Genomic DNA, 144,179 nt, shown 5'->3' with positions numbered 1-144,179 from the left:
TCACTTGATAATTGTAAAGTTTCAAGTCTTTAAAAATAACACCCATTTGTAGAACTGATTATTTCGATCCTTCAAATATGCATGTGTAGAATAATAATAAAAAAATATATTATTAAGTCTCTTTCATATAGATACTGTAGATTTGTATTTGAACATCGATTGCAAACATAACGTTCAGTGAGAAATATTTTTAATGTATTCGTACAGAAAACAAATCAACTTCTTTCAGAATACAATTGATTGGTTATTGAAGTAAATGATTTGCGACAGAATCAGTGACACTTGGCCAGAAGCTTACCTCTAAAATAAAGAAATATAAAAAAAGGTAGAGTTATTTTTAATTCTGTATTTTACTCATAAAGGACTTAAGCACTTTTTACAGTCAATGCCGAAAATATGAAATACATCGATTTAAATTATGTACACAATAAATAATTTTTGTGTACATAGTTTTCCGTGTCTACATTTGAATACGAGTACAATATAGAAAACCATCATGTTATATATTTAACTTTTTTTTTTCAACAGATTCACAAGTTTTGCATTTTTAAACCGCGTGTGCATATATATTTTAATGTTTTTATTTTAATTCCTTACATATGAACATGATACGTGTATTATTCATTCGTTTCAACGTTTTAAATTGTGAAGCATGTGACTTTAATAAGACTATACGCATTTAAAGTTTGAAACGAAAAACGATAGATACATCGAGGTCGTTTTGCTTGGGTGATTTACCTGTAAAAAGCTCGGGTCTCATCCATGTTTAAAACGAATTAATGCATGTTTGAAATAGTTTAACGGGGGCGTGGCCTATTAGTTTAACGCAACTAACCAGCAACTTGATTTCAATTGATTCACCGCAGAGAAATCTATTTGACTGGCGTTAAAATGAATTGGTATGAATTGATATGAATTAAATATAATTTTTAATTTTTGTCAATCTTTATCAAATAACGATCAATCTCATTTAAATAGCGTTAACACGTTTTTGTCCGTTCAAGTTAAATTCGGGTTACTAGTGCGAGGACCCCATCAAAAATATACTTTGAAACAAAAATTCCTTAACGGTCAACCAACTCGTGATAGCATCCGTAGAGGTTCCAAATAATGGTTTCATTTTTAGGAAACTCATCATAGATACCACGACTAAATTTAGTGTATACGTCAGACGCGTGTTTCGTCTACAAAAGACTCATCAGTGACGTTCGAATCCAAAAAAGTTAAAAAGGCCAAATGAAGTTGAAGAGCATTGAGAACCAAAATTCCTAAAAGTTTTGCCAAATACAGCTAAGGTCATCTATGCCTGGGGTAGAGAAGCCTTAGTAATTAAAACAATTCAAAAATTTGTAAACAGTAAATTTATTAATATAACCATATCAATGACAATTCATGTCAGCACAAAAAGTGCTGACTTCTTGGCTTGTGATACCCTCGGGGAAATAAATCTCCACCAGCAGTGGCATCGACCCAGTGGTTGTAAATAAACTCATCATAGATACCAGGACTGAATTTAGTATATACGCCAGACGCGCGTTTCGTCTTCAAAAGACTCATCAATGACGCTCGAATCCAAAAAAGTTAAAAAGGTCAAAATAAAGTACGAAGTTGAAGAGCATTGAAAACTAAAATTCCTAAAAGTTTTGCCAAATACAGCTAAGGTGAATTATTCCTGAGGTAGAACAGCCTTAGTAATTCAAAAAATTCAAAAATTTGTAAACAGTAAATTTGAAAATATAACCATATCAATGACAATTCATGTCAGCACAAAAAGTGCTGACTACTGGGCTTGTGATATCCCCGGGGAAATAAATCTCCACCAGCAGTGGCATCGATCCAGTGGTTGAAAATAAACTCATCATAGATACCAGGACTAAATTTAGTATATACGCCAGATGCGCGTTTCGTCAACAAAAGACTAACCAGTGACGCTCGAATCCAAAAAAGTTAAAAAGGTCAAATAAAGAGTATAAAGTACAGCATTTCCTGATATTGAGTTCGTCTTTTTATTGTAACTAGAAAAATCCTGGTGTTTAACTTTATCTTAACAAATAATATTACTCCGCAGTTTACGTATCCTTTGTTCCAATATAGCCGTTGTCTGGGAACATATTATAGTAAACGTACTACAGGTATAACATCTGTTGGAAGACATATAGGTTCAAATGTATCATAATTCTAAGGAAAATCAAATTTAGACAACAAGTTCAAAAGCAACAAACGAAAACCAGAAGTCTTAAACTTCTCTTATTGGTGATTGATAGCAGTATTTTTAGTCAATTTTTTCATGAATACTGCTTGCTCAAAAGAATTACATTGATCTTTCTTAAATAGCGTATTTTGTTGATATGTCATCTACACCATATTTGTTTGGTTTCTAGCAGATGCTGTTTTTTGTATTGGGGCGACTACATTTTAATTGACAGTAATTTTTAGTTTCGCAATTAATTCTCTTCAGCAAAACTTAATCCTGCCTAATTGAAAAGGCTAATAATAGATTATTGCATTTTATTAACAACACGCAACTGTTGAAATGCACATTCCAGTCAACATCGATCTTAATAATTAATTGTTACAACAAACATCGAACTATCCATTTTCAATTTACGCTTCATTATTGCTGCTTTGTTCTTTCAAACTGTTCACACAGCGTGCACCTGATTTCTCTCTAGTTTTAACAATGCACAATTTTATTAACATTTGTTTGTTAGCTGCAAAAATCGTTTCGTGCATGCAAGCTTTGATTTATTGGAAATGACACTTTTTCAGCATCAAAGACTTCACATGAAGTGACCTTTGTTGAAACCTATAATATTTTGTCAATCAATGAATCATTGTGCATTATGCTTTTTTGTTTATTGTCATATCAATTTCAATCAGAAAACATAGTACGTTAAATCTTCTTCGGATTTAAAATGTCACAGGTGACAATTGATATCGGTTATTACTATAAGCTTAAAATGTGCATTGTCGTTTCATCTATATAGTCATGTCGATTCTTTGTAAATAGAGAACTCTTTAAGAATTATGAAAAATAAATCTTGATAAACGATATACCTCCGCCGGTAGCGTTGTGTTTACTCTGCGGTGTTTTTCCATTTTAACCAGAGAACTCTTTGATGTTTAAAAAAAAATAAATCGTCGCAAACAATACAATTATGACGGTAACGTTTCATCCGTCCTCATGTTGTAGATTCTGTGTTACCAGAGAGTTCAAAGAAGTATAAATAAAATTAAATGACATACGATATTGTTACATATCTCTCCGTCATTGAGTTTCGTCAATCTTAGTGACGTCATGTCTTTGTAACTAGAAGAATATTGTGTAAATGAAATCTGAAAAAAAAAGATATTACAGCCTCTGTAATGGTTCAACTATACTAGTTTTTATGGAGTTTTGGTAACTGAATAACTCATAAAGTAAAAGTTTTATAAAATGTCTTAACAAACAATTTTATTCTGCAAATTGATGTTCGTGATCTGTATAATAAGAACACCTCTAGACAAATGAAATTTGATATGTCCTAGGATATGCATACATAATACAAAAGTGCATTGCCCATTTGCACAGTACTGTTATCATTACATGATCAAATCTAAAAATGTCTGAAGCATTTGGAATTCAAACAGTAAACAGTCTAAATGTGTACTTAGTTAGTACATGTATGGGTTATCCCGCAATCTTTGATCGTGAGGAATGCTGTTTATTAGTGAAATTTTCACTTTGAAATGAAAACGAAAAGGATGTAATGTTACCGTAATTATAACGAAAACATAATTGTTGTTGATTAATTCAGAAAATTATAAACTAAGCTTCTTAGGGGAGATAAATCTTATAATTGAATTTATAAAGAACAGAACAACCCTTTTCCATTCTTATTACAATAAATGCACAGGATAAAGAACAGTAGTATCATTATTTTTCTTAATTCCTTTCAACAATTTTACTATTAATATCGGTTTATGATAGATTAGAAAACAGGGTACACAGCTGCTCGTTTCGCCGGGAAGCTCACTTAAAAAACTTGAATAATTGAATGAATATAGAATAAGATGTGGTATGATTGCCAATGAGACACAAATCCATCAACATTCAACTGAAGTGAATATAAACTTGATATTATTAGTTACATGGTGGATAAGGGACCTAACACAATATATATGGGGTCAGTAAATTCCATATAGGGTGAGTTTGTCCAGCCTCAGTGCAAGGATCTACATAACAGTATTTTTTACAAGGTGATTAAGGTAATGGGAAAATGTCAGCTAATTGTATGGTCTACGGTGATAAATAATAGCTCTAGAGCGGTCCGGATCCGTTAAAAACTAAAACACGAAATAAAGCTGATTAATTGTGCTTGATATTTAATGATAGGTAATAATGTATCTGTTTCCCCAAAGAACAGATATTGAAGGTATTATTGAAATGATTATTATAAAATGGTACGTCTTGTGTTTTTGTACATGTACATGTATATGAACATGTTGCTTGCACGGTATCTTGTAAGACAAACTATATGGTACGAACTAAATCTTTTGATAACGAAAGCACAAGAAATACACTTTTCAATCAAATTATCTTGCTAGTACTATGACATAACTTATCCAATTTCTAAATTTGTCAGTGTTATGTCTTGAGCCTGTAGTTCAGTGGTTGTAGGAAGTTGAGGTAAATTATTTTGTTTTTTTCCTTCATTGTTTTTTTTTACATATCCAGCTATTATGTTTTCCTTGTCGGTTGAAATGTTTTACTTCTGGACTTTTATAGCTGTCTTTGTGCAATGTATTTTTTTCATTGTTGAAGGCCGTACATTGACCTATTATTTGATAACTTCTATGTCATTTTGTGTCCGGCAGAATTTTGTCTCCTTGGCAATCCTATCCTCTTCTTTTTTAATTTCATAGTTATCGATCAGTCCAAATTCACGATACTTATGCAAGATCAAATTATGAATAGATCGTGCTTGCACGTACCAGAATGTATTGACTGACAAGGTAAAGCAAAAAAGGCATAAAAAGTAAAACGTTCTTTGATAAGATAAAAAGATTTTATCTCTCAGTGTTATATCGACGATAATCAAGTGCGAATTTATAATATAATGGTTTCATTTCATTTAATTATAAATAAAAAGGTTTCTATATCTGTAATGAAATCTGCATGATATTGTCAATTGGATTTTGCTTTCTTGTCTATATGAATGACGAATAACACCTTTTGATTAACAGTTGATAAGGGAGTCTTTATTCTCATGAAACTTTATTGTCTTAAGAGATAACGTTTCAAATTTGCTATAAAATTCTTTCATACGATTATTTGTATATGTACATATCTTATACCAGTAGCTTCAAAATAAAATTAAATACATTTAACGCACGGGAGTTGAACAGTTACTTTATGACATATAGACAATTCATTTAATTATGATTCATGTCATCATGCCACATTTTTATTGGCTAATATGAGGCAGATAATTGACGCTATCCCATGGTAAATGATATACTGCCCTTCACGGAGACGCGTTATCAAGTGGCGCTTTTTTACTACAAATTGTTGTGATGAACGAGACTTTATGGTTTATTACTTTGAATTTTGAAAAAAAATAGACAATAAAAACAGAATATTCACTATACAATCTTAAACAAAATATACCTGAGAGGGAGATAAGCAGATTATCATTCCTTGAAAAAACATTGTCAACCTCGGTTTCGCCACAGTTGACAATGGTTTCTCTGGGTTAAAGTCTGCTCTAACGTTATGTGAATGCTTACAGAAATTACTAAGTTTCAAACTCCCTAATTCACAGCTTCCATTGATAGATTTGGCCCTATTTTCATGCAACTTTTCAACTGTTTTGCATCTATTCATCCTTGACCTTCATACATTCAGTTTACAGCGTCCCTGAAGAAGTTAAATAGAGAAAATCGCTTCAGACACATGAGATTTATAACGTGTTGTTTTTATTTTCAAAATCTTTGATGTTCTAACTGGTTCCCTGCATCTTTTAAAGGACACACTTATTGTGCCTGATTGACATTTTTTAAATGTCTTTACTCTGATGAACATTTATTTTTATCCAAAACCGCGAATTGAATGTGTTAATCGTACATTTAATACATCTATCGAAGCAGTCATAAGCTTCTACCTAATTTGACGTACGAACTATGGCAAATATGATGAAGGATTTGAGTTATAAGTAATACTTATACACACTATCAAAATTATACCTTTAAGTCGGGATATTTCAACTATATGTTTTTCTTTTTAATTGTTTGTTGCAGTAGGTTGGTTGATGCAAGTGTTACATGTTGTATCATCCAATAGTGTGTCATTTGTGTGACAGGTCAAAATGTAACATACTTTGTGATGCTTAAAATAACGTATAGGAAAATAGTAGATATACAATGTATTTCTAAATTTTAAGGACACATACATTTGTAGACAAGTATTGTTCATCCGCATTTTCAATCCTTTAACTTAAGCTTAAATAAAACAGCTCTGAATTAGAGAGGTGTAAATCTGTTCTAGGGTATTGATGATTATAGACGATAATTCACAAACATAAACATTAATGTTGGACGAGCATTGGTTGTGTCGAATTAAGGTTTTAAAAACCTTAATTCGACACGACCAATACAACTGTTGTTCATTTACAGAGCGTGTCTTGCGCATCGAATTTAGTATAATGTATAATTACAACATCAATGATTACTGAACATAGTATTTATCAAAAAAGAAAATTGTACCATGTATATCACGATGACAATATAAATTGATATCAGACTTATTGTGATAGAACAAAGACAAACCTTAATCGGCACTATTTATCATATTGAAAGGTTAATAACACAAAAGGAACGAACGATCTCATTGACTTGAGGCAATTATATGCTTTATTTTTAGAGTATATTGATGCATTCAACTTCTTTGATGATAATTCTAGTGATTTTTACATCGTAATGAAACCTTACGCCTAATCATTCATTATTTTTAAAAATGATTGAGTAGATTAGTGATGTGAAAATAATTTTCTTTCTTTCTAATTATGTCTATCATTTGATGTCTGCTTGATGTCAGTTGCTGTTACTTATAGCAGCAAATCCTGAATGGTATTATTTTTTTTAGACGTCATTGTTAAGAATATAGCAATTTATCAGTGATATATTGAGAAAAAAATCAGATGTATCAGCATTTATAGTTTCTAAATTTACTTTTCGTATAATGGAGTGGAAAATATAAGTATTTTCTTTGTGGCTTTAATTTGAAATGCTTTATCATTATGTTGATGTATTACATTTCACTTTATGCGTGAGTATGGTGCATTGCAAGCGACCTCTGAAGTCAAATAGGAACAAATATATAATCACAGACAAAAATTACATGTTTAGCAAGTATTCATTTTTTGTTCTTAAATTTAAAAACCATGGTAATAAATGAAACTATTTAATTTCAGCTACAGAAACATAACAGTATTGTGAACTCTTTCAGTTTTACTAACTATATTTTTTTAAATGTGGCATATACCCAGTCCAAGCAAAACCGTATGGACAGAACGATAAAATTCACGACTCAGCCAATCTCAAGGGAACTGCGTTTAATTTTAATTTACAATTACCCTTTTATTGTCTTTTATGTCTTTTAGTCACATTTCTCTTTCAAAATGAACTTGATCGTCCTTATCATTTTTGTAAAATAACCAACAGCGTATTCCCACTTTTAAAAGTTCTTAATCTAAACAATTGAAAGTATTGAAAGTACTATTCGAGTTTGTTTTATCATAGTCTTAATGTCTTTTTATCAAAAGAACTCGAATCTCTAGCGCTGGAGAGGATAACTGCTCAAAAACAAGTTCCTCGAAATGACTTTAATTTAACACTGAGTTTCACGTACTCCGTTCTTCGTTTGAAAATTACCACCGTATAAATTGTAACAGTAGCATATTTTATTTTCAATTTTACGGATATGCTATATGTGGTGAAGACGAAGATAATGAAAAATAAAATTAGCTGGTATAACGTTTTAATTGAACATCAATGCTTAGAATTTTATACACATACATACATCTTAAGTACAGATCAAAAATAGATATGAAACTTTGCAAGCTTGATCTATAAATTATCACAACCATGCATTTGAATAAGGAAATCAATATTATTATATGAGAAAAAATACGTTACAATCTTAGAAAAAAATATACTTCTTTTTCTTTGACAGGAAAAACATTCAGAGTTTTTCCCCTTAGTTAACTATTTTACATAGGTAGATAGATCGGTAACATGAACCTTTCTGCCTTCAATATTTTCAAATGAAACTTTTTGGTTGCCTTGTTTAGACGTGGAAATGTTAATCAAGACTAACATGTAGTTCCAGTCATACTGGTTGACCTGATTTTTTTCAGAAATATATATATTTTGAACAATTACACCCCAGATTATCCCTTTTCCACATCATTAGAGCATTTTACACATGTAAAACAGCAACAAAATAAAAAGGTCAAACACAACGCAATACCAATTATTGTATGACATACAATCAAATGATAATATGTGAAATTATAAACAGTTTTATCGCACCAATTTTTAGGTTCATGAAGAGGGGAACGGAAGTTTGGTATCCAAATATCGAAAAACCAACAATTTCCGAAAACAAACCAAATCGACAAGAATATTGTTAAGCCGACATTTGCCATCCTGCTAATCGTAGCCAATTCATTGTCGTCATGGTAGTCATCATCGTCCTCGTCATTCAATAGACGTACTTGACTACACATCATAAGTGTTAGTTTGATGGTTCCAAAACATCCACCAACGAGCAAATAAATTGGTAGCTTTCTTTCCTTTGGACAGTCCTCCAGATACTTTACTCCTACAAGAAGACACGATTGCAATTTTGAGAATATAATGTATTATCTTACCTCCTATACATTTCTAGTAATATGATTGATTTGAAACAACCGTGTGGAGACCGTTTATTTTTCATGTGAGGTTAATAGACGGGCATATTTCGATACGCGGTTAAAGGTGGTGTTACGTCCCCTTATAAAGACAACGCGTTGTTGATGAAAAACCTAAAAGGTTTCAGCAAATCGATTTACACATAATTTGTTTTTAATTTTCGTATCAACTCATATTCTTCTTTTCTTGCAGTTTCTGATAAATCTGATAGTTATACATTGATGTGTATGTGTTAATATGTTAATAAACTTAATGATATAGTGTCAACGCTTATCGGAAACGAAAATTAAAATCAAACAAAAAACTATAAATATGTTGCGATTGGCGCGGTTTTTGTAACCTTGCCTCATCAAAGTGCGATGTTTGGCATGCCATAAAACCAGGTTCAACCCACCATTTTTTTCTTTAAAAATGTCCTGTACCAAGTCAGGAAAATGGCCATTGTTATATCATAGTTCGTTTCTGTGTGTGTAACATTTTTACGTTGTGTTTCCGTTGTGTCGTTTGTTTTCTCCTATATTTGAGTGTACTATAAGACGTGTCACGGTACTTTTCTATCCCAAATTCATGTATTTGGTTTTGATGTTATATTGGTTATTCTCATCGGATTTTGTCTAATGCTTAGTCCATTGCTGTGTGTGTTACATTTTAATGTTGTGTCGTTGTTCCCCTCTAATATTTAATGCGTTTCCCTCAGTTTTAGTTTGTTACCTCGATTTTGTTGTTTGTCCATAGATTTATGAATTTACTGTTGCCTTTACTCATACATAACCTTTTCAAAGGCTGACTTGTATTCATACGTAGAAACGTGTAAGTAACTATATGATAAAAAAAACCATAAAAAGCAGGTAACACAAAATATACTTAAACAGAAAGGACTTATAGGAGGACATCTTCTTTATAAAGGGAACAAGTAAAAAATCAACAGACTAAAATCAGAACAAGAAAAACATAAAAGAGAACATTGAGCCACTTTTTCAATTTTCAAATGAAAGCGATGGGCAATCAGAACTTTTGTAGAATCTATAGAACGACACGCCTATCAAACATACGCAGTACTTATACAATGTAAACCTCTGCTTGAAATGAGATGCCAAAAGATCTATAATTTCCTGTAAATTACCCGATCATACATGTACACTGACGAATCATGAAAAACACATATATTATTCTTCCCACTGGCACTCATGCCCTGAGCCAGATTTCCCAAAACTATTAGGAGTTGATAACTGGTTGGGCTTCCCAACGGGTTTAGCTTGAGTGCCACTTTGCTAACATCCACTTAATTTAACGTAAAGTTCACCTGGCGTTCAAATTGAAGTCAGACCTATTCATAATATTTTAATCACCAGGGAACATGCTAAGGGTCATTTGTCAAACCAAGAAAAAATCTATTTCGTGATTAGAATTCTACAGTTTTATAGTAATGATTCCCGAAAAGAGCGACTGATCAACTAATGAAAGAGTGATTGTTGACCTTTACAAAAAAGTATCATATTGAAAACGCTTAAGAAAAGTGTGACTGGTCAATCAAAGGAAGGTAGATTTTCGACCCCTACAAGAATGAATCACACTGGAAACGCGCTCATTAGGCATGTTAGAAGAACCTTTACCTATGAAAATACATCATATGTGGATAAACTGTGAACACCATACAGGTGGAATAATTCTAACGTAACTAGATCAAACTTGACTAATGAACGGAAATTCATCATAAAATAAGTAAAGGAAATACCTGTCAAGCGGTTAAATGTACGTCTAGTCATCATCCGAGATTTAACATTATCGTGTTGTCCTGATTATTTATCCCGATTTTTAAACAATTGTCTGCATTTTATATTTATGTTCTTTAATCATGCAGTACCATATGCTCTCAATGATTTCTTTTTTGTTTTCAAGATTATTTGTTGCTAAGATTGTGTTTGCGTAAGATGTATCGAAGATTATATATGAGATTATTGAAAAAGAGAATAGTGTCTGCGCTGATATCTTTTTTGTTAGCCAAATTCGTATTTATTCATCTTTGACAGTCCTAGATTTTTGTATTGTGAGGTTGTAGTGAATGCGAATGTGAACATGATTATAGCTATCAAATTAGACAAAAATATTATATTTGCTTAAATAATAAAAATTTTACCAATAATCATCATAGCGATTGGCATGGACATTAAAACTCCTGTTAACACCGTCACTGGCCCTGAAATATTATGTTCATGTATCATTTAATTTCACCTACATTCGTGTTCGTGTTAGTATGGCAGTTACATGTAATTGTTACTTTTGCTGTAATGTAACAGTATTTAAATTGCACCCAGTACAAATTTGCACAAAAAAGCATCGACAATTTTTAAGGTTTCTAAAAGACGTTTAAAACAATATTAATTGTATAAATGCCATTATACACATTCCTCAACATTGCTTAATTTGCATACAATTAAACGTGAAACAGATGGAATTACCAAGTGATCTTTCTTTTTACATAAACATCAATATTTCACCAAAAGTTAACTTAAAAAACAATAAGCAATTGCAATATGGTAAATACTTTAATTTTTACAACAAAAAAATAGAACGCATGTATGATATATTGTCAAATTCTTTTACAAATGTGGAAAAATAGTAGCTGAACACATATAGGAACACTATGGGTACTCTTACGTTAGATAAATGTGTTGTCAGTTTTTTTTTTTTTCTATTTGTAAGTCGGATTTTGTTCTGTGGTATAACTTTTTATGAAAACAAAATAAAGCATTTTGATTATTCGTCACATGCTTTAAGGACTTAGAACATCGGGAACTATATGTTACCGTTGATTCTATAACTTTTTTTTATAGGTTGTGGAGTGTTTTTTTCAAAGCACGTTACCTGTCATGTTTGCTTGATCGACTTTTGATGGTGTTTAGCTACACTTTCAGCAATATAACTGTTCACAGCAGCCAGTTTCTGTTATTGATAAATTAGTCGGAAAGAACCACCGACATACGGCAGGTAATTAGAAACCCTGGTCAATCAACATTGGATTCGAACGCACCTGTGTTTTTCTGCAACGTGCTGAATTGAAACTCACAACCCCAGTGTTGACAGGCTGATGGTAAATTGGATAACTTTTTGTACCAATTGGTCACCGAGGCCCTGATGTGAGTTTTAAATGTAGTGAGTGTGGTTATAATGTTCCACTTGCGTCATTTTTGCTATGTATTGATTGTGTGTTGTCAAAAAGTAAGGCAAATGTAAATCTGTCTTATAGATATAAAGAGAGTATGATGTCCCACTTAAAACCATATGACTACAGGTGAAAATAAAAACATGAAACTGTAAAGCAGTAAATGAAATATAATTACACCTTAGAGATCTTCAATTATTGATAAATGGTCCAATCATTTGAAAAGATCCAAATAACAACATGATGAAAAATAAGATATCATAATTTGACAGTCTTTATTTAGAATTAAATAATATTCATTATTTGCAAACTGTCATTAGATTTTGTATATAAAATTAGCCAGCAGTGTTATAACTTTTGTTGTGCATAAGAAAATGTGAACTTAAAATCTATTTAGTTTATCTGATTTGCAACTAGGATATAATTAATAATATCATTTTATCCTATAAATAAGATTCTCGTGAGTATACATGAAATATTCGACACTGGACGTTTCCTATCAATCAGATCCTCGTGAGTATACATGAAGTATTTGACAAATTAAGAAATTAAAAACGAGCACACAACAAGGCAGTTTAACACATAATTTAAAGATATAAAGAAAATGCATATTTCTTCGAAGAACTTAAAGTGTTTTTGATTTTCTTGTATGTTGAATTTCCTGGAATCAAGCAAATAAGCAGAACTCAATTGATAAATAAAATATACAATAATTGGCGTGTTTTGTAGGCGGTCACTGTAAGATAGTCAATAATAAACCATCTGATACGCAGCAAAATATGATATTTTAATATTATGATGAACTTCAAAATACTAAATTTTGATATAATACATCAACAAGCATTGCCATTTAGCAACTTTTAGCTATATTGCATATTGTGTAGCATCAGTCTGTAATGTATTGGTGAGGGAATCTGGAGAGTAAAATCAATTTTTGCTAGGAACATTGACATTTTAACTAAACTGGTGTTTAGGGGCCAGCTGAATTACACCTCTGAATGCGGGTTTTTTTCGCTTCATTGAAGACCCATTGGTGGTCCTCTGCTGTTTCATGCTCTTTGGTCGAGTGTTATCCCTTTAACACTTTGCCTATTTCCAATTTCAATTTCAATCACATTTATAACTAGTAGGATTCGAACTCACAACATCTGTGTTGACAGGCTAGTAATACATTGATTGGACTTTGTAATCAAGGCCCTGTCTCCCTTTTTAGAATCTGATCTGATACCTGTATTTTCTATAGATACGCTTTGAATTGTGGACAATGCAACAATGACTCCATGCAGAGCAGTGATAAGCATGTCTTTCTTTCATGTACAAATAATAATTTTAGTTTAATATGCTTAAGAAAATCTTGTGAAGTTTTTCGAAATCATATTTTGTTTTCCTGTTTTCCGTGAGTTTCACTTTGGACTAAAAAATAACATTTATGATTTTTTTTTTTTTTTTTTTTTTTGTACTTAATAGGTATTCTGAATTTCGAAAACATCGTAAGATTTATTTTCAAAATGTCGTTGTAATGAAATAGGTATGATATCAAATTAGACCTATACGTTGTCAATGATATCATAACAAACCTGTCATCGATAGTTATCACAATGAATGTGTTAATCGTAATGTATACGTGTATACTTACATGTACCACACATTATTAAAAAGGCACGTTGTATAAAATCACATGTTCCGTTTGCCTCTACCATAGCCTCACACAAATTACTCATCAGGTTAAAAGAAAAATCAGGTTCTGACGTGTCCCTCCATAACACAACACTACCATAGTTTGAAGGTTTTTCGCTCACTATACTATGCTGAAATTTGAAAAAAAAAACAATTTTGTCAGCAAAAGAAACTAAAAGATTGAAGACAGATAAACAATAATACAAATGAAAAGTCATTTCGTTATAGTAAAGATTAAAGTAGAAATGGACATAACGTAAACATAAAAGTAATATTTATTATGATTTATGCTATAATAATAACTATTATCAGTGCTTATGTTATGTAAAACCCTAATATTAAGTGTACATAGTTTAATTAAGAATAAAAGTTGATGTTATAAATACAGGCAAAACATAAGTAACACATGTTCAAAACTCGAAAATCAATTTTGAATTTACAAAACAAGGGAGATAACAAGTAAAAAGTGATCACATGTACTTTAAGTTCGATTTAACCTAATAATGAAATTGTCACTAGAAATAAAACAGCCATTCAATCAATGTGAGATATTTTTCAGTGTACGTTATCCAATCAATAAATCGGTGTAAGATATTTGTCACCAGCGGTTTGGACATAAGTCAATCAATCAATCTATGGTAGAATGACCGTATTATGAATAACAGATTCAAATGGAATGACCTTGTATGATTAAACGGATTCCATTGACAAAATATGTCTTTCGTCGGTTTCAAGAAAACCTTGCTCAAATTTCGGTATTCTACACACGCTTGTCATCTTTGTATTCATTTTATTTCGATGGATACCAGTTATCGTGGGCTTCTTGAGTTTCTTTGGTACCGGTGAACCGCGAATTCAAAGGTTCACGAATTACTATTTTGTTATATGCTTTGTAAGAAGAGATTGGTAAAACGACGAAAACATTTCCACGGAAATGGGAATTTTCCTCAATTAGCCAAAATTGATACCCATGAAAATAGATGAATTTAAAATATATTATTACAATAAATTGTTCAATTGTTCAGTGTCGTTAAGAAGATGGTCATTGGAGTATCTGGTTTCAGACCTGCATGCTTATTGAATTGATTACATTTTATCTGTATTTTTTTTATTATTTTGTTGTCATTTGAAATGTGTTTTATTCCTTTAGACTTGAATATTATCTTTATTCGACTAATGACTTTTAAGCATCTCATTGTTTTTTTTTCTTACTTCGATTAAGAGTAGTAATCAATTTCAAGGTGAATAGTCTCGAGTTGTTTCATTGAACTATTTATTGCGTTTTTGTTCTCGGATACAAATGTCCGATATAATGAAGTGAGGTAATGAACAAATTGTTACTGATTAGAAATCAATCACTATTATTGCTTCCATAAGATTCTTAGTAAAATCATTAATTTGAAAACGTGCGCTAAATTGATTCTAAAGCCCCCGAATTACCAAATCAGTTTAAAAACAAAAATATGTTATTAACATTTTAGCAAAAGAAATTGATTACAATTTCGTTTATTGATGAAGGTCGTTAGTTGACCTTCAGTTATCTTTAATATTATATTCTCTTTCTGTGGCATACCATCTCATTTTATTGTTGTCCCCATCGTAGTAAAACATGTTTAAAGACAATGTATGTGCATATATAAAGAGATTAATCAAATTTGTACGCAAAATGAAAACAAAGGCTGAGCTGCATTTTATATATATTCCGAGCTTGTTATTGAACTGAAAAATGAAGAGAATTAGTAATCAGCTAAATACCAAATGTTGTCCAGTTGATTGTACTCAATTGTCATTTATAGTTGCTTTTTCTACATAGATTGACTTTTCCTATTTTTTTAAAAATCAAATCTAATCCCTGTTCAAACGTATAATTCCTGCTTAAATCATCATTATGAAATATTAAAACACAAATATTTCGACAATAATGTCTAGAATGAAATGTTTTGCTGTCGATAGCTTTAATTTATTTATTGTTGGAACACGGATCAGACTTTGCTGATTAGTCTTTCTAAATACCGTCAGACAGGCAATAACACAATCTTAGCATCCATTTTAATTAACTCTATATATTGTCATTCAATACTAAGATTTGCAATGGTAGTCAGCGTAGGTTTAGAAAAATCCAAAATTGAAATTATGTATGGCAAACTCGTCGTGACAATAAAGAAGACAAGAGGTTGATTTTAAACCTAAAAAACATGTGTCCGCTGTAGACTTGCTCATTTTAGTATATTTTATACGTATGAATAGATTACCTTAGCCGTATTTGGCACGACGTTTTCGAATATTGGGTCCTCAATGCTCTTTAACTTTGTACTTGTTTGGCTTTTTATTTTTTTTTATCTGAGCGTCACTAATGAGTCTTAGGTAGACGAAACGCGCGTTTGGGTTGAATTATAATCCCGGTACCTTTGATAACTAATTATACATGTTATACAGTGTATCAAAATTGCAAGGGAGCAAAAAAAAAAAAAAGACAACAACGAACAATCAGAAAGCATTTGTCGAAGTAAAATTGACGATACCATCACGGTAAAAACGACATTAACTACGCTCATTCAACGAAGGTATTTCTGAAGTTAAATGTTTAGTCTTATTTTGTTCTTTTGTTTATTTTTACCCCATATCTGAATGCAAAGATTACCTTGACATTGATAAAAGCTTAAACATGTATAAATCTGTAATAACGTGTTAAGTATGTATTCTTTTGTAGCCATAGCGTTTATGTTTGATCTATGAGTTTTAATGTCCCTCTGACATCTTTAGCCACTGTTTTTAACAGGAGAAATTGTTTTTTAAATGTTCGTGATTTTGATTTCCTGGCATACGTGTTAGAGGATTTATTCAAATCATAAGTAATGTTTGACTTTTGACGAATATACTCGATGTTTTACCTTGGTTCTTACATATACGTCTCTCTATTCACTCGGTGAGGAAATACCGAACCAAATAAGATCTACTTGAATATTGTGAGATGATTTTACTATATATATAGTATAATATAAATGTGAGAAGAAAAACGTTTGATCAATGAATGAAGAGTAGAAACATAAATTCAGTGAAATCCGTTATAACTATAATATATTCGTGTAGGATCTATTTATTGATATGCTACATTACATGTAAATGAATTAATTTTTAATGTTTTTTCATCTTTACGTAATTTTTTAACATTAATACAAAATTTATGATGAAAAGGATAAAGTATAGTGATAATTAAGTCGACAATATTAATCAGTAAAGATAACTAATTAAATTCTTCCTTTTCTATTATAGCTGATGACGTCATTCTTGGTAATCTTTGTTGATTGATGGTCTGACGTGTTATTTTAATTTTTGTATTGTCATTATTACATCACTTTATGAGTTAAGTTTTTTTTTTTATTTTGAAAAGACATACATATATATTGTATTAACTATTCACGCCTAAATGTCGCTCTTTGAGTATGAAATAGCAATATCTTGTAGACACAAGGCTTACGGAGTATCATTAATGGAAAGTCAGTAGCAATTTAAGTTATGGCATTAGTTCTGTTGTTCTCAAGTAAACCGCCTGATAGAATGGTTCAAATCGGATAACATAGCCATATTTAACGGGAATATGTCTTAGAAATTGCAAACATGTTTACATGTAAGGTCTTCAGAATAGGAAAACACACCAAGTATGCATGAAATTTAATGGTTTTATTTTATAGTTACGAAATGTAATCATATCGTGTAATTAACGATATGATTGGTGGTGAGGTAGTACCTACATGCATAAGAATATGTCATTAATGTTTTTTTAGTTTTTTTTTTCTAAAGGCTCGGGGCAATATACACAATTATATTTGAAATGACATTAAAAGAACATGATTTCCCGGGAAAATGGAAATGCCATTAAAAGAAATAAAAAAACAAGTTTGAAAGTATGCTGAAAAACATGCTTTTTCTCAAATGAACCAACATTTTCGAATACAATATTCATATCTGAGATGAACGTATTATAGCAACACGAAAAGTTCAGTTTATTATTTGCATAGTAATAACCTTTACAGAGTAATTGCATGCATTGCAATTAAATCGCATTTAATTACAAATAATAATGAAAATGATTTCATACCTCACATTTAATTGTAAAATTGACAAAGCTGCGTGTACTTGATAATTGGAGGATAACGATACTAAATAAACATTATTAGCATGTGGGTGTCTCGCGCTAATCGCTTTGAAATACAGAACGCAATAGTGCCTGCGTCAACGTTAGATCTGTGCAGCCTATTATATTTAATAAGAATGATTGCGATTTACAAAAGTAATAAGCATAAGCATTCGTTGTATAACGCATTATAATGGTTTGGTCATCATTAAGACATTGCTAATCGAAATCCAGATTTACATATAATATTAAAAAGAAATTTTCTGACAATTATCGCCTTTTTCGAACTCTATGAAATTCTTAAAAATAATTACTTTTACAGAATTGTTTTTGATTGATGAGTCTAACTTAGTTTAAAGCATGCATCAAAGATGATATGATCACCGACGACTTGGACTTTGGTACTGTGGCTTTTGTCATTTGAAAGCATTGCTGTAATAGCTTCTTTTTTGTTTTAATCTTAAATATATTTAAACTCTTTCGTGTTAGTTATTCTTAATAAATTGTCAGTCTCTGCCAATTAGGACTTGCCATTTTTTTGTACGCAAGTACCGTCCCTTCTTGTACAGAAGTTGGATAATGGAGTTGATAAGCTAGGAACTTGGCTGATGAATCTATAAAAGTCAAATTAAAATCTGGTTTTGTTCAGCAACAGTCTAGACTTAATATGATTTAACGCTGAAAGAATATCGCAAATGAGTGAACCAATAGGAAATTGATATCCAACTTAAAAATATAACATAAGATTATAACCTCGATGATATTTTTTTTACAATATTTTGAACATGTGACATTGACACGTCAACCATTATTATAACGACTTGTCTCTTGTACTGATAATCGTAAAAAATAGAGACAGAGAGAGAGAGCCATGCATAATGAAAAGTCTAATCCCATCATGTTAGTGGGAATAATTATTACTTATTACTTGATACATTAGTGGACAATGCCGTATTCTGTTACCTTCTGTACTTTTATTTCGATTATTCATGACTATTTTCGTCAGAACAATTGTACGTACTATCTTACATTTTTTTTTTTTTTTATTTAAAGGATAAAGATTCTGCTGATTTGATATTCTATAAGTGTTTTTTTTGACGATAATACTGCATCCATAGAAACTATTTCTTATGAGTAGGATCGCAACAATTGTATTCTTATTATAAAGGGAATAAAGGTAAAAGATTTTTCAGATAAAAATAAGACCGATATACAGAAATGCTTATAAGACTTTCTATAAAAAGAAATAAACTTTTAAAGATTGCTCGATGTAAAGCGCAAATTAACGGCTTTTGATTGTTCAGTACAGAATAACATGTTTTTTTTATCTTAACCTGTATTTATTTTACTTCGGTGTTAACCCGTTCGTGGAAACTGACAATTGTGTTGTTGATTTTATGAAACAAAAAATGCAAACACAAACAATGGACGAACAAACACACACACACACACACACAAAGCGGATTCTACAGTATTTCAAAAATGTCTTAGATGATAAAAAAAAATAACGTTCATACTGTATAAAACATGGGTAATATCAGATTAATTAACTAATTCAATATGGAAAACAACCACTGTTAAATACAAAAAAATCTTAAGTACTATGTGGTTTTTGCTAATTAAAACATTGTATGTTTGTGCGCATGCATTATAATTCTTCACGGAAAGACAAATGTCTTTTGTGATCTCAAAGAAAACAAAATTTAAACTTTACAATTTTAAATTTGCATTTTAGAAAAATAAACGATATTTTCAACTTTATGGCATTTTCGTCTTTTCGTACATCCAGTCAAATTGGCTCCAGATATAAAGTTAAAAAAAATCAATGTTGCTTCCATAGATATAATTACTTTCTAATTACAAACACAATGACTTTAGTTATTTTAATGATCCTTAAATGACTTGTCTTACAAATAAATAGCAGGTACTCAATTCATTTCAATTTAACATTTTTAAATCAAGTTTTTATTACACCAATACATTCATATGCTATACAAATAGAAAGTAATGTGACAAAAATACAGCACTCAGAGGAGTCCCCATTAATACATATTTCATCCTATTAAGCAACATAGCATTTCTTCTTGTTCCGTGCCTTATCGTTGCAAGGAACACAAAAACAACATAATCTATCTAATTATTACAAATATAATTTCAACCGGTTTTCATCAATGTAACATAGTATATTTCTAAAACATCGGCAATGAACACAACTGTTTATCCTACCAAAAGAGAGCAAAAACTAACCAAGGGATAGTTGATAATATAATAAGCCGAAAACAAAATGATAATGACATGGCAAAAACCTGAAAACGACGAAAGACAAACAATAGTATACAAAACCCAACATAGAAAACTAAAGAATTCAGTAACATTGACCCCATATTTTTTTCTTAACTTAACACAGATATGCCATAACGGTCAATTTGCACCCAAATCATGATAGCGTCCGTAGAATGTTCAAAGGATGATTTAAAGTTAAGTGCCAAGTAGATTATTTTCAGTTTTGTTTATTCCTATATAGCCGGTGTCGTTGTTACTGAGGAACATTTATAGTAAAAAGTACTACATTATCTATTGAAAGACATATATGGTTCAAATGTATCGTAATTCCAGGCAAAATCGAAACTAGACAGCAACGAGCAAAACAGCAACAAACAAAAACCATATTGTTTGGGTTTCTATCAGACACTGTTTGTAGCATTTGGGTGACTATGTTTTAATTTAGATTAATTGTTAGTGTCATAAAGTACTTAGCAATTTCGCCTCCTCAGCAAAATTCAATCTTGCCTAATTGAAAAGGCTAATAATAGATTATTGAATTTTATCAACAACACGCAACCGTTGAAATGCACATTCCAGTCAACATCAATCTTAATAATTAATTGTTACAACAAACATCGAACTATTCATTTTCAATTTACGCTTGATAATTGCTGCTTTGTTAAAAGATCTATCAAACTGTTCAAACAGCGTGTACTTGATTTCTCACTAGTTTTAACAATGCACAATTTTATTAACATTTGTTTGTTAGCTGCAAAAATTGTTTTGTGCAAGCACCGGTTTGATTTATTGGAAATGACACTTTTTCAGCATCAAAGACCTCACGTGAAGTGACCTTTACTAAAACATACAATATCTTGTCAATCAATGAATCATTGCACATTGTGTTTTTTTTTTTATTGTCATATCAATTTCAATCAGAAAACATAGTACGTCAAATCTTCTTCGGATTTAAAATGTCACAGGTAAAAATTGATATCGGTTATTACTATAAGCTTAAAATGAGCAGTGACGTTTTATCTATATAATTATGTGGGTTCTTTGTAAATAGAGAACTCTTTAAGAATTACGAAAAATAAATTTTGATAAGCGATATTACTCCGCCGGTAACGTTGTGTTTACTCGTTGATGTTTTTCCATTTTAACCAGAGCAATCTTTGCGGTTTAACAAAAAACAAAAAAAACTAAATCGTCGCAAACAATACAATTTTGACGGTAACGTTTCATCTGTCCTAATGATGCCGATTCTATGTAACCAGAGAATTCTTAGAAGAATAAATAAAATTAAATGATAAACGATATTGTTACATATCACTCCGACTTCGAGTTTCGTCTATCCTAGTGACGTCATGTCTTTTTAACCAAAAGAATATTGTATCAATCAAACCTTGAAAACTATATTACATCCTCTGCAATGGTTTATTTATACTTCTATATATGGAGTCTTGGTAACTGAAAAACTCTTATAGTAAAAGTTTTAAAAAATGTCTTGACAAACAATTTTATTCTGCAAATTGAAGTTCGTGATCTGTATAATAAGAATACCTCTAGACAAATGTAATTGATGTGTCCGGGACTATGCATACATAAAACAAAAGTGCATTGCCCGTTTGTTCAGAACTGTTTCATTGTACGACAATATGTAAGCATTTGGAATCTAAACAGTAAAAAGTCTAAAAATGTACTTAGTTAGTACATGTATGGGTTCTCCCTAAATCTTTGATCGTAAGGAATGCTGTTTAGTTGTGAAATTTTCACTTTGAAATAAAAACGACAAGGATGTAATTTACCGTTATTATAACGAAAACATAATTGTTGCTGATTAATTCAGAATATTATAAAACTAAGCTACCTAGGGGAGATACATCAGATAATTGAATTTATAAAGAACAGAACAGTATTTTTCCATTCGTATTACAATGAATACACAGGAAAAAAGAACAGTTGTATCATCATTTATCTTAATGCCTTTTAAGAATAGACTATCAATATATGTTTATGATAGATTAGAAAACTGGGTACACATATGCTCGTTTCGTCGAGAATCCCACTTAAAAGAGGGACGAAAGATACTAAAGGGACAGTCAAATTCATAATCTAAAACAAACTAACTTAGATAATTAAATAACTTAGATAATTGAATGAATATAGAATAAGATGTGGTATGATTGTCAATGAAACCAATATTCACCAAAGTTCAACTGAAGTGAATATAAACTTGATATTATTAGTAACATGATGGATAAGTGACTTAACACGATATATATGGGGTCGACACAAAGCAGAAAACCATCTAACAAAAAAAAAAAGACTCGACATGACTCAGTCTTGATACCCATTCATAACAACAAATACTCACAGAGTACATATCTGAGAGTATCGTAGTTATTTACAACTAGTACATAGTCGAAAACTACTACTAAACAAATCATGCATCTAGGACTTAAATATCTCCTACATCAATCCCATCAAAGACACTCTTCTTATATATACTACTCAATAAGTCGTACAGCTGTACTTCATCAGTCTATGACCATTACACAACCCCCATATTCTATTAACTTACAAGATGAAACAATAAAATGTCCAGCCTCAGTGCAAGGATCTACATATTACAGTATTGCATTTTTTACAAGATGATTAAGGTAATGGGAAAATGTCAGCTAATTGTATGGTCTACGTTAATCAATAATAGCCCTAGAGGGGCCCGTTAAGAACTTAAACACGAAATAAAGCTGATTAATTGTGCTTGATATTGAATGATAGGTAATAATGAATCTATTTTCCAGAACAACAGATATGGAAGATATTATTGGAGTGATAAATGATGAGTTATTCTAAAATGGTACCTTTTATGTTTTTGTACAAGTACATGTATATTAACATGTTGCTTGCACAATATCTTGTAAAAAAATCTATTTGGTTTGAACTTAAATAACTTTGATAACTAACCCACCAAAGCTACACACTACTTTTCAATCGAAATATCTTAATACTAGTACTATGACACAACTGTCCTGGATTTTAAAAGGGAGTGGTCATGCTAAAAACATTTACGACTCATCCCATTTCTGTATTTGTCAGTGTTATGTCTTCAGCCTGTAGTTAAGTAGTTGTATGTAGTTGCTGTATATCATTTTGTTTTTTTCCTTCGTTGTTTTGAACATACCAGGCTGTTGTGTTTTCCTTGTTGATTGAATTGTTTTACTTCGGGACTTTTATATCTGTCTTTTTTTGTGTAATGTATTTTTTTTTTCATTGTTGAAGGCCGTACAATGACCTATTATTTGGTAACTTGTATGTTCTTTTGTGTCCGGCAGAGATTTGTCTCTTTGGCAGTCCAATCTTCTTTTTTAATTGCATAGCTAGCGATCAATTAAAATTAACGATACTTATGCAACATCACATTATGAAAAAAGCGTGCATGCTCGTAACAGAATGTATTGACTGAGAAGAATAATGGTTGCATGATAAAGAAAATAAAGTATAAAAAGTAAAAAATTCTTTGATAAGATAAAAAGATTTTAGCTGTCAGTGTTATATCGACGGTAATCAAGTGCGAATGTATAATATAATGGTTTCATTTCATTTAATTCTAAATCAAATAGTTTCTATCTTTGTAATGACATTGTCAATTAGATTTTGTCTATATGAATGACGAGAGACACCTTTTGCATGTTTTGATTAACAGTCGATAAGGGAGTCTTCATTCTCATGAATCTTTTTTGTATTAAGAGATAATATTTCAAATTTGCTGTTAAATTCTTTAATACTATGTACATATCTTATTCCAGCAGCTTCAAAATACAATTATAAACATTCAACACACTGCCGTTTGATAGTTACTTTGTGACATATAGACAATTTATTTAATCATGATTCTTATGTATGGTCTTCTGAAATTAGCAAAACAAAAACCCTATAGTAAACTATAAATTTCCTCGGCACGAAAATGTGAAACAAAAACAACTATAGAATCGACGTGTAGTTTGGCAGCCAATAACTATTGACATCAACTGAATTACAGGCTTGTGTCCTGGGACAACACAACATCAGAACAATCAATACGATAATAAGTCACATATAGACCTGGGTCTGCTTCCCATTCTAGAACGCATGAGTTCCCTACGATGTTTGATGGCATTCCTGTAGCCCATGCCTTAGTTTTCTATGTTGTGTTTTGTGTACTTTGTTGTCTTTTTAATCTGTAATTTTTCCATGGCGTTGTTCAGTTAATTTTTGGTATATTTTAACTCTCTTTTCAATCATTTAGTCTTTTCATATCTCACAGTGCATTGAGCACTCCTTCTTGGTAAATAAATTAGATAACGTTTAGTGCGTGCAATGACAAAACCATACATAATCTATAATTCTATAACTTCATTTTATAGTTTTGAAAATGCAGTAACTTTATCGAGTGATCAGTGGTGTGGTATTATCTATGTATATACGAACTTGTAATTAATGGTCATTATTTCTTTTTCAAGGTTTCTGCACTTCGTTGTATATATAACTCTGCTCTATGATCATTGTTACTTTTACGCATACTACGTTGTAAAGCACTGCACTATGATGGCTAATTAACACATGAAGGTCTAGCAAAAAAAAATCATCAAATAATTACTGGATTCATTATCTGGTTGCAAATGTTTTTTTGTCATCATCTTGATAATGTGCTAATCGTATCTTGGATTATAGACTCGTTTTTATCGTAACATATATTCAGAGGCCCCAGTGAGTTGGAGGATCAATCGTCCACGGGAATATTTATTCCTGTTAAAATAGTATTCCAGAATATGTCTTCATTTTGAAACTTGTATTATGAAGGTACTTCTATTCCACGACAAAACGAATGGATTATTCGTGTCATGTGAATAATATTAAAAGCACATTTCTTACCAATGATTGCATTTTTCGTTTATGAAAATATCTACAATGATTCCTTTGATAGTATTGGTTTTGATTGATGATTTGATATTAGTTTATAGCTTGTATCAATGATCATATGACCACCAACGACATAAGTATTAAATATAAATAAAATAAAAGAACTGATGTCATAGCTTCTTAAATTGTTGTTTTCATCTCAAATTTGTTGACGCTCTTTCGTTGTTAATTTATTCTAAATAAGTTGTCAGTCTCTGCCAATTTCGCCTCGAAAATTAAATCATGTTTTTTTTTTCAAGCAACAGCCTAGACACAATATGATTTTTCGCTATAAATATATCGGAAATGAGTTTATAAAACTCATATCCAACATTCATTTATCATATAAGTTCATAACATCGATGATATTAATTAAACCTGACAAAATTGCGTGTTTTGTTTATCTGTTTTGCGATTAAATTAATATTTTTCGAAGGCAATACATGATAACATGTTGACACGATTGTCAAAATAGATTATGAACTACAGTTTTATTGTTCGATCTTTAGGTTATTAGTTTTCATTGTCTATTTGATGTCACACGTATGCTTTCTATTAAATATTCTGCAGACCTGGCATTCCTTGTATTTGTTAGTTATAAATGTTAATGTATTAAATCATACGTTTTATACGACATTTTGAACATGTGACACGTAAACCAGTATTATACCGATTTGTATCGTGAACAATTACAAAATATATGCCCTTTACCCCATTAATCCCTGTATCTATTCCTTAGTCATTCGTTCTTTCTTCGTTTTAAATTTTGTTTATTATTCTATGATTTATTTTTTTAGCACCCCATTATTACAAATGAATTGTTATATCCATTTGTTTTGCCCTTTTCTCTTTCTAATGGTGCATTTTATCTATAATATAAAACATATATTCAGACCTCATAACCAGTTCCAAGTTATACTTTAATTTTCGTCTCTTTTTAGCCGTTAATGGAGTTTTAATTTAAGTTGTTTTTTATTAATGCAAGGCCTAATTAATAATGTTAATCAGGATGTAGGGCATGATTGTTTCACAGTACAATAGACCTGACGATTCACATTACTTATTTGTGTCATTAGCGTATGTTTCGTATACTTCTAGTACCGTGCTGTATGCGTATTTCAAACATCTTTCGCTAGCATTGTAGTGATTCATACAAACAAATGCATGTACTTAATTTATGAGAGAGAGACAGAGAGGGCCAGAGAGGAAGAGAGAGCGATTCACATGTATCGTAATTCTAAGCAAAGTCAAAATAAGATAACATCTAGCCAAACAGCAACAAAAGTCGTTGTTAAACTGATACTATTGCTGGTCAATAGCAGAATTGAGTTGTCGGCAACTATTATCATGATTACTGCTTCCTCGGAGTTTAGTGTTTTTGTGGTTTTACTTTTTTTCTTGAAAGTGTTACATTGATTGCGATATATATATACTATGCATTATCAATTTTGTTGATACTTTATGAAAACCATGTTTCTTGCAGACGCTGTATATAAACTTGAGGCGGCTACATTTTAATTGAGAGTAATTTATAGTTTCATTGGGTACTCTGTGATTAAGTCTCCTTAGCAAAATTCAATCTTGCCTAATTGAAAAGGCTGATACTCGATTATTATAGTTCATAAACAACACGCACACGTTCAAATGCACATCTCAGTCAACGTCAATCTTAATAATCAATTGTTACGCCAAACATCGAACTATTCATTTCCAATTTACGTTTCATAATTGTTTTATTTCTAAAGATCTGTCAAACGTTTCTAGCAGCAGGCGCATGATTCCTCTCTAGTTTTAACAATGTACAATTTCATTAACGTTAGTTTGTTTTCTCCAAAATTTAGTTTTTGCGTGCAAGCTTTGATTTATTGGAAATGACACTTTTTCAGCATCAAATACTTCACGTGAAGTGACTTTTACTGAAAGATATAATATCTTGTCAATCAATGAATCATTGCGCATTATGTTTTTATTGTCATATCAATTTCAATCGGAAAACATATAAGATCAAATCTTCTTCTGAATCAAAATGTCACAGGTGAAAATTGATATCGGCTCTATTTCATTGTAACTAGAGACCTTTTTAAAGATTAACGAAAAATATCTTTGAAAACGAAAGGACTCCGATGGTTAACGTTTTATCTGTCCTTGTGACGTCGTTTCTATGTAAACAGAGAATTCTTAGAAATATAAATAAAATTAAATGTCAAATGATATTATATTAATCCGCCTTTGTGTTTCTTCTAATATCCTTGTGACGCCATGTCTTTGTTACCACAGGAATCTTGTATACATTAAATATTGGTAACGGTATTACTTCCTCTGTAAAGTTTCATGTACATGTAACATTGTATAGCCGGAGTCTTGATAATTGGATACATCTTATAGTAAAAGTTCTATAAAAGTTTTCGACAAACAATATTATTCCGCATTTCATTGATATTCGTGACCTGTATATAAGAAAACATCTATACAAATGTATTGAAATAATCTCCTATAAGAGACAACGATTATGCATACCGTGTGCAATAAGGCATTGCCTGTTTTCACTCTATTGTTTTTCATGCAAGATTATATGAAAATTTTAAAGGTAAACAATCTTCAAGCTTACTTAAGTTCTAAAGGGTTCTCCCACCATCTTTGATAGAAAAATAGCATAATAGTATTTTAACGAAGTAAGCAAATTATGAGACAAGAAATTTTCTCCTTTATATGAAGAATAAAGTTTTAATCTACTTATAACCAAAACATAATTGTTGTCGATTATTTCAGAAAACTACCCACTTGACTTTTTAGTTGATATAACTCAGATAATAAAATTTATAAAGGAAAGGACAGCATTTTTCCCCATTTTGTATAATTCCAAGAAAAAACGTACAGGGTTGTCTTTTAATTCCATACAAACGTTTATTATTCTTTTTTAGCATTTGAAGCTTAAACGAGCGAGTGATCGATTTTCAAAAGCAATACGGTTACATGTTAATCTGTCTTCATCATTGTTTTTAAAAGCGTTTATATACCCAAATAATAAATTAGCAGATGTGGTATGATTGCCAATGAGACTAATCGCTGCAAGGGGCCATGATGTATAAGTTTACAACTATAATTCACTGTACACATTTTTAGTCATGGCGTTATCAGTGTGTCTTCTATCTACGAGTTTGACTCTCCGTCTGGCATCTTTCGTCCTTCTTTTTTTTTCTCTCTTTTCAACATTGAGCAAAACTCTTTCCTCATGGTCAGCTATAACAAATACTTGTAAAAAATGTAAAACAATTTAAACGAAAATTCTAACAACCTAATTTAGATATAACACAGTGAACAATAGAAAGCAAGTGTGATATGCAGCATCACACGAAATACCAGGATCCTGACTTTGAATATGCACAAATACAAGATGTAGACATGCTTTCTGCCGCCAAAACCCCCTAAACTTGGACAATTATGTAAAAGTGCAACATTAAAGCAAACTATAAGAATCAGTGTTGAAAGAGATTAATCCATCGGATCGATACAAATCAGAAAAAAATGTATCTAACAAAAACTGACATGATATGATTTTGAATTTTTACATCCCTTACAACAACAACAAAAACGCATGGTACATATTTGAAAGTACTTGTAGTTATTAACAGCTATATCCATTATGATCATATCCGAAAACAACTAATGAACAAACTCATGACCTAATATTAAAATATCTGCCAATTTAATCCAATCAAAGACCCAGCAATAAACGACAACCTCTAAATTACAGGGACAGAAGTTTAAATGATGTAAACATCTTTGTTGAAAAAGAATTTAACTCATTAGATGAATACAAAGCAGAATATCTTACAACAATAAACTCATACTGGACATGACAGGCAATGTTTACACCCTAACATCAAAAAGAGACAATGATAAAGTGTGAGAGTACCTGTAAGTGTTTAACAGCTGTAGTTCTTAGTCGAAATACAACCAATGAAAAATAATGCATCAAAAACTAAAATATTCCTCAAAAATATTCAATCAAAGACACTGTATGTGTTGTCCTCTTCTTTTATATATGACCCAATACGTCCTACAGCTGTGTTTCTTCGACTATGCCAGAACATAGTGGAAAACTACTACTAAACAAATCATGCCTGTAACACCAAAATATCTTCTATCTTCTTTTATATATTACTCAATAAGTCGTTGAGCTGTCCTTCATGAGTCTATGACCATTACACAACCCCCATTCTCTATCAACTTATAAGATGATACAATTAAATGTCTAACCTTAGTTCACGAATCGTCATAATACAATATTGCAATTTTTACTAGATGATTAAGGTAATGGGAAAATGTCAGCTAAATGTATGGTCTACGGTGATAGATAATAGCTCTAGAGCCTACAAGACAAAATAAAACTGATAAATTGTACTTGATATTGAATGATAGATAATAATGACTCTGTTTTCCAAAGGAGAAGATACTGAAGATATTATTGGAGTGAGAAATGATGAGTTATAAGAAAATGGTATTTTTTTATATTTTGGCTAATTTGAACGTATATTTTTTGCATATATGTCAAAATGTCGCTAGAACGAAATCTTGTAATTAACCTAAATGGTACGAACTAAAATCAACTGTTGACTAACAACACTAGAAAGGTACACTAGTCCTTTTCAATTGAATTCTTTATATTGTTATATTACACAACTGTCCTGGGTTAAAAAAGGGAAGATGTTGCTCCAACAAATTACTTAAAATCTGTCACATTTCTGTATGTGTCAGTCCTAAGTCTGGAGCCTGTAATTCAGTGGTTTTTAGGAGTTGCTGTATGTTGTATTTGTTTTTTATTCATTGTAATGTACGTGTCAGGCCGTTAGGTTTTCATTGTTGTTAGAATTGTTTTAATTTTTTTTTCAATTCAGGACTTTTTATAGCTGTCTCTGTGTAATGTGGTTTTTTCATGGTGGATGACCTATAGTTGGTAACATCTAAGTATGTTTTTCTGGCAGAGATTTGTCTCCTTGACAATCATATCACCTAGCAATTTCTTCTTTTTCATAGATTTTGTCCTATCAATATTGAAGAGACTTATACAACATGAACCTATGTAATAAACCGTGCTTCCAACTAACTGACTGTATTGCCTGGCAATAATTATGGCTGATGAAAGACAGATTTTAACTCTCAGTGTCATATCGACGGCAATCAAGTGCGAATATATAATATAATGGTCTCATTGCATTTAATTCTAAATCACATAGCTTTTTTTCTATTTTTAAAATGAAATTTACATGGCATTGTAAATTGGATTTTGCTTCCTTGTCTATTTGAATGACGTTAGTCAACTTTTAATTAACAGTCGACAAGGGAGTTTTTATTATGAATATCCATTGTCTCAGGAGATAAAAGTAATCCTATTGAATGGATCTCTTTCAAATTTTGACATTCAATGTAAAATTCATTTATATGATTATCTTGATGTACATATCTTAGAATAAAAGCTTCAAAATACAATTATGTTAATTCAACACGGGAGTTAGATAGTTACTTATTATATTTTTGTATTATACATGTCATAATGTCAGATTTTGAGTGGCTTATATAAGGTAGATAATTTACGCCAATCCCATGGTAAATATGCTATTACACTTCATGGAGACGCTTGATCAAGTGTGCTCTTTATCAAATACAACATTTCAATGGTTGTTATATACGAAATGTTAGGGATTATTGTTTTTAATTTTTAAATATAATAGACAGTAAAAACAAAACATTCAGTATAAAAAGTACAAAAAATATACCTGAGAGGGCAATAAAGCAAATTGTTATTCTTCGAAAAGACATTGTCAACCCCGGTTTCGCCTCGGTTGAAAATGGTTTCTAGGGGTAACAATCTGCTTTTACGTTATGGAAATTCTTTAAAAAATACTAATTTTTTAACTCCTTAATGCACAGTTTACATTGATAAGTTTGGCCCTGTTTTCATGAAGCTTTTCAACTGTTTTGCATTTGTACATCCCTGATCTTTAAATATTCGTTTGTTTTTATCGTTCCTGGTAAAGGTAGTTCTAGAACAGCATTTCGGACGCTATATAATGACTTTTTTTTTGTTGTTTTCATTTTCAAAATATGGTATTTTCTAACTTGGTCCCTTCATTGTTCAAAGGACAACGTTAGTGTGACTGCTTGAATTATTTCGAACATACGTCTTTATTTTTTTGAACATTATTCAATCCCGCTAAACAATATATGTATTGTATCATTTAGCACATCTATCGTAGCAGTCACAAGGAGATAAGCCAAATTAGCTTATTGTACTTTTGCTGAAGTAGGTTGTATACCCATCAAATGCACAAAAGACATCGAGTAACGTCACTTTAAACCAAACAGACTGACGAATAACTCTTGTTGTCCACATAAGGTAGTCAACAAGAAACGTGGAATTCAATATAATTATTGGTTTAATAATTTACAAAATAAGACGGCCCGACTCAACAAAATTAAATGACTATGTTTAACAGAATACAAACAAGTTCTGACATAAATACCAACTAGAATATTACAAACACATTAGATAAACCTATTAACTTAATAAAATCCCGGATGTAATCCGGTTACTGACCTGGAAAAGAAATGGAACAGACACATAAACATGCAGCGGATTTAAATTAGTGTTAAGTATTCGTTTAAAAACACGGACATTCACCTCATTATTTTGTTATAGTGCTTAGTCCGTAGATTGATTGCGATATTTCTATAACTACCTGTACTTGGCTTTAGACCCGATATTTGTGAAGCCAGATTTGATTTGCGAAGACAAAACATACAAGTCGCATGCTCATTCGCGATGACAAATGTTTTTTTAGAAACACTTCGTGTTACTCTATTTACATTTGTCTAGTTGCCATCATCTCAACTATAGAAAATGCAAGGTTACCATTTAATTTATTTTCCGTACTGTCAGAGGGCAATAGTCGACATTACTTTAACCTACGGCATTTAAATGAAGAATGTCATTTAAAGTTCTATAAAGTTTAACTAAAATTGATTTGCCATAAGCAACATTGACTGACATCAACAAATAGAAACGAACAAAACCAAAAACAAAAGCTCCATAGATTGTTGGCCTTCGTCTGTTTTCTGCTCTTTGGTGGGATTGTTGTCTGTAAGCTACATTTGTCTGTCCCCATTCATATTAATTTAGGTCAGTATTGTTCAAAAGTTTACTACATAAACCGAAGAGAAAGTATTTGAAAATAATACAGTTAAGACTAGGTGTCTTACAAGTTTACGCTTACTGTGTATTTTAAGAATGTTTAGTGATTGCTGATGGTTTATATTGAACTCTAGATGTCTATTGGATTAAGTAATGTGTCTGGCTGCTGTCTCCTATAATGGTTATCCTTATATATTTAATATGTTTATAATATAAAATAATGGTTAATATGCTCTGACTAGGTTATAGACGTGTTAAAGACAAATGAAACGAGTTTCTGGTAATTATAAAGTTATCGAAATTATTGAACCAATCCTTTTGCATATATAATAAAAATACTTCCTGGTTTGGCGTAATTGATTACTAATCTAAAACGTATCATCGACAAATAATATATCATTCAGTATTAATTGTTGATTGCAAGGTGATTGATTTTAGTAAGTAAGTTGCCGAAATTTACCATGAAATTGACGAACAACCAACAGAAAGCGCGTGGAGCACTTAAAAAATATGATTTGATGTATTTTATTCTTAATTTTTCATGCGTTCCCAATTGCTAATTAAATTTTCCCTTTTCACGTGTTACCCCTCTCGCATATAAAACATAATCAACTTCATGTAATTTGAAAACGTGGGTAAAGTGGCGTTTTAGAATCCATACTTAATTATCTTGATATGATACAAAAAAAACAAGACCACAACTGTTACAATTTAAAATATAAATATGTCACTCATTCATGCAAACGGTACGTATCTCAGTAAAAAAAACCTTGAACTACAAGGTATAGAGGAGACAGCTGCATATGTATAAAAATAATAAAATCACAAAAATACTGAACTTAGAGGAAAATCAATTCGAAAAGTCCATAATCAAATGGCAAAATCTAGAAGTGAACATTGTAATAGACGCAATACATGTACTCAATTTTTTTCAGAAAGGGGGGGGGGTCTTTTCTGCGTATTCATATTTTTACATTTTCATAAACATTAGTTGCATGACAACAGTTCATTAAAGACAAAAACACTTTAAAAGTTGAAACAAACAAAAACAAACATTTAAGTGAAATACAACCCCCTCGTTGATTGTTTAAGTAACCAACTTAGTATAAGAAATGACATCACAGTACCCCAAAGTGCGCCTTTGTCTCAGATGGAGAAAAACTAATCAATGTTTTTCCCTAGCCAATCAACTTTTCGAGGTTTTGCTATTTGGTGTTTTATCAAAAACCAAAATTGGTTCTCTTTCTAATCATACTTGAAATATTTCAGATGGACATTATATGGAGATCTTAGGATACACTGAACAAAAATAAAAGACTGTTTTTGCATAACAGTAATTTGATAAGTTGGTACTTTTCAAATCACTCCCACCAAAAAAAAAAAACATTGTGCTTTTTGGCTACTATTTCAAAAGATTTCCGATTTCAATTTTCTCTTCATGTACGATATTTCTTTATAATATCAATATGCAATAGAGATTTCTTAAATATCTTTGAGACAAGAAACAAGAATGCAATTTTCCTTCCATATTAACAAACGCTATCATAATGTTGCATATTGTCAAACATTCTCTGTAATATGCTTATAGCAGGTATTTCATTACTGATCTAATCCTATTATCTAAATAAACATCGATGAAATCCTCTTACGTAAGAGCAACACGTGACTTATCGTTTATCGATATTTGAACGATTTAACGAGAGATTCATGTAGTAATGTTATCAGCTACTATTATTTATTATAATTAATCTTGCTTGAAAAGGCATTTCTATTGTTGTCTGCTATTACTATTCTTTCCTGGATGGGTATTTTGATTGTCTATTATAATGAATTTTCAAATAGAGAATGGAAATGGAGAATATGTCAAAGAGACAAGACGACCACAGAGTGAAAGCAAAAACATCCGAAGGCCATCAATTAGGTCTTTAACACAATGAGAAAATCCCGCACCCAAATAGAGTTCAAGTAATTTATTACTCAAATAGTATAGTACGGTTATTAATCTTCGATTCTGTATAAAATATAAGCATCCGTTTTGCCTAGCTAGATGGATGAAAACAATGTTTAGTTTGGTCTAAATCATTTGTAAATGGAAAATTGAGAATGTTGACTGTTGAGTAGCATGCTTCGCACAAACAAAGTGCCACGCCCACATCACGTTAAAAATTCCTACGAAAGATCTTCGGTGAGTCCTTATGAGGTGTGAACAAATCAAATGATTAATCATTATATATATCCCCTTTTACCTGTATCTTTTTTAAATTTCAACCACCCATAAAGAAGACAAAAGCCTGTAAGGTATAGAACCACTAATTCAAGACCGGTCGCAAAGAACATACAAGAAAATAGTACATATTTTAAATAAAATATTTCCTACGCATAGCTGTATATTTGTCAGTAGTGGGAATATTTGGGTCATTTTTGTATCAAATGAAAGCTTGGGGACCTTGTTAAAAGTTTTACTTGAAAAGTAAAGAAGTATATGCAATTTCAATAGGAGCGCACATTTGGCCTGTTGTTCAGATCAGAAGTTCCTGATTCTGTACTATCAAACTTCGGGGAACCAGTACAGGATAAGGTACAGTTTTGACATGAAATAACTGCCACTTTATTTGAACTTAAGACAAAGTAGCAATAAATGCTTGAAATTGCAGAATTTAACATAGAAAGCAATGGGTTATGAATTAGTAGTCTTATACCTTAAGTGACAATCGATACTCATAAGGCGAAGAGAAACATATGAACCTTGGTAAGAACAACGGAAAGACAGACAGCAGTAAACAAGATACATCATACAAAACTCAAAAATGAGCAACACGAGATCTATCAAAAATCAAGGTGAAATTTCGGTTTTTACTCGTTTTAAAGCTGCAAACAAGCGAGATGATATAAAATCATCCAAATTACAAAAATCATTTAATTTATAATACAATGCAACCTTTATCTGTTAGTCAGTTAAGCAAGAAATTATATGCAATATCTTATACTGGTATTTAATTATGAAAATAGAATCGAGAAGGAATTGATGTTCGTTTAAATTGCTTCGTTATTGTTACTGTTTTATTATATTGCAAGATCACAGCATTTTTCAGTTTGTCGAGCAATTCCACACACTTCTGCATTTAAAATCAGTTTTCAGTATGTTACAAGCAAACTATAAAAACGCAACTGAATTTAAGCTCGACTTCCAGTATATCAGAAGCACCTTTGAATTTGAGTATGTTAGAAGCAAAGTCCTCATACAACTTATTTTAAAATCAGCTATTCCACACACCATAGTACCAATCAAAAACATTACGTTAACTTTATAGGTTTGTATAAGCCATAGGAATGTAAAATAAATAGTTTACTAATCAGATTATTTTGGGATAACAGAGTAATCTATATTTCATTTTCTTGTTCAATCAGATATGAAATGAAATTCTAGTTTGACAAAGGTTAACTATGTTGTATAATGACAAAAATACATAAACAATTTCATCAGTATAAACTTTGTTTTTTGTTAACTGATATGTATGTATGTTCTATCGAGCTGGGGGAACGAGACAACAAAATTAAAACTATGTGAATATGTTCGATACTAGCTTAACCGATAAAGTTTAATAGATGGACATTTTTTGTTACTTATATGTTTGTATTGGTAAAAAATAAAACAAAAACTATAAAATCGGTTGAATGGATTTTAAAGGGATACTTGAACTTTTTTCCAAAATATAAACAATATAAACTGGTCTGTATTCGCCATAAAAAAAATACTAAGCAAGAAAGGAAGAATTTTTGCAAGTTTATTTATTTTTACATTAAATGCCATGATGATATGCTTTTGTCAGATTGAGTAAACATACGTACATCTTATTTTTAAATTAATTCACATAATAACTAGAAAGCATGTTTGTATGAAAGAAAAGAAAGATATAAACATTTAACGTGAACATAACTTGAAATTAAATGTAAATTAAAGCCTCATTTGTTCTTATATAATTAAAAGCATATAACGACGCATAAAAGTTTGTTATGCCAACAAAATAGTATATTTTTTTCTATGTTATTCGTTCTATCGTATGTGGTACTGATTCATGTAAATTAATAATGTCCTCTTTTTAAAATTTACTTTTACTTTCAATGAAATGTCGAAATATCTATTAACAAAAGAAAGCAAAGAAGAAATGTTTATGAACACTACATTGAAGAGGGATAAAGGAAGAGTTAAAACACCATATTCTTACCTGTCGCGAGTTAGCACCGGATGCAACCATTCTCTCTGAATCAAAACTAAAGGTGACACTTTTAGACGGCGACGGTTGAGGTGTAAGGTATGTTCTAACATTTTGATTGATTCCGAGATGGGATGACGGTGATGGCGCTGTTGGCTGGAGAACAGTTGGTGCTGACCCTCTCCTTGTCGACCCCTTACTGCTTGACCTTCGTCGGTTTTTACGTACAACGGTGCCTGTCCTGACCAACATTGACATGTCATAAAAAAAACCAACACATAGTCCCTCAATTAAACGAGTCCTTCGTGTACTAGTCTAAATCAAAACGTGTATCATTAAACTGAGACAGAAATTCGTACGGTAAAATTAAGTACTAATTAGTTAAGAAAATGCAGCTGTTATTTGTCCATCAAATTTCACTTGCGGCCTAAAACAGCATCTTCTGTGACTAGTAATTATTTAAAATCTATTTTAGGTTTTATCAATTATTAATCAATATGAAAATGAATAGCTTACTTTCCGTTTGAATTCTTCTGCATTTCCTTTGGTAACAAATTAAGACCTGCTAAATCCTCTGCTGCTTTGCTGTCATCTTCCTAATTCGTCGTTAACTTATTTGCCATTAGGTGTTAATATCTCTGATCATCAAAACAAGAGAGTAACATATTATTACGTCTTTTATTAAATGAATTTCCGACAGTAATATACAAATCTTTGAAGTTATAGTGTGATAAAAGCAACATATAAAAAAGTTTGTCCGGTCCTACTAATGAAGATGCCGCCTACGACGTGTCAATGATGTTTCTGTTATTGAACGTGTTGATTATGGATATACATAGGTGCTTGCAATTACATCTTATCAAAATGTACCTTCAATGCAGAAGATCGAGATATGGAAGATGTAATCGATTTCATATTTTACCTGATTCCGACACACTCCATGCACTAACAGGTGGGTGCTACAAAATTTTTCAAGATAACAAATTCATTTAACGCCACATTGAATTTAATGTCATGCTCATTAAAGAAAATGACTTCTAAGAAATCATCAGTGTTGCAGAAAGAAGACATGCTTCTTTCGTAATTTTATTGGAAATTAATTAGTTTCTTAAGGTTGTATGAAATTGATTTTCTTGATGATGTAGATGCAGACTTAATTAAATGAGAAATAAACTACGAAAAATATTTTTTCTTAGATTGGATGATCAAATTTGCTTATTCATACGAGTTTTCAGAGAAACTAATGGTCTAATTCTATTTTTTAGTCTGCAGTTTTTCTACTCAAAATTAAAAAGACTACAACATACAACTTTTAAGGTTGTATAAAGGTGGTACAAGCTTTGACAAAGTAAGATCAATTATTCAGAGTTTATCTTTATTAAATATGTCTAACAAATAACTACAGATATTTTCTTTTTTGTAACAAACAATATCATGAATATGTCCTCTCGAAATTACAGTACGCGACTGGACTTACCCAGCTACATCCACTCTGTGTGTTTTTTCAGATGTTTTTCTATTTGTATCCATCTGATACTTTATCTTTTGTTATTTAGATATTGTTCTCTCTTTAAATACTTCAAAATTTGAGAATAAAATGGACTCATCTAATACATGTAGCATCCCATTGATCTTGATAAAGGACACAACGAATACAATTATATCTACCTCATAGTTTGATTAATACCTCAAACATTGACAATGAAGGGAGGTTGAAAACAAAACTTTACGACAAAAAAGATGATTTCAGCTTCCCAATTGTGAATTACTATTTATTTATTTATAGCAATATTACAACAGTACCTACACACGGAGTATATATCTTCTAGTTGATACGATATATCGCTACGTTATGGCTTGTATTGTCTACAATGAGTTCATTGCTGGAAGGTTGCAGCTAAAAAAGAAAATCTTAAACCAATAGTTCGAAGTGGTAAACTGCCATGTGGCAAGACTTTTATTTTACCGTTATGGAAAATCTGATCATAAATGACATCGGATATGTTCCTAATGTCGTTCCTACAATCCCGTCACCTTTTCCCCAAATGTAACATTCGAATTGGACTTATTTCCAGGTGTGTACTAACATTTAAAACACAACGGGTCCGACACAATGAACAGGGTTAACTTTGCTTACAATTTCGGTTCACCTGAGATCACCTGGGTTAACAAAATGTAAGATAATATAAACTTGTAAGGCCTTCTTTTAATTACAATTTGGTTTTATGTGTTAAGAAAATAGCATCATGAAAAACACATGTATGGCAGACGGCTATCAACAAAATAAAAACAAAGTGAAAACAATCATTTATAAAATCCGTGAATCCAACGCGGGTTTTTAGATAACCTGTATCCGAAACACACAAAGCCGAATATTTGTATGCGAATGATGTATAAGAACCAAAACAGTCGAAGAGCTATATAACAACTAAGTACCTGATACGAAGAATCAAGTGGAATAATTTTTATGTTGGTTCTTATGTTCTACTAGAACAGTGATGTTCTATGTTTGGGATGAGTTTTGCCTAAACAATCAAATTTAACCACACCACATTCTGTAAGTGCCTATCCAAGGTCAGGAACCTGTAATTCAATAACTTTCGTTTGTTGCTGTCAATCATATTTTTCATAATTCACAATTGATTATGCAGTATTGAATTTGTTCATTGCTGAAGGCCGTGAATTATAGTTGTAAACGTTTATGTCATTTGGTCTCTGGTGGAGTGCGCTCGCATTGGTAATCATACCACATCTTCCTTTTTTTAAATACAAACAGATTATAATGGCTAAGTACTTCCAAGGTCAACCTTGCCTGGGGAGCTGAGATCTGCGTTTCTTGTTTTAACTTAAAAACGGATTACTTAAAGTCATACGAAACCTCCAATTAAATAAAAAAAAAAATGCATATGTATTTATACCCAATGCATAGTTTTCATTATAAAACTTATGTACTTATACTTTTTTATGAAGAAAAGTCTTTAATTTACATATTTAGAAGAAGTTAACTTTATTATAATCATTTCCTTCCAGGAAGCACTTCCCAGACGTATAACGGACAAGTAACGGATACAAAACGGACGAGTACCGTATATAACGGACGACCACCGGTTGTTAAACTGACACTTAAATTTATCCGTTGGACGTCTGTTCAAAGTTTTAAACATGTTCAAATTTTTTACAACGGACAGAACCGACGTCGACGGAAGAATCGGAAGCTGAACGGACATGAAACGAATATGGACGGACGCCTAACGAATATATGAACGGACTTCTAACAGACATGAACGAATTAAACAAAGGTTATTCGTTCGGCGACTGTTCGCGCTATCCGGTAAGCCTCTTACGGGTTTAGTGCAGAAGCATTGTCATCATTAAGTATAATAAGTCTTAAACTATTGAAATATTAATAATGTAAATACTGATAAAGACAATAATCATGGTCTTTATACTACGGTGTTACATGGGTAGACTAATAAGTTCACATTAATCGCATCTAAAGTTACGAACTTAATAAACAACATCATCTTAAAATTTGGAATGTGATATCCAGATAGTAATCAAATTTCCTGAGGCACGGCACTTTAAAAAATATATATTTCAATAATGGCTTTGAGTGATGTGTGTTTATGAAGTGCGTTTAAAATAATTAAGTTCATTCAAATCCAAATAGGCACTACAGACATTAGCATGGCAACTAGTTTGAAAATTTTACACATCGCTAGGATGGGCAAGGTTGCATCACTGTTCTCAATATGAGACGAGATCTTCTTGTTTTGAGACAACCATATAACAATACAAGCTTGAACAATTTTGGAAATTGATTTTACGTTTGATTTCATAACGGATTAAACGTCATGCAGCTTCGACATGTCTTGATTTAAATCTTGATTAGGGGTATTGATCCGTCAATATAACTAATTGCTATTAAAGCAAGGGCTAAAGTCAATGCAACACCTATTTCGTGACGCAAGTTAACAACAAAAATCATTTTCAATGTTCTTGTAACGAGTTAGTATAAATTCATATACTACTTAAGTATAAAATCCCTAAAAAAGAAGTACATTATTCAGATTTGGAAACGAATAACACAAACCATATATAAATAGAAGCGAAAAAACAAACAAGGAGAAAAAAAAACATAAAAACTTACGTGTCAACAAACTTTTCTTGTGAAATTTGTATAGAAAACTCGATGTTCACCAATTGTAAACCTAGGTGTTGCAAAAAAGTAAACGACTGATGCATCTAGCATGTATATAACAGCGACAGTTTAGGATGGCATAATATTTTTGTGATTTTATTTTTTTGCGGATCAACAGAATTATAGACCAAGTGTTATAAGCTTGTTTTTAGTGACCTCAAAAATTGTAAGAACTGTTCGCTAAATATATTGTTTTATTCTTACCTCTCTTTAATCCCTTCAAAGCACATATTGTTTGCCTGTTTATAGAAAAGGAAATTTAAGTATTGAGAAAAACTTAAAACTTTATATATTAATTCAGTTGTCCCAAGGCAGACAATTAGTCAGTGTTTAACATTGTTTCGAATAGGCCTTCTAATTCCTCGAAGACATAGTTATGCACTCGTTCTACTACAGGGAAACGACCATCGAAATATGTTAAGGTGGTACCCAACACTTTGACTAAAATTTATTTGTCTCGTTTAATTTTCATAAAATTTTGACAAAGTATTTACTTTGACCCTTTAACAAAACTATAAAAATTTCAAAAATTTTGAACCAACCGTTTTGTCAGAAAAATTACACTGGTTATGTAGCAATTTGACAAACACCAATTTTGATCATTGAGAAGCTTAATATTCCCTTTACAACACAACGTAATTAAAACGTTTAGCTGACTTTACAGAGTTATCTCCCTGTAGTGTTCGGTACTACCTTAATTTAACAAAACGGCACAATTGACAAACCAAAGCAAAGCAACAGCAAAAACAAAAACAAAAGGAACAGAATAAAATAAACAAGCAATAGAGAAGACAGAAAAAAAAATGCAATAAAAAAAAATATGTTGAAATCTGAAAGCAAAACTAAGACCGAAACGAAATAACTTCACGTACTACTAAATTTATAAAATGTTATGGCATCGGCACATTACCTTGAATCGAACATCACGCAGAAGAAACCCGGAAATTATGTCGATACTACTTCCATGTTGTCAACTTATTCCAAACCGATTTCCTTCATTAAGTCAGATATATTGCCATCTTCCAAAGACAAACTCTAATAAGCTTTCTATGAGTAAAAGAGGTTGATTAGTGGAATAAGACGTATTAAGCTATTCAATCGTGGTATCCTTTATTCTGAATCCTTAACAAATTGGTGAATATACTTTTGTTATTGGATTGAATGACTTTCCATACTACAATGTATGAATTTAGATTATTGTGGCTTATTGGATGTCTATAAAAGATATTAACGTTAACGTTTACAATTTTTTATGTAATTTTTGATTTTGAAATGCAGATTGAAAGGTTCTTTGAAAATGATCGTAATTATAAAATTTACAACACGAATGATTCTGTGACTACTTATTACACTGTATTATGTCTCATGGAAATCGCACAATTGAAGTTGAAAGTAAGCAAAAAAAAAACATTCCGTTACATTATAAAATTAGATTATCAACGGAACAGTGTTCATTGTTTCACATTGTCATTTCGGGGCCTTTTATAGCTGACTATTCGGTATGGGCTTTGTTTATTGTTGAAGGACGTACGGTGACCTATAGTTGGCAATTTCTGTGTCATTTTGGTCTCTTGTGGAGAGTTGTCTCATTGGCAATGATATCACATCTTCTTTTTTATATTTCTTTATGTACATTTAGTAAAAAAAAGTTTTCTTTGACAGGAGTATCAGCTTGCCAAAAGTATTGCTTGTCAGTTCAAATCCAAGTCGTAGCAAGGTTGATCTGTTTTCGATAATATTTGATTACGATTGCCAGTTTTCCCACCAAAGGTCAATGGGCTCTCCATGTACTGTTGCTTCTATCGTGTCTTTTGTTGTCGCGCTTACAGAAAGTGAAAATGAAATTTGTGTACTTACTAAAAACTTGTCAATTTATATACTAGTATTGATGCAACTGTCGTCCAAAACTTTTCGGAATTATTTGCCTTCAATTCTTTCTGACCTTATTTGGTCTTTTAACTTTATCATTGGTGCGTCACAGATAGCTTTTTTTAGAAGAAAGGCGGGTTTGCCGTACCAAATTAGAAGCATCGTATCATTGATTAGTTTTTCATCCAATTTAAACTGATCATCCGGATATCGCCATCAGAGCAGAAATTCGTTAAACGCCAAAAACCATTCATATGTGTTTGTCGTGATTTATTTTATCGCTATCGTGAACATACGAATAATGATATATCCGCCGATGTTGAGGACGTTACGTATAGATTATCGGGTTTTCTACACATTGATATCGTAAAATATCAGCCGCGAACCACAATGTGAACCTATTGGCGAGTCAGCGCAGTGAACGAGCTAAAAAGTTTCACATTGTGTCGAGCGGCTGATATTTTACGATATCTATATAAAATTATGAAGAAAACCCGATTATCTGTTTATCGTACTATTACTGGTCTTTTCCCTCTCCCTAAGACAGTTTTACGCATGACGGAAGCAGCTCTCTCATTGTTACGTCGCTGATAACTTCTTATCTCACTTTTTGACGAGGCTGAAAATGACTGGTCTCGTTTTAAATCCTTGATACGAGAATTATGGAGCGACAGTGCAGGATGATATAGGCATAAGGAAGGACGATAAAAATCTTGCTTACAATGTACTTATATGCTCCAATGAAGGTACATGAACAATATGATACATCTGATTTTGACACGAAGTTGTTTTATAATTCAATTGTTTTTTGTCGATTTGTTTTGCAGGTTGGTTCATAATAAATTTCTATCATTTCTATTTAAAGGAAGCAGAGTAACAGCAGCGACTACACAAGGAGTATATATCTCCCAGTTGATACATTTTTCTTGATACATATGATGTGCCTCTGTATCTTTACATCCCGTCTATATGTTATTGTTCTATGATAAGTATTGAACTCTTGTCTTTCATTTTCATAAATGTGCTTTGCCTGTATGCTTTTTCGTCTTTCATTGATACATATGACGTGGCTCTGTACTTATGCATCCCGTTATTATGTTAGTGGTCTATTGTAAATTCTTGTATTCTTGTCTTTCGTTTTTGCTAATGTGCTTTTGTCTATTTGACATTTTATGCTTCTTTGTTACATATTTGATTGTTTTTACAGTTATTAAGATTAAAACACAATTTTGACAAATGTACACCTATTTTTGACATTTTTATTTATTATGACTGTTTGTTTTGTTCACACATCGTTGTCAAAGTAATTGAATGTAATGTGACTGTCAGATTAGTAAGAGGTTTGTTAAGCTTCAAAACCAGGTTTCATATTCTATTCACTTTCTACATAAGAAAATGTCTGTAATAAGTCAGGAATATGACAACTGTTATTCATTCGTTTGATGTGCTTGAGCTTTTGATTTTGCATTTGATTAGGGACTTTTTGAAATTTCATCGGAGTTCATTTTTTTTTTGTGTGATTTTACTTTTTTTTGATACGGTATTCCAAAGCTTGTATTTTCTACAATGATTTCATTGATGGAGGTTTGCAGCTCACAAGGAAGATATTAAACCAATAGTTCCAGGTGGTGAAATTGAGAATGTACCGCTTCGTAATGGGCCCTACATGTGGATCAGGATTTGCTTACAATTTCGGTGCACCTGATGTATGAGATGCAAAACACACATTTTTGGCAGACGACTATCAACAGATGAAATCAAAGTGAAAACAATACTTTATAGATTCTGTGAATCCAATGCGGTTTTCTCGATAACCTTTATCCGAAACACACAATGCCGAGTATTTTAATGCGAATGGTGTATAAGAACCGAAACAGTTGAAGAGCTATATAACTACAAAGTAACTTTCGATATGGGTTTGAAGGTTTGTTCATATGTTGTACTTGCACAGAGCTGTTCTATGTTTGGGGAGAGTTTTGCCAAAACAATTTAGTATAACCGTAAATACTGATAAAGATAATTGTCATGGTCTTTGTACTACGGAGTTACATTGGTAATATGTAAGAATAGGTTAATTCAAAGGAATTAGATTTGCATGAAACGCATCTAAAGTAAGGAACTAAATAAACATCATCTTAAAATTTGGAATGTGATATTCAGATACAAATCAAATTTCTTGAGGCACAGCACTTTAGAAATATATATTTCAATAAAGGCTTTTAGTTATGTGCGTTGAGGAAGTCTCATGGCTTTATAATTAATTAATTTCAAAAATTAAGTTCATTCAAATGCAAATAGGAACTACAGACACTAGCATGGCAACAGGTTTGGAAATTGTACACATCGCTAGGATTGGCAAGGTTGCATCATTGTTCTCAATATGAGACGAAAAGCTTCTTGTTTTGAGACATCCATATAAAAATACACGCTTGAAAACTTTTAGAAATTGATTTTACGTTTGATTTCATTACGGATTAAACTTCATGCAGCTTCGTCGTCTCTTGATTTAAATCTTGATTAGGGGTATTGATCCGTCAATATAACTAATTGCTATTAAAGTAATGGCTAAAGTCAATGCAACAACTGTGTCTTCACGTAAGTAAACAACAAAACAATTTTAATGTACTTGTAGCGAGTTCGTAGAATAAACAAAATACTGCACATATACATTTATATATACTTAATTGTAAAATCATTTAAAATGTACTTCGAAGTATCTTATTCAGATTTGGAAACGAATACCACAAATCCCTATCAAGCAAGGAGAAAACACCGATTTGAAAGTGTTCGTTTCTTTAGTTGTTCTATGTTGTGTTTTTTGTACTAAAGTTTGTCTGTGTTTTTTTTTAGCCATGTTCTTGTCAGTTTATTTTCGATCTATGAGTTTGACTGTTCGTCTGGTATTTTTCGCATGGAAAACTTGACTTTTATCAATTGTAAATATAGGTGTTGCAAAAAAGTAAGCAATTGTTGCATCTATAATAGCGACATTTTGATCAGTGTAGGATGGGTTAATTTCAGGATCACCAGAATTATAGACTTAAGCGTCATAAGCTTGCTGTCAGTACAAACCCCGAACATTGCAAGGACTGTTTGCTAAAATATTGTTTTATCTTTACCAGTCCCAAAGCAGTGTTTAACCTAACATTTTTTTTAATATACCTTCTAATTCCTGGAACTTGAAGATTTAGTGGGATACTTTACCTACTACTAAAGAGAAACGGCCATCGAAATACATGTATGTTATATTTTAAACAGTCACAAACGGAAAACAATAACAAATAGAAACCCAAAAGAAACAGAAAAAAAAAAACAGAAAAAAACAAGCAAACAGAGACGAAAAGGTAAAAACAATAAAAAAAAGTTTGTTGAAATCTGAACAAAGCAAATACTAATACCGAAACGATACATAACTTCACGTACTGCGAAATTGATAAATATTTTATTGCAATCGACACATTATGTTGAATCAAACATCAAGCAGGAGAAACCCGGAAATTATGCCGATACTACTTCCATGTTGTCAACTAATTCCAAACCGGTTGCCGTCATTAAGTCAGATATATTTCCATCTTCTATAGACAAACTCTAATAAGCTTTCTATGGAGTAATAGAGGTTGATTAGTGGAATAAGACGTATTAAGCTATTCAATCGTGGCATCCTTTATTCTGAATCCTTAACAAATTGGTCAATATACTTTTGTTATTGGATTGAATGACTTTCCATACTACAATGTATGAATTTAGATTAATGTGGTTTATTGGATGTCTATAAAAGATATTAACGTTCAAATGCATGTTTACAAGATTTGCTTTTATGTAATATTTTTGATTTTGAAATATAGATTGAAAGGTTCTTTGAAATTGATCGTAATTATAAAGGAGTAGGTCCGGTAAGGGCCGATTTTGGCCTCAAATTTCAGGTTCATCTAACGAAAAATTTTGGACACCTTTTAAACACTAAAGTGTCTATTTCAATTGATTCAATTAGTTTATGTACAAGATTTTAACTGATTTAGTCATTAAAAACGCTCAGATTGAAGCTTAAATATGAAAAATCTATCAAATATGACAAAAAAACGTCACTTTTTAGATGGTTTTTGTCAAAAATGAAAGTGGCCGCATCCGTGTTCATCCTCAAACTTTATAAATCTTATGTATTATCATTAAATACAACTTACATTTCAATATTATGAATGAACACGATTGCGGCCACTTTAATTTTAGAGGGAAACCGTCTAAAATTTAACTAAAATGCTTAAATTTTGAAGACTTCAATTATTTAGGATGACTTAATGATGCTAGTATCCGATATATGTGCATTGTATTGTCAAAAACAGCCCATATTTATGTAGCAGAAGCATTCTACTTTCCAGTAAATAGCTAAAAGATTACACTTTCACAAACTGCTATATTTTGGGGCCAAAAAGGGGTCTTACTGAACCTACTCATTAACAACACGAATGATTCTGTGACTACTTATTATGTCTCGTGGAAATCGCACAATAGAAGTTGAAAGTAAGGAAGAAAAAACATTCCGTTACATTATAACATTAGATTATCAACGGAACAGTGTTCATTGTTTCACATTGTCATTTCGGGGCCATTTATAGCTGACTAAACTTGTCAATTTATATAGTATCGATACAACTGTCGATCAAACTTTTTCGGAATTACTTGCCTTCAATTCTTTCTGACCTTTTTTGGTCTTTTAACTTTATCATTGGTGCGTCACAGATAACTTTTTTAGAAGAAAGGCGGGTTTGCCGTACCAAATTAGAAGCGTCGTATCATTGATTAGTTTGTTTTCATCCAATTTAAACTGATCTTCCAGATATCGCCATGGGAGCAGAAGTTTCGTTAAACGCCATTCATATGTGTTTGTCGTGATTTATTTCAGCACTGTCGGGAACATACAAATAATGATATATCCGCCGAGGTTGAGGAAGTTACGTATAGATTATCGGGTTTTCTACACATTGATTTCGTAAAATATCAGCCGCGAACCACAATGTGAATCTTTTGGCGAGTGAGCGCATTGAACTAGCTAAAAAGTTTCACATTGTGTCGAGCGGCTGATATTTTACGATATCTATATAAAATTATGAAGAAAACCCGATTATCTGTTTATCGTTTTATAACTGGTCTTTTCTCTCTCCCTCAGACAGTTCTACGCTTGACGAAAGCAGCTCTCTCATTGCTACGTCACTGATAACTTCTCATCTCACATTGTGACGTGGCTGAAAATGCCTGATCTCGTTTTGAATCCTTGATACGAGAATTATGGAGTGACAGTGCAGAATGATATAGGCGTAAGGAAGGACGATAAAACTTGCTTACAATGTACTGGTATGCTCCAACGAAGGTACATGAACAATATGATACATCTGATTTTGACACGCAGCTGTTTTTGTTTTATAATTCAATTGTGTTTTGTCGATTTGGTTTGCAGGTTGGTTCATAAATGTATCTTCTAAATGAATAAATAGCTGCGCCACGAGCGCATAATACGCGCGTCGTCTTGTGTGTTAATTAATGCAATAATCCTTAATAGTTTCTGAGATACGGCGCGACACGTGAAAACCCCCTTTTGTACAAAAAACTAAATAACTCTAAAATGAAATGTTGAATCATCACCAAAAAGTAAACAGAGCTTTAGATAAACATATCTAAGAAGTGTGTACAGTTTTAAGCAATAATCATTAATTGTTTTTGAGATATGGTGCGACATGTGTAAAATCCCTCTTTTTTTTTACAAAAAAAACTCAATAACTCTAAAATAAAATTTTGAATCATCAGCGAAAAGTATACAGATCTTTAGATTAGTATAACTAACAAGTGTGTAAAGTTTTAAGCAATATTCATAAATTGTTTTTAAGATACGACCAACATACGAACCCCCCTTATTTTTACAACAAATACCCAATACCTCTTAAATAAAATTTTGGATAATCACCAAAAGTATACAGATCTTTAGATTAATGTAACTCTACATGTAAGAAGTGTGTAAGTTTTTAAGCAATTATCATAAATCGTTTTTGTGATACAGCGCGACATGTGAAAAATCACCCCCCCCCCCCCCTTGCTTAATTCAGCTATAAAGCCCATTAACTCAAAAAGTTTAAAAATTATTCTCACCAAAAGTATACAGATCGTTTGTTCATCATAAAAACAACGATGTTAAGTTTCATGAAATTTGGATAAGAGGTTCTCAAGTGCGACATTATAGGACCACAGACAGACAGACAGACAGACAGACAGACATTTGTATACCATAATACGTCCCGTCAAAATTTTGACGAGCGTATAAAAAGGCTACTCCAAAGCCGTGTTAGTTCATAGACCAAAAAAAGCACATTTTGAAATCCATGCATCCAATGGTTAACCATTCTTAAAGGTCAACAACTGCATAAAGAGTGGAAATATAGTTCACAGATTATAGATACACAGACCCCTGTGACGGTTCGAACCGAAATACGTACAACAAATTCGGCATACGCTGGAAACATAGTAACTTTTACAATAACATCTGCTAAAACTGACGAGGTCTAAACTATTCCCACAGCTATCAGATTCTTATTTAAAAAAAAAGAAATTCTTGATACAGAAATTATAATAATTATCACCCATAAAGTACAACCAAACGAGATAGTATACGTATAGTATTGGATGTTGGTATTGGAATGCCTGTGTTAAGCCTGTCGGTATGTTCAGCACTCAATCCTCCTCAACTTTGAAGTTTATGCAGCCTTTTAATTTGTTTTTTTTTTCGAAAGTCACCGATGAGTCGATTGCTGACGGAACGCGCGTCATGCGTACAGAACTATATTATCATTGGTGAGTTTATTTGTTATAGATGTTTGTACATTTTCAAAAAGAATTGCTTATTGCTTATAAATAGGGGAATATACTACTAAAATTAGGTAGATAGCTCATATCATGTGTAAATTTTGAACCGCAATCACTGACAATAACAAAATAATATTTCATATTTTTGCTTTACAAATACGAAATCGAAAGCGAACAACCTAAATTATTATACTAGTATAAAGGTACAACCGCACACTTGTGTACTAGTCTATCACATGCACCCACAGGTACTACTCTCAGAAAAAAATGTATAATAGTAATTTAACATAAATGTTATTAGAAATTTCAAAGCAAAAAAAAAATAAAAGTATGTGTTCGTGTTTTTAAGATATAATTACCTAACAATCTCAAGGACGGGAAATGGTTCTCTGTTTATTTTCATATATTTGACCTAGTGACCTTTTAAACAAAAAAAAACAAAAAATCCAGAAACATTATGTTTCACTATTTGGAACAAGACATGATCAGGGGCGGATCCAGGATTTCAGATTAGGGGGCGCAATGTTAACATGTTTTAGGTATAAATATTGAAATTATTGGAATATTCTTCTAGAAAGGGTGCAATGTAGATATCTTGCATGGCAAGCAAAACATGGCGAATATTTTGTGTTAAAATAAGCGAGAAATTAAAGTTTCAAGCTAAAACCGCATAAATCGACACCTGTCACTCTACAATCGCCATGATTAACAAGAAATGTGTGAGCTTCTATTTATTGAATTAACAATAGCTCATCAATTTTAGATTTTAAAAACAAAAAAGTTCTACTTTTCCCAGTGCTTTTTCATTGTCTTTTCACAATTGTTTTTTTATTATTATTTTTTGTTGTTTTCGGAGGTCGTGCCAAACTTTTTATGTACATTTTTTACTGCAATCCACCGAAAATATGTTTATTTTCATGGGATCCTATGCAATATGGAATTACGAGTTGGAGCCTTGATCGTTTATGCATGCTTTTGAAAACTTTACAGGTTGCAAGTGAGAAACATATATTGATACAGAGATATTAAATAATGATACAAATTAATAAACTAACCTTTCGCTTGAACCAGTATTTCTATCTTTCATTATGAACGAATATAACAAGTTACCTGGATTGTTTTCTTTGTCGTGAAATGATGAAATAACCATCCCAACCGTGGATAGGACACTTTCACCTACTTCGTTGGAAAGTGAGTTAATGATGTTTTGTAATTTCGATTATCAAAGAAATTGTTTTTAAAATCCGCAACTACACGGTAACAATTGTTTTACTTTAACACCCAAAGACTATGATATTTGTGATCAAACGCAGTACCGTGTTTGACACCTTTCTTTGAAGTATAATATAGTTATCATAAAACTTTTAAATAAATCGTAGGTCAGTTTATTAGTAATCACGTTGGATTAAAGTGGACTCACCCTATATCATTTAAGTTTTAGTTGCAAGACAAAAAATGAATATACATATATATATATATATATATATGGTTTAGGATGGGGATCTTGACCATTTAAAAGATATTTGAACATATTCAAATGACAATGATGGTAATGATCCATCCGGTCTTCCCCTGCTTATCATTTAAATCTTCTTTGCATTGCAAACCAGTATATAAATGACTGAGGGGTGGGGATTCATTTCGCCGTAACATGCCAAACAGGAATAAAGATGATTAAGGGTTAGGAATCTCGGCCATTTACGAGACATGCGATCATTTGATATGGAGGGACCTAAGGAGACTGACTTTATATATCAATCAAATTTTTTGTGGCATGACAGTCAGCTGGTATTTATATAGTTTAGGGATGAGGATCCCAATTATTTACAAGATATAAACTCATTTTCGTGGGGAAAACCCTGCGGACTGACCCTAAATATCATTCAAATATTCGTAAATGATAAACAGACATATATAGATATATGTATATGGTTAAGACCTGGGGATTTAGTCACTTTTCAAGATATTAGAAATGTACGGGGTTGGTGATCCACAGAGACTGAAACAATACTGCATTAAAATCGTCATAACATGACACACAGAAATATATATATACATATATAGATATATATATATAGATAGTTAAGTAGTTGAAAGCATAGCGTTCTATACAATCTAGTGACTCTTTCAATCGATGAGAGTATTTATCACTCACGTTAAAAGGGGAATAACTCAATCTTTGTAAAAGACGACTTTACAAATAATACGATACACAAATTAAAAAATCACTATTAATATCAGTTACTAACAAATCTGCTCTAGACCTCAATCAACTTTGTACTGGTTTGGATTTATAACTTTTTTGATTTGAGCGTCACTGATGAGTCTAATGTAGACGAAACGCGCGTCTGTCGTATTAAATTATAATCCTGGTACCTTTGATAACTGGTTAAACTGATTGAAAGTTTATGTATTCATCTTATGAAAATTGAACACAATCCCTCCTGGTAGGGTTTAGTAGCATGCCATCATAAAATATACGAGTAATAGCGGAACCCGTATCATAATATTGCAAAAGTATAACAGATAAATTTGATATGGAATATTCAATGAATTATTTATACAAAAAGTATAACAACATAAACCATAATATTCATTGTTTGTTGAACATGCACCAGAAGCAGCATCAAATCTATTATGAAATAAACTTTTATTATGGACACGAAAAAATAATCCAGTGTAAAGTATTTCAAGATTCCAGGTGATCATGTATCTTGTTGATGCTTGAATTCTTAAAGAAACTTAGCAACCTTGGAACATCGGCTAAGACAATTGCGAATATAACAGACGTTAGAATGGCTACACCAAAAAGTCCAATAGATTGTGATGAAGTTCGAGGATCATCTGCTGATATCAGTTTTCTTTTTGATGATGATAATTGTTGTTTATCAATATATAAGTTCCTCTTTATATTCTCTATCATTTCGAGTATTTCTGTTGAGTTTTTAAAACTTCTGCATTCATTTAGTGTGCATGTACATTCTAGTGTTGTCGTCGTCACTATTCAAAATAAAATCTATATTGTTTTCAATAAATTATATTATACTGCACTTGTTCTATTTGAGCAGTCAAAATGCGTTGACTGTATATTTCTATGTCATATACAGTCACTGACCCGATATCACTTTTCCTCATGAATATTTAAATAGAATTTGCGAAATCATATTTAATTATTCATACGACCTCTTTTACCTTTTCTTGTTTCAAATGTATAAAACGATGCGTGGAACGACTCAAACTTGTTTCTTTGATAATTTTTGGAAAAAAAATATTTCACTTTTTAATATTTTTTGTTTGCAACCTATAACTCATTATGTTTTATGTTTAATGCTGATATTTTAGTCCATATTCAAACGAATTCGTTCACCGTCGATCGCGAGTTTCAACAGGAAATGTACATTTCATCGTGTTGTTTATTTCTCCACCTGCATGATATGAGGCCTTATTAACGGGGATTTTTTTCACAATATTTAAATCAAATAAATATCATTAGCACATTAAACAACAATTGAAAACGTTTTTTATTTTTTTTTTCAGATTGCAGTATAAAGACAATAAGTGCATTGACTTGACATATCAACGATATAAGGATTCGGTCCGAAACGGGGAAATAGCTCGGCATGGCCCCGTTTCTAAGCCTCATCGTTGATATGTCAAGTCAATGCACTATTATTGTCTATTTATACTTTTTCTATATTTTTTTTCAAAATTATCATGATTATAGTAGCATACCCTGTAAAGTACATTCGTTGATATTTATATAATTGTTAATTTTCATTTTAGGGTTATTTGCAATCACTTTAGTGTAAACATATTTTATTGGTATAAGTACAAATTGGATAAGACACAAGTCAAACAGGCTTATGAAGTCTTCTCCACTTGGCCCTGGAGAGAGAAAAAAAAACGCTTAATAAAAACAATGTACCCGTTGAAAATGAAAATGAGCTTGAATTTTCGCTAATTCTAAGGTCGTCTTTTTCACCTTATTTTCTTGTTATGTCGTTAATCTGCATTACATTATAGTATGCATTGGTGTACTACACGTCTATCTTCGATGTCACATTGCAATGAATTATAATTATAAAAAAGAAATATTTCCTTAAAATTAATACACTCATTTGTTATGATACTCACTCCAACACAAGATTTCATACATACTCTCGTTCTTGAGTTATAAATTGACAATTTTAAAATATTTATCTTTTGTGAAAACATTAACCAATCAAAATCCTCGTTATCTAATGAATACAAAACATCAATAGTTTTGTACTTTTGAGGCTACCTCAATTTTAACTAAGCTTGGGTCTTGAATTTTGAAAGAAGAAAATGCTATAACCGTCCAAAGTAGAAAACAATATATAAGTGTTGACATCGGAACGACGGACAGAAGAACGAAATACTTTAAATTTATAAGTCCCGTAAACAGGCGTATATATAGATGATTCCGATGTTTAGTACAATGCATATTAGTAGAAGTTATCTATCAACAATTGAAAAACGTTTTATATGATTATATGTATCATATACCATAAAAGATCACAATAGTTTGCAAAATGTCAATGAAAGATGTAGTGTGATTGCTATGTCTTTATTTACCGCAGAGCTACATTACTTATTCTTATGTATACTTACTTGGTACTAGTTCAGTTGTAGTCTCAGTAGAATTATCAAAACCTGTTTTGTAAATATAATTAACACAATTATAGTTTCATTTGATTAATATAGTTTGCATACATGATATAGTGAACACGTTCAAGATTATATTTAAAGATTCTAATGTTGGTATGTTTCAACCCCCTCTCTTTAAGAAGGGTATGTTTGTATATGGTTTATGTTGGCATCTATGGCTCTCAAGGAAATACAAAAAAGTTTTGATTTTACTGTGATGCCGTTACAAAAATTTTCTAATGCTTAAAATCAGTGGAAATATACATATTTTCCTAATAAGACACGTTTTGATGTCGTAAAAAGTAACCTTTTACGTAAACGACGTTATAAACTCCACTGTTACTGCATCATATGCCCTTAACATATCGTTTGCCTTTTTCATATTTGACCATTGGTCACTGTTTTTTATTAAGTTCTAAATCGTTCATTTTATTTGCATGCAGTTACAAAATTTCCAATGATTGTTCGCAAAAAATACAAAATATTAAAACAGCAGACGAATCAATTTAACAAAAACATACGTGTACAAAGCAATCGATTTTAACGAGTTTCAATTATAGCTTATATAAGTAACATACATTTAAAGTTGCTGTCGTTGAGTAATGGGCCAATGCTTCCAGATTCTATTATTTCAAAGAAAACTAAAAAAAAAAAATGATATATATACATACACATACACATTGAAATTATACATTACTTGATATCAAGAAAAAAAACTGCACTAAATACACTGAGCGTTATTTCGATTCTTACAGGACAAATACAGTATTTTTCGAAAAGACCTAAACAGGTTTTGCTGTTCTCGATTTTATTGCCTCCCCTTGGAGTCTGAAGATAAAAAAAAATTATACTTAATAAGAGAGAAACCTTAAAGCAGGGTAAATACATTTTGTTTGATAAAAGATATATGATAAAAGTTTATGTAAGCTGCTAAAATGTTTATATTTTATTAGAATAACAGTGAAAATAATAAGAAAATAACAGTACATTTGTGCGCATGTGTCAAACACATTATATGCTAATTAGGACACGAGGTGATAAGATCGTCGTACTAAATTGATAATGTAGCATGATTATTTATCACAATGTTTATATACATGATGATGAGAACACTGCAAGCAGTATTTTTTGTGTCTATCATTCAGTAGTAATAATAGCATGCCAAGTATTTTGGTCTTTTGTGGATAGTTGTCTCATTGGCAATCATACCACATCTTCTTTTTTATATTAGATATTTCAACCGTCCATTCTATAGTATTCTTTAAAACAGCAGTCATTCGAACCATCCAACCTGTAATGGTTATAGTCTTCCAAATAAAAGTTATTCTAATAGCTTGCTAGCATTATTATTCTATTCCTTAGCATAAAATTATAAAAAAAAATCGAAAATAATAAGAATTTCACACTGGGTAGCATGAATGATTTTTGAATGTTTTAAACTTTTATGCAAGGTTAATGTTCCAGTAAACATATAATAGTTTCCAACTTAAATACAAACCTCTTTTCCATGAAGTAAGATATAACTTTGTTGTTTGCGTCACATTCAATATCAACAACTCATGTTTGTTTTCGAATTCTCCCGAGACCAGATCGTAATACAAAGAGCAATTGATATCCGTCCAACTGAACAAAGCTGCAATACAATTCATAGCTCTTGTGCAGAGGGCTGTACAGCTTTCCCAGTCTTCTGTGTCATCCATTTGTATCATTTCAACATCATGATCGGAGTATGCTTGAACAGTAACGTTTTCAATAACTACTGGTTCAACGAATTCATCTAAAAAAAAGTACAACACAATATGTATAACTATCCCTTTAACGAAAATGTTTGAGGAGTCAGATAAATTTAGAAAAAGGTCAACATTTTAGCTTCGAGAGTAACATTTTTTTCGAGCAACACTTATAGTGTGCATGCTTATCCTGCCTCATAATACAGTTATATTTACATTATGACAGTCTACATTACCCATATATTCTATCGACATACTAGGTAAAAGAACCTACTTGTTTGTTTTAATTATTTATACTTTTACAGCCCTAATAGGAAATCACGTTTTAACAGTGGAGGTTATGTTTTACCGCGCTTTTGGGAATGTATCTTACTTTTTATTTGTAATTATAAGAAATATTCCTGAATTGTTTTACTCATTTTCACTTATTCAATGGTTTCTTGCTCTGATCTATATGATTTAATTTAACAGTAGTTAATGTTTGATGTCTCTCTATAGAATATTTTGGAGTTTGTCCGTCACCTAAGAAAACTCGTCAATTATGCGCGCCTGTGTGACGTCATTTACCTGAAAGAGGGGATCGTTTGTATCCCTGCACTATAAACGTTTATCAAGCGTCTTAGTGATCGTCATTTTGCAGGATAAACTAGAAATAATATTTGTTCTGTATGTACATAATTTCCTAATGACAGCAGTGCTGAAAGACACTTATGAGAATTCAATTTGCCGAATAATCCGTGCAATATAGCTTTATAGTTTTCCAACCACTCGCTCAACATTAGAACGGAAGTGACGACGTCCCTAAACGCACGAACGATGTTCACTAAAATCAAAGTTTTTGACGGAAATGCATCAAACTCGAAAGTTGTCTATTGGAAGGGCATCGTATATAAACTACTGGAATGCTATACGAGGTCCACTCACTGTTATTGTAAAGTTGTTTGGATAATAGCCAAAACCCATACAGTAAGTTAAAATAAGATTAAATGTTCAAATATTTATATAAAACCACAAGTTCAGTAAACAATATTGTATAGATAATGCTGGGATCCATTCCAACCGGAAGTGAATGCGTGTTTATACATTGCGCATGACCACATCTTCATGTAAGAACTTAACTTTTATTAGTAGAGGTCTATGATGACCATATTACTATACTGCAGACAATATTTGGGCTCTAATTCACATTTATTTAGTTTTAACATATTGTTGAGTATTTATATGATTTCAATGACCGATGCGAACGGGAATTAAAACAATACTTACTAATCGATATACATAAATACGGATGCAGGGCCATGCAATCGTCATATCCGAACAACACTGTGTTTACAGATATGTTCAGGAAAACACACTCTCTTTTTCTGGACACATTTGGCAGATCTATGTGCTTCAGATCAATTAAGTCACACGTGTCTGAATAGTATAGCTGTCCATCACCTTCTGATTTGATTGCACCAATCCAAATGATGGAATCATTTAAACTGTAAAATAAATATTATTAGTTATAGATTTTTGATTGACATTGACTAGACAAAAAATTCCATAACAAAACTGAAGAAAACAGATAATAAACTATGTATCATTTCCTATTATTTTGACGATTGTTTCTATTATCGATTGTTTATGCTGATTAAGGGGCCTCCCGAAAACAAGCTTGTCTTTTAACTACATCCCTGACCCTTATCAACGAACTTGTAATCAACTTTTAATAAAGTTTATGAAAATAATGGTATTAATTATTCTAAGAGTATTTCTTAGAAGTTTTAGATAAAACACATGCTTTTGATGGTCCTTTAATTATGGTGACTGTTATGATTTTTGTACCCACTACATTACATTTCAACCCAATCTAATCAAGAAAACGTTTTCATATTTGATAAAATGGTCTTTGCAATATCTTTTTTTTTTTAAATCTTATTATAAATTTAGTGGATAGAACTCGTTTAAGTCTTTTTTCTGTAACCAAAGAGGAAGTAGGCTCGATACACTTACTGGAAATTTTAAGATATGGTCAAAGCTTTAAATTTTCTCCACCATATATGTAAGCTTCGGCGATAAAGTGTATCGAAAGGTAGTATGTATTCCTATTTGCACCAACTATACCCCTTTAATATCAGATTAATTCCCTTATTGCTATAAACTTCGTCATTCTTACATTTGGTTGACACATTCAAAAATACTTACCGTTATTTTGATAGTATTTCTCCGTTGAATGATTCAGAGTTCTCCTATCATTAATGTTCTAATTTTTAACAGCAATGTTCGTTTTGTTTATCATGCGATGTGTATATAACCCAACGTGTTTGTTATGCCCGTGTGCGAATTGATGTCATAGATTTTAATGAACGTAATTAATGAATCACTGGTAACTTATCAAGTCAGAGGTTTCGTTATCATAATTCACTTAAAACGTTTACTAAAATTTTCATGAATACAAATAAATGATGTTGCTGTACCGGTAGAACACTTAATTTAACAGTAATATTGTACTTAGATCCCGGAATTCACCTTGTGATCCGTGTAAACTCATCCAATCTTTGAAACAAATGTACTTGTAACGGTTAACTTGCAAATGATGTAATTATATCTTTGAATATAGTTTACATTCAATTTGGTACAGATATCGATTTTGTCATTAGTAAATTAAATCGTAACTTAATTGTTTTCTGTTCAAAAGGGATGTATACATACACATCCACGTTCATTCTCTATAATGAGGTTAACTATCCTACAAACAGCCTGTCGATACTTTTGTTTTGTCATTGCACAAGTCATGTCTTCTTTGACTGTTCATGACGTTTACAAGACTAAATCACAGGAAAGTGTTTAATTGATTTTATTCTCTGATGCATGTTTTTTGTTATTATTTTAATGTTTTATGGCCTTTAACTACCTTTCAGTAATTGCGAGTACTCTCAAATCCTAATTTCGTGTTAATTTGACCTGTTCATATAATTTGCAATGATTTATTTTTGTTATTCCACGTTTACTTATTTAGGGTGGTTATACCTTGTCTCTCTATTTTTAATTACTATATATACAAGATTTGTTTAGAGTTAAGAATTACTATACATTTTCAATTCTGTTCTCGTACTATTTGGCGGCAAAGTCTTTTGTTCAAGTTATGGTTAACTTTTTGAAACTATTTAACAATTCGCAGTGGTATACTACGGTATTGTTATATCTGCATTTATCAACCCTTTATGTGTTTTATTTAGTTTTTACATTTGGTCATATAATAAATTTATTCGTTTAGTGTATGATCACCTGTGTTAATATGTCTGTTGATTTAGTTAAGCTATTTCAATTGATTCTTCATAATGTGTTATAATGTTTCTTTCTGTGTTGTAATGCTACACTATTTTTTAAGGTAATGGTGAATTTTGGTAGCTAAAACGCTTAAACACGCTGCATATGTTTTTTTCTGGCCTAAGTTAGGAAACTGATGTTCAGTAGTTGTCGATTGTAGTTTTTTGTTGTGGTTCATAAGTGTTTTTCGCTTTTTATATAGATTACACCACCGGTTTCCCCGTTTGAATGGTTTTAAACTAGTCATTTCTTGAGACCTTTGTAACTTGTAATTCGGTGTGAGCCGAAGGTCCGTGTTGATGACTGTACTTTGATCTATATTTTTTCTTTCTTTAACAAATTGTGATTTGGATAGAAAATTGTCTCACTGTGACTCATACCACATCTTCTTATATCCAATTAAACCTAGCATAATCGTATTGGCAATTTTATTAATTATAATCTGTTTTATGTAAGTGATTTTGTTTACGACAATTATTTAAATATGTTATAAATTAAATATTTAATAAATCATAAAACATACTTATTTGATGCTTGTGTATTTTCAGCAAACGTTTTCAAAAGAGAAGACCTCGTGATTAAAACAAGACCAATCTTGCAGTTAATCGCTTCTTTTGCTGAGTACCATGTGACTTTCTCTTTCACAGCGTAGATCGTACTATTATTTTTCCAGCCTTTACCAGCTGTCATAAATATGAAAATTAACACCAGCTTTTGTTAATGATACAAGATAATATATCCATCATGTCTATACAAGCATAATTTTCCATTAACCCTGTATTCTAACATTGCCCATTTGAAATTTTGAAATTGTTTGTATAAACATTGAAAGATACAAAATTGTGACGTATGAAATTTTCTACGTCAGACACGCGAAGCAACGAATGTGTTTGTAGATAGATGTTTGTGTGCCTGTTAAATTGTTCCTTTTAAAATTGTTACATGATAATGACTGCTGTACCCATTTTTTTAACTATTTTGTTTATTATGTCTGTTTAGCTCATAGTCCAGTCGATTTGTGCAGATTTTTGACAAAATTGCTCAGATTGTGGTAAAAGCATGAAATTTGGCATAGTAGTAGTATATGTCATGGACATAATCTGAAAGTCGAAATTGGCGGAAGAGGCGGCCATTTTAAAATGGTGGCCGTTTGATCTCAATAGATTAATAATAAAAAATCATGAAAATGATATTAGAGAAGATATTGACATGAAATCTGGTTAATAGAACAGTGCTGAATCCAATTGTCTTGTAGAACAAAAGTTTTGGAAATATTACCCATATTGAATGGCGGCCATCTTGAAAATCTTTTTTTTTTAAGACAAAATATGTAGTCATTACTCGATATAATAAAGAAAAATGCATTGTGGAAGATATACAAATGTATTTGTTGGAGCTATATAAACAGGACAAAATGCGAGCCTATCCCCCTCCCCGAGTTATTCTTCTGTTTTGTAGCGGGTACAAAAGCATTAACACTCGGACACGAAGAGGATCATAAAATGAACTATTACCCTGAAAGCAATATTCGTGCAACCGCTTGTTCAAAATAGAATAACAGGAGAAATTTATTGTATACGTACAGATAAAGCAAGAAAATATTTGTATACCTGTCGTTTATAATTGTTGGCTGATTACTGGATAATTCGTTTTGTTGATATTGTTCATTTGAAACAACTTTCAAAAACCTTGATTGCAGACATATTGAATTTTATATCATACAAGTAATGTTATAAAAACATAAACTGCTCAAATGTTCTCAATTGACGTTAAAAATATCTAACAATAAATAAAATGTACATGTTTTGTCAAACCACACTCTGTTTATCATATTCTATCGCATTGTCCTCCACATTAACATAGAGTAGTACAACTTAATACTGCCTTTACACATTTGCATTTCCTTAGTAACCGTGTTCACTTTAACTTATAAGTTAAGCGCTTGCAGCAGGAAATTATTATATAGTCATATGGTATATTCATCACAGATGACAAGGACTGTCATCTGAGGACTTCATATATATATATTTTGATTTTTTGGTAGCCATTTTGAATGATGGCCATTTTGAAAACATGAATTTCCAATATATCATTATTCGCTAATCTTATTAATTCACTGTTTGCATTCATACTTTTTTTACAAATTTATATTGGATATTCACAAAGAGGTCACATAAGTCATGCGCATGTTTACAAAATTAAGATATCAGAATCAAAATTTCTGTTACTTACATGTTTGCCTAAGTACTTTTTTAAAACAGAAATTACGTATACATTATATAATTTATGACCGAAAGTTTTTTTTTTGGAAAAGATCAAAATTGTATATTTCAAAAACACTGGAACTAGATATCAAAAAAACATAATGGGCAATTAGACTGGAATGAATGTGTGAAACGGCAAGAGAGGACATGTAAGGGTTTGCAATGCCAAGCAGATACAAACAGTACAGTCATAGACATTTGAGCTGGCAATCACTCTTTAGATGCAAGCATACGAAGATGTTGGGTCTTGAATTGGTTTTCCTTTCGCTCAATTCGAAACAGTTGAATGAGGGCTATGGAACTGCAGAAGCACTCCAGAATCACAAGGCAAAATGGCACAAATCATGTCAAACAAATTTTCAGACCTCAAAATATTTCATCAGCAAAAGGGAAAACATACTTCTGATGTTAAAGATAAGTTCCCAATTGAAAGGAAACAATAGTAAAAGTAACCAGACACTGTAAAGTGGAACTGGATCAAAAAGAACAATGACTGCAATGTATTTTTTTCTGTGGGGATGTATCTGAAGATCTCCATGATACATCGACATTTTTAAATCGACAAAAATAGGGCATGACTGTGCACTTGTACTACAAGACATATTCCCTTAGCCAAAGTAAGAGCTGGAGATGTCAAATCACTAGTATCATGCTTGATGATTGATGAAACTTGACAACATAGCAAATAGGCAGAATAAAAGACACAGAAAGAAAGCCAGGAATCTTTTATCCTTGGGGTTGTGCTTTCCTAAATTATAAAAATTCATTGATGGCACACGGTCTGGAAGAGGTATTGTACCAATCTCCAAGCTTGCAGATCACGCTAAATTGTACAGTAAACGCCTTGAACATCTTGGAGTTATCATGGAAGGAAGAACTGATGCAACGCATTTAACAAAATTGGAATGTTGCTGCCATAGGATATATATAGGCATACAAGCAAGATAAATTAGTGCTTTTGATTTTAAACAAATGTAATCGTGAAGCTCTGAAACAGACCTAATAATAAAAGAGTAAAAAGGAAGGCATCACCATAGCCATAACAGGCAAAATATATATGTTTGATACTAAGAATAACTTTACAGGGACACTCAATAACAGCTGTTGACACGAATCAGTTCAACAGACATAAGTTTCCTTAGTAAGAATAATACAGGATGGCCAAACATCGAGATACAGTCCAGAAATATCGTTGAGAAGGAGACAAGACTTACCATTTCTCAGCTATAATAGAATTGTGCAAATCGTCGTTGAAAGGATACAACTGCAACTTTTCGGTTCTCAAATAGAGAGTAAGATGTCTCAAAGATTGTGAAACCGATTCATTTGGAATGCCTACATTGAATGTCCCTGTAAACCTGTTTATAGTAACAAGCTTAACTCTTCAAACTCTTCTAGTTACTTTGACTATGAAGAGGCCTTCATTATCACGACTTAAAGACATGGCCTGTTTCAGAACTTCCCCAACATATTCGTTGAGAATCCGAAGAAAGACGCAACCTTTCATGTGTGCTTGCATATCATCTATGACAGCTAGTATTCAATTTTTCAGAAGTATTGTATTAATCATTCCTTCCATGACAACTCATATTTACTAAGAACGTTTACTGTACAATTTACCAATATCATCAATTTCAAATATTAAAACAATATCTGTTCCAGAGTGTGAGCCGTCACTGTTTTCCATCAATTTGGCGAGCCCCATTCCATGGATAACAGATTCTTGACTTTTTTTCTGTGTCTCGAATTCTGTCTATTTTCCTTGTCGTGCAGTTTTAACAAACATTTAGCATGATATCTGCTCCTTAAATATTAATCTCTAGCACTGAGTCTGGCTAAAAGACAATGGTTAGTAGTTAAAGTGACAGTCACATACTCTATTGTCGATCATAATTGTCGAGGCTTCATGATGATAGTCAGATACCTCATCACAATGAAAGAAAAAATTCCCTGCAATCATATTGTTCTTGTTAATTCATCACAACCGTGGCTGGTTATTTTACTTGTATTTTCAATCCGTGAGTTTTTTTGTTTTTCCTGACAAAATATATGTTGATCTTTAGATTTGCTTTGACAGGATAAGTACCCTTTGCCTTGTGGTTCTCCCATTACATGATGGCCTTCATCAACTTGGAATAGTTGTATGCTTACAAAAATGTCTGATTACTAGCTCAAATGTCTATGTCTGCTCTTTTTGTATTTGATTGGCATTGTAAAGCCTCATGTGTCTTCTCTTGGCGTTACGGAATTCTTTCAAGTCTATTTATTATTTTTTCAGCTCCAGTGACTTTAATACCTAGTATTATTTCTTTTCAACATACAGTGGTCATAACTTATATTGTATATACGCATTTTTGGGGAGTAAAAAGGTAACTAAGCCCTACATGCTAAACTGCAATTAAAAGAATTTACGCGCATTTTTTAAATACATGTATTTGTTAACATATGTATGCCTTATTTGAACACTTGGTGAATATATCCTATATGAAAAGCAACAGTCATAAATAAATGATTCGCAAAACTAGTTGTAAATGCATATAAAACTTAGTATCAATTCAAAAAACGATTCAGTATAGCGAATAATGATATTTTGGAAATTTACGTTTCCAAAATGCCCACCATTCAAGATGGCCACCTAATACTTCAATAGTCCTCAGTTGATATTCTTTGTCATAAGATAAACGAAAGTTTATTAAAATTGGTAAAGTAATATATTTTTCATATTTTTTCTAATAATTTTTATCAATTTTTGGACATGATTTCAAAATGGCCACCCATAGCCGCCATTTGATTTTCTGAATTGGGTCCATAGCTATAAATGTTAGTTATGACCTCAACTAACACTCTGTAAAATTTTATGCTTTTACCACAATCTGAGCAATTGTTTCACAAATCGACTGGACTATCAAGCATCATTGTAAATATAACGGAATTTGATGAAACTGTAAACAAAATGAGAGGTTTAGCGCTACCAAACCAAGTTTAATCCACCATTTTCTATAATTAAAAATGCATGTACCAAGTGAGGAATATGACAGTTCTTGTCCATTCATTTTTTAGCTCACCTGGCCCGAAGGCCAAGTGAGCTCTTCCCATCACTTTGCGTCCGTCGTCCGTCGTCGTTAACTTTTACAAAAATCTTCTCCTCTAAAACTGCTGGGCCAAATTAAACCAAACTTGGCCACAATCATCATTGGGGTATCTTGTTTTAAAAATGTGCCCGGTGACCCGGCCAACCAACCAAGATGGCCACCATGGCTAAAAATAGAACATAGGGGTAAAATGCAGTTTTTGGCTTATAACTCAAAAACCAAAGCATTTAGAGCAAATTTGACTAGGTAAAATTGTTTATCAGGTCAAGATCTATCTGCCCTGAAATTTTCAGATGAATCGGATAACCCATTGTTGGGTTGCTGCCCCTAAAATGGTAATTTTAAGGAAATTTTACTGTTTTTGGTTATTATCTTGAAAATTATTATAGATAGAGAAAAACTGTAACCTGCAATAATGTTCAACAAAGTAAGATTTACAAATAAGTCAAATGACCGAAATGGTCAATTGACCCCTTTAGGAGTTATTGCCCTTTATAGTCAATTTTTAACCATTTTTCGTAAATCTTAGTAATCTTTTACAAAAATCTTCTCCTCTGATACTACTGGGCCAAATTAATCCAAAACTAGCCACAATCATCATTGGGGTATCTAGTTTAAAAAATGTGTGGTGTGACCCTGCCAAACAACAAAGATGGTCGCCATGGCTAAAAATAGAACATAGGGGTAAAATGTAGATTTTGGCTAATAACTCTGAAACCAAAGCATTTAGAGCAAATCTGAAAGGAATTAAATTGTCTATTAGGTCAAGATCTATCTGCCCTGAAATTTTCAGACAAATCGAACAACCCGTTGTTGGGTTGCTGCCCCTGAATTAGTAATTTTAAGGAAATTTTGCAGTTTTTGCTTATTATCTTGAATATTATTATAGATACAGATAAACTGTAAACAGCAATAATGTTCAGCAAAGTAAGATCTACAAATAAGTCAACATCACCAAAATTGTCAGTTGACCCATCAAGGAGTAATTGCCCTTTATATTCAATTTTAAACCATTTTTCTAAAATTTTAGTATTCTTTTTAAAAAATCTTCTCCTCTGAAACTACTAGGCCGAATTTAACCAAACTTGGCCACAATCATCATTTGGGTATCTAGTTTTAAAAATGTGTGGCGTGACCCTGCCAATCAACCAAGATGGCCGCCATGGCTAAAAATAGTACATAGGGGCGAAATGTAGATTTTGGCTTATATATCTCTGAAACCAAAGCATTTAGAGCAAATCTGACACGTGATAAAATATTTATCAGGTCAAGACCTATCTGCCCTTAAATTTTCAGACAAAACAGACAACCTGTTGTTGGGTTGCTGTCCCAGAATTAGTAATTTTAAGGAAATTTTGTAGTTTTTGGTTATTATCTTGAATATTATAATAGATAAAGATAAACTGTAAACAGTAATAATGTTCAGCAAAGTAAGATCTGCAAATAAGTCAACATGACCAAAATTGTCAGTTTACCCCTTAAGGAGTAATTGCCCTTTATAGTCATTTTTTAACAATTTTCATAAATTTTTGTAAATTTTTGTAAATTTTTAGAATATATTTTCCACTGTAATTACTGGTCCAAGTTCATTATAGATAACATTTTCCACAGAAAGTACTGTTATAGATAGAGATAATTGTAGCAAGAAGAATGTCCAGTAAAGTAAGATCTACAAACACATCATGATCACCAAAACACAATTTTGTCATGAATTTATCTGTGTCCATTGTTTAATATGCACATAGACCAAGGTGAGCGACACAGGCTCTTGAGAGCCTCTAGTTATGTGTTTTGTCATTTGATTTTGCCATGTGATTAGGGACTTTCCGATGTGATTTTCCTCTGAGTTCAGCATTTTTTTATTTTACTTTTAACTTCAAGTACTTCATAAAATAATGATACAAGAATATATTAGTATGTACCACGGAGTTCAGGCAGAAGTAGGGTGTGACACTTTGTATAAAATTGCAGGTTAACCTGTTTCAATCGTTAAACGTTTATTTATTTTGGGGTAATTGTCGGTGTGAGCCAAGGCTCCGCGTTGAAGGCCATGCCTACGATTGTTAACTTTTAACACATTTTGACTATGTTTAAGAGTTGTATCATTGGTACTCATGCAACATCTTCTTTGTATAATCTTATCGATAGACTCACGAAACAACATTTCAGTTTTCAGTATAGCCTAGACATAAACTTTATTCGTTTTAATTTTGTTAAAGATGAACTAACTCTCAAAATGATTTAAACCGATTTAAACTCACATTCTCATATTCGATGTTATAGAATACCAAAACACAAATTAAAACTACAAAATCTGAATTGAACAGTTAACAATATATTTATTAAAAAACTTCGTGTGTATTTATGTCTAGAGGCCATCTGATAAACCATTGAGATATCATCCGAACACTGACGACGGTCACATTACACGGCATAAACATAAACATTATATAGAAAAATAGGGAACTCGTACAATTAGATTTGTCTAGGTCTGTTTGATTTCATTTTATAGGTTAAAGAAAGAAGTTAGTTATCATTTTTACATGTATAAGAATGAGTTCATGTGGATCGAATCAGCCAATCAAATGATTTATCTTTGTTTTACTTCTAATGTTTACATTCATTTTCTTTTAATATCGAATATACAAAATTCAAGCGTTATCCATCGCAAGCTAATGGGTTAACTTGAGTGTCACGTGAATACGGATTCAAAGATGTCAAATTAATCACTTGCAAGTGAACAATTCATGATTGATGTTTCGAAAGCTTATTCTGCCCAAATTGAACCATACTGGCTGCTAAACACGATTTATCATTTCACTATTTCACTTCATTTATGATTGAGCAAATCAATCATATTTTATATATCTCGCAGCTAGTACCTCTTCAATGATTTAAAATTCTAATTACCTTTTGTTCAAAGTTTAAATATGGTATGGAAAAGTACTAATTGTATTCGATTTCCGACATAAACGTTGCCTTAAATTTATTAAAAAGTAAAATCACAAAATACTGAACTCAGACGAAAATTTAATCGGAAAGTCCATAATCACATAACAAAACAAGAATGGACAAGAACTGTCATATTCCTGAGTTGGTACAGACATTTTCAAATGTAGAAAATGGTGGATTAAACCTGGTTTAATAGCGCTAATCCACTGACTTTGATGACAGCCTCATCAAGTTCCGTTATATTTACAATGATGCGTGAACTAAACAGACATAATAAATGAAATAGGCAAACGATGGGTACAGCAGTCATCATCGTGTAACAATTTTAAAAGGAACAATTCAACAGAACACAAAAACATCTATTTACAAACACATTCATTGATTTGCGTGTCTGCATCATGACGTCAGAAAATTTTATACGTCACATATATTTCTTGTTCAATGAACATACAAACAATTTAAAAATTTCACATAGGCAATGTTAGCATACATGGTTAAAAATCAAAGTATGTAAGAATTAATTTCAGAAATTGACCGAGATTTAAAATAGTACAAAAGTTATATAGAATTTATAAGAATCCGAAAGTAGTTCATTCCACTACGGGATTGAATAAATTTGACGTTTGTGGTTCAACGTATTTTGTAATTCATAATAGAAATATATCATAATGACATAAAATAGAACAATATCATATACTGAAGGCTCTTACATGTCCATGCTTGTCATGGAATCTTGGTCAACATTGTCACCCGACTATTTGTCAATAATCGACAGCAATTATACACATTACGCACTGTTGTGTTAGCTTTGAATTGATTAACGTTATTTTTTGTTAAATTTTATCATGTTTATCTTTACAATCGCTACATGAAAATTAAATTTGGAAAGATAAATATGTATCCATTCAAATCGGTATCATTTGTTCTCTTTACTACTGAATACATCTATCGTTCTTGTTATCAAGGCGAATTTCCGCATGTTTATAATGCCAAAAAATCTTTGAAATTTGAAATTTGAAAGGTTGACTACTAAAACTCACAAATAACATATAACAATAGATTTGTTTAGCTAGTGCATTTCTTAGATGCCGTCAAGGATTTATGACATTACCATGTTCAAGTCGGTTTATTTTGCAAAATCAGCATACAACGGGGAAAACAGAAATGGGAAAAGCCGTAAAAATCGGAACAATTTCTTATTTTTTTTATTTTACGGAAAGTTGGAAATAACTAATGACAATATTGTAATTCATTTGTTATATTAACATTTAGAACTACTAAATACAAAGATGTGTTGATGGTTTCTGTCTTACATGCATTTTTTGTTTTATTTTTGTGTTTTTGATCAGAGAGTTGGGTTTCTTGTTCCTTTTGTTTCCCATGTTTGCCTGTCGAAGCCATATATAGTTGACTATAGTGTATGGATTTTACCTATATATGAAGGCCGTTCAGATATATATAAGTGTGTACATCTAAATCTTTTGAACTCACGTGGTGCTTGTTTCATTGGTAATTACACTTACTCACTGGTCATATTCTAGTTTGACTAAAGTTGTAGTGTTTTATTCAACAGTTTGTTCTGCCCTGTAACAAGTCAGGAATATAACAGTTGTTATCGAATAGCTCGTTTTTATATATGTTGCATTGTCGTTTGTATTTGTTGTATTTTAGTTTTCTGCTGTTTGCTGTTTGTTTGTATCCCTTGGTTTTGGTTTGTTACCCCGTTTTATTTTTTTTTTCTATCGACTTAAAATTTTAGAACAGTGGAATACTACTGATCCCTTTATGTCCCGCTCTTTTACGACAACAAAAGAAATATAGTGCATTATATTGGTTTTCAGTTCAGTTTCATAGTTCATCCGTATTTGAAAAAAAAGTGAAAACCTAATTGTGAAAGTATTATAAGTGAAATATATTATACCATAAACTGTGGTTTCTCCTGAAATTCTTTCTGGGACCAAACATACTGAAAATTAATAGAAAACAACATATCAACTGTCATTTCATGACCAATGACTACTATTTGGAAGTTTTTTTTTAAAATTGAGGTTGGGCTGAATTTACCTTTGCTGTCTTCTGACTATTTATTAAGAGTTTACTATTGGTGTCAGTTTTTTCACGCATACCTACAAGTGTTTCCGTTTTTTTTTTTTTTTTCACGGTTTCACTCTGGTCGTGTTACGATCGCAAAACATTTATTTTACTTAACAAGGTCATGTTTTGGTCAATAATAAATGGTAGCAATCCATAAAAAGTATGTTTTATATCCAAACATGAACATGTAAGTTGCTCGTATTTAACAACCGGTAAACCATCGTGGAATTTTAGTTTAAAGACACTGCATTAACTGAAAACAATCATTATTAAACAGTAATTAGCTTGTGAGAACTATTAAATGGGTCGTAAAAGTTGCGCATCCGTAAATTTGTGTGATTCGTAAGGAATCGAAATAAACCCCGAGTATGGTTATTTGTTAAATTGAGAATGGAAAAGGGGAATGTGTCAAAGAGACAACAACCCTACCATAGAGCAGCCAACAGCTGAAGGCCACCAATAGGTCTTCAAGCAGCGAGAAACTCCTGCACCTGGAGGAATCCTTCAACTGGTCCCTAAACAAATATGCATACTAGTTCAGTGATAATGGACGTAATAGTAATTCCATATCATACACAAGAAACTAAAATTAAAAATTCTACAAGACTAACAAAGGCCAGAGGCCAATTATTGCTTGATTACGTAGTTACATAAATACATGTTACATATCAGAACATTAAAACTCAGATAATCTTATTGTTAATTATTTTCAAACTTACATATCAGAAGAAAATTTCCGACAGATTGAATGTTCATATCTTAATCATTGAGTGAAACCTTTAAGACTGGTGTTTACATCACAACATTTAAACAACTCTGCGTGCTCTAGACAACGTTACCGTATTACTAATAGATGTACATGCATACAAAATGTTACTTTTTGAAAAGTGAACAATAGGATTTAAAAATTGATTTGAATTTACATCTAACACCATTAAAATGACAATAGATATGTATCGTATTGATCAAGTCTATTTAGTTGAATTAAACTATCATGACAGTAGTCGCATTAGATTCGTTGAAAAAAATAAAGTTAGCAAATACTAAATGCATTCGATACATTAAATTATCTCTGCTGATGATTATCATATTTGTTTAAATTGTTTAAATATTAAAACTATAAAAATAAAACCAAATAGCAATTAAAAAAAGGAATACATGACAAAACCGTTAGAGGCACAATTTTTATCATTTGCTTTGAAATGTAGTTTTTATCAAAAATTGATATATCATTTCCTTCCCCTTGAAAAAGAAAACAAAAATGAAAAAATAATCATGAGATTACAATACTCAAAGATTTACATTTTGATTCAATACAAAGACAATTATCTATTGTTGAAGATTGTATGTTGACCTCTTGGTGTTTTTCTGTAATTTGAGAATGTGTTCTTGCTATTTACATAATATATTGTGTATCTATACTATTAAACGGAAAGACCTTATTTTGTGTGTCGCTTCTCTTCCTCCCACAATAAATTAATCATCATGCCTTTGTGTCCTATAGGTACCATGCATCGTCGCATTTGTCATCCATTCTTATGACTATTCAGTTTGGGTTATTTTTGGAGAAAAAAGAAAAGTAAGGTGTCTGAATATTGTTTCCGTTATCAAACCGACTGTTAAGTCAGACATTTTTAACATTGAGAATTTATCGTATGATAGATAACACAAATAATAAATAAATAAGCCAATCAGAGCGTTGTCCATATCGTGGTTTTTAGATCGTAAGAACCACTACTATTGTACCTCGGTTTTAACTTGCACATAATTTTCATATTTTCATTAGTACTCGGACGGGTACAGGACAATTATTTTCACGTTTATCTGCATGCATACTATGATAAATATACTACTATGAAATATAGCAGTGATGGCCATGAAGAAGAAACTTTGAATTGATAGTTAATAAAAAATTAAATACACTTTGATATTTATAATATAGATACGTATGTTCAAAGTATACACACACGCGAAAATAATAGAATATAACGGGAAACAAAATAATAACGGAGTTTGAATAAAAAAGAGAGGGCTTAAAAATATTGTCCTACATCACTGTACCTATATAACATTTGATATCATTTCTTAAATTCTCAAGACATAAAATCTTTTACAAAAATTCATCCTAAAATAGGTAACATACTTTGAACCAAGCTTAAAATGCCCGCGATTTCGCTTTAGGTCAAACAGGACTTCCGTTTTTAAACTTGCACGCAAATTTCATAAGAGCACTCGGGGACAGGACAATAATTATTGCGTTGATAGAGACTTTCCTACTAATATAGCAGTGATCGTCTAGGAAAAGAAATTGGTAGTTAATAGCAAATACACTTTACTTATAGTAAACGTATGTTCATAGTATACAGAAACGCGAAAATAATGGAATTTTACAGAAAAAAAATAACGGACTTTGGAAACAAGGTCGAGGGCTTAAACTGTTTCCAAGTACCTATGAATTTTGATACCTTTTCTGAAATTCTCCAGGTATGAAATCTGTTGGTGAAATTCTACAGTCGCAAAATCTCACAAGCTCTAAATGCCTGCGATTTCGCGTGTGTGTTCTAGTCAAGCATAAAAGTACAGACGATACTCTACACTCAAAATGCGCACCCTCACATTGCATTTTAACTGCTGACAACAGTATCGAATACACACGACTCATATAATGAGAACTGTTTATACATTGTGTTTTATCATCAGAAACATACAATTTCAAGTAGTCTTCTTAGAATATAAGCATTGCCTTCAAATGCATGTTTATAATACAAATCATCTACGGCATCAGAAGGAATGGATGTTACGAAACACAGTTATAATTTCTTTGATTTTTTTATAATTGATCAAATTAAAAATAAAGTTTTAAACCAGTTGTCATAAAGTAGAAACACTAATTTAGTTTAACAGATTAGAATGTCATTCATTTAAACTGCTACCGGTTTATTGTCGCTTCTAATGATTTATTTGTAATGCACTTTACATTAAAATGAAATATATATATTACATGATCGTGAGTATGCTCTTTGTCTATAAAGCTCAAATTTTAATTGATATTTTTTGTTAAAGAATCAATAATGATAAACAGTTGTCTGTTTGCTTAGATAATTTAAAAACGAAGATGTTGTATAATTGCCAATGAGACCACTCTGCACAAGATACCAAATGATATAGAAATAAACAGCTATAGGTCACCGTTCAGCCTTCAAAACGTAGGAATCCCATATCAAATAGTCCCCTAAATTTCAAATGTAAAACAATTTAAACGGTAAAAAAAACGGCCCAATTAATGTACAAAAACAAGTACGAAAAACAAATATGTAACACAGCAACAAGCAATAACCACTAAAATACAGTCTCCTGACTTGGGACAGGTACATACATACCGAATGTGGCGGTGTTAAACATATTTCATGTTGCAGAATCTCGAACCTCCCCTTAAACTGCTACAATACAACATAAGGACGAACAATACAAATCAGCTGGAAAAGCATTACAAAATCAACTCAAGTAGTATTCCCGACTGATGCCCTCTCTCTGCTATAAGCTTTGAAGAACGATAAACTAGCTCAATTTCATCAAGCATACAACATCAACTGTTACAACAGTACTACAGTGGATCCCTTCATACTGTGGAGTTTGGGTAATAGACAAGTCGATAAATTAGCAAAGCATTGTGCTGAACAGCAACAGGAAAACATCCAGTCTGTTTCACAGAGATGTAGACTATGATCAAATATCGGCTCAACACTTTTCAAAAGCAAGACAGTTTCCATCACATAAAAAAATCTTAAAAAAGCCCATCCTTTGACTGAGCACAAGCAACAGACTCAACCATCATCTATAAAAAGTCAGAAAAATTGTTCCATCGCCAAGGTATTCTTGTGCAGAGCAGGATACTGCACACCTCTTACATCATGCACGATCAATCAGGCACTGAGAGATAAGATATGGCACTCAACAGTATTACTGTAAGAGAAGCAATATAAACCAGTGGATACTCTACAGAAGACCCCCATATTGCTGAGGTGACTGGTATTCAAATATAACGGCGAACAATAAGAATAAGAACCTAATCAATAGTAATACCAAAAAAAACAAGTATGTTTACACCGTTCTCAGTAAACTGTTCTGAATGTTGATATTACAGTTTTTTTTTAAAGATATTGTTTCGTATATAGCTTGCGATTACAAACGTTTTGCAAATATCTGATAGTTAATAAAGTTCTGTTCATGTATTCAAAATCTCGGAGGGGTTGAACAGAGCTTCTATCTGGTTTGTTTGTGTCCATGTAACATTTTCAATCCTTAAATAATTATGTCTGATTGAAGACTAAAGAATTGTAAGGTACCAAAGTCTAGCATCGATTAAAAAAAGAACAGTTACGTCCTAAACATAACAGATACATGTATAAACAATACATACATGAAATTAATGAAATTTTGTTTTGTGTAATTTACATTTCACTTTGATTATGGTACTGCATTTTGAAGGGTAAAAGTCTTGTTTGATTCAAATTGAAAAATGGAAAAGGAAAGTGTGTATGGAGATTAAACCATTCAATAATTGTACACTGGTTAATTAACCATTGTGTCAAATAGTTTAATTAGTAGACAAACAGAAATATCATTATTAACTACATTGTAGTACAACATATTGTTAGCAAATGTTAAACTTGGACCTGTTATTAGGTCTTTCCACTTTTCCGTGGATAGACCTATTGGTTTTCTTCTGATTATTAATTTTTTTCTTCCACCTAATTTTCTTTCCTTCGCTGTTTTTTTGTTTTTTTTTTGTTTCACAAGATGTCGCTTAGATATATTATATATGATATCGAACAGTCAATACGCTTTTGAAACTGACACCGCGTAACAAAAATCTTTTCCATATAAAAGTTATCTCCCCGAACACTGTTTTTCTTGTTATTACTTATATGTCGCAACGGTATAAGAAACCCACAACTTTCTTTTACCAAATTGCTCGTTATATCCTCAGGATGATTTGATTAATTTTGACCGAAGCTATCCGGAGACTCCATATGAGAGTTATTTCCCCTTTTTGTTTGATATAAGTGAAATGTATTTCTAACTGGAAAACCATAAGTGATAGAGGTCTAGAGTCTTTTGATTTGAGGTCCTTGGTTAAAAAAAAAATGAAAATGAGGTCAAGGTCAAAGGTCAAGTTCATGTTCAAAATTTAGATTTTGGCTAGTTATCGCTCATTTTCAAAAATCTTATAAGATATGGACAAAATATTTTCACACAATTGTTAGCGCGACATGTCATTACACATAAATTTTAGTCGAAAGGGTACGTAAACATTTGATGCGAGTTTTCCCCCCTTTTATATCTAATATCAGTCGTATGGTTATATAACTCATTAACAATATAAAGTAGAGACCTAGAGTCTTTTGATTTGAGGTCCTTGGTTTATGACCTTGAAATTGAGCTCAAGGTCATATGTTAATTTAACGTTCTAGATTTTGACCTTTGCTTTTACCTCATATTTATTCCTGTTAAAGCTATTATACTTTTTGCATTAAGTTGTAAGCAATATGACGTTGAAAAAGCTAACCGGAAGTCACCTTTTGTAAACCGGAAGTAGCTAATTTTTGTAATAAATTATTGTAAATGTATGTAAAACCATATATTTTTGGAATCAGCGTCAAGTAAACTATAAGACAGTACCGGAAGTAACATATTTTGAACTGGAAGTAGAAAACTATCTCCCTTATTTGTATCTTTTTGTATAGAAACCTTATATTTTTAGAATCAGCGTACAATAAGTTGTCATTTGACGCTGAAATTAATATTTTAAAACCAAATTTTAATATTTTCATATCAAAATAGATCCTTACTGGTGGAAAGACCTTCAATTGTTCTCTGAACAATTGGTTTTTAATTAAACTTGTTTTTGCACATTCAGTTTAATTCAAAATAATACGGTTAGTGTTAAGGACTGTGTGTTATCATTCAGCGATGTTATCGTATTTTTGGTATTTGTCATTCAATTATAATTAATGAGATCTTGGTACAAATATTTAAAAACATAAAAATAAATAAATCACATTAGGATTTTTGATTCCTACTATACAAATTATTGACAATACAATGAATATGCTTTTTTTTTAATATTAAGTTTTCTTTTTTAATAAATTTGATACTCTTATAATAATATGATGCATGGATTATCTTTATACAAATCGAATGTAAAGAAAGTGACTCCCAGTTATCGTTTTATCAAAATATTGTATATTTAATCTATTTAACTTGATATTTATTCATGTTATAATAGAGCAGTGAATTTGATTATGACATGCCTTTGTTCTATATCTGAACATTCACGCACCTTTAAGAGAAATTAGACAATTCGTGCAAGATTAATAGAAATATGCATTATAAAATGTTTGCAAAAGTTAATGATATTTCAATAAACAGTACGTGGTGGTCATATATTTTGTGTGAACAGCTGCATATACTAAGTAGACCATGAATATTGCTAGAAATTAAAGTATGCTATGCATTGTTCGAAAATAGCAGCAATTACTGGTAGTGGATGAAATTTTAAAAATTAGTACTAGTATCTTAATGTATGAAAACTTAACATTGAATTAATTTACTGAGACATGAATAAACAGCGCCCTTACAATTAGTCTCTTCATTAATTGTAAAAGCTGATTTTTTTTCAAAAAACTAAGGATTGTCTTATCCCAGGCATAGATTACCTTAACCGTACTTGGCACAACTTTTTGGAATTTTGGATCCTCAATGCTCTTCAACTTTGTATTTGTTTGGTTTTATAAATATTTTGATATGAGCGTCACTGATGAGTCTTACGTAGACGAAACGCGCGTCTTGCGTACTAAATTACAATCCTGGTACCTTTGATAACTATTTACACCACTCTGGGTCGATGCCACTGCTGGTGGACGTTTCGTCCCCGAGGGTATCACAAGCCCAGTAGTCAACACTTCGATTTTGACTTGAATATCAATAATGTGGTCATTTAATTAATTTCCTGTTTACAAAACTTTGAATTTTTCGAAAAACTAAGGATTTTCTTATCCCAGGCATAGATTACCTTAACCGTATTCGGCACAACTTTTTGGAATTTTGGATCCTCAATGCTCTTCAATTTTGTACTTGTTTGGTTTTATAAATATTTTGATATAAGCGTCACTGATGAGTGTTATGTAGACGAAACGCGCGTCTAGCGTACTAAACTACCTTTGATAACTATATACTCTAAAACATGGCAAAAAGTATTTTGAAGCATGGTAAATACATTGTAATTAAAGTTTATACTTAAAGATGGATACAAACTCCTAATGTTTGTGTGTCTCTATTACAATTTAGTACAAGACAATTGTTAGGGTCAAATGTTATGCTTGGCGAAAAAGAGTCCAAAGATAATCAAAAGATTTTTTTCAACTGAATCCAGTTAGCTATTTCCACCATAAATGGTTATAAAGAAACTGGTCGTGTAAAGGCATATTCTTAGATTTTTTATCAGTTGTATATAAACTCATCATAGATACCAGGACTAAATTTTATATATACGCCAGACGCGCGTTTCGTCTACAAAAGACTCATCAGTGACGCTCGAATCAAAAAAGTTATAAAAAGCCAAATAAAGTACGAAGTTGAAGAGCCTTGGGATCCAAAATTCCTAAAAGGGTTGCCAAATACAGATAAGGTAATCTATGCCTGAGGTAGAAAAGCCTTAGTATTTCAAAAATTCAACATTTTGTAAACAGTTAATTTATAAATATAACAATATCAATGATAATTCATGTCAGCACAAAGAGTGCTGACTACTGGGCTTGTGATACCCTCGGGGAAATAAATCTCCACCAGCAGTGGCATCGACCCAGTGGTTGTAAATAAACTCATCATAGATACCAGGACTAAATTTTATATTTACGCCAGACGCGCGTTTCGTCTACAAAAGACTCATCAGTAACGTTTGAATAAAAAAAGTTATAAAAAATTGTCTGTTTACACTTGCAATAAAAAAGAGGCTAAACATATCAAAGGAATATAGATCAAATCTAATAAGTTGAAAAAAAAGACAAAGCCATGACAAAAAAAAAACTCCAAAAAAAAACCCACAAACTCACAAAGAATAGTTCACAACATAACAAATTTGAGCAAAACAGTGAACAATACACACTCTAAAAACAAGGAGAAATGTAATAAAATCCTGCTTCACAAGAGACACATATATTGTTTCTCATAAAAGATACGTCTATAAGTTATATCACGTGATTTTGTATCAAACAATAGCAGATTATTCATTTACTCGTATCTAAGCCTAAATTTGAAATGAGAAGATGGACGTTTTACCTGAAAAGTAAGATTGTATATTCAATTTTAACTTATCTTAAAATTAAGCAAAATAATTTTTTTTGTCTTGCGTTGATAATGCACTCAGTCACACAAGGCTTATTTTGTGAAAGAGAACTCTATAAATAAACATCCTCACTTGAATACTGATATCATCAAAGATTCTGATAATATGGGAAAACGGCTAAGGATTTAGATAACTGGTTAGTAGTGGTTGATCGTTCATATAAGTAAAAAGATAAGTTAAAAGTAAAATAACAAAAATACCGAAATCCGAGGAAAATTTAAAACGAAAAGTCCCTAAACAATTGGCATAATCAAATGCTCAAACACATCACACAAATGGATAACAGCTGTCATATTCATTACTTGGTACAGTCAGTTTCTTTTGTCAATAAAATCTGGTTTCATAGCTAACTATACCTCTCACCTGCACGAACGCCGCACACAATTATATTACATTGAAAACGATATGTAAACAACACAAACATACGGAAGCCGTAAGGGGACACACAAAACATTAGAAAATATTTTTTTTTAATTCGAGATCACGATAAAACATTACCGTTTTACCGAGATCTCGATAAAAAAATATATCGTTATCTCGATAAAACGAAATTGTTATATCGAGATCTCGGATTATGAAATCGTTATCTCGATTTATTATGTCATTATCTTGATTTATTATATCGTTATCTCGATTTATTATATCATTATCTCGATTCATTATATCGTTATCTCGATTTATTATATCGAGATCTCGGATTATTATATCGAGATCCCGGATTATCAAATCGTTATCTCAATTTATCAAACCGAGATCTCGGATTATTTATATTGTTATCTCGGTTTAATATATCGTTATCTCGAGAAAACGAAACTGTTATATCGAGATCTCGTATTATTAAATCGTTATCTCGGTTTAACATATCGAGATCTCGATAAAAAAATATATCGTTATCTCGAGAAAACGAAACTGTTATAACGAGATCTCGGATTATTATATCGTTATCTCGATTTATTATATCGTTATCTCGATAAAACGAAACTGTTATATCGAGATCTCGGATTATTATATCGTTATCTCGATTTATTAAAACGAGATCTCGGATTATTAAATCGTTATCTCGGTTAAATATATCGAGACCTCGATTAAAATATATCGTTATCTCGATAAAACGAATCTGTATTTCTGAATTCGTCATTTTGATGTTATCTTACAAATATTCAAATTAATATCAGAAAAAAAAATTCAAAGCATTCTTTAAAAATTTTAACTTAATTCATTCATTTATTTAAGTTTGGAGAATAAACTAGTGGACTTCCCTAACTATTATTTACCGAAATTCCTTGGTTCAGTGTATGGAAAACCTGAATACCAAAACATATATATAAATATTAAGATACTCAACGTTATCTTTTTTTTATTTTCACGTTACCTTTGCTGTTCTTCATCTCAAATATATAGATATAAATTGTACATTGTGCCGCAATGACCATTAGAGGGGTTACGGAGGACCTAAATGCCAAAATACGCGTGAAAATTCTGAAAATAGCCAATTTTAAATAATGGAATGGACTGGTGCGACCTTTTAGCCCCTAATTACATACATACCTTATACCTCATTCGAAAGCTTATTTATAGAGAACAAAAGACATATAGTCAATATGTTTCGCAACGATATTAGAGGAGTAACAAAAACCCTTCGGCCCCTTTATACACTACTTGAAAGCTTATAGAAAGAGAAATAAAATGGTATATTAATAAGCTTTCGAATGAGGTATAATGTATATTTGAAATTAGGGGCTGAAGGGTCGCAACAGTCTATTCCATTTTTCAATATATCCATTCCATTATTCAAAAAAGCTATTTCTCAGTTTTCACGCGTATTTTGGCATTTAGGTCCTCCGTAACCCCTCTAATGGTCATTGCGGCACAATGAACATGTTATATCTATAAATATGGTATGAAGAACAGCAAAGGTAACGTGAAAATAAAAATAGATAGAGTTGAGTATTTTAATATTTATATATATGTTTTGGTATTCAGGTCGTCCATACATTAAACCAAGGAATTTCTGTTAAAAATAGTTAGGGAAATCCACTAGTTTATTCTCCGAAACTAAAAAAATAAATGAATCAAGTTAAAAATTTTAAAGAGTGCTTTGAATTTTTGTTTCTGATATTAATTTGAATATTTGTAAGATAACATTAAAATGACGAATTCAGAAATACAGATTCGTTTTATCGAGTTAACGATATATTTTTATCGAGATGTCGATATATTTAACCGAGATAACGATTTAATTATCCGAGATCTCGTTTTAATAAATCGAGATCACAATATTATAATCCGAGATCTCGATTTAATAAATCGAGATAACGATATAATAATCCGAGATCTCGATATAAGAGTTTCGTTTATCGAGATAACTTTATAATAATCCGAGATCTCGATATAATAAATCGAGATAACGATATAATAATCCGAGATCTCGATATAACAATTTCGTTTTATCGAGATAACGATATATTTTTTATCGAGATCTCGGTAAAACGGTTATGTTTAATCGTGATCTCGAATTAAAAAAAAAATCTAATTTTTTGTGTGTCCCCCTTACGGCTTCCGTAGTACAAAAGCCGTAAGGGGACACGCAAAAATAAGAAAATATTTTTTTTAATTCGAGATCACGATAAAACATAACCGTTTTACCGAGATCTCGATAAAAAAATATTTCGTTATCTCGATAAAACGTTATTGTTATATCGAGATCTCGAATTATTATATCGTTATCTCGATTTATTATATCGAGATCTTGATTTATTATATCAAGATCTCGGATTATTATATCGTTATCTCGATTTATTATCTCGAGATCTCGGATTATTATATCGTTATCTCGATTTATTATATCGAGATCTCGGATATTATATCGTTATCTCGATTTATTATATCGTTATCTCGATTTATTATATCGTTATCTCGATAAAACGAAACTGTTATATCGAGATTGCGGATTATTATATCGTTAACTCATTCATTTCTTTAGTTTCGGAGAATAAACTAGTGGATTTCCCTAACTTATTTTCAACAGAAATTCCTTGGTTCAATGTATGGACGACCTGAATACCAAATCAGATATATAAATATTAAAATACTCAACGTTATTAATTTTTTTTACGTTACTTTTGCTTTATCCCATATTTATAGAAATAACATATCCATTTGGCCGCAATGACCATTAGAGGGGTAACGGAGGACATAAAAGTCAAAATACGCCTGAAAATTAAGAAATAGCCAATTTTGAATGATAGAATGGATATTTTGAATATTGGAATATTGGAACAGCTACTAATTCAAAATATACATTATACCTCATTCGAAAGCTTATCAAAATTCCATTTTATCACTCTTTCTATAAACTTTCCAGTAGTGTATAAAGGGGCCGAAGGGTCTGTGTTACTCCTCTACTAGGCGTTGCGGAACATATTGACTATATGTCTTTTGTTTTCTATATATAATCTTTCGAATGAGATATAAGGTATTTATGTTATTAGGGGCTAAAGGGTCGCAACAGTCTATTCCATTTTTCAAAATATCTATTCCATTATTCAAAATAAGCTATTTATTAATGTTAACGCGTATTTCGACATGTAGATTCTTTGTTAATCCCCTAATAGGCGGTGCAGAACATATCAACTATATTTCTTTAGTTCTACATAAATTAGCGTCCGAATGAGGTATAAGGTATGTATGAAATAAGGGACTAAAGGGTCGCAGCAGTCCATTCCATTATTTAAAATTGGCTATATCTCAATTTTCACACGTATTTTGGCATTTAGGGCCTCCATTACCCCTCTTATGGTTATTGCGGCACAATGGACAAAAGAGTGGTTGGTATATTTAACCGAGATAACGATTTAATAAACCGAGATCTCGGTTTAATAAATTGAGATAACGATATAATAATCCGTGTTTAAATCGAGATAACGATATAATAATCCGAGATCTCGATTTAATAAATTGAGATAACGATATATTAATCCGAGATCCCGATATAACAGTTTCGTTTTATCGAGATAACGATATAATAAAGCGAGATAACGATATAATAATCCGAGATCTCGATATAATAAATCGAGATAACGATATAACAATCCTAGATCTTGATATAACAATTTCGTTTTATCGAGATAACGATATATTTTTTATCGAAATCTCGGTAAAACGGAAATGTTTTATCGTGATCTCGAATTAAAAAAAATATTTTCTTATTTTTGCGTGTCCCCTTACGGCTTTTGTACAAACAGACCTAATCATGATAATAAGTAAAGATGTAAAAAATAGAAATACATCAGTCATCGTTGTACAATAATCTTAATAATCTTGAATACAATTAAATAAAATAAACTGTGCTATAGGTACATGTATATGTACTGCTAGTAAATAAAATAAAAAGATAAAATACTGTTATAAAAGTTCCAAAAAACCTAATCTAAACATACATATAAAATACACACTCCCTTTTACCAAGTAATGGGGATAAAAAATATGACAAAAATCTCGGAGCTTATATTTATTTCTGTTTGAAATTGCATCCTTTGTAAATATTATTATGTAATAATTGTTGATTTTAAATAACTAGTACACAATGTCCTGGTAAGTTCAGATTTGAGAAAGCAAGAAGAGTTTATTTGTTCACAAGAATATTTCCAGAGTTTCAAATGTTTGAGATCAAATGCAAATTCTTCACTGTTCCTCACACGTAGAGCAGTATTGTAACTGGTACTGAACTAGTATCAATATGAACATGTATTTAATATCGTACATATTTTCTTCTTCTTTACAACATATATTTCGTGCTTCATCCGTATTTATTATTGTCAAAATAGTACACTTAGCTACATCAACACCTGTTTTCTTAAACAACATAGCCAGCAATAAACACACGTTAAAACAAGCTTTCGTAGCCTATCTAAATATAATATTTTGTTGATTGTAATCAAAATAAAAAGCATACTAATAAAGATGTTTTGTAACCTTCTCGTACGTAGCAAAGAACCGAATAGAATTCGACATAAATATATGTATGCCTTTTGTGAACAAACAATGCTTCTGTTGTTTGATTGATACAAAACGCCCATCGCTTATATAATATGACACTGTGACTCGACAGATTGGTATTACGTAATAATGGTACAAAATTAAGGAAGTTTTATTCTTAAAATAGGATGATTCTTTTAATCACTTTCAAATGAAATCTAGTCTTGCAGAACATATTGTGATCAGATGTATCTGTTCAAACGTCTGCACGCACATTAACATTTCAATGCAGTAAAATTATTTTAACTGAAGGATAATGAAAACACAAATTATGAGCATGTTCGCTCTGCTCATTTTTATAATATCACAAATCATTAATATCCATGGATCCCATTTTCAAGGAGGAATGATAACATGGAAGTACAAAGACAATCAGGTAATACATTGTACATAAATTTTGTCAAATTAAAATAATTTTTTCAACCCTTACCAAAATATTTGCACAGAATTTGTTATTCACAGCATCGTAATAATATTTTTAAAAATGTTTAATGTTGATTTTTTTTAGGGTTTAAACACTGCATTCAAAACTAAAGTATATAATACATTTATATTTTATAACAACACTACTAATTAAAGGACCACATCTATTTAAAAATTTCACTCCTTATAACAACGAACTATGCAAGTGTAAGATACATGAATAAGGGAAGTACTAGTAATGACATTCCTAACGTAAAATCGTATATTTCACGAAGTCAAACATCGAACTGTAAGGAAAAATGCATTTTCAGCTGATTTGAATAAAAAAATTGAATGCTAGTTTATGGACTTTTCTGGTTTAAAATGATACTTGGCTTGATTTTTTATATGACAAATATTTGTACCAAATCTTATGAACAAATCACTGATCTTTTGCTTTAATTGAATATTTTTGCAGCAAAATTACCGTCCCTTTTTCTAAAATCAGGAAGTTTTAATACAAAAAATATATTTTCAAAGAATTGTTACATAAATAAAGTGTACTTATATATATATAGAAGATGTTTCAAACATTAGTACAAAAATTCGTTTCTATTTATCTTTTCAAACGAAAAAGTTAGGTTTGTCTTACAAATGTACCAAAGAATAAAAGTGTAAAAAAAAAAAACACGAAACTTTGAGTAAATTTCTAAAACGTTATTTTAATTCATCTCTAGAAGTAGCACATGAAGATATATTTTTGAAATCATTTTTTTTAATAGAAACTAACGTTTGAAGAATTATGATCGTACATATAGCTAACAATGGTTTCTATTATTTACAAAAAAAATGAGACAGATTCATACGACGAATTCTAGAAGATCAATTTACAAATTTCAGATGAAAACAGTCTCTCTAAAACTTTTCAATAAAAAATTGACAGGAAGAAAATTTTCATGACTCACTAAATATATGTCATTATAACAAATGTACTAAATATAGATTCTGAAGTAATTGATATGTTAAATGTAATATATATATTATACTTTTTCGCCGAAAACAACCTTGCGTTGTTTCCTGGTAGTGGCCACCTACTTGACGTTAGATGAGAAATTACACAAATTATTTTGAATTTGTAAATAAAACAAATGGTTGAACACATTAATTTTGATTTCATTATTTCATCATGTCCAATGGTGTCTATGTATCGGTAACTAATTATTTAAGAGTTTAACGATGTTGGAAAGACTTTAAGTTTTGAAAACATTGTATATTAAGGTCGCACTGACTTTCTGAAATTGAGAATAAACGTGGATGAAATTAAAAATTCATATAAGGTTTTACAAATGTTTTTGTATGGATGCTTTCACATATTTTTGGGTTTTTTTTTAGTTTAGTTCTGAACTGATTGAATATGTCCCTATTCATTTGAATGTTCTTGTTTTCTTATGTATGCACTGACAGACACTGTTTGGGTTTACAGAAGAGTTGGCTGCGCATACAATGTTAACCCGGTTGTTATTGATTTGGTTGATATCTGCCAAAATATCTTTCCTTTTCAAATTTTGATCAAGTGAGGAATGAAATTTCCAATTTTATAAAGGACTTTCAGATTTAAATTTCCCTAAGAGTCCTTTTTTGTTTGTTTTATTGTTCCCCTTTTTTGTTGATGAGTTAAACACGTTTTAGAATTTAAACGTCTACTATTTAATTCGGCGCTGTTAAATATCTTTTGTCGTATAAACAACATTGTTTTTGTAGTGATAAGTACTTTGCATGTACTGAATTATTTAGCATTATAATACTAGTACGTATGAATACAAAAAGCTGATTTCAGTCGTATTGAATTTCATATAATTTTTTTAACAGGTATACATAACGTACAAAGTGTCATTCAATAATCATGAATGTGACAATATTTACATATTGAATAGAAGTTTGGTAAACGGTGAAGGATCGTTAATGTGTTATAGCGGATGCCATAACACATTGGTAACTCCTTTGTCTTACTATTGCACACAGTTTAGTGACGTTGACAACTGGAAATATGGCCAAAGGACATTGAATGTTACGTTTCCATCTACGTCAGATAATATATACATATTTGGGTAAATATATATTAATAGTGTGTTCGAACTATTTTACATTTGTTGTATTTTGTATTACGTTTGATGTATATTTCTGACACTGGCTTACTCGTCTGGGGAAAAAGGGAATATAACCTAACATTTTTTTCAAAACGGAAAGTCCCTTATAAAATAAGATCTCCATTACACCTACTTATGGTGAATCGTGTCGTTGTTATGATTTTAATGCTGTAATACAAATCGAAAACTGTGTGAATATACCCTTAGTTTTTGATGGGGTTCGTGTTTCATAGTCTTTAGTTTTCTATGTTGTGTCTTCTGTACTATTATTTGCCTATTTGTCTTTTTATTTTTAACCATGACGTTCATGACGTTGTCAGTTTGTTTTCGATCTTTGAGTTTGACTATCCCTATGGTATCGTTCATCCCTCTTTTATCCACACGGTATTATGCGTTTGTTTAATGTCAATTGCATTGACACTGTTTTTTCGAATAAGATAGCTATTAAAGAGCGAAACAAGGCATTTGGTTATGACAGAACACGCATATTATCATTTTAGAATCGTTATTCCTTTATGAGGACCAATTAATAGTTTGTTAAGGCAATTCTTATGTTTTGCTATTCGAGTTTGATATACATAATGCCTTACAAAGGTCGAATCTGATACAAGCAGTAGGATGAACCAATAGTCGGTTGTAAATTTTAACAAACTTTAACATGTTGAAATAACCAAATGATGAGAAATAGAAAATCTATAATTCATATGTGTAGCTTTTGTTAAGATAGTTTGGTATTTTTTATTTTGAAGGTTTATTTAAATCATTAAAGGAGTAGGTCCGGTAAGGACCGATTTTGGCCTCAAATTTCAGGTTCATCTAACGAAAGATTTTGACCACTTTTAAACACTTAAGTGTCTATTTCATTTGAATCAATTAGTTTATGTGAAAGATTTTAACCGATTTAGTCATTAAAAACGATCCGATTCAAGCTCAAATATAAAAAAATCTACCAAATATGCCGACAAATGTCACTTTTCAGATGTTTTTTTGTCAAAAATGAAAGTGGCCGTATCCTTGTTCATCCTCAACCTTTATATATGTTATGTATTATCATCAAATACAACTTACATTTCAATATTAAGGATGAACACGAATGTGTCCACTTTCGTTTTACACGAAAACCGTCTAAAATTGAACTAAAATGCTAGAATTGTGAAGATTTATGTAATTTAGCATGACTTAATGGTACTAGTACTCGATATGTGTGCATTGTATTGTCAAAAACAGCCCATATTTATGTAGCAGAAGCATTCTTCGGGACGATTTCAACTTCTTAATCATCAATTTCCCATTTCTCAGCAGTAACATACCCTCTACCCCATCGTATGGTATTTACACATTCTAGTTGATACGTTATGCTCAAGCATGTTCACAATATTAATATAGGGACTTCTTATGCAGTAGTGTACTCCTGACGCAGAAACTCCACTAACATGAGTTATGAGGAGGAAAGATTAAAAATGACACTCCGTAAATGTTATGGACACAATCATTAATTGCTCGATCCATACGATATATCTTTGTCTAGAACTTTTTAAATTTACCTCTGACATCACTTTTGATGCGTCGATCAAGTCGTGTGATATACAATGCGTGCTTCTGTTGTGCTGTTTTGTGTGCTTCCCTAGGTTGTTTTACGAGTTCGTTTTTATTCTGTGGTTGTCAGCACTTCGGTGTTGACATGAGTATCATATAGATGGATTTTTTATTTTATAAATTTTCGTTTTGCAAAAGTATGAATTATTCTAAATACTACGGATCTTCGTCTCCTAGGCATAGATAACCTGAACCTTTTCTGGCGCAACTTTTTTGAATTGTTGATCATCAATGCTCCTTAACTTCAGACTTCTATGTCTTTCTGAATGTATTGATGTGAGCGTCACTGATGGGTCTTGTTTGGATAAGGCGCACGTCTGGCGTATTGAATTGTAAGCCTGGCACCTTTGATAACTATTAGCATGTCGAAATGTATTATTGTATTGTTTATTTGTGTATTTCCAGGTCCTGAATGTTTTTGCATTAAATTGTACCGTAGGCTTTCCATGTAACGTTGTCCTTTTAGGGTTATATTAAACATTGCCATAAACGCGAGGTTTGAATGGCCACAACACCAGGTTAAACCCACTTTTTTTCTTTAAGTATCCTGTACCAAGTCAGGAAAAAGGCAGTTGTTATCTTATTGTTAGTTTTTATGTTTGTTACATTGCCGTTTGATTTTTTGTTGCACTTTAGTGTTTTTGTTGTTTCGTTGTTTTCCTCTTTGTTGGTGTGTTTCCATCGGTTTTAGTTTGTAACCCAGATTGTTTTTCTCTTAATCGATTTATGACTTTCGAACAGCGGAATTCTACTGTTGCCTTTACTTATTAGATATGTTTTGAATATAATAAATGACTATAATTCCAAAGGTACAGAGGCGGTTCTTGGGTTTCTCTTGCTGAAGGTGGAGGTAGTTGGTCTTTGATAGCTACAGCAAATTTAACCATTCGACAAGATAATGGACGAATCAACTCTTCACCAATAGCTGCAATGCAACCATTTGTTACAGTAAATAAAAATTGTGCAATGCCATATGCCTTGATAATTCCAGGTAAGCTAGTACTATGTCTTAAGATCGTTTGGTAGACTGTTGTTGATGATTAATGTTAAAAGAAATCAGGTGATAGTACACTTTTGACTGATATGAAGTTTCCAGTTCACTTTTGAACTCAGTTTACTAAATGCCCGCTTCAAATATTTACGATTGTATTTGATCACAACTTCATATTTGATGAAGTATACTACATACAGAAGTCTGCATGCTAAGTCTGCACATGTGGAGCAGAATCTGCTTACCATTCCGGAGCACCTGATACCACCCCTAGTTTTTGGTGGGGTTCCTGTTGTTTATTCTTTAGTTTTCTATGTTGTGTCATGAGTACTATTGTTTGTCTGTTTGTCTTTTTCATTTTTAGCCATGGCGTTGTCAGTTTATTTCGATTTATGAGTTTGACTGTCCCTTTGGTATCTTTGGTACCTATTTTACAAAAATGGCTACTTCTTATAATTAATATAGCCTTCAGTTCATGCATAATACCACTCGCATATGATTGCTGATATATAGGTATAAGAAGATGTGGTATGAGAGCCATATATTTACTGATATATACTCTGTAAGCGCTGCAATGACAACTATTGTCAATGCATGTGCATACTAATAAGCAGCTGGTTCTTTGACAAAACCATCATTCATTTATATCAATATCTAATATATATTATATTGATATATTGTTATCTTATTGATTACATTGTTTTTTTTTTGTTTGGAGTGGTTCTGTTAACCCATGACATATAACGTCGAACAGTCACCATTTCGTGTTCAAATATCATGACAATACAATGATTCAAACTAATGCATCATGATTCTTTATGGATTTACTTTCTTTCTTTTATATGTTATATGATTCGCTACTGACCCCCAACGGATCAATAGAGGTTGAGAAAAATCCATATATAGAAAGCTCGGTGGAAGACCTTATCTCAAATGGATTTTATATACTCTCTATGATACGTAGGGGGTCAGTAGTGAACCATATAACAATTTTATCGCTTGCTGGACTTGCATGCTGCATTTTGTTGACGATAAACGATGAAAGACAACAACAGTAATAGATTACGTCACCATTACTAATCCTCAACGGATGCAAAGGGTTACCACGTGACGGCGTTAAACCAATCACAGCGTGATAATTTACCATAATTTATATAATTTATAATGGAGTTTTTTTTTCAAAAAACGACAAAACAATTTCTGTATCCTTTGGGAGACTTGCTCTCAATATAAAATTACATCTGCTACCCGCATTGACAAGCAGAGAGAGAGAGAGAGAGAGTTAATAGCATGCTGGATACGGAATAACCCTTTCTGATTCTGGAATGATACAGATACCAGACTGTGAACCCTTATTTATAACGAAAATATGTATATAACAAACCTATCAGCAGTTACGAAGTGTTCGTCTCTGAAATGCAATGGTTTGTTAACTTTTCTTGCAGATCTTCTAACAGGAGGCTCAACACTATAAACACTATCGAACAGTGGTTTTTTTAATATCGTCATCCTTACTAAAAATGAGGGTTTTTCGCTTTCCTCTGACGCGGTACTCTCAACATTTGAAGGCGCTAAACAATGCACAGGGTCAGGTGCTCGGATATGCGCTATTTACAGTCGGTTTATATATATAGGGTCGGACAGCTTTCTTTTCTCTATTGGATCGTGGAGTTTGATAAGATGTGAAATCGGAATGTTATTAACTATTTACGGACCATCAAAAAATGGCTGAAATGTTCTTCCTACACCGGTAGGTTCACATGGTAAATAAATATAGTCACCAATGGATAATTTCAAATTGTTAGTTTTCAAATTCTCTTTTTTCTCCAGTTGTAATCCGGATACAAAAGCATTGGTTGATACTATTTCATGTATTGTGTCTAATTAAGAAGTGAGATCCTGAAAATAAGTACGCATATCTACTGGTATGCCTTAAACGATTTTCTGTTAAATTATATAAGCGGAAAATTTGGACGTTTCCCATAACGAATTCCGAATGGAAAACAATCAATGTTGTCGTTTACAGACGAGTTCATTGAGAATAACACTGAATATAGTTCGTTTTCCCATGGCTTTCCTTTTACAACATGAGTTGTTAGACGTTCTGCTAACGATGTCTGCTACGAACGTCGCTTTCATCGGTATCGGCATCATACGGGTCACTTATAATTGTGTCTGCGCCATGCGCATTGTCAGATAAATTGACTGCTTGTACATCGGCAATCAGTTCTGAAAATTTTTGACCATTTGGTTGTTTTACTTTCCAGCAAACGTCTTCAGCGAACGGAACAAACGGTTCATCTTCATTTGGGCTCTTCACGACTTCCGATTTGCTATTTTCGCTATTTTAGTACTGCTGTAGTATTGACATCTAACGTTCGTAAATTGCCCCTTTAAACTGTTTTTAATACGAAGTTTTCAGTGCTTGGGGGTCACATTCAGCTATCAAAGAATTTCCACTCAAATAATTATACGTGTTGTATGTGTTTCGTCATCTGAGTCAAGCAAATTTGCGGGTAAGGTAAACAGGGACTTCACTTTTGAATAGATGGGTTTCGAACGAGTAAATTCTGAATGAGATGAGTCAATAGTTTCGGAAACGTCTACATGCTCTACTTCAGGTATAATATCTGAAAATGATGCACACTCATATACCTTATTCAGTACATTAAATTCATGCATTGTACGGCCTTTCGGAATAACGACATGCTCGCTTGTTGGATTTAAAAGCTTTATCGGAACTTTCCTATTGTACTTTACATTACCAATAGACTTACCTACAAGCAAACCTTAACTACATGAAAACTTGTTTTTAGAGCACACACCTTGTAATCCAAATGTAATGTAATTCGGAACTCTAGCCTAAACAATAGTTTTTTTTTTATATTTGGTTCAAGACTTAGTCGCTTATGACATTTGAGTTTGAACATTTGCGGTATTCAATGGACATGAAATTTTGCTAAAATCTATCACAACATTATTTTTCATCAATAAATCTCCCTAGAATAAACGAATGTGAAGTCACATGGAGAATATATACATAAATATCGGTTTTCCTGTGTGTCTGTATGTACAATTTAATTTTTGCCGTGTCCGTTACTATAATTGTGTCATTATTCATGTTATCTCGTAACCTCATTTCGGAACAATTCAACTGTTCAAATGATAATTTTTGCTTGCACAACTGACATTTCGCAGTCGACAAATTTTGGCCTATACCGTTCCAATAACATTCACGCTGTCGGTGACCTCTATCATTACATTTAAAACACGGTCCGGAAAAGTTATTGCGATCATTTGTAACTTGTGCATATTCTGCACATTCATGCCTAATAACAGAGACGTTAATGTCTGTTTTTGATCCTTAATTTCGGATATTTCAGATGAAGCCGCTGTAGGAGCCTCCGGAGAACTTTTGTCGTATTTCGTTTCCTTTTGAGTTTTTACTAGCTCGCTTAACTCCCAAATTTGATGTCACAAATCGCGCACTTCTGTATTTTTGATCAGCGGCGGTTCTTCTTTTATCACGAGATTTGTTTTTGAAGAACACTGCGGCAACAAAAAACTCGTCATGTTTTCAATAACCGTAGGCTTCTGCCATTTTTGCGGAAACCAGGCGTTTTGCATATCTTGAGGCATCCCTGCGCGGACAAAAAAATGATATTTGCTCCGGTAAGCCACTGATGAATTTTGAGCGCATTTCGTGTTCCGGCTTGGCGAGTAATTTACCGTTTTCATAAATTTGACAATAAAAATCTTCCAATCTTTGACCGGATAGCAAAGTCAGGTTCTGAAATATTTCACTATGCATAAGTGAGTTAGCCCCATGCCCACATATATTTACGTATTTCTCCTTAAAAAGAATACGGACACATTTCCAGGCGGATTTGATTTCATCGCTTAATGAGTTGTATCTTGTAAACGCTGGATCTTTTAGGTGTAAATGAAAAGCAGCTAACATGCGCTTGTCAGGTTGGTTAAATTAAGATAAAGCATGCAATGTGGTGAACGATTTAAATTCAGTCAAAAACGTATTACCATTCGAGATTTTCAACAGCCATATTAGGTCTCGCAAAAAATATATTCCATCTGACCCATTAATCTGCTAAGAGTTATAGCAACAGGCAAATATATTATTTGGTAACGATGTAAAAATGGCGACTTTGAAATGATTGTCTCAGTTTCATTTTTCAGAATCACCTGTGGAAATTATTGTACCAATCACAGCCTTGCAAATGTCTCAAATTTACACCAATTTTACACCCTTCTGTATCCTTGGGGGACTTTTATATTCAAAGGACACAGAAAAACACAAATAAAAATAGCTTTTGTTCAATATTAAATTACATATGCTACCCGTATTGACAAGAAGAGAGAGAGAGATTTAATATCATGCCGAATACGGAATAACCCTTTCCGATTCCTGAATGATACAGATACCAGACTGTGAACTAACAACCTTTATTTATAGCGAAACTATGTATATAACACAATAACGGATACAGCCAAATTATATGACCATTAGAAACTTACACAATTATAACCTCAAATATTAGAGTACAATTGATTCATTACGGTCTTGGTTTGAATGATAATGGCTAACTGCCTAAATTTTGGTTATACAAAATGTCGGCCGGCTATGAGTAAATATGCAACTTGCAAATTTGCAAACTCAATCTGCAACATACCTACTGCATTTTAAATTATATCTAACACTTTTTCAAATTTCTAAACATAGATTAAATGTAGACCGTAAATTCCATAATATATTGCTAAAACATTCAATCGCTTTACCAGTAAAGAGTTAATGTTGCGAGTTACGTTCCTGAAAATGTAATTGCGACTAACTTAGACAGAAGATTATCGCTATTAATTAACCTCTTATTGATTCTCTTAGTCATGTTATATTTTATTTATTTTCGTGTACATTTCGATTATAGTATGTGTACTAGCTGGTCTCATACTCGTGTTGAAAGGACGAAAGTCACACGTCCTGAATGTCACAAGTGAGGAAATGTAAAAGGAAATTATAACATAACACAATTAATAATTAAAGTAGTTATATTTTGACAAAGAGATTCCACTTGAAACTCTTAAATTCATAAAATGTTTTGTGATCTTGCATTTTTAAAACTAACAAATATATCGTTTGCAATCAACTTTCTCCCACAACAAAATTGCACATTTTAAATGACACATTCCGTGCTACTCATTTCCTGTAAAAATATAGCTTATGTTCATTATTTGTAAAGTATTTAATTGCACAATACAAAACCACATATTGAATGATTTGTTTAATTACTATAAATGAATTTTTAACAAGCGCAGATGAGTAAACAAGCATTTATCCTGCAATTGGGTGTCTTACTATACAGATACAGCCCTACAGATATAGCTATGCTGTATCTGTATACTATACAGTTATCGCGTTGAAGCTCCACCAACAGCCGAACTTTTTTTGTGTATTGCTTTTGACGAGTGTTGTATGAACCTACATGACCTCATAATGTGTATTGCAGTCGCATTTCAATGAAGTATTGTTTGACCTGATGCAAATTTATGATTACTTTTATACGTTCTGTTTGTTTTCAAACATTTCTTTAGAGCAATAAGAATTAAAACAATTTTCTGATTACAGACAATTATGAACAGTAGTATTTTTTTACGACGACTATCATCGATTTCAAAACTTGAATGTGTGCATGTGTTATAAAATAAACGATGTCAATTTCAGCATGCATGTTAAATAAATGTCCAGTTCAGTTCAAAATTCTGATGCGTAGGACAATTCATACACTTCTGTATCAGATTGGATAATGTTTTGTTATTTGTTTTTACTGTTGAAATCAGTTGTTATGTTAAAATAGATAATTATTCACCTTGAGCGATGTAATATTGTTGACCATTCGAGATTCTTTTTTTTTTGCGAACCCGTCTTCATCTGAATGTGTGATTTTAATATTACGACACGGGGATTTTAAATCGAAAGTAAATGCAAAAATGTGAGTTTTTGTGACTTTTAAAGTACAAACAATATACAGAATTTATTGCAGGATAAAGACAATAACTGTTAAGCGTCTTCAAATATCAGCTGTATTGTACTTGGCTCTAAACAGGAGTAAAAAGTCGGCAAAGCTCGCATTACACCTGTTTCTTAGCCTCGTACAAATACAGCTGATATTAAAAGAAACTAAACAGTTATTGTCTATATCTCCAGTTGATATACAATATGTGGAAAATGAGGTTATTGCCGATTGAGTAGAAACATATACTCTTTCATTGTAATAATTTAGGTTTAGAGTAAAGATAATTAAGATAAAGCGAAACCCAACGTCCACGGCTTCCCTCTTCATCTTCACACAATTACTATCATTGTTTTCATAGAACATTGCAAGGTTCATGTTCGGAACCATATCGAAATATATTGGTTTTACTAATGTCCTACAATAATTATATCACATAATCTATAATTATGTTTATAAAGAGATATATTCCTTCTGATAAGAAATTATCAAGTTTGTATTATATATGCTATTTATAAATTTTATATGTTTGCAATCAATCCTACACTAATATAGCGTTTCGGAGGTATTTTTTATGATAAATAAAATATTGTTATATAGGTCCGCCATCATCAGGGATTGTCCTATATATTTCAAAAATTATGGTTTCTTTACCTTGGTCGATGTCAGAATATCTGATAAATTTCTGTGCCTTTTATAAGCAATTATCGGTGTTTTTGTGAATACTTCATTGCAAACCACATTATCTCTTATGAGATGCCAATGTTTTAAAAGGTGTTTTCGTAATTTGCTTATGCAAGGATTATATTTAGTAGCCATTACAAGAGGAATTTCCTCTTTACGTTTCCCTTCCTTAGTTGAAAACAAATGCTTTCTCTCTTTGGTTAAGGCTTCATTGAAGCTAGACATGATTTCAGTGTCAGTGTAACCCCTATTTATCAAATTCTGTTTGAACTTTAAGAGAATTTCTCTAAGGTCATTATCATTGTTTGTTGATCTCCTGTAACGAATTACTTCTCCCCGGATAAATGCTTTAAACACGTGCTCCTTATGAGAGCTATTTCTGTGCAAATATAGAAAAGAATTCGTAGGTTTGAAATGGGTTTTCATGTCTAATATATTATCTTCTAGAAATCTTCTGCCCTTGAATAAATGAACGTCTAGAAATGTTGTGTCAGATTCTGAAATTTCATATGTGAATTTGAGAAATTTGTGATGGCTATTAGCCAATTTAAAAAATTCTTCAAGTTCATGTCTTTTACCGTGGTATATTATTATTCCATCATCCATGTATCTGGCATAATAAAATATGTTTGTCTTGTAAGGAAATGACGAAATAATTTCTTTCATTATTTGATATAATAAAATATTACAACACTCTGGTGCACAGCAGGCCCCAATTGCAGAACCTAGACATTGTTGATATAATTGATCATTAAATTCAAAGATATTATATTGCAGAACATATCCCAAGAGGGAAACTAAATCATCTGTAGAGGGATATTTTATAGTGTAATGCGATTTATCAAATGCATCATATGCTGCTCTTACTGCTAAAAGAATTTCTTCAATTGGACAGTTGGTAAACATCTGACTTATGTCAAAACTACATAATAGGCAATTGTCTAATGATTTGATTGTTTCTATTTTTTGTATAAAATCAGATGAATCTCTGATGAAAGTATGGTGTTTCTTAACTATTGGCACAAGAAAATAATCAACATAACGACCTATGTATTCAGTGATCGTACCAATCTGGGAAATGATAGGTCTCCCTGGAGGAACTATTAAATCAATATTAAATCCTATACTCATGACATTGTCATAATCTACAAAATTTATTTTATGTATTTTTGGTAATATATGCATTTGTCCCGGTCCGTAATTTTTCTGATTGCCATTTATCATGTATTTGAATGAAATTTCGTCAATTTCATTATGAATGTGCATTCTAGTGACAAAATCATTGATATTATTTCTGGGAACCTTGAAGTCAAAACCGTCAAGACTTGTGTAGTGATGCGATTGTAATTGCCGATAAGCTTCGGATAAGTAAATACTCTTATCAAGAACAACAACATTGTTGCTTTTATCAGCTTTCTTAATAAGAATTGATTTGTCTCGCAAGAGTGAAGATATGCTTGACCTCTCACCAGGTTTCAGATTGTCTCTAAATCTCCGAGGCTGCATTGACGACAACTCATGTTTTGTTTGGAAGATATAATTTTCAAGTGCATCACAGCTGTAGTGAGGTTCATATTTGCTATTCTCCCTGAATGGGTGTATATTTTCATTCTTTGAAAAAAATAGAAATTTACATCTTAATTTTCTAGCAAATTCATTAAAGTCTCTCATTAAATCATTTTTTGCCCCTTTCAATGCGGGAGCAGGTATGAATTTCAACCCTTTTGAAAGCAGCAAATATTCATTGTCAGTTAAAGTTTTCATTGACAGATTAACCACATGCTGTTTAGCCTGTTTTATTTGGAATTTTATTTTTGATTGTTGCATTGCAACTTTGTTTCTTTGGCGCTTGTCGTACTTTTTCTTTTTCATATGAACATTAAAGCGTCTAGCCATGACTGCCGCAATATCGCAGAGATGAAGTTGTCTTGTGTGTCAATGCAGACTGGGAAACTCAATGGGGTGTGGCTGGATAGCATAGCTATTATCTGATTGGTCATTAATATAAATTTACTGATTGACAGGAAGTAACGAAAACATTGGAAGTTTAACACATTTTTATATTGGTAATTATCCCATATGAAAAATATCAAAACAATAAAATATTTACTGTTCATCATGCGTTATGGAATACAAAAAGCGACTAAATAATGTCTGATAAAAAAGAATAACATACCATTAAATAGAAAATTAATCTCAATGTGAAAAAACATATAGTCTGTCAATTAATCACGTTCAAAATTTTACGCACTCATCCAGTAGGTATGAACAATATGTTCATGTTTACACAGTATAATGTTTATTACACAGTTAATTAGTATGGTCTTCCTCTCCTGTTGTTGCCCTTTTTGAAATGGATGTTGGATCTCTTCCATGTAGGGATGGGTTGTTTGGCACGTATGTCGGTTTTGAACTCTGCTAGATCCTTCTCCTGGCGTTCCTTCATGTCCAAGAATCTCTTAGCCAAATCGGATCGAGCCAGACCGGCACATTTAGTTGATACACCAATGATAGTTTTGATGTTATCTAGTTTTTTCTTAATTTCCCCATCAATGTCAGAAATTTTATTGTCTAGGAATTTAACGGACTCTGTAAGGAGGGTCGTTTTGGTTTCCTTCAGCTTGGTTGTCCATATTTCTACCAGTTCCTTTGAATAATCTCTATTCAGGAGGTCCGGTCTACAATCAAGAAGGATTTTGCAGAATGGAGCTACTTATCCGAAGCTTATCGGCAATTACAATCGCATCACTACACAAGTCTTGACGGTTTTGACTTCAAGGTTCTCAGAAATAATATCAATGATTATGTCACTAGAATGCACATTCATAATGAAATTGACGAAATTTCATTCAAATACATGATAAATGGCAATCAGAAAAATTACGGACCGGGACAAATGCATATATTACCAAAAATACATAAAATAAATTTTGTAGATTATGACAATGTCATGAGTATAGGATTTAATATTGATTTAATAGTTCCTCCAGGGAGACCTATCATTTCCCAGATTGGTACGATCACTGAATACATAGGTCGTTATGTTGATTATTTTCTTGTGCCAATAGTTAAGAAACACCATACTTTCATCAGAGATTCATCTGATTTTATACAAAAAATAGAAACAATCAAACCATTAGACAATTGCCTATTATGTAGTTTTGACATAAGTCAGATGTTTACCAACTGTCCAATTGAAGAAATTCTTTTAGCAGTAAGAGCAGCATATGATGCATTTGATAAATCGCATTACACTATAAAATATCCCTCTACAGATGATTTAGTTTCCCTCTTGGGATATGTTCTGCAATATAATATCTTTGAATTTAATGATCAATTATATCAACAATGTCTAGGTTCTGCAATTGGGGCCTGCTGTGCACCAGAGTGTTGTAATATTTTATTATATCAAATAATGAAAGAAATTATTTCGTCATTTCCTTACAAGACAAACATAATTTATTATGCCAGATACATGGATGATGGAATAATAATACACCACGGTAAAAGACATGAACTTGAAGAATTTTTTAAATTGGCTAATAGCCATCACAAATTTCTCAAATTCACATATGAAATTTCAGAATCTGACACAACATTTCTAGACGTTCATTTATTCACGGGCAGAAGATTTCTAGCAGATAATATATTAGACATGAAAACCCATTTCAAACCTACGAATTCTTTTCTATATTTGCACAGAAATAGCTCTCATAAGGAGCACGTGTTTAAAGCATTTATCCGGGGAGAAGTAATTCGTTACAGAAGATCAACAAACAATGATAATGACCTTAGAGAAATTCTCTTAAAGTTCAAACAGAATTTGATAAATAGGGGTTACACTGACACTGAAATCATGTCTAGCTTCAATGAAGCCTTAACCAAAGAGAGAAAGCATTTGTTTTCAACTAAGGAAGGGAAACGTAAAGAGGAAATTCCTCTTGTAATGGCTACTAAATATAATCCTTGCATAAGCAAACTACGAAAACACCTTTTAAAACATTGGCATCTCATAAGAGATAATGTGGTTTGCAATGAAGTATTCACAAAAACACCGATAATTGCTTATAAAAGGCACAGAAATTTATCAGATATTCTGACATCGACCAAGGTAAAGAAACCATAATTTTTGAAATATATAGGACAATCCCTGATGATGGCGGACCTATATAACAATATTTTATTTATCATAAAAAATACCGCCGAAACGCTATATTAGTGTAGGATTGATTGCAAACATATAAAATTTATAAATAGCATATATAATACAAACTTGATAATTTCTTATCAGAAGGAATATATCTCTTTATAAACATAATTATAGATTATGTGATATAATTATTGTAGGACATTAGTAAAACCAATATATTTCGATATGGTTCCGAACATGAACCTTGCAATGTTCTATGAAAACAATGATAGTAATTGTGTGAAGATGAAGAGGGAAGCCGTGGACGTTGGGTTTCGCTTTATCTTAATTAATAAAATAATGAGTTATAGGGTTAGTGTAAGGGTGTAAAATAAATTGCTGATCTTTTAACCTCTGTTTTTTTGGTGTTCGAATTCGAGCCATCACAATACATTAGTTAATTATCCGTTTTGTTTTTGTATACAAATTTGAGAATTCTAATTTCAGTTCAAGACGAAGACGGAGATGTTGTCAGATGTCGGTGGGCGGTCAATTCTATAACGGATGAATGTGGAAGCGTATGCTACATATTAAGAAACTCCGTTTTGGATCCGGTAGTGTTTTATTATCGATTGCAAATATTTCAACATAGCATACTACAAAACTTTTCTAGAAACTACCAAATAGAGTCAACATGCATTACGGTTAAAACAATATATTCACCCCCCCCCCCCAAAAAAAAACAAACAACCCAAGCCAAACAAACAAAAACAAGAAAAACAAATTATACTTTTAGCGAACACGTATTTAGACATTTTAATCCATATCCAATGCAAATTATTACAGTGTTACTATGAGCTCATTGAGAGTCAGTCTGTCCTGTGTAGTATTTTGTACATTTGTTTTACATGGTGTAACAGTTATGATACGTTCATGTTACATTCTGAGTTATAAAATGTCACATTGGAGGGACGCCTCTTTTTTAAACATTACAAAATTCCACAAAAAATAAACTCATCATAGATGCTATGACATAAATGTTATACTCCAGAGGCTCGTTTTCTCTACAAAAGACTTCAGTTTCGTTTGAATCAATAAAGTGAAAAAGGTTAAGAAGGTATGCAGTAAGAATTATACATTATGGCATATAATATGCATTGTGTGCAGATAAAGGGTTAACAGACAGTATCACCGTAATTTAACAAAACATGGTCTACTGGATAATGTATATCTTATACTTTTTCTTTACAGTCAAATTGTATTCTATATATTAACGCCATTCCTACGACTGGTCTTTATGCTGTTGCTCTACAACTTGAGGACTTTGGTAAACAACAAGATACAATTGCACTCAGCAGCGTACCGTTACAATTTATAGTGAATGTTGTTGATAGTACTAATCCCTGTGAAAATAAACCAAGAATAGAAATACCAGTGATAGTGATTCCTTCATATTCGATGTATCATCAAACTATTACTGCAAGATCCACGGGTTCACAGTACGTATTAATGCTTCTAATGATTGAACTTACCATGTAAGAGGTAACATACTTGGTTAAAATACACAATTTAAAAACAAATCAGAATACTTCAGACTTTGAACGAAATATTTTAATGCGTATAGAAACACTGACATAATTAACAGTAGGCCTATGACTTATTGCTTTAAGTGACGCTTATATTCACCAAAGGTACCAAAATGAATACCGAACTAAAACGAATATTCAACACGGAGAGACCGTATATATCAATGACATTCGAATCGTAACTTATAAAAGAAAGACGAAAGAGACCATAAGGATATTCAAACGGACAATGTCGTGGCAATTAATAGTGGAGCGGCGGAGAGGACAATTTTAGAAATTTAAATTACCTAAATACCTCAAAGAATTTTAATGTCTTAAATTGTCTATCGATTATCAAGCTTCAGAAAAATGTGTGTCGTAAATATCAAATCTGGTACAAATGACGTTTAACACACACTTAACTGACATTAACCAACCTACAACGAATACCCCACTGCTGATTCGATAGACAAATCTCATAACTTACCCCTTCTAAAAGTAATTTGTGAACGAAATTGGCAAATACAGTTACTATTGATCTTCAAAAACTATAAAGGCATTTTAAAATAGTTCTATATGTGGAGTAGTATGCATCTGAAAATAGTTGAAAATAACGCTGGAAAATCATCGTTTTTGACCTGATATTATTTGCACGTGCAATATAGATGTGTTTTAAAGGTACAACATGAAAGCAGCTGTATTATAATCAATCGACCTGATTTACATTTTGAAGTTAATGCGTAAGAAGATAAATATTTGGCTAAGTAACTGCTTTTTATCCCGAACTCAAGTCATAATATTTGTCACACATTAACCGAAGCTGGGGTGGATTCTAGTTATATGGTAGCAATACAAAGTTAGATGTTTAGTTTCGCATTATGGCCCCTGTGAATTTTTTAAATATGAAAGTTTTTGTACAATAAAATTGATTTTTAGATAATTGAAGAATAATAAAGCCTTCTTAGTGGGTTTATATGAACATTTAGATTGTTTTTAACATGTTTTATAGGCCATTTATATGATTGACAGTCCGTATTTTCCTATCCGTACCGTCCATAGGTCCATACATTATTGTATTGTTTATCAACAAAGATTTTGCGCTCGATCTTTTCAATTCAATTTTATGGAAAAACGAGCAGAAATGCATATGATTTTTTTTTGGACCACTTGATAGATATAAACCTATGGATTCAGGAAAGGTATCACTGTAATTGATTGAAATTTTCCTTTAGACCAAATTTTGGAGACTTTTGTGACATGTTCACCCCCCTTTTTTGCTATATTTTGTATCTAAGAAATGCAGATTGTTGCCATGGTTATACCCAAAAGGGATTATATTTCACCCTTATGGCATTAGAAATCAAATCTATGGAAGATTCTCTTTCTATAAGTAAATATACATGCATAACACACATATAAAGCCTTGTTTGTTAGACAGGAGGGGGAAGAGGGTGTTTAAAATTATGAGTGTCAATTTTAAGTTTTTTTCCTAACTGTGTATTGCTACCTATGCTCTTATTAGGCCATTCAGCGAAAACCATTTGTAGTTATAATCAAGCTAATTTCTAGTTCATTTTATAATTTCCGAAGTCTTATGATTTCTTTATGGTGTGTGGTATTAATGTTTATTCGTTTATGTTGAATTTAACAGGAAAAGTGAATACCATCGTGAGTGCGCATGGTTTTCAAGTGTGTTTGTTGTGTTTTGTATTCAAGTCAATGAAAAATTTTACTCTTTCGTTAAATAAAATAATTATATGCCCTTATAAGTTGAAAAAATATTTCAGAAAACATGATGTTACATTTCATCTTTGTCATCTGCTATGTCGGCTGATACGGCCTGGACAGTTATCATAGGTAGCAGGATTATAATTTAGTACGCCAGACGCGCGTTTCGTCTACATTAGACTCATCAGTGATGCTCATATCAAAGTCGAAGAGCATTGAGGATCCAAACTACCAAAAATAAGTGTCAAATTCGGCTAAGGTAATCTTTTCCTGGGATAAGAAAATCCTTAGTTTTTTTCTAAAAATTCAAAGTTTTGTTAACAGGACATTTATAAAAATTACCACATAATTGATATTCATGTCAACACTGAAGTGCTGACTACTGGGCTGGTGATACCCTCGGGGACGAAACGTCCCCCAGCAGTGGCATCGACCCAGTGTGGTGTAAATAGTTATCAAAGGTACCAGGATTATAATTTAGTACGCCAGACGCGCGTTTCGTCTACATAAGACTCATCAGTGATGCTCATATCAAAGTCGAAGAGCATTGAGGATCCAAAATTCCAAAAATAAGTATCAAATACGGCTTAGGTAATCTTTTCCTGGAATAAGAAAATCCTTAGTTTTTTTCTAAAAATTCAAAGTTTTGTTAACAGGACATTTATAAAAATGACCACATAATTCATATTCATGTCAACACTGAAGTGTTGACTACTGGGCTGGTGATACCCCCGGGGACGAAATGTCCCCCAGCAGTGGCATCGACGCAGTGTGGTGTAAATAGTTATCAAAGGTACCAGGATTATAATTTAGTACGCCAGACGCGCGTTTCGTCTACATAAGACTCATCAGTGATGCTCATATCAAAGTCGAAGAGCATTGAGGATCCAAAATTCCAAAAATAAGTGTCAAATACGGCTAAGGTAATCTTTTCCTGGAATAAGAAAATCCTTATTTTTTTTCTAAAAATTCAAAGTTTTGTTAACAGGACATTTATAAAAATGACCACATAATTGATATTCATGTCAACACTGAAGTGCTGACTACTGGGCTGGTGATACCCCCCGGGGACGAAACGTCCCCCAGCAGTGGCATCGACGCAGTGTGGTGTAAATAGTTATCAAAGGTACCAGGATTATAATTTAGTACGCCAGACGCGCGTTTTGTCTTCATAAGACTCATCAGTGACGCTTATATCAAAATAGTTGTAAAGCCAAACAAATACAAAGTTGAAGAGCATTGAGGATCCAAAATTCCAAAAAGTTGTGCCAAATACGGCTAAGGTAATCTATTTCTGGGACAAGAAAATCCTTAATTTTTTCTAAAAATTCAAAGTTTTGTAAACAGGACATTTATAAAAATGACCACATAATTGATATTCATGTCAATACTGAAGTGCTGACTAATGGGCTAGTGATACCCTCGGGGACGAAACATCCACCAACAGTGGCATAGACCCAGTGGTGTAAATAGTTATCAAAGGTACCAGGATTAAAATTGGTACGCCAGACCCGCGTTTCGTCTACATCAGATTCATCAGTGACGCTCTTATCAAAAAAGTTGTAAAGCCAATCAATACAAAGTTGAAGATCATTGAGGATCCAAAATTCCAAAAAGTTGTGCCAAATACGGCTAAGGATATCTATTCCTAGGATAAGAAAATCCTTAGTTTTTTTCTAAAAATTCAAAGTTTTGTAAACAGGAAATTTCTAAAAATGACCACATAATTGATATCCATGTCAACACTGAAGTGCTAACTACTGGGCTGGTGATACCCTCGGGGAAGAAACGTCCAACAGCAGTGGCATCGACCCAGTGGTGTAAATATTTATCAAAGGTACCAGGATTATAAAAAGGTACGCCAGACGCGCGACATTGTCGCAACTATCTTCATTTTGACAAAAACACATATCAGTTCAAGGAAGACCCTAGTCCTTGCAAATCGATACATGCTGCCTGGTTTGCCTTTTCCCCCAAACAATTTGTTTACCGATTTAAAAAAAAGTGGAACCCACTCAAGGCATGCAGATTAATGAGAATACTGGTGACGAAAACTTGGTCAAGAAACGAAACAATGTCGTGAGCTGGTAAGTAAATCGTCTGCTATCCTGCCAATTCTAATTCTTCATTGACGTTAATTGTGGCCTTTGCGGCTTCTGCAATTAAAATATCACTTGCAAATATAAAAAATGTCATAACAAGGATATTTAACTACACTTTCGAACAACAAATCATACGCAGATTTATCATTTATCAAATTCTGCTAACTTTTGTAGCTTTTATAAAACAACCTATGATACGTTAATGCGGTTGATTCTGTCCATGGATTTGTTCGATAGTTCATTAAAAAAAATATTCGTTTCGCCTCCGTTTGCTGTAGTTACTATTAGACTATTGGGTCCAGATTTTGTTGATATGATTGAAATTTAACCCATATCAGAATTGAAGATAATGAATATGTCAACACAGACTTTAACTCGCTTTTATTGGCATCGCGCGGATCCACTTTTAACGAGGGAGTGAAATTGTTCTATATTCATTGACTTGAATACAAAACACAACAAACACACCTGAAAACCAAGTGCACCCTACAATGACATTCACTATCTTTGTTGAATTAAACATACACGAATAAAAATCAATACCAAACAACATAAAGATTCTGAAATTCTAAAATCAACAAGAAATCATCTTGATTATGATTGCAAATGATCTTCGCTAAATAGCCTAATAAGAGCACATAGCTAGAAACAACACCAGCTTCGATTAATGTGTGAAAAATATCCGGACTTGAATTTGGGACAAAAAGAAGATATTTAGCCAATTTTTTATCTACTTACGCATTAACTTCAAAAAGTAAATCGGGTCGATAGAGGTACAATAATGCTGCTTTCCTGTTGTACCTTTATAACAAATCTATATTGCACGTGCAATTAATTTTGTATAAAAAGGTACAAAACGATGATTTTTCCGCGTTATTTTCAACTATTTTCAGATGCATACTATGTACTACTCCACATATAGAACTACTATAAAAATGCCTTCATGTTTTTGAAGTTCAAGGGTTACTGCATTTGCCAATTGCGTTCACAAACCTTTTTTAGAAGGGGTAAGTTATGAGATTTGTCTATCAAATCAGCAGTGGGGTATTCGTTGTAGATTGGGTAACGTCACTTAAGGTTGTTTTTAACGTCATTTGTACCAGATTTGATATTTACGACAAACACTTTTCTGAAGCTGGATAATCGATAGACAATTTAAGACATTAAAAGTATATGAGGTATTTAGGTAATTTAAACTCGTTATCTAAGCGACTTTTTCAACAATTGCGGCTCCACTATAAAAGAAACGACATGCTACACAATCACATCTTAGAAAACCAGACATTCATCTCCCAATTGATACGATCTTCCCGGGCTTGTTTTTCCTGTCATGATTGCTTTGATAGAGGGTTGCTGAACATAAGGATGGTATCGCTTCAAAAGTCAAAAAGTATTAAAAGACAATGTGTTGTTTGAGTTTGCGTGAATATTTCCTGCTTTTGGATTATAGCTCTTCATCTTTTGTATAAGCTTTGGATTTCAAATATTTTGGCTACGAGCATCACTGAAGAGACATGTATTGTCGAAATGCGCATCTGCTGCAGGAAAATTGGTACCGTTAATGTCATGACTACCACTAGGTCGATGCCTCTGCTGGTGGACTGTTAGTCCCGAGGGTATCACCTACCCAGTAGCCAGTACATCGGTACTAGCATGAAAATACGGATTCTTTGTGTTATCAAAATTTGCTGTTACAAAATGTTAGAAATTATTATAAATAAAGGAATGTATCTTCCTCATGCAAAACTCTGATTCTTTACACGGATTTGGCTATACTTTTTGGACCGTTTGGATTATAGCTCTTCATCTTTTGTATGAGCTTTGGATTTCTAATATTTTGACCACGAGCATCACTGAAGAGACATGTGTTGTCGAAATGCGAATCTGATGCCGAAACATTGATACCGTTAATGTCATTACTACCACTGGGTCGATGCCTCTGTTGGTGGACTGTTAGTCTCGAGGGTATCACCTACCCATTAGCCAGTACATCGGTACTAGCATGAAAATACGGATTTTTTGTGTTATCAAAATTTGCTGTTACAAAATGTTAGAAATTATTATAAATTAAGGAATGTATCTTCCTCATGCAAAGCTCTGATTCTTTTCACGGATTTGGCTATACATTTAGAACCTTTTGGATTATAGCACTTCATCTTTTGTATAAGCTTTGGATTTCTAATATTTTGACCACGAGCATCACTGAAGAGACATGTGTTGTCGAAATGCGAATCTGATGCAGGAAAATTGATAACGTCAATGTCATTACTACCACTGGGTCGATGCCTCTGTTGGTGGACTGTTAGTCCCCGAGGGTATCACCTACCCATTAGTCAGTACATCGGTACTAGCATGAAAATACGGATTCTTTGTGTTATCAAAATTTGCTGTTACAAAATGTTAGAAATTATTATCAATTAAGGAATGTATCTCCGTCATGCAAAGCTCTGATTTCTTTCACGGATTTGGCTATACTTTTTGGACCTTTTGGATTATAGGTCTTCATCTTTTGTATAAGCTTTGGATTTCAAATATTTTGGCCACGAGCATCACTGAAGAGACCTGTTTTGTCGAAATGCGCATCTGGTGCAAGAAATTTGGTAACGTTGACGAGGGAGTAAAATTGTTCATTGACTTGAATACAAAACACAACAAACACACCTGAAAATCAAGCGCACCCTACAATGACATTCACTATCTCTGTTAAATTAATCATAAACGAATAAAAATCAATACCAAACAACATAAAGAATTCATAAGCCTTCGGAAATTCTAAAATCAACAAGAAATAAGCTTGATTATGACTGCAAATGATCTTCGCTAAATAGCCTACTAAGGGCACATAGCTAGAAACAACACCAGCTTCGGTTAATGTCTGAAAAATATCCGGACTTGAATTTGGGACAAAAAGAAGATATTTAGCCAATTTTTTATCTACTTACGCATTCACTTCAAAAAGTAAATCGGATCGATAATGGTATAATAAGGCTGGTTTTCTGTTGTACCTTTAAAACAAATCTATATTGCACGTGCAAATAATGCCACGTACAAAACGATGATTTTTCCGCGTTATTTTCAACTATTTTCAGATGCATACTACTCCACATATAGAACTACTTTAAAAATGCCTTTTCGTTTTTGAAGTTCAAGGGTAACTGCATTGCCAATTGCGTTCACAAACTTTTTTTAGAAGGGGTAAATTATGAGATTTATCTATCGAAGCAGCAGTGGGGTATTCGTTGCAGATTGGGTAACGTCACTTAAGGTTGTTTTTAACGTCATTTGTACCAGATTTGATATTTACGACAAACACTTTTCTGAAGCTGGATAATCGATAGACAATTTAAGACATTAAAAGTACATGAGGATTTAGGTAATTTAAACTCGTTATCTTAGCGACTTTTTCAACAATTGCGGCTTCACTATAAAAGAAACGACATGCTACACAATCACATCTTAGAAAACCAGACATTCATCTCCCAATTGATACAATCTTCCCGGGCTTGTTTTTCCTGTCATGATTGCTTTGATAAAGGGTTGCTGAACATAAGGAAGCTATCGCTTCAAAAGTAAAAAAGTATGAAAAGACAATGTGTTGTTTGAGTTTGCGTGAATATTTCCTACTTTTGGATTATAGCTCTTCATCTTTTGTATAAGCTTTGGATTTCAAATATTTTGGCTACGAGCATCACTGAAGAGACATGTATTGTCGAAATGCGCATCTGGTGCAGGAAAATTGGTACCGTTAATGTCATTACTACCACTAGGTCGATGCCTCTGCTGGTGGACTGTTAGTCCCGAGGGTATCACCTACCCAGTAGCCAGTACATCGGTACTAGCATGAAAATACGGATTCTTTGTGTTATCAAAATTTGCTGTTACAAAATGTTAGAAATTATTATAAATAAAGGAATGTATCTTCCTCATGCATAGCTCTGATTCTTTTCACGGATTTGACTATACTTTTTGGACCTTTTGGATTATAGCTCTTCATCTTTTGTATGAGCTTTGGATTTCTAATATTTTGACCACGAGCATCACTGAAGAGACATGTGTTGTCGAAATGCGAATCTGATGCCGGAAAATTGATACCGTTAATGTCATTACTACCACTGGGTCGATGCCTCTGCTGGTGGATTGATAGTCCCGAGGGTATCACCTACCCATTAGCCAGTACATCGGTACTAGCATGAAAATACGGATTTTTTGTGTTATCAAAATTTGCTGTTACAAAATGTTACAAATTATTATAAATTAAGGAATGTATCTTCCTCATGCAAAGCTCTGATTCTTTTCACGGATTTGGCTATACATTTTGGACCTTTTGGATTAAAGCTCCTCATCTTTTGTATAAGCTTTGGATTTCTAATATTTTGACCACGAGCATCACTGAAGAGACATGTGTTGTCGAAATCCGAATCTGATGCAGGAAAATTGATACCGTTAATGTCATTACTACCACTGGGTCGATGCCTCTGCTGGTGGACTGTTAGTCCCCGAGGGTATCACCTACCCATTAGCCAGTACATCGGTACTAGCATGAAAATACGGATTCTTTGTGTTATCAAAATTTGCTGTTACAAAATGTTAGAAATTATTATAAATTAAGGAATGTATCTCCGTCATGAAAAGCTTTGATTCCTTTCACGGATTTGGCTATACTTTTTGGACTTTTTGGATTATAAGTCTTCATCTTTTGTATAAGCTTTGGATTTCAAATATTTTGGCCACGAGCATCACTGAAGAGACCTGTATTGTCGAAATGCGCATCTGGTGCAAGAAGTTTGGTAACGTTGACGAGGGAGTAAAATTGTTCATTGACTTGAATACGAAACACAACAAACACACCTGAAAATCAAGCGCACCCTACAATGACATTCACTATCTCTGTTAAATTAAACATAAACGAATAAAAATCAATACCAAACAACATAAAGAATTCATAAGCCTTCGGAAATTCTAAAATCAACAAAAAATAAGCTTGATTATGACTGCAAATGATCTTCGCTAAATAGCCTAATAAGGGCACATAGCTAGAAACAACACCAGCTTCGATTAATGTGTGAAAAATATCCGGACTTGAATTTGGGACAAAAAGAAGATATTTAGCCAAATTTTTATCTACTTACGCATTCACTTCAAAAAGTAAATCGGATCGATAAAGGTATAATAAGGCTGGTTTCCTGTTGTACCTTTAAAACAAATCTATATTGCACGTGCAAATAATGTCACGTACAAAACGATGATTTTTCCGCGTTATTTTCAACTTTTTTCAGATGCATACTACTCCACATATAGAACTACTTTAAAAATGCCTTTATGTTTTTTAAGTTCAAAGGGTAACTGCATTGCCAATTGCGTTCACAAACTTTTTTTAGAAGGGGTAAGTTATGAGATTTTTCTATCGAATCAGCAGTAGGGTATTCGTTGTAGATTGGGTAACGTCAGTTGAGGTTGTTTTCAACGTCATTTGTACCAGATTTGATACTTACGACAAACACTTTTCTGAAGCTGAATAATCAAGACAATTTAAGACATTAAAATTCCATGAGGTATTTAGGTAATTTAAACTCGTTATCTAAGCGATGTTTTCAACAATTGCGGCTTCACTATAAAAAGAACGACATGCTACACAATCACATCTTAGAAAACCAGACATTCATCTCCCAAATGATACGACTTTTCCCGGGCTTGTTTTTCCTTCATAATTGCTTTGATAGAGGGTTGCTGAAAATAAGGAAGCTATCGCTTCAAAAGTCAAAAAGTATGAAAAGACAATGTGTTGTTTGAGTTTGCGTTAATATTTCTTGCTTATGGATTATAGCTCTTCATCTTTTGTATAAGCTTTGGATTTCAAATATTTTGGCCACGAGGATCACTGAAGAGACATGTACTGTCAAAATGCGCATCTGGTGCAGGAAAATTTGTACCGTTAATGTCATTACTACCACTGGGTCCATGTCTCTGCTGGTGGACTGTTAGTCCCCGAGGGTATCACCTACCCAGTAGGCAGTACTTCTGTACTGGCATGAAAATACGCGATTTTTTTGTGTTATCAAAATTTGCTGTTACAAAATTTTAGAAATTATTATAAATTAAGGAATGTATCTCCCTCATGCAAAGTTCTGATTCCTTTCACGGATTTGGCTATACTTGTTGGACCTTTTGGATTATAGCTCTTCATCTTTTGTATAAACTTTGGATTTCAAATATTTTGGCCACGAGCATCACTGAAAAGACATGTATTGTCGAAATGCGCATCTGATGCAGGAAAATTGGTACCATTAATGTCATTACTACCACTAGGTTGATGCCTCTGCTGGTGGACTGTTAGTCCCCGAGGGTATCACCTACCCAGTAGCCAGTACTTCGGTACTTGCATGAAAATACGGATTCTTTTGTGTTATCAAAACTTGCTGTTACATAATTTCATGAGATATATCACTATGTACCTAAGTTTTAATATACGAGGGGAGAAAATTTCAATGCAATCTTAGCTCACTCCTCAAACCAAAATTTATGTGTTACGACAGGTCGCAACTTACAATTCAGAAAGATATCTTATCATTCTCTGATATAGGTTTTGAAAAGAAGTGAAAATAAGCCCTAATCAAAATTTTAAATATTACCTTCACCTCTGATCTTTACCTTATTTTCTTATTTTTTGGACCAAGGACCTCAAATCAAAGGATCATATTATATCTCTATCACTTATTGTTTACAAGATACAAATGCATATCATTTATATTAAATGCATAATGGGAAACACTCATCTGGAGTGTTCGTATCGTTTCGGCCAATATAGGACAAATTACGCGAAGGATATAACAAGCAGTTTTATAAAATAAATGTGTTGCATGCTTTTACGGTTACCGAGTAAATGCAGTCACAAGTATAACAGTGTTCGGGGAGATCATTCATACAGAGAAAAGTATTCGGTTGCGAAGGTTTGGCGGAATAAGAAAAATAGAATAATAATCAGAACAAATACATAATTTCTTTCCACAGAAAAGTGAAAATACCTAATAATCAGAACAAATACAAAAGGTATTTCCATAGAAAATTGGAAAGACCTTATGAGAAGAAAATCAATAGGTCTTTCAACAGAAATGTGAAAAGTGCAAAGACCTAATAATAATTAGACCAAATACAATAGGTCTTTCCAAATAAAAGTGGCACGACCTAATGATGCAATGCTAGTTATAAAAAAGCCGCATGTTGGTACAAAATTTATTATTTTAACATTAAATATTCATGAAAAATGAAATATATCTACGGTATGATTGATTTCAATCATTTAGCAATTATTTACAAAATTTATAAATTAACATGTGTAATTATTTAGCAACCCACATTTAAGTTTGTTTGTATTAACATACACACATTCGTACGTGTTAATGTTTTAAATTCAATACCCATAATTACAATTGAGAAAAGAAATGGGGAATGTGTCAAAGCGACAACAACCCGCCCTGTATTTATAAAAATACTTATATGCTCAAATTTTTTATTATAAAGATATTAACATGTCCAACTTTTGTTTTTAACTTGAAATAATGATGTATTTTATAAGGAGGGAAAGATATATCATGTATATTGGTCATAACTTGAATAACAGTATATTCCATAAAAAGAAATATAGATAAAGCTATGTCATGTATATTGGTCACGATTTTTAAATCATAATTGTCAAGTAAATTTTGGACACATTTCAAAATGTTCAGTATGTGTCAATCCATACAGAGAAAAAAGAATGTCGAGAAATTTTAAGGCAGTATTCAAATGTCCAGAATGTGTAAAGAAATGTAAAGATCATATTCAAAATGTCGAGAATTTGATACAAATTATATATAAATCAGAAATTGTCAAAACAAATTAAGACACAAGTCCTACTTTTGGAGCAATTGTTCGCAAATTGAGACAAAAATTGTTTTTTTAGACTTTTGAAAACTTGTAATGTATTAAACCAATAGTTCAAAATGGTGAAATTGAAATAATCCCTTTATAATTTTACCCGCGCCATCACGTATCGGTTGACTGTTATGGCTTATCTGTTTCACAGATTATAGCGGATATGTTTCTAATGTCGTAACTAAAACCACGTCCCCTTTTCACGAATGTGACCTTCCGAATAAGACTTGTTGCCTGGTTTGTACCTACACGAACAACATGACGGGTGCCACATGTGGAGTAAGATCTGCTTACAATTCCGGAGCACCTTATGAGTGCATTTCTTTCTAACACAAACGATGCAAACGACTAAGCGCGCACATGTTTTGATAATTAGTTTTTTAACATACGTTTGCAAAGTTTACATAAACTTTTACAAACTATGCACTCGCTAAAAATGCGTCTACATTTTGTCTATTATAGTTGATAGTACAAACGCTACATTTGTTTCTAACTTCAACCTTGAGTAATAGTAAAATTATAAAAAAAAAAACATTGCAACAAACTGCTAAAAGATAAACAATGCAGTGAAATTTTATCCCTAGTGCCTATCCTATTGTATGAACTCACCAAAAATATAAAAGAATGATATGTAAATCAGGGCAATAGTTGGGAAACTTTTAAAAAGGGCCCATGCTTTAACAGTATACACAAGAAATACCGAAAAACTATCAATAATAATCTTAATTATGGGCAAAAAACTTTCATACATATGAAATAGGAACAACGGTGTAAAGTCTTGATATTTATTACTATGATGGTTGAAGGAACCGCATTTTAAAATTATAAACGCGTAATAGGTCTGTTTACAAACAACATGTGTATGCATTATTGAAAGTTCAAACAAGGTCATTACACACTGATTAAACGATGTATTTGTTTCTACTTTTGTAACGTTTAGCAAACGACCACAAACGCAACACAAAGTTTACAATATTTAGGTTAGAAATATATGCTCTCATAATGATCTACAGTATTTGGTGGTGGGATTTGTTATGCGAAGTATTGTGTTTTTTGTTGGTGTGTTTTGTGTACTATTGTTTGTCTGTCGGTCTGTTTCATTTTAAGCCATGGCGTTGTCAGTTCGTTTTTGATTTGTGAGTTTGATTGTCTCTCTGGTAATTTTTGTCCCTCATTAAGAAAATGCACAACACGAACACTACCAATAACATAGATTTATTTCAGTAGTTTAAAATGAAGAAATTAATAAAAAGTTGAAGATTTATAAAAAAAAAATCACAAAAGGTAACCGAGGCATCAGGAAAGCAAAACATGAAATTTAATATAATCATATGAACATTTTATCATGTTTAATAAAAAAAAATCGTCATTGATTTTGAATAGTTCTTCATTGTTAGCTGATAAAACGTATAGTAGTAGTTGTTTGGTTGACCTAGGAGTGAATCAATTATCTAAAAGGTCATTATTTTAATGGGAAGTTAATTCTAACATTTCTACTCTAAAACATTTCAAGCTGTAGGATACATCTTTGGTAGTTTCCGAACTCCTATATATTCATTTATTGTGTTTTATATTGTGATATGATAATTAATCAGATTAAATATTGTTTGAAACTAAAACAAATCGACCTTGTTGAAATAACGCATACAATGCACTGACAAAAATATCTCAGCTAAATAATATATTAACACATCTTTATGATTCAGAATTGCCGAAGTTAATATTGTATCGCCTGTTGGATTTATAAAGTCCGAGCTGTTAAGATATGGTTCTTCAAACGATCGTTGGTATGTTAATGTGACTTGGACTCCAACGAATGAAGATATTGGAATCCACATATTCTGTTATACAGCCATAGATGTTGACAGGCAAGCGTTTTTTGTATAAGTGTTGTATATATAACTCATTGGCTTTCACCAGAAAAGTTGAATACAGTTGATAATGTAATAACAACATGCTTAAATAACATTAAGATAACCTTCCTCATTGTTCCTGTTCAAATGTAAAACTCTGTTAAAAATGCACGATGACCGCTTGAAATTTTAATGTATTCATCTTTGTAAATTTTGATTGTTTTGGTTTAAACAGATATAGATTAATGTTGTTCATATATTCTGACTGGTGTATAAAAAAATAACTTCAATAAATATTTTAGGCAAGCATCTGACCAGGAATGTAAAACATTGAAAATAATAGGTAAGTAAAATATATAGGTATACTATATGATAAGGAATCGGTAACGCGATGAAATATTTTCCAACAGCATGCGCGAAATGAACTAATTTTATTGTGCATAGTACCAATGACAGTTTTAAATCGCAACGTCGTATTCAATTTGGATGTTATAATAGATTTCATAAACATGTCACGAATGCACTGACAACGGTACAAAGCTGTTAATGTGCAAAAATGGAATTAATTTTCAATTAGTTTAATATCGATTCATGAGAGAGGGATTCTAAAACGAAACATTTCTGTTTCGCTACCGAGTATAATATCTGAACCATTCTAGTTTTACTTATTTTTTTTTTTTTTTTTTTTTTAAAGTTCTCAATATTTGAAATAAAAAGAAAAAAAAGCAAATTCATACTATTACAAATGTACTATTGGAAAAAGGCATACGCCTGTTAACATGATACTTCTCAAAAATCCATCGGTTAATAAAACATTCACAAAATATAATCAACAATTGTTTCCGCTGGTGTTAAAATGATATGTATCGAAAAAATACGATATTCGCCTTTTTTTATATTTTGAAGTCGTCAAAAAGCAAAAAAGCTCAACAATTTTCTCAACTCAGTGTATCTCTTCAATTCTTTAAAAATGCTGAAGGAGTAGTTGTTTTTCTTATCAAATAAAACATTTTTTTTTTTTTTTCTTATTAAATTAAACACATTATTTTGTTTTCTTTAATATGACGTTTTTAATTTCACAATGACCTCTCACATACACCGCCCATTTTTGTAAGTTTACATGAAAAGACTTAATCAAATCGGTCAAGATTAATTTAAATTTGTAAATTTTCTGTTTCTTGAGTGTCAGAATCAAATATACACTACAGTTTCTGTCGAAACGTGCACATTTTGACACGTTTTTTTGCTATGTCGTATTTTGTTAAATTCTTGATATTTTCAAAAACGTTTTACTCTAAACATATGTTTGCAGATGCAGACGGCTGTGTATCCAATCCATGTTCGAATGGTGCATCATGTACTCAACTAATAAACGGGTATACATGTAAATGTGCTGTTGGCTTTACTGGCATATTTTGTGAAACAGGTAATATTTCTAGTTAGAAGTATTTTTAACTGCATAGAGAACTATATAATTATATGATTTGTTTGCTTTCAAGATATATTTTTATTTAGAAAATGAAAATAGTGCTATTTATATTATTTTTCGTGTACAATTCATTAGAACAAACAAATATTCTTCAATTTAATGTTGTTAAACTGTGATCAAATAATATATAGACACATGTTCATATAAGAGATTATAATACACATATAGCATTTAACATCAATGTATATAATCATTGCTTCAGCGTATACTTATTCCTTTCAAAAGAGTCTAACCAGTGTATTTTACTTCAATGTTATGAAATTGTTGAAAACAACTATATATATTATATATCTATAAACAGTCAAGCAAACATGTATATTATTTTAAAATATGTACATCTATTAATTTGGTCGTCTACGGCTGATATTCATGTTATATGTATTTGCTATTATTGTATAATGTCCACATTTATGTCCAATTTTTTAAATTGTTAATTGCAAAATAAATGTATAATCATTTCATGCACTTTGAATACGGGTCATCACAATTCTTTAGATTTATATTTTGATTAACTTCAGTCACCTTAATTTTTGTTTGTTCGTGACCAAATATTTAGATAAAATGCTGTAAATATTTGTTCTTATATTATTCAAATTGTATATGTAATATATCTGATATTTGTCTGCTTTAATCACACGTACTTTCCTTTATCTTTACAGATATTCCTAATTTGTGCCATACATAAGAATAAAAAAAGCCGTAACCCCATTTCTTATAATAACAAAACGTATATAGATATTAGAAGATGTGGTGCAAGTCATAATGAATAAAAAGTATACAATCATAGGTCAAAGTAAGGCCTTCATCACGGTTAAGTATGAATTTAAGGCACAATTAAATCTGCAACTCACACAAGATATCAAATGTTTGTCTATTTAGTCTGGAATTCTACTTGAATATGTAAATTACAATGTGAACTCTAAAAGTGGAATGCTAAAACAATAACAATCTATTTAGGACGTTGTTAAATGAAAAAGCAAAATCTACATCCTTTACTTTGACATTTTTAAATGCATTGCAAATGAATCAATTTATGTTTATTTTATGTTTGCGTAAGGTAAGCATGGTAAGGTCAAGTGTGAACTATTTTATGTACATTTAAGAGATATATATTTGATTTTAGTTAAATCATATACGCACTATTTTAATTATGATCTATCTCATATTGAATGTATTATACTTTTATTAAAATATCCGAAAAAGAAAATTTATTAACAATTTCAGACCAAATCAAAATGAATAGAATGAACCGGATACATAAAGATGAGTATGTATTTTACAATTTTAAATACATCTTTCATACATTTTACTTTCTCTATTCAGACAAAATGATAAGGTCAACACCTACGTTTTGACTTGCCAACACATGGCTATAATTTTAATGGAAATAAATAAAGTGTACATTTTGTATAGGTTGTTTTGGTTATTTCTTTTTCTCGACTTTCTATTATTCGTACGTTCCTTAAAGTATCACATCTATAATTTGGATGTACCTTACAGTATCTCATCTTTAATGTGTGTGTCCCTCACAGTATCTCATCTTTAATGTGTGTGTCCCTCGCAGTATATCATATGTTATGTTAGTGTCCCTTATATTATCTTATCTATAATATGGGTGTCCCTTACAGTATCTTATCTTTAATTTGGGTTTCCTTACAGTATCTTATCTATAATATGGGTGTCCCTTACAGTATCTTATCTATAATTTGAGTGTCCCATACAGTATCTTATCTATAATTTGAGTGTCCCTTACAGTATCTTATCTATAATTTGAGTGTCCCATACAGTATCTTATCTATAATTTGAGTGTCCCTTACAGTATCTTATCTATAATTTGGGTGTCCCTTACAGTATCTTATCTATAATTTGAGTGTCCCTTACAGTATCTTATCTATAATTTGAGTGTCCCTTACAGTATCTTAACTATAATTTGGGTGTCCCTTATATTATCTTATCTATAATATGGGTGTCCCTTACAGTATCTTATCTTTAATTTGGGTTTCCTTACAGTATCTTATCTATAATATGGGTGTCCTTACAGTATCTTATCTATAATTTGAGTGTCCCTTACAGTATTTTATCTATAATTTGAGTGCCCCTTACAGTATCTTAACTATAATTTGGGTGTCCCTTATATTATCTTATCTATAATATGGGTGTCCCTTACAGTATCTTATCTTTAATTTGGGTTTCCTTACAGTATCTTATCTATAATATGGGTGTCCTTACAGTATCTTAACTATAATTTGGGTGTCCCTTATATTATCTTATCTATAATATGGGTGTCCCTTACAGTATCTTATCTTTAATTTGGGTTTCCTTACAGTATCTTATCTATAATATGGGTGTCCTTACAGTATCTTATCTATAATTTGAGTGTCCCTTACAGTATTTTATCTATAATTTGAGTGTCCCTTACAGTATCTTATCTATAATATGGGTGTCCTTACAGTATCTTATCTATAATTTGGGTGTCCCTTACAGTATTTTATCTATAATTTGAGTGTCCCTTACAGTATCTTAACTATAATTTGGGTGTCCTTTACAGTATCTCGTCTATAATGTTGGTGTCTCTTTCAATATCTCAATTCTAATGTACACTACGATAATTAAAAAAACATAATACTTTAAATTTGTGAATATACCTCCCACCTACATTGCCTTGAATTCTATTTGTATTTTTTGCTTGGTCCATTCAGCATGTTCAGTCTAATCAGCTCTCCAAAGTTTGGATATTTTTTTTATGATTTTCACATATCTAATGATAAGTGCATGGTAGAAAATGCGCATCGGGTGCAGTAGCGTTGGTATCGCTCATCGTATAATCAAATAATTAAATATATGATCAATTCAAAAACAATTTCTCTAGTTTAGTCTCACCATATAGAAATACATGCGGATATACGCAATAATCTAATATAAAACTAAACAAAAAGTCTTGAATGATTACCAATTAGTCAACTATTCATAGTCAACTAACAAAGATGTAAAACCTTACAAATTACCTGCATATGATCATATATATGTTGTTAAAAATTAAAAATTTAAGAACGTAATTTGTGTCTTTCCTGTTCAAGCTCCACTTGTAGCAATTACTATGTTATAATGTCAATAAAAGTATATCATACCTGTGTAAGAGAAAAAAAAGTATGCCTTTGTACATCAAGGTTAATTAAAAAATTCCAGAAAACCGAAAAAACATCAACAAATGGAACGAATGAAAATCAACTGTCATATTTTTGATCTGGTATAGGCATAAGATAAGATTAGAAGTTTAACCCTGCAGTTTATCATGTTTATGGTTATGTGTCTTTTTAACATTTCACTAGAACTGCCATATTGCAAACTCTTTATTTATGTGAATTTTATTTGAAAATCACCAGTTTATTGACACGAAATGAAAAAATTGAACTTTGTGAAAAATAACTGAAATACATGTATGTGTTTTATTTACGATATGATGCATCTTTTCAACAATTAAAAAAAGCATTAACAAATTCTGAGAAATTAAAGCATACTTATTCAAATTATATAGATAAACCAACTGTTGAATATCTCACTTTGATCTTGAAAAGTATTTTATGACAAGGGAGCTATAAAAACAAGAGTTCCAAATGGTGAAGTTGAACACATCCTTTTTGTAAATTTTACGGACGAGTTGGTTGACCGTTAAGAAATAACTGTTTCACAGATTATATCGGATACTTTCCTTACATTGTATGTCGTAACTTAAATCCACGTCCCTTTTCACCATTAATGTGACCTACAGAATTTTACTTTTTACCGGCTTTAATTTTGTAATACCAATAACAACACAACGGGTGCTACATGTGGAGAAAGATCTGCTTGCCATTATTGAGCACCTGATATCACCCCATTGGGGAGGGGTCGTACTTATTAACCTTTATTTTTCTATGTACTTGTATGTGTCTGTGTGTCTATTTTATAGCCATGGCGAACACGTTGTCAGTTTATTTTAGATCTATGAGTTTGACTGTCCCACTGGTATCTGACCCTCCTCTTGCATGACAGAAATCAGATATCTTCAACTTATAAGTCGAAAACAATCTGAAAATGACATGGCATGAATGAAATTGAAAATTATCAAAAGACAAAATCATTTAAAAAATTCACAACATAGAAAACTAAAAAGGCTACAAGGAACCCACAAAAATTTTTCAATTTGTTTTTATGTTTAAATAATTAACTTCATAATTGTGATGAAGAAAATCCATTTTAATTCATTTTTTTTTTCATCAAATTTAAATTGTAGTGGTTGTTAAACTGATAAGTTGTATGGCTGATTACAGGTAAATCAGTAATTTCTATTTGACAGTTGCTTGTACTCTGGGGTGTGGAATACCTTAATTTTATGGGGAACATCATGTCCATGTGTAATGCTTAACATATATTCCCACAGATGACATTACACAAATTTTCTTCTGTTAAATGAATGATTTATCATCATAATTCGCTTTTTATATATGTAACACTCAGAAACGTGTCCTTCCCCCCAAACGTGTCTGATTCCCCCTAACATGTCCATATTGACGTCACTGAACTGCAAAAACATGTCTAGTTGTAAAAGGGCGCCAAAGCGTGTCATTTGTATCAACGCTCAAACGTGTCCATTTTTAAATAAACCCCCAATCGTGTCCAATCCCCCAAACGTGTCCATACCAAGCTTTTTATTTTACTGGAACTATCATTCGTGTTCATATTATAAAAACGTAGGTTATTTGTGTGTTTTATTTTAATTATTATCATTGTATACTTATTTTACGATCTTTTACTATTTCCTTAAAAGATCAAAATAAATTACTTAAATTCTTTTTCTATGCGCATTAAAATGTTTGTAGCATTTCACTCTTTTATAATGTCCCATACTTGTATTTTGGAAGGCAACATTTTTTTAAATTTCTGCAACTTTTATTTGAAACGGCCTATATATTACATAACAGACATTGAAGTAGTTTCTTACTGAAATCATAAACAAATCGGTCTTTATTCGCATTTCTTTTTTTTTTTTTTAGATTAAAATCCAAACCAGTGGTCATCCCAAATAACCGTAAAAATTAATGCCCAATTTTAAATTCCCGGTTTGATAATATAACCTATCTACAGTATATATCGTTAATATGATATCGTTCAAATAACGAATGAAATATTTGGCACTGGACGTTATTTCTCTTGTTCGTGTGTCTTTAGTGACGCTCGTAACCTAAAATTTATCAAAAATTAGATCTGTTAAAAAAAGATGGGAGGTCAATTCGACTGAAAGCCCACCGTAAAATATTCTGATTAATATAAAAGGCATCATCGGAGTTTATTAGTATAAAATAATTTACATAGTAAACGATTATGGTACTAGAATTATTTGTATGTTCGCTTTTAATGAACATGAAATACTTGCAACTGGACAATAAGCAAATTAAGTCAAAAGTTAATGCATATGTTACATATTAAATTTTCAGTCATGATAATCATTAACAACCGGCATTGAACAAGTTAATGCTAATAAATTACCACTTCATCAACTGTTTCCCCCATCATAGAACTGCCGTGAACGTTATTGATGTCGCGTTTAGGACATGTATTAGCGCTAAAAGACGCGTTTAAAAGTGGACACGTTTGGGCGAATAACAATAGTATCGGGCACGTTTGGGGGTTCTGAAATCGGACACGTTTGGGGAATATTGAATATTATGGACACGTTTGGGGAGAATAGACACGTTTGGGGGAATCGGACACGTTTGGGGGGAAGGACACGTTTAGGAGTGTTACATATAAACCACATTTTTGTACAATAATTGTTTACCATATTAATATTGAAAATTATGAATGTAGAATGAAATAGGTCTACAGTATGATTGGTTTTAATCATTTGATTTATAAGATTTAAGAATCAAAATTTGTATTTTTTTAAAAACCCACATTAAAATTGTTTTATATCAACATACCCACATTTAAACTATTGTATACATTAGATTTAATAGCCACATTAAATTAATTTGCATTTGTAGAAATATTTAGATACCCAAAATTTCAATAATAAATTCTTTTTAAGATTTAAACTGCTTTTTTTGTTTATCGATGTTGGTTAGGCATAGACATCAAACTGTTGAAAGACTTATTCTGGTTTACGTTTTACTAAGTAGGACCTGCATTGAGAGTTATCTCATTGAACGACAGACTGTATATCAAAGGCAAACTAGCACCTACAAAAATTAGTATGTCACAATGACATCTACAGAAAAGAATGTGTCACTCTGAGAACTGCAAAATGTATCATTGTCAATACTATTTTATTTGTTTTAGGTTGAACAGTTGTTAGTGGTACCAGGAAGACCCTCAATAACTACATTAACAACAGCCAGTGTTCTGTCTAAATGTGAATTACCCGTTCTTGTATTGAATTAACTGTTGTGAAATTGATTGAATATTAAAGAAATGATTTAATCTATTATAGTATTTTCCATAAACGTTTTGAGTGTATATAGTTACCAATATGATTATACAAATAAACTACAAAGATGAAGCAATAGACTTATATAACAAGTTTAAAGGTAACACATACTTTTAACCGGGTTGTTAATAACACGAGCAACACAACGAATGCCACATGAGAAGCAGTTTTTGCTTTCCTTTTTGGAGCACCTGAAGAACCCATTTTTGGAGGGGTTCGTGATGCTAAATCTTTAGTTTTCAATATTGTGTTTTATGAACTATTACTCGTCTATTTGTCTTTATTTAAGCCATGGCATTGTCAATTAATTTTCGATCGATGAGTTTGAATTTCCCTCTGGTAAATTTTGCCCCCTTTTTGTCACTTTGACTCGACAAAATATTATAAAGTAATATTCATACAAATCTAATCTTTTTTTTAAATCACTTTCAAATGAAAGGTAGTCTTGCGTAACATACTGTTATATATAATGTACATGTTTAAACGCCTTGCACGCACTTTAAATTCACTTTCTTTAACTTCTGCATTGGAGTGATAATGAAAACACAAATAATGAGCCTATTTGTGCTGTTTATTCTAACGATTTTACAAATCATCAATATTCATGGATCCCATTTCCAAGGAGGACTAATAACATGGAAGTACAAGGATGATAAGGTATTACAGAAATTTCGTAAATATTCTCAGTATAAAACATGTAAAAGATATAAAAAATAAAAAAGATGAGCCTAATAAAATTGAAAAAATGTTCAATGTTGTATTCATGCAACTATCAGCGATACATTAAGATGTAGAAATTATTGAACTTCATATATGTTTATATTTTCCTGTTCATTTTATCCTACTTCTGAAGATTTCAATCGGGACATACGTCAATGAAACAGCATTATAATGAAATGACGATATCATAAGTTCTTTGATTTCTGTCTTTTTTTGATAGCTGTCTCTAAAATATATTACAACTACTCCTCAAGATGTAAAATAATTACACAAGGACTATCAACATTTTATTTCGATCATTTTAAACCCCATTAATTCAAAACACATAAATAGTCAAAGACACCGAGTACAGGCAATACTTTTTAAAACATTGTTAAGTTTTGGAAAGAAAAAAACTATATTTAAAAATATTACATAAAAAAAAATAACAAGTATATACTTAGTATTTCGTTAATTGAACGATCAAATAGCATCCTCGAAATAGTTGCGCACATGCATCGTATGGAATTATGATATCACTTTCGGATCCGCCATGACATTTTCAGGCTTATTTATGTATATCTTTTTTGTGAGATATACCCTGTTAACTATGACCGTGAGGTCACATGTTGTAAACATACAAGTGTACTATTTCATTAGATTGAAAGTTTGATTTTTTAGCATTGGTACATTGGTCAGTACATCTTTGTAATGAGTAGTTATCAAATATCAATTTAAAATTCTCTACTTGTACTTCATTATCTTTGTCAATAAAACCTCACCAATGTTAAATTATTGCATTGTATTAACAATACAATGTATGTGTAAAAATGGAACAGGCAAAAATCAGAAAAAAAGGTGATTGTCTTTGAATATGATTAAATCTTTTTATAAGAACTAGAATCTTACAAGGTATCTTAAAAAATACTTTTCTCCATGAAAAAGATGCCAACGATTGTATAAAGCAACGAGCTAATGCAATTGAACATTACATACTCATCAAATGTCTACGCGATGAGGATAAATCGCTTATATTTTACTGTTTGAACAGTTATCATGTTCCACAACTCTCAGTTAAATAATTATAGAATACAACCGCAGTCATTTAGAAATGTAATAGATTCAATTCTTGAAAACGTACTATTTTTCAGAATGTCTCTCAAGACATAAATATGTTGTTTTCCTAACTATTACCTACAAACATGTGTTCAGTATTTACGCGTCTATAAGTGTTCAGGTATTATCATTATTAACAATCTGTTTAATAAAAGAAGATGCATTTGTATGTATGGTTATTTTACTTTTTCGTGATGATTGGTAATTAAACATTAAATATATGCAATGTTAAAACTATTTGACTGAGGTATAAAGAGATAAATAAATGTAATAATCAATTTGAAGTGCAGCTCTTTGATCAATAATTTGTAATTTAAGAAGATGAGGCATTCCTTATTTACAGATAGAAAACAACAATATAAAAAGGTATTTAGAACTTCTTTTTTTTTTTTTTACAGAAGATACACTTTATTTTGTAATTCTATAGAAAACCCAATTCTGAAATGCTTGGTTTGCTGAGTATTGCTCAAAGATGGAATTAACATTTTCTATTAACACAACATTTAAGCATAATATCATTAAGATAATTTTGGGAAAATTGATTAAGAGCAATAATAACTGAAAAATAAGGGCTATAAAACACTTGAGAAAACAAATACTGCCAAACCAGTATAGTTCTTGCAAAAACTCGCAAAATGTAGAACTCGTTTTATGGTAGATACAGAGATGGACAATTACACCAGGATCTAAGATATAAACCCATCTTCTTTAATTCGAGTCAATTAATAACCCTCGATAGATGTGAATATATGATATATTATAATGAGTTTAAATCTTAACAATATTTAAACTAAAATAAACAGGAAGATCAAAACTGGAAAATTGCCAAATAAGTTAAAAGAAATTTTGATAAAATTAGGTTAGCATGAATCATTAAGAATTGAATTATTCTTATTATTTGAAGCTTGATTTATCAATCAAAAGTAAATTAAACAACCAAATATTCAGATATGTCCATCATTTTCCTGTAGGTAACTTGAATTGCATCATGTTTAAATGTCGTTGAGAATTACATTGTGTATTCCTTACTGTGCATTTTGAGCTGGAAAATAAACAAATTCGAAAGAAGGTGTACGGTTTTGTTTGAAGTTGACATAACTGCACCTGAATAAACTGATCAACAACTTTTAATGTGTTTAAATTCAAAATGCTCAACTCTCTAGATTTTTATAGTTAGAATAGATAAAATTCTCTAATGAAAATAAATGCCCCGTATCGAAATGAAGTTTGATATATCATTTCATTAACTACTTTTTAAACTGTTACGCTTCGCATTCTATGATTATTAGCGACACGCATTATTAATCTTAAAACTTAAAAAAGAAAAAGAAAAAAATAGCACTTACTACCAGGCATAATTCATTTTAATCTAATTACATTAAAATCAAAATTATATTTAAAAAAAGAGTATAAAGCTGTTTATAGAACAGATAAATGTAAATTCTAAATTTCTGTTAGAAATTATTAAGTCCCAATGAAATATATATATAATGTACATTAATATGAGTTGGTTAATCAACATGTTTAATCGGGTCCCTCTTATGGTACTAGTCTGGTATTACAACTCAAGTTTTCGATGCATGTCAAAACATTGAGGGAAATAAAATATTTCAGTTTTTCTCTTTTTTTGGGGGGACTCAATTATTTGTATTTGATTACAAGTTTATGCTGAATTGAAACATAATAGAAAAAAAATCTTACATCTTTTTGAGGATGTCAAATGTCAATCCAGGAAAGTATCATGTTTAATTGAAGTGGTGCATCCAAGTCAAAACAGCAAACAAAAAGTAGAGAAAAAAAACATATTTGACTTCACGGTAACATCTATACTATTAAACGAGAAGACCTCATTTTGGGTGTCGCTTCTCCTCTTTCCACAATAAATTAATCAACACGCCTCTGTGTCCTATAGGTATAGTAAATAGTCGCATTTGTCATCTATTCATATGATTATTCAGATTGAGTTATTTTGGGAGAAAAACGAGAAAAAAGGCATCCGGATATTGTCCCGCCATTGGACGAAATTTTAAGTCAAATTAGACTTCCGGTTTGCGTTTTTCTGTATACTTTGAACATACATACATGTATACAAAGAATAAAGTGTATTTTCAGAATTCTATTTGCTATCATTTTCAAGTTTACTATCAACGGCGGTCAAAGAGTTTATTAAATAGAGAGGATTTGTATACTATATCAATGACCACCATGGACCGATTAGTAAACTTAGAATTGAAAGTAAATACACTATATTTATAAGTAATGAATTTTCATAATATACATAATATACAGATAAGCGCTAAAAATATTCATGTGAACTTTTGATAGCTTTTCTGAAATTCTCCAGTCATTAAATCTTTTACAAAAAAAAGAAGATGTGGTATGATTGCCATGTTGAGACAATTCTCCACAAGAGACCAATATGACACAGAAATTAACAACTATAGGTCACCGTACGACCTTCAACAACGAGCAAAGCCCATACCGCATACTCAGCTTTAAAAGGCCCCGAACTGACAATGTAAAACAATTCATACCAGAAAACTAGCGGCCTTATTTATGTACAAAAAATGAACGAAAAACAAATATTTAACACATAAACAAACGACAACCACTGAATTACAGGCTCCTTACTTAAATGTCCATAACATACTAAATATATGTTCATATTGAAATTAATAGAAAACCAAAAATGGGAATTTGGAAATAAAGGAGGAGGGATGAAAAAAAGCATTTTCCTGTCCCCAATAAGCTATGACTTATGATACTTTTGCTAAAATTCTCCAGTCATTCAATATTTTACAAAATTCTTCCAACAACACTTTACATACTTTAAACTACGCTCTGAATGCCCGCGAATTCGCGGGTGTGTTCTAGTAACTTCTTAATCTTCGAGACATGACTCATTTTTTTTAAAATCACAATTTCACATTAGTACATACATTATATGAAAATGAAATTTGTTTCTATGTGGTAATTTGTTTTCTCTTATTTTCAAAGATCAGCTGTTTTGATTGTTAGCCTTTGGGACAGTTCATTACAAGAATTTTGTCAATATACGTTTATAGACCAATAACACTGTTATTTCATCATCTTAATAACTTAGCCGGATGATTTTTTTTTTCGAATTTATTTGATAGATTGGCAATTAACACAATTTGTCACAATAAGCCTGTATATCGCGCTGTAAGACACATTAAAGTCGTATAAGTATAAAACTGAGAAAAGCAAGGTTGAATGCACCGCAGAGACAACAATCCGACCACAGAGTACACTACGGCCGAATGTCAACAAAGGGTCTTCAACACAGCTACAAAATCCAACGCCCGCAGACGGGTTATAACTGGCCATGCCTCTTAAGAAAATGTATACTAGAAAATGCTTAGATAGTAAACATGTGAACTAAGACCGCTTTGGAATTTAAAAAAGTCAACTGAAAAAGTCAAATGACAATAAACAATAACGATCCAACTCTTTCGTTCAAAATTGGCTGGTTTGAGCTTTTTTTTGGTCATGTAGATCCTCATACATGACTTTTCTATTTCGGCCGGATCTGCATTTGATTGCCGAATTTCTTTCTTTAGTTTCCTTGCAGTTAACAATCACTTAAGGTTTATGATCCCTTCTGTAACCATGAAATTGCGAAATTTTCAAACTGCAATAATATCAAAATAGTAAAAATAATGAATAATAGCATGAGTAGAGATGGTCCTTTTCTAACATTAACCTAGGGAAAACTTCGTGCAAAGCATTACAATGATTTATTCATTTTGATATTTGAATATTGTTACTACATTTACTACTGTGTTGGTTGTTCCGTAGTGCAATCGATCTAAATGAACAGGTAAAGGTTTTTCATACTGAAACAAAACTTAAGTGTAATATATATAATGGGTACTTGTAGAGTAACACAATGTTTAAAACCCGTAACTAGTTTGAATAAAACTTGTCGTACTTTTCTCGCAGTTGAGTTGTTGTTAAACATGACAACCTATAATATTACAAAATAATTGATTTCATTGATTTTAATGATTGATTTTATTAATTTCAACAGGTATACATAACATACAAATTGTCATTCACTGACCGTAGTTGTGACAGTACAGCAATATTTAATAAAACCTTGATAAACGTTGGAGGTTCCTTCACGTGCTACCAAGGGTGCGATGGTACTCTGATGTCCTCTCTGTCTTACCAGTGCACCGATTACAGCGTTGACGAAAACTGGAAATATGGCCAAAGAACAGTTAATGTTACATTTCCATCTACACCAGACAATTTTTACGCATTTGGGTAAATATTTAATAGTTACAAAATTTATGTAAATGCATATAACACATATTGCAGATGTTTTTGATTGATGATATTGGGTAAAGACATACAATAACTTTTGAAATAGTATTTAATACCCACTTGCGCCTACCTTTGTATTGTTTTGGCAAATATATAAATGTCTTACATCTATACAAGTATATTACCAAAATTTTAAATTTGATAGATACAGCAGCTGTTGTTGGGTTAATCTTGTTGAAGGTGGCAATAACTGGTTATTACTAGCAACAGCAAACTTGAGCATTCGTCAGGATAATAAGCGAATCAACTCTTCGCCAATATCTTCCATGCAACCAGTCACAACATTGAAGCAGAACTGTTCATATGCCTTGAAAATTCCAGGTACTTTTTCTTTTGTACATTTAACTGGTTTGTAAGTTGCAAATTGCAAACACTTTAAGCGTCCGTTCTAACGAGAATTGTGATATTATGTAAACGCTGTTGAAATAAGTTCCCCTGTTTAAATTCTAAAGATTTGCAAGTTGAATCATCCACAGAAGTGATAAATAATGCTATTTCTAAAAGGCTGCATTATTGTGTATCAGTATCATTTTGCTTACTTTCGTTTGTGACCTATTATGACATCGGACTAGGACTTCTTTTAAACTGAGTTTTGCTGTGTGTATACTGCGTGTTTGTGTATTCTACATTGACTAGGGGAGTGATGCAATTTCACAAATCATCTTTAACTCCGCTGCATGTTTACGCCTGTTCCAAGTCAGTTAAGTTCATTTACATGTTTAGAAGTTTAGTATTATAAATCTATATTTACTGAATTAATACACATTTTTATTTAGAGGCTAGCTGAAGCCCATATTCCATTGGCGACCTTCGGCTGTTATCCCATCTTTGGTCGGGTTGTTGCATCTTTGACACATTCCTTATTTCATTTCTCAATTTTATGTAGAGTACAAGCCTTAACATGGTGGCCTTTCCAGACGTGTTTTCCGATTGATCAATAAAAAAATTTGCTTAGTAAAGAATGAGAAAGTAAAACACTTCATGTTATACAGAAGGGAAACGACTCTCTAACAATATGCACGTACAAATACGTAATGCCAATCATTCAGATGACCATTTTGAGATGAAATGAGACTTCATAGAATATATTTTGAGAAGTGTTAAATGCATAATTATACGAATTTCAGTTCAAGACGAAGACAACGACGTTGTCCGTTGTCGCTGGGCAAGCAGTCCATTTATGGATGAATGTGGGGGAGTATGTTCCCGATTAAATCACACAATACTGGACCAGGTAAATTCCTAAACTAATGTGAGGCATCACGTCATTGGTCAATTATGGATTCTTACAGTGTTATTTAATTTCTTTTTTTCGGTTTTCTTGTTGTTTCTTCATAAATGCCAGTTTAACCTAAACAAAGGTTTTGCGATAGATATATGAATGATATATGAAAATTTAAAGAAAAAAATATTTGTTTTATTTAATATTTAGTGAATCATTAAAAGATGACAACAACAAGATATAGTTTACTGGCTGATAGAACATCTGTTTACTTTGGAAAAAACCGAAGCGAAGTCAAGTCTGACGATCTTTGTCCGACGGGAAACAATATATTGTATGAAACTTTCAGCTATTGGTTATCTATTTTGTGACCATAAATGTTATGCCGTTTTGTATTTTGAATTTCGATTTGACCGTACTTGTACATTCCACATATTGGAATTTAATAAGGCATACCCTTGATTAAGCGTAATTATGAAGGACAAGCCGATGGTTAAGTTCAATGTCTCCTTCGTGTGACCAATACAAAGTCGTTTGTTTTTACAAAGTTTAATTAAAGTTAATAGAAATAAGGAGATGTGGTATGAGTGCAAATGGGAAAACTCTCCATTTAAGTCATAATTTATAAATGTAAACCATTATGAATAATACATATATTAAAAAATAATATGTCGAAATGTTTTCAATTTTGTTTTAATCTATAAAATATATGTTGTGGTTCTATTTGATATTATAATGAAACATTATCCAATTTAGGGAATACGTCATTTCTGTTGTGTCGTTGTTCTCCTCTCATATATATATATACATATATATATACCAAATTGTTTATCATAGTGACATGTGTTTTTATGACAATATACAAGATTTCAATAAGCAGTTGTAATTACATGTATCCCGGCCCTTTCGACCTATAAGTCACTTTAAACATTTATAAATAAAAAATAACAATCATTTAACAAGGACAAGGTTAGAATTCATGTTTGATTGTTCCTATACAAAAAGTTTCTTCTTTTATTAAATGCATTGTTCAAAAATTTAGCAGTTTTTCTAGGATATTTGAGGATAAGCAGTTTGAATTGTTGGAAATGTCATCAAAAGAGTGTTTTATATCCAATATAAGTTGATTTTTTATATCTCGGTAAAAAACATCAGTCAATCAGGAAGTGGCGTTCATTTTCAACATCACGTGAGTCATACATTTACAAATGCGGTCGGCTTCGGCTTCTCCGACGAACCGTCCGCTTTCGATCCTCTAAGGAAGTATGCCGCATCTAAATTGTGCCAGTATAGAACGTTAAGAACAAGTGAGGTTCAGTCCAACATATGTTTCACATTTATATTCTGATTTGAATGTTTTATATGTCCGAAATTTCGGAAAGTTTGTAATAGAGTTTTCCCATTCAGTGGAACATTGTTTTTGGTGGAAATAATCTTCCAAGTCAATGTGTGACAAAATAAGTTTCTGTCTGATGACCAATTGTTCAAACACCGTTCAAGGTCCCAGTTGAAAAGCTGTTTACAGGTGTCATACCACCAATTAAAAGTCCCTATCTGTTCAACCAAATTTTTCAATTTTCACAGCTTTCTAAATATTTTACCTTAAGTTTAACTTCATAGAAACTAGGTATATCCTGAATCATACAGGTGTCACCTTTCTGCATGCCAATTTTCAACATGCATTCAAAATCATATAAGAAAGAAGAGAGCTTCCGAAAGGAGGTACCACTAAAAATAACCCATGGTTTTCTGGAAATCTTAAATTAGTATACTATGGAGCGCATTAATCCTCAATTTTTAATGCAAACTCATAGACAGGTAAATTTTGGCTCAAAATGGTCTTAATATATTTCTCTTTCAACAAAAGTTTCATTTCTGCAAATTTGTTGGTTAGTTTAGGTGAACAATGACATCAAATGCACTATTTTTGTCCGAGTAGGCCTACTTTCACATACGTTCTAAATTTGAGGGAGTAATTGGTGGTATGACACCTAAAGAGACAAAAAAGTTGATTAGAAATCTTAAATTTTCCTTTATTCTTAATCCTTAGTCAATTTGTAGTTAAAAACAGCCTATCTGAGCATTATGCGACTTATATTAAAACTTTCACAGCTCAATTTAAACTGACTGTAATGTATGACTCTGATAGAAAATACTTGAAATTTCATTTTGGGCTACAGGAACATAAACTTTCAATATCAAGATCAGTTTTTGCTGATTTTTCCTTCTTTGTTCTACATGTTCTACTTCTTTAAAGACTTTCCACAATTTTTGCAATAAATCTAGTAAAAAATCCAAGGTATTGAAGTGTCAAGGAATATTGACCCCCCTTTTTTTCATCTGGTGTCAGTAAAGTACTAAAAATTGATCAAAAGTGCAGTCATGGTCATTTAACTGTGTTTATTTACATCAGTTAATAAAATTTAAGATATACAAATTTCATTTGGAATAATGAATGCTACTTTTGTGAGTTTCTGCAGTGTTTACATTAGGCTATGCTATCTGCCAAGTACATAGTATGACGCAATGATATAAGGGGTAAAAATCAAATAATATCATTAAATCTGCATGACAAAATTTGTTTGGGGGTAGTAAACAACCTATGTTGCAATGTTTAACACCACAGAATAACTTTCTGTGCATTTATAACATTATTTAGGACATTTTTGTATATAAAAGCATATTGTCAGGATAGGAAAAGCTGAAAATAGCACAAACTCAAGTTTTAGGTGTCAAACCACCAATTAAAAATCCCTATCTGTTTAACCAAATTTTGCAATTTTCACAGCTTTCTAAATATTTTACCTTAAGTTTAACTTCATAGAAACCAGGTATATCCTTAATTGTACATGTATCAGCTTTCTACATGCCAATTTTCACCATACCTTTAAAGCCTTCTAACAAAATAACTGACCATCAAACAGAGGTACTCCAAAACAAAAACCTGGTTTTCTGGAAATTTAAAATTAGTATACTATGGAGCGCATTAATCCTCAATTTTTAATGCAAACTCATAGACAAGTAAATTTTGGCTCAAAATGATCTAGATATATTTTTCTTTCACCAAAAGTTTCATTTCTGCAAATTTTTTGGTTAGTTTAAGTAAACAAGGACATCAAAAGCACTATTTTGTGTCAGAGTAGGGCTACTTTTACATACGTTCTGAATTGGAGGGAGTAATTGGTGGTCTGACACCTAAAGAGCAAAAAAAGTTGATCAGAAATCTTTTGTTTTGTTTATTCTTAATCCTTAGTCAATTTGAAGTTAAAAACATCCTTTCAGAGCATAATGCGACTCATATTACAAATTTCACAGCTCAATTTAAACTGACTGTAATGCAAACCTTTGATAGAAAATACTTGAAAATCTCATTTTGGACTAGAGAAACATAAACTTTCAATATCAAGATCAGCTTTTGTTGATTTTTCCTTGTTTGTTCTACTGCTTTAAAGACTTTCCACAATTTTTACAATGAGTTTAATAAAAAAAAATCCAAGGTATTGAAGAGTCAAGGAATATTGACCCCCCTTTTTTACACCTGGTGTCAGTAATGGGACTATTAACTGATCAAAAGTGCAGTCATGGTCTTTCAACTGTTTTATTTACTATCAGTCAATAAAATTTAAAGTATAAAACTTTCATTTGGGATAATAAATGAGATTTTTGTGAGTTTATGCAGTGTATATATCAGGTTATGTTAACTGCCATATACATGGTATGCCGTAATGATATAAGGGGTAAAAATCAAATAATTTCATCAAATCTTCATGACGACAATTTTTTTGGGGTAGCAATCAACCTATGTTTAAATGTTTAACACCATAGAAACAACTTACTGTGCATTTATAACAATTTATAACATTTTTTATATGAAAGCATATTGTCAGGGTGGGAAAAGCTAAAAATAGCACACATTCAGGTTTAAGGCTCTAAATTTGCAATATGTGACTTTTTGCTCTAAAAAAGATTAAAATGTGGCTACTATTATTTCAAATGATCAGTTAAGACCAAAAAATCAATTGTTTTCTGAATTTTGGGTTTCACCGCATTTCTCTTAAAGGTGTCAGACCACCAATTAAAAATCCCTATCTGTTTAACCAAATTTTGCAATTGTCACAGCTTTCTAAATATTTTACCTTAAGTTTAACTTCATAGAAACCAGGTATATCCTTAATTGTACATGTATCAGCTTTCTACATGCCAATTTTCACCATACCTTTAAAGCCTTCTAACAAAATAACTGACCATCAAACAGAGGTACTCCAAAACAAAAACCTGGTTTTCTGGAAATCTAAAATTAGTATACTATGGAGCGCATTAATCCTCAATGTTTAATGCAAACTCATAGACAAGTAAATTTTGCCTCAAAATGATCTAGATATATTTCTCTTTCACCAAAAGTTTCATTTCTGCAATTTTTTTGGTTAGTTTAAGTAAACAAGGACATCAAAAGCACTATTTTGTGTCAGAGTAGGGCTACTTTTACATACGTTCTGAATTGGAGGGAGTAATTGGTGGTCTGACACCTAAATTTAGGCTCTAAATTTGCAATATGTGACATTTTGCCCCCAAAAAGATTGATATGTGGCTACTATTATCTCAAATGATCAGTTCAGACAAAAAAAAAACAATAGTTTTCTGATTTTGATGTTCATCGAATGTTTTGTGTTGAAGAATTGGACAAATTATTGCCTGTCGCCAGATTGATGGGATAATACTATTTTCAAATATTAGTTGAAACAGAGAATGAAGCACGCTTATCACAGATTCATATTTCAAGACATCATACGGTATGCTATCGATTCCAAAAGCCTTGCCATTTTTTGCCCCAAGTATTAAACGCCTGATTTCATCGATAGTTATATTTGTATTCAGTTCCGGCTTTTCATCATACAACGGGTCAATCATACAGTCTTCTAAAGAAGACTTATGTGATAATACCTGGCTATAAATATAATCATTAAACTCCGTCGTACTTTTGTCCATGTTGTAAATATCATGAAAATCTGTTTTCCATCTATTTAGCACTGAATCATCATCTGTTAGTATTTCACCGTTTGGACCGTATACTTCCATGGGAATATTTTGTACTTTTCGGGGTCCTATTTTTTTTTTTTTTTGTCCCAGAAATCATAAGGATTCAATATAACCATATTATCGATTTCCAAACAAAAACATTGTCGGTAATGACGTTCACATTGTCTTAATTTTCTATCAAATGACTTTTGCGCATGTTCCTCCCGAAATCTCCTTCTAGTAGATGATCGTCCTTTAAAACTGAGAAACTGTTTTTCCTTAAGACGCATTGCGTTTCATAGTTGTCCGAGTTCTTCATTCCAGAAAGGTTTAGAACTTTTATGTCGTTTTCTTGGCTTTCTACTTGCATCATATACTGGAATTTTGCAGTTCATTTCATCGACTATCAAAGTACAAAGATCCGAATAGATATTATCCACGTGACTTTGAGTCTCCATTGTGGTTACAAGCGTGGAATTAAAGTTTAAAGAGCTGCTTTCCGTAGCCCAGACCCAGAAAAGTCATCAAGAATCGATTTAAGCCTGAAGCGTTTGGTTATCTATTTTCGAACTACTATATTCTGTTATGTTAGTTAATGTTCTAAATTCTGCCAATAGAATAGAATGATCTGGAATTTTACTCCTCTCACCTAAAAATTGGAAAAGATTGTTTTGCTCGATTACAGATCGGGTAGTTATAACTTGGAATGAGGAACACAGTCGAGAACGTCATGAGGAACATACATAAAATCCACCACGGATTTCCCTTTACCTGATATACAAGTGAAATTGTCTTTATTCGAGTCGTATCTACCGTTTAAAAGACAAGTGTTTGATTCATTCAAGAACTCTAAGAATGATTTCCCATGTTGATTTACTGTTTTGTTGATCGCTGTCCTGCTTCGTATTTAATCGAAATCAGAAAAGTCATTAAGTGTAACAATTCGTGAGTTGAAGTCACCAAAGATGACAATAACGTCACTTTCACTCTGATCATAAATAATAGCAGTAGGTGCGAAAAAAAGTTTTGTGAATTTCTGCCCCTTACAAGAACCTTCCGGTGGCAAATAACACGAAGAGACGGTAAAACTAAAGTCTGTTGATTGGGACACAGAAAATACCTTCAAAACTGGCACCGACCACTTCAAAATTGTAATCATTTAAAATCCATTGTTTTATAAATAATCCTACGCCACCTGAGCCTTTCGGTGAATCACAATGAATATGTTTTCTATTAAAGCCTTTCCATATATATCCGTTTATGCGCAAATTGTCACCCGCAATAAGATGTGTTTCACACACACTAAAAATATCAGCATCGACGGCTTCCACTATTTTAGTCCTTTGTAGATTGTTGTTAACGGTTCATTCACAAATGTTTAAATGACCTAGTTTTATCGCTCCATTGGGCCGAGGTACACACTAACTGTAACTGACCGAAACATCAACTTCGCTGTCTTCGTTATTTTGAGTTTTTCGCAATATTCTGCCGTTTCCCGTTAATCTAAACTGATTTACCTGATGGAGTTCGCGAAGTATTGCCCGAGTATTATTCTCTATTAGTCTTTCAAGTCTTGATTTCGCGCCCTGAATAAAGACTGTTTTGTAGTTTTCATCGGTTTTCAGATTGTGTTTATTGTGCAGAATAAGAATTTTCTGGTCCGTGTTCTCAAGACTCATTTTCACTAATTCTGGTTTTCCATGAAATTTTGGGTTAAGACGAGTGACTGCAGAGATTTTAACTTCTTTTTCGACTGATTGTCCAAGTTTGTGAATGATATCATTTATTATCTCAATTAAATTCTCATTCTCGGCGAACTGCAAATTGTTCACTATAACGGTAAAAAGTAAAAACACAAAAATACAGAACTCCGAGGAAAATTCAAAAAGGAAAATCCAAAATCAAAAGGCAAAATCAAAAGTCCAAACACATCAAACGAATGGATAACAGCTGTCATATTCCTGACTTGGTACAGGCATTCTCTAATGTAGAAAATGGTGGATTGAACCTGGTTTTATAGCTAGCTAAATCTCTCACTTGTATGACAGTCGTATCAAATTCCATTACATTGTCAATGATGCATGAACAAAACAAACATACTCAAAGAGTAAAAACTGTCAAAAATAGGGGAACAGCAGTCAATATTGTGTTATCATCTTAATATCACTTTAAAAACAACAAATGTAATGAAAAAGCACAAAAAGGCATACATCAAATTTAACATACTAATTTTGTTTTTCTTATACGACTTAATTTATATATGTAAAGTCTACCCATAAAGGATAGAAGGTTTTCAGTACTGGTGTAAAATTGCGCGTTTGAAATTCGCACAGGTAGACATAAAAATAATTTTGTCGTTTAAAGTATGACGGCATACATAAATGCAGAGTCACGTTAAGTTGATATAACAGAAAACAGATTTAACAGTAAAAGTCATAATAATAAATAAAATAATTGTGTGGTTCAAAGTATGACGGGATACATAAGTACAGTTTCACGTCAAATGTATATCATAAAAAACAGACTTAACAGAAAAAGTTGTATTATTGAATAAAATAGTTTTGTCCATAAGTAAAAGTAACCGCTTCATTGCTCAACGGATTAACTTGTGTATTTCAGTTACGGTCATTGATTGTAGGATTAATACTATCGGCTTGGGTATTTTAATTGTTCATGGACTCTTCAATGTCGTTGAAGCGTATAGAAAGTGAGTGAACAGAATTTGCTAAATCGACAACACGTGATGACTCTCTCGCTAAATCTAGGTGAATTTCTAATTTAAAACCTGCCTTTTTTGGTCAATTGTAGACAGGGCATCATTTCTAAGTTTATCTATCTTTGACTCGAACATTTTTTTCATACTTTCGTGGCCTTGTTTTGTCTCATTTACACTAGAACTAAAAGTTTTATTGAGCTCGAAATATCGTCTTATATTTGATGCGTTTCCATCAGTTTTAATTTATAACCCGGATTTGTTTTTTTTTTTCTATCGATTTATGAGTTTCGAACAGCGGTATTCTACTGTTTCCTTTATTTATCAGGGCGAATTGTCAATGTCATTATAGAAATTTAAAAAAGAAACCTCTTACATGTAGTTATTGTAGAGAATATCATCTTATTTCATGGAAACGTAAAAGTAATGATTATGTCATTCTTTGTCTTTTCTTAAAATATGATTACCTACAAAATTGCTAACAATTCATAAGTGGTATGCTAAAACCGTGAGTATATTACCAGATTTTTTTTTTAATCGTTTGTTAAGATTTATTTTAAAAAATGTTCATTTTGGGGACGCGGAAAACTAAGAAAACAAATTAGTGTCAGATACAAGTATTTATTTTAAAAAATATTGATTATAAAATGTGTCACGTCTTGATTATAGTATAATTCAAACATGGGTTTGTATAACTGTTTGTATATAAGTTTGGTGAATGCACACGGTTTCAATTAAAAGAAAGTTCGACGACTAGTTTTTTTTCTCAATTTCAGAACAACTGTATCCTTTATATCAACACAACAGTAACGACTGGTAATTATGCATTTGCTATACAAATTGAGGATTTTCTAACACACCAAGACACACTTCCATTGAGCAGTATACCGTTGCAATTTATCGTTCACGTTAATGACAATATCAGCATGTGTGATGAAAAACCAAGTATAGAGACAACAGGAAGTCTCGGTTCCATGATAGTCATTCCCGCAAATAGAATGTATCAACAGACTATCGTTGCGCTGTCTATAAATTCAGTGTAAGTTTAATGGCCCTACACTAGAACTATCTTCGTCAAGATTATACTGTTTTGTATACACTTAGTGAAAATTTTAAAATACAATATATTACCAACGATTTAAGATTGATTTAAAAAAATCATATTTTGTATTTATGCATTGTAATCTTGCTTTTTCTAAAGTAAGTTGTGCAACACAAAATATATGACTATGGCAATGTCAAAATAGAAGTTAAGCTGTCATGATGAAGTTGGATGATCGGAATAATACACTAATAATTCAGAGAATTGAGATATGTTGTTATAAAAGGATAAAACATCAAAATTAAACGATAATTTCATATCATCATGACAACAGGTTCAAAACAGATATAATACAAAAATTACTGATTCGAAGTTTTAATTTCGCCTATAAGATATGTTTTTCATCATGCAATTCATAAATATGTATTGTCCTATCAAACAAAAATTAAATAGCAAGGAACACTAAATTACCATAGCAGTTTGTACGAAATCTGACGAAACATCAGTGACCAAAGTAAATTATTTTCTGATTCTCGATGACTAAAATGTCATGAACACTGAAAGGGAAAAATGACGGCCCAAAAAATTCTTTAAATTATTGATGGTTACTACGTTTAAAAAACACCAACTTGTAAGTAGATAAAATTAGAAGTGCTTGTAAAACTAAAAAGGAGTGTAATATAATCATTGTTATCGGTGTAACATTTCTCTTTTTTATGTTTCATGTAACACATGATTGAATTGTTCCTGGAATTGAAAAAAAGATTCGTTTGATAAAATTTAATAGACAAATTCAAAGTAAAACGTACACAACACATATGAGCTCGTCTGTACGTAATGCATTTTTATTCAGAATTTCAGAAATAAATACTGTATCACCACTTGGAATGTTTAAGTCCGAATTGTATCCATATGGTTTGTTAACCGATCGTTGGTATGTCAACGTTACATGGACTCCAACAACAAAAGATATTGGAATCCATATATTCTGTTATACAGCCATTGATGTAGACAGGTAAGAAATTATTCTGGTATAATTTTTAATTGAGATATAGAAGGAGAAAGTATTATCGTTGAAATACGAACTTATATACTGAAATCTGACACATGCATTTGTATGCTGCTTTTCTTCAGTCTAACATTGTATTTGTCATACTGAACTGACAATATAAATGCATGCAATAATTTGCCGATTTAACCGTATAAGACAAATGTATTATATCGTCATATTTTTAAGTATATATGCACATATTTGGAAGACTAATTGTCTATACATGCAATATTTATCGACTTACATTGTAGTTGGAATATTTTCTGTACTTTGCAGTCTGTGTAAAATCCTTTCTCCTGTGCACTATCATTGAAATAATTTTCGGATAATGTGCTTGCAGTTTTAATTGTGAACGTTGTTCAACACACAGTTCATATATTATCATTGGTAGGTGTCATGTATTGATTTTTTTTTTAAATTGGAACTGTTAACACATCATGTTAAGCTCTGATCTCAAAAATGACATGTAAACAATTCATATATGAATTTATTTGTTGTTCCTTTTAGTCAAGAATCAGATCAGCAATGTAAAACATTGAAAATAACTGGTGAGTGATACTGTTCTTTTACCGCTATGATTTATTTATTATAGGACTTTAAACCAAATTCATTTGGTTTTTTTTTCTCTTTTCTGTTTATTATGAATTGTGCGTATACTATGAACTAAAATATCAACATGATCAATGTGAATACAAGATAGGTACAAGTATCCATAACGAAAAATCCAAAGATAAGGTATAGCTTTTCTGACCATTCTTTTGAAAATGATTAAAGAATGAATTTGATAGGGAAGTAATAAGTTCAAAATAAACTGACAATGCCATGGCCATATAAAAACGACGCAAAATAGCAAACAATAAAAATAAACCAAAAGATAAACAGCAAACAGTTCACAAAACACTGCATCGAAAAGCAAAGACGCGTCAACATGAAACACCAAAATAAAGTTCAAAAATAGAAACGAAATATAAGTCACTTAAGAACAGATACATTAAATTACGCGAGGGACAGTATTTTGTTTCGGTCAAATAATTGTACATTTCAAATATTTGCTTTTTTCTTATAATCAAAATCAAATATCAACTGATAATGTATAACAGAAGGATATACATGTGTATAACATACTAACTAATATCAAAGAATGAACATTGTTTCAAATTTTCAATTCAAAAATATAGTTCTGATTCCAATATTATACATATCATCATTTCTTGCGTGTTATTCGCTGTGAACGTTAACTAAATATCAAATGCAGTTGATATTGCTTAAAATACATCGAATTATTTTGATATGGTAGTTGTCCGTAAAAAATATTAAATTCAGATTCAGAATGATCGTGCCGTTTTTAATTAAACTTTTACTACTAAAGATAAATGAGGAGAAGATGACAAAAACTAACAACAAAGTCTGAGAACAACTACGCATTGATTGTACACATTAACAGTCAAGATTCTACTTCGTCAAAATTATCTCCCCATTACGCCAGTTCATTTTTACAATGTTTACAATCGTAAAAATGGAATCAATTGTAAGGATGACGCTCTGCCAATTTGACTCTTGAAAACCGATAAATTTATTCAATTATCATTACGATCTGCATATGCCAGTTGTATTTGAAACATCAAATGTATCTACTAGCTAATCAGCATCAGTTAATCTTAACTGAACTTAAAACTATTGTCTGATGGGTTGTCAATTCGAATTTTTAGAATTCATAAACATTTAAAAAAATCTAATTTAATATTTCGTGGAATGGCAGACTAAAAATTGTCAGTGGTTGAAGACTATAAATCCTAATTATCGCATTAACAAAATGAAGTGGTTTTTTTTCGAAACTATACATTTTTCAGATCCAACTTAAAAATCTGTCGTTAAGTGCTGTTAATAAAAACACAGCTTCTCTGATTTTTGTGATTTATAAGAAAGGTATTTCACTTGACCCATATATTTCATTATCTTAGTACTGTGAATTTTCGATGTTATAAACTTAACCTGTAGTTTTGATATATAAAAATGATTGAATCTGAAGCGATATAAGGTATCAAATTCTCTTGCAGTATACGTTTTCACGAAAAATATTCAACTTCAACACGCCCTAACATAAAAAGGTGCACTCGATTGATTATCTCTTATTTGATACAATTGTTATCCGTTTTTAGGGAATCAAATTTGAGTCACATGATGAAAAGACAGAAACGGAAATTAAGGAACTAATAGATTGATAAGTTCTCCGTCCGTGTTATTTTTTTTTCAAACCGAAGGTTATGCGTGTTTTAGATCCAATTGAATAGACACCCATGTAGTCGACTTGATATTTAATTGCTCTGCTGTATAATGTAACAGATTAATTGAAAAACTTATGCAAATGGTGTTTTGATGATAAAATACTCCCAAATTTAGCCAAAAACTGTTATTTTATTTGTTTCTATTAATTTTTAAAAACAATCTTCCTATAGTAAACATTACAGTACGCATTTATCGCCTTCTCTGACAAAGAGCTTCGATTCTTTTGTTCTATTTCTTTAACTGGGTTTCTCCATGTTGAACTATACATTTATTTCCTGTTAATCGTGTTATGTGATGTTTGCAGAGGCTCAAGGATGTGCATCTAATCCATGTCCAAATTATGCATTGTGTACTGAACAACTAAACGGGTATATTTGTACATGTGATTGCGGAACAGGTAATAATTTCAAGATAGGGGTAGAATTTGATATTGACATAACGAAATATTTGTGTGATTGCATTACTTTAAATGTGGTATCGATAGTGGATTCAGTAATGATACTGTGTAAACTGTTTTCTTTTATTAAAAATAGTAATATTTATTTATATGTGTTGATATACATGTATGCATGCATATTTATATCTCAATGTGATTAACATTAATGCATATACTTACTGCTTTGGCTTATACTCGTTCTTTTCAATACTATGAGTCGTTGATGAATGTAGTAAATTATATTTTCCTTAAATGTATATGATTGTGATAACAGTATATGTATATATATTCATGTGCAATACAATATATATATTAATACAACAGACGTAAATTTGTCGGTCTGATTTTCTAAAGAGACATTATTATTTGCGTCTATACCTTTTCTTTTACTTTTTTAAATGGTAATATATACATGTACGTTACATGCTAAACATGTCCCAATATTATTGATATATAATATTAGTTTTCAAATCAGTCAAATTACCTTGTACATTTTTTTATTTTTTTCATTTTATATACCAATAGAAAGTGGATAATAAACGAATTTCATATTCGAATACATTTCTTGAGTTCAAAACGTATTACTTTCAAGTTTAACAACATCGCATTTATGTTTTCTTGAAGTTTCAATTCTAAGTAATAAGTTTTTGTATATCATAAAGTAAATAAAAGTGAATCATTTTAGTGAATTAAGCAAATATTATGTGTAAACTATATATAAGTTTCTGTTTGGATCATATTGATTACCTCAATTTATATTTACAGATAGTTTTGACGTGTGACTACCTATGTAAGCTGTGACTTGATAATATTTTGCATAAGTTAGCAACCTCTTATCATTGTTTGCATATAGAAAAACACATATCTCATACAAATCTTAAAAGTTAAATAGCTAACCCGATTAAGACAATACCCGAGTCTAATCCAAAACCCTGAAACAAACACCAAACCGTTGAACAAACATCAATAAAAAAGTTGTAGCCTATCAATATGTACCAGTACTAGAAGGCTTCAAAACGATCAATTGATACCATCGAAGTAGGAATATTGCATGCACCGGCAATTGTAATTTTAAAATAACCGATACTATTGTCGTAGTCCAGTTACAATTGAAAGCAAACTTGTTCGAACCTTATACATTGTGAGCAATTGTAATTATAACTTATTATCATTGATACCAGGATTAAAATGTTGTACGCCAGAATGACATTCCATGTACACAAGATTCTTCGGTGAATCTCGAAGCAATTGCAAAAACTGTACAAAGTTGAGGAACATCGTGGACCCAAAGTTGTGAATGGTGTTGCAAAAAAAAACCAAAGTTAAAAAAATATCAACATGCTGAACTTCTTGATTCGTATAGTTTGTCATTTTTTTTTTTTTATTTTTTTTTTTTTTTTGGTGCTTCGGTTTAAATTCTGAAGAAAACATTATGCATGTTACAGTTGCATTTGTATTCTAAATAGAAGAATGATTTAAATATACATTTTGTAGGTTATGTTTCCTGATTCCAGATTTACTGACCGATTAACAATAATCAGAATTACGAGTCTGTATCGTTATCGTTAGTATTTCTTCATCAAAACACAACATAAAGCACACATGTACATGTAGGTAAGACACATGCATTTAACAATATATGTAATTAATAAACACTCAACTAAAATGATCTCTATATGAAAGAAAAATTATCTAAAAATTCGTAATTGATACGAAACACTGTACACAAGAAGCAAGGTATGCATTTTCTCGTACAATATTTTGTGTTTAGATGTACCACAAAGGAAAACCTAGGTTTTAAGGTTTTTGTGTTGAATTTAAATATATTATGACATGTATGAGAAAGAAGTAAAATCACTAAAATACTGAAATCCAAGGAGTGCCTACAAATTAAATGGCAAAATATATCAAACGAATGGACAACAACTTTAATAACTTTACTTTTATGTGTATACATTTTTTTTTTATCTCTAACGTATCATTTCTTTTTGTAATGTATTGGAATTGCAAAAACAAAACTGTAGTTGAAGAGTTACTAATGTCAATTCTAATTTGGCGGAAGAAAATCTCTTTACTGTCACAGCTACAAAATGTTAGTATAACTGCTTTGCGACCGTCAAATCGTCTATTCACGTTGCAACCCTT

The 144,179-nt window shown here is 31.7% G+C and overlaps 3 protein-coding genes and 1 long non-coding RNA gene across 6 annotated transcripts in view; 2 read left to right on the top strand and 2 right to left on the bottom strand.

Annotated features, from left to right (window-relative positions):
- Positions 1–8,010: 8,010 nt before the first annotated feature.
- Positions 8,011–37,382, bottom strand: LOC143043492 (uncharacterized). Its single transcript, XM_076215777.1, has 4 exons — positions 36,555–37,382; positions 13,752–13,923; positions 11,090–11,149; positions 8,011–8,863 (listed from the first exon to the last, which is right to left on the bottom strand). The coding sequence occupies exons 1-4, from the start codon at positions 36,798–36,800 to the stop codon at positions 8,430–8,432; spliced, it is 912 nt and encodes a 303-aa protein (XP_076071892.1). The 5' UTR covers positions 36,801–37,382; the 3' UTR covers positions 8,011–8,429.
- Positions 37,383–52,144: 14,762 nt separating this feature from the next.
- On the bottom strand, positions 52,145–57,337 carry LOC143043491 (uncharacterized). The gene is made up of 5 exons (XM_076215776.1): positions 57,126–57,337; positions 55,628–55,906; positions 54,708–54,770; positions 54,094–54,135; positions 52,145–52,461 (listed from the first exon to the last, which is right to left on the bottom strand). Exons 1-5 carry the CDS (start codon positions 57,157–57,159, stop codon positions 52,151–52,153), a joined length of 729 nt encoding a protein of 242 aa, XP_076071891.1. The 5' UTR covers positions 57,160–57,337; the 3' UTR covers positions 52,145–52,150.
- Positions 57,338–83,257: 25,920 nt separating this feature from the next.
- LOC143042458 (uncharacterized) lies at positions 83,258–142,256 on the top strand. 3 transcript variants are annotated; one of them, XM_076214755.1, is made up of 10 exons: positions 83,258–83,393; positions 85,289–85,527; positions 87,972–88,153; positions 99,497–99,603; positions 100,241–100,488; positions 114,002–114,163; positions 114,451–114,491; positions 115,461–115,574; positions 116,862–116,904; positions 121,956–122,100. In XM_076214755.1, exons 1-10 carry the CDS (start codon positions 83,274–83,276, stop codon positions 121,969–121,971), a joined length of 1,272 nt encoding a protein of 423 aa, XP_076070870.1. In that variant the 5' UTR covers positions 83,258–83,273; the 3' UTR covers positions 121,972–122,100. The 3 variants fall into 3 exon arrangements, with proteins under 3 accessions (XP_076070870.1, XP_076070869.1, XP_076070871.1); XM_076214754.1 differs by lacking the exons at positions 83,258–83,393; positions 85,289–85,527; positions 87,972–88,153; ... (3 more) ...; positions 114,451–114,491; positions 115,461–115,574 and adding exons at positions 127,970–128,208; positions 128,414–128,589; positions 129,396–129,502; ... (2 more) ...; positions 139,820–139,860; positions 141,903–142,256 and having other exon boundaries at positions 115,597–116,904; positions 121,956–122,760; XM_076214756.1 differs by lacking the exons at positions 83,258–83,393; positions 85,289–85,527; positions 87,972–88,153; ... (3 more) ...; positions 114,451–114,491; positions 115,461–115,574 and adding exons at positions 127,970–128,208; positions 128,414–128,589; positions 129,396–129,502; ... (1 more) ...; positions 139,115–139,276; positions 141,903–142,256 and having other exon boundaries at positions 115,599–116,904; positions 121,956–122,760.
- Positions 142,257–143,490: 1,234 nt separating this feature from the next.
- The window catches only part of LOC143042459 (uncharacterized), a 1,753-nt gene continuing 1,064 nt past the window's right edge, over positions 143,491–144,179 (top strand). Inside the window, exon 1 of the long non-coding RNA XR_012967998.1 lies at positions 143,491–143,648. This is a non-coding gene — a long non-coding RNA (uncharacterized LOC143042459). The remainder of the gene's footprint in view (positions 143,649–144,179) is intronic.

Source organism: Mytilus galloprovincialis, chromosome 8 (genome assembly GCF_965363235.1).
Source record: "Mytilus galloprovincialis chromosome 8, xbMytGall1.hap1.1, whole genome shotgun sequence".
Classification (NCBI taxonomy): domain Eukaryota; kingdom Metazoa; phylum Mollusca; class Bivalvia; order Mytilida; family Mytilidae; genus Mytilus; species Mytilus galloprovincialis.
This window is presented reverse-complemented; position numbering and strand designations above follow the sequence as displayed.

Excerpts from the sequence above, each read along its gene's own strand:
- LOC143043491 (XM_076215776.1), bottom strand. The coding sequence starts at position 57,159 with ATGGCCCTGCATCCGTATTTATGTATATCGATTA. Across the intron at positions 54,771-55,627 it reads TCTTACTTCATGGAAAAGAG|TTTTCTTTGAAATAATAGAA; the intron begins GTTTGTATTTAA and ends TTTTTTTTTTAG. Across the intron at positions 54,136-54,707 it reads CAACGACAGCAACTTTAAAT|GTTTTGATAATTCTACTGAG; the intron begins GTATGTTACTTA and ends TTTACAAAACAG.
- LOC143043492 (XM_076215777.1), bottom strand. The coding sequence starts at position 36,800 with ATGTCAATGTTGGTCAGGACAGGCACCGTTGTACGTAAAAACCGACGA. Across the intron at positions 11,150-13,751 it reads TTTAATAATGTGTGGTACAT|GGCCAGTGACGGTGTTAACA; the intron begins GTAAGTATACAC and ends ATAATATTTCAG. Across the intron at positions 8,864-11,089 it reads AATCGCTATGATGATTATTG|GAGTAAAGTATCTGGAGGAC; the intron begins GTAAAATTTTTA and ends GTCTTCTTGTAG.
- LOC143042458 (XM_076214754.1), top strand. The coding sequence starts at position 122,641 with ATGAAAACACAAATAATGAGCCTATTTGTGCTGTTTATTCTAACGATT. Across the intron at positions 129,503-137,995 it reads ATCACACAATACTGGACCAG|AACAACTGTATCCTTTATAT; the intron begins GTAAATTCCTAA and ends TCTCAATTTCAG. Across the intron at positions 138,259-139,114 it reads GCGCTGTCTATAAATTCAGT|AATTTCAGAAATAAATACTG; the intron begins GTAAGTTTAATG and ends ATTTTTATTCAG.